At 42.1% G+C, this 144,179-nt stretch overlaps 1 long non-coding RNA gene across 1 annotated transcript; it reads left to right on the top strand.

Annotated features, from left to right (window-relative positions):
* The first annotated feature begins 53,977 nt into the window (after positions 1 to 53,977).
* Positions 53,978 to 108,377, top strand: LOC132404639 (uncharacterized). Its single transcript, XR_009515621.1, has 3 exons — positions 53,978 to 54,102; positions 99,062 to 99,316; positions 101,301 to 108,377. It is a non-coding gene; the product is annotated as an uncharacterized LOC132404639 (long non-coding RNA).
* The last annotated feature ends 35,802 nt before the right edge of the window (positions 108,378 to 144,179 follow it).

Here is a 144,179-nt window from a genome sequence, read left to right as displayed (position 1 = left end):
CGGCGTAGTGTGGATGTAGCCTAAGTCACTTCTCAGGCAGGAGTTGATATGTTTCATCATCAGCCTCTCAAAACACTTCTTCACTGTGGATGCAAATGCGACTGGGTAATAATCATCTGGATCCTTACACCTCTCTGGGCTTGTGCAAAACTGCCTCTTAGAGCAAAATCTAAAAACTCTCTGAAGTGTCACTGTCTTAATAGTTCTTCAAGAGTGGCTAAGTATTCACCTATTGTTTTTCCACATTTACTGATGTTATAGCTGCCCAGCCTCTCTCGTGGCAGAGCTGAAGTCCTGTCCGAAATTCAAATTCAGTACCTCTTGTACACCAGGTCTCCTACACCTTCCCCCGGAGCAACTTTGTAGGTGGTCCTCTTTACAGTCAACTTCTGTGAGTAGAATCTCTCCCCTTTGTTCCCTCCTGGCGGTATTGAATACAGCTTGTTCCCAGCAATGTCTTCCATGTCAATAATATCATTGGCCATAAACAACATCCCCATCCTCCCCGTGGGAGTTTTGAATGATTCACACGCCTTGTTGTTGACCTCTGCGTTGCCCGCGAAGGCTAATGATTTTGAGCTGCTAGTCACTTTCCAGCAAAATGAACTTCCTGTAAACCTCCTGCATGATTTCTCTTTATACTCAAGCATGGCCTAGGCCGACACTGACTGGATGACTTTAATTTTACTTTTGGTGCCACTTTAAGAGAGGCGGCTGTGGTGCTGCGTGTGGGTGCCACCGCTCTCGGCTCTCCGTTCTGCCGCGCGGAATCACCGGCGATTGCACTTCGAGGCATGGCATTGCTGGAGAGTTTGCCATTTCAGCTGTTTTCACCTCGCCTATTTTGTTTAAGAGTTCCATGACGAATGTTACCGAGGAAAAAATTCTCTGGAGGTGCCAAAAGATAATTTTTTTACACGCAAATCCACATTTGTTGCCAAAAGTGAATTTTCTCAGGGGAAACGTCAGACTGTTCTGGGAGTTCTGGAAGGTAATAAAACTTAGATTTCGTCGTGAGATTCCAGACAAGGGGAAGTACCTTATTCTATTTAACTACAAGCCAGGCAAGCAAGTGGTACTTACATCATACATACAGATGCTGATGATATAATGCTTTATAACCACATGAATCATTTACATATTAAACTTGAGGTGCACCACAGAGATCAAGGGGGTGGATGGGGGAGGTTGTTGGGAGATTCCAGGATGTGGGGTTGGGGAATCAGAGAAGGAGAGGACATTGGGAGTCAGCACTGATTTTGATAGGTGAAAATTGACCTTACAACTCTCACTGACAATGAAGTCATTAGAAGCCGAGCTGTGAAGCCATTTGGCATTGGGGTTGTATCGGTAAGTCGAACAGCAGCACCCGGATGTAGTCTCGGAAATGAGCATCCAGGTGTGTAACTTCTGCCAGCAGCAACGCAGAACTGCTTCACACTTACAAGTGGCGAACGGGGGTAGGGAGGGTGGTGGGGGGGGGGGGGCGGCTTCAAAGTTCAAGTTCACAAGCCTACCTGGCCATATAAACTGCCATTGTAATTAAATTAAACCAATCCAGCATTGCACACAATCACTTCAGAACCTGGCCCACTAAAGCTTTATTGTGAAAATTCCAGGCTGGAGTTTAAATGTTTGCTTGGAATGCTAGTGAGAAATATGCTCCATGACCAATGCATTTAAATTGGTGAGCAAAACCAAAATTTTGAAAGCATTTTCGTTACTTGAAGAACAAGTGGCAGGGTAATTCTGAAAGCCTCTTTTTTGCTGGTTCAGGTAAGTCAGCAGGAATACCAAGCACCCTTTATGCCTTACAAGCTGGGACCAAGTCTAGATTGGAACTTACAACTTGGGCCCTTGTGTTCCCCTCACCTGAGGTCTATATATTTCAAAGCTCAATCTGTTAAACTGAATGAATATCTATGATGCGTTGTCCACTGGGATCAGAGCGAAATAGTTGGAAACATTTTCTCAGAGGTTTATAAAGGCAACCATTATGCGCCATTCCCTTCAAGAAGGAACTCAAAAGGAAGAAGGGATAAGAATATCCGTACACAACTTGGAAGCAAAACAACATGATTGTGGTGAACTCCTTTCATGGAACTTTAAAACATGTGCTTTTAAAATGGCAGCTCATAAAATAACAGTTGGTCACATCCAGAAGGGAGGAATAAGTCTAAACATTACCTGCACAACCACTACTACCCCTTCCATTTGGGAGATACCGTGAATTGCAGGTTGCTCTGGGATCAGTCAAACCTGACATTAAACTTACTGTCCTGGTGAGCTAGTTTAGACAAATAGAACTACCAACCAGGGGAATAAAATCAGAACTTGGTAGATTCAGTAGGTCCAGCGGTACCTGTGGAGACAGAAAGAAAAAACAAGTTATAGTCATGGGTCATGACTTTTCATTGGAATGAACCACTGAATAATATTAGGAAGAGTGTACGATGGTGTGATTGAGTTTACACGGGCAGTGTTACGCTCAGCGATCCACAATCTATGCTTAATATTCCTGTCAGTCTCCATGATCTAAGTAGTTTGACCACTTACTTACTTCACCAGCTCAGGCATTGAGAACCTCATGCGCTGGTGTATGAAAAGACCTTTTTTTCTAGGAAAGCAAAGCCAAGAAATTGAATACATCTGTGTGTATTTATTGTGCAAAGGAAAACCCTATCTTACAAAATATAATTGAGATTATTTTGAGGAGATAGCTAACAGAGTTGATGAAGGCAGTGTGGTATATGTGGTTTGACAAATTGCCACACAATAGTCTGGCCCAGCAGGTTAGTGACCATGAGATCCAAGATGTTTTGCAAACTGGTTACAAATCTGACTTGGTGATAGTAAGAGGGGGTAATCGTTGAGTTGTTCTTTTTTTAAGACTGGAAGTGGGCAACCAGTGCTCTATTGCAAAGATCAGTGCGGGCACCATTGTTGTTTGTTGTGCATGAAACCTCCTTGGTTTTCTTGGTTGTGTAAATCAAGAGAAGACAACCTCCAGCCCCGGCAAACTCGTGAGATTGAGGTGTGCTCGATCCCACCCCAAACCTCCATTTGTAGGATGCTGTGTCTTTTGCTACCCTGTCACAAACTAATCCCACAGATTAATATCAGACAGTACACTGTATATGATTAAAGGAATTATATTAATGAATCTTAACTGAAGGGTTAGTAAAGCATAACAAAAAGAAAAGGGTCTATTCTAATTAAACAATCAACTGTGCACAAGTTGGAGCTCATCTTGAATTTCTCTCTCACTCATGCTCTGGGCCCTTGGTCAACAAGAAAGTACACACCACCTTCTGAACATCACTTACAATCCATTTGGAACAGACGGGTCTCCCACCAGATCGTATGCTACAAGCAGTTCTCTACAGCATCTTCTCTCTCCATCTCCTCTCGAATAAAACCTTATTGTCCTTCACCAAGAAAACCTCCCGCTAATTGGATGGCACACATTCCATGTCATCCCTTATCTTCAACAATAACCCAAACAGGCTGTTACCAGAACAAACAGCTCTTACAGAGCTGCTAAATGAAATACCTACAGCATAGCAGTAAAGATGTGAACCAGGGCATTACACTCTCCACCCACCACAAATAGACATGTCCTCATGACTTTGAAATAATTTGTCATCCCATCATTAATAACACCATTTTCAAGGGAATTTTCCGATGTCAGAACCTCCAATCCATTTGTAAATGGTAGTGACTCATCTCAGTGGGGTGATAGTCACAGCCCTCTGTTCCCCCGGTGCAAATTAGGCCCACCTGCCTGGGGGTCTCTGGCTCTTTGAGACCTCCATATCCCATCATCTACATCTTCAGTTTCAGAAACTCCTTGGGATACTTCTGGTCTGTACAGTGGGGCCTCCCCAGTCTATCACTCGTGCCTTCCTGCCACTCAGATCCCTCTGTCACTTGGCTGAGCTCAGCTTCCTTCCCAGTTACTTTAGAGCCAAGCCTCCCTTCATGGTCCAGCTTCAAGCCTGCCTGAGCACTGTTCATCCCCCCCCCCACCCTGCCCATTTCACCTGCCTCAGTGTGAGAAAGGTTGGGAATCCTCAGTTACTGGGGAGTTGGCAAAAGGCAGCATATACCACCTCCTCATTTCCTCATCCTCTGAGTCCGTACCCCAGTTTAACCCTTCCTGCTGCTGGTCCTTCAGTCTCGGCACGTTGCCGCAGAGTCCTCTTACTAGGTGCAGGGCCCAGGTCAGCCGCTGGGCCAGCACACACCTCTACCACTACCAGAGGCAGAAGGTGGTTCCGATGGAGAATCTTGACAGGCCCATTCCCATCCTCAGGTTTCACCTGGGAAACTGGTACGTTTGGCAACTGACTCTCCACTACATAGGGTGTAGCCACCCAGTGGTCAGCCGACTTACGCTCCCCAAGTAACCCAAATTCCTGATGAGGACTCGATCTCCAGGCATGAGTTGGGAGAATCTGACCATTTGATCATACCTCCTCTTATTTTCTTGATTCTGCTTGGTAGCCAAGAATTCAGCTGATTCATAAGCCTTTCTCAGCTCCTTTCTCATTTCAGACACATACTTCGGATAAGTCTACTCTTTATCAGCCTCACTCATGGATATCTAGAAACACCCACTCCTCAAGTCCAGCACACCGAACCAGGTCGCACCAGTCAGGCAAGCCAGAGCGTTTTCGATTCTCGGGACTGTATACCACTCAGGGACTGTATGCCTGTTCAGAATCCGATAGTCCACACACATCCGCATCTTCCCATTCTCATTCCTGGCTACTACAATTGGAGAAGTGTAAGGGCTTCTGGACTCAGTGATTATCCTAGCTTCCTTCAACATCCGCAGATGCTGTAAAATGCCCTTCACCTCTGCGGGTGATGGTCCCTGCGACCTTTCTCTGAACGGGATGTCCTTGGTCACCTGGGTGGTGTGGTGAGTGCTCACCACAACCCATATTGAGCTCATCAGTAGAAAAGACATCTTCCAGCTTCAACATTTTCTCTATCAACCGGGGAGTCCCCAAAATTGAATGACTCTGCAGACATCCTTCCTCTTGGGAGAGAGCGGGAACACTAGGCATTACAGTCAACAGGAAGAGGTGACTTGGCATTGGCATCCCCCACCTGAAGTGACCTCCCACTCTGAAGTGTTCCTGACACTCAATGCCATCTTTTTCACCCGTACAACTGAAGGCTTCTGCCGTTCAGGATTCACTGGTATCCCAGCAGGTAAGCACGACTCCTCTTCGTGGACTTCCGGAGCATCCACCAAGAGGGATTCGGCCTCAGGCATTCCGGGAAATTTGGCGTTTCCCATCACTCTCGCTACTTCTCCAGGCCGTAACACGACTGGCTTTGACTGGGTAAACCATACAGTCCCTCGTTTATGCTCATCGTCCAGCCCAGTGCAGCCATGCACTTCTTCAAAAGCAGCTCGGAACACAGGGTGAATGGACTATGTTTTCAGAAAGCTCTCTGTTACATTCTCCTTGCAGGCTCCCACTAGCCTCCTCACAATAGGTGTGTTCGTCCCCATGAGAATTGAAGCTTCGTCCCTCTCGACCGGGTGCGGACAAACCATCACTAATGTATCAAGGACCTCAGCTACTCCCACATCTGCCTCCGAGAACTCCAGCTTCAATGACAAGTAACCATCATACAGATAGTCATTTACTAAGACCCCGGATCTCCAGCACACTGAGTGGCATTAATCATAAATGCATCAAATACTGGTTGTAAAATGAACACTACAGCAGAGTAACCTGAGAGCCGGTGTCAAGTATGGCTAGCGTAAATACCCTCTATCCGTAGCGAAACACCGGAGATTGGCCCCACTAACCCTTCAGGACCAGGGTTTTTTGCTTTAGCATGTTCCTTGATATATTGGTCGGAACGTGCTTCCTCGAGATGCTCGGCCGTTCCCTCACTGGGTCTCTCCGCTTTGGCATCCGGGGGCCCACTCTCCAAGGAGTTTCCTGTCGTTCACAGTCCTGCCTGAAGTGTCCCTCTTCACTAAAGTTAAAACAGACAATACTGACTGATCCCCCTTCTCATGGGATCCCGGTCACTAGCGGCCCTCTACGTAGTCCGTCCCCTTGGGTGGGAGGGGCTCGGCCTCCCTATCAGCTCTGTTTTACGAGGGGCCTCACCTGCTGATAGCAACCGGGGCATCTCAGTCCTAAGCTCTGCCACCAGCTCCTTCTCCACTCCCTGGGGTGGGTTATCAGTGGTCACCTCAGCCAAGGGGACCACTCCCGAGGACTGTACCCCGCAGACGGAGGCTTCCCACACCTCCATCGCATTCTCCTCCTCTCTTACTTCTCCGATCAGCTTGGCAAATGAAAGAGGTGGTCACATCTTATGAGACATTTGGAGACCCCAAGCAATCAGGTCTGGAGGATGCACGCTACCTGGCCCATTCTTAACTGATTCACCTCAGCTGTTTGAATGGACCCTCTATGCCACAAGCAATTCAGCTGCCTCTCTAGCCAAAAACGTAGGCAGAAAGCTTCTCCCCCTTCCCCTGAAGCATGTTCTGAAATCCTGTTATAAGCTTCCCGTTATGCCAAACACCTTTACTGGCGCTTGCACGTAGGCGGCTGGGGTAGCGGGGTTCTGTGTCTTTACAGATCTTGCTATGTCAACATCTGGCCACTGCAAACTTTCAATCAATGGCTGCCTTTTTCCATCATCAGGGCACTGCCATTCATCCAGCAAATGAAAGGTCTGCTCTGCCCAAGTCTCCTACTCCTCTTCCCTGTTAGGGGTGGGCTTTGTTCCTGAGAACAGGCAGAGCCTACAATAGCTGTGACTTTGAACCTGGGCATTTTGCCATTTAATCGCCAGGGAGGTAAAGGCTGCTACCAACCCAGAATGCTCAGCCCTCGCCGGAGGACTCATTAGGCCCTCTACATCAGACCACTCCTTCCCCTCACTCCGCAGAAACGAGGGCAACTTGTCTTTAAAGTCTCCGCCCCCAGCTACAGGAAACTCGGCTTCCAATTCGACACACTTGCCTTCACTCCCCTCCTCCCTGAAGGTATGGAGAGCCCATGGCTTCCCCTTCTCCCAGGGCCCCAATTGTACCCGGCAGTTCTTCTGCCATTACGTCAAGCTAGTCTGAACTAGAACAATATCTTTTCCCGCCATTTTATCAAACCTCCTCTCCACCCCTGCAACATCCATAACCACATATGGTAATCGCTTTACCGAACAACAGTTGCTATCATTTGCTATTTGCTACCCTGTTACAAATTAATGCTACGAAATAACAGACAGTACACAGCATATAATTAAAGGAATTATATTTATGAATCTTAACTGAAGGGTTAGTAAAGCATAACAAAAAGAAAAGGCCCATTCTAATTAAGCAGTCACATGTGCATAAATTGGAACTCCTCTTGAACTTCTCTGTCACTCACACGCTGAGCACTCGGTCAGCATTAAAGCACACACCACCTTCCCAATGGCTCACAATCCATCTCAAACAGACAGGTCTCCCACCGGGTCATTCGCTACGACTGGTTCTCCCCAGCGTCTTCTCTCTTCATCTCCTGCTGAACAGAAGCCCCAGGCCCAAACTTAATGTCCTTCATCCCGCTAATTGGATTGCACACATTCCACATCATCCCTTATTTTCAATAATAATCCAAACAGGCTGAAAGCAGGACAGTAAATACGTGAACCAGGGCATTACATATATATGGCTTGGTTGAGAATGCAGGTAAAGTGGTAAGTTGGTTGAAGAAACAAATACTGGCGGAGTGTCAGGTAACAAATAAGTTTGGAAAGGATACAGAAAAGTAGGAAAATTAGGCAGAGCAGCAGCAGGTATATCCTGACAAGCGTGAGGTTGAGAAGCTGGGATGTCAAATACCAACAAGGTGTTTACAGTAAGTGGCAGGGACCTCAGTAGTGGTACCAACCTACAGAGGGACTTTGGAGCTCAAGTCCGTAACTCCCTGAAAATTGCAACACAGGTGCATAGGGTAGCAATGAAGGAATTTCTGCTGTTTTTCCCATCATTTGAATCTGATATTATTTATTTTATTTTTATTTAGAGATGCAGTGTGGAATAGATCCTTTCAGCCCAATGAGTCGCACTGCCCAGCAACCCACCTACTTAACCTGTGACTAAGCACAGAGCAATTTGCGATGACCAATGAACCTATGAACCTGTGGACTGTGGGAGGAAAATGGAGCACCTGGAGGAAGTTCATACACTCATGGGAAGAAAACGACTGTAATAGCTGAACAAGCTGAAAAGGTAAGCACAAATTAAGAAATTTTCACTAATAATTATGTAGTTTTACTCACATAAAACATGTTCATTGCAAAAAACATTCATGGAGGAGCTAATGGAATATGTAACAAATAAATAATAACTTAGTGGGATTTGAAAAAATATCATCCAAAATCACGTGTTGTTGCAATCATCTAGCATGTGCCAAGCCAGCATGAGATATTTCCTGTGAAAACATTTCACTGCTCTTGGGTTGTAAAAAATCATTTGCTGCTTCATCTGGCAGTAGATATAATTATTATATATCTTTTTATTATGGGTGGGATTTCAAGGATTGGAGGCAGCATTTCATGCCAGACACCAACAAATCGTTACGCGTGCCATAGGTTCGCCACTCCTGCAAAGTTATGAGTCCATGTACAGTTTCAAAGTACTAGTTCTACTGCTCTTGGTCAGTTTCACAAACTTTGCTTTCTGCCCATCCGATCCTTACACCAAACTCACCTGTTTCTGCTGGAGTCTGTTAATTCATTAAGATTTGTGTAACATTCAGCACACGTTTAACCCAGCAAATGAGGGTCACATCCAATTTCTCAGCAATAATCACATTAGAGATTGCTGCCTGTTTCAGCTATATTTTCCTGCAAACTTGCTCTGCAGCTTAACCTACATAAATACTGATAAAAAAATTAAATCATACCGATAAATTAAGTCAAAAGAATGTTTTACATCATTTTGTTTTTCCACAACAAATTCCCTGGTGTACTGCAGCTCAACACTCTAACCTAGGGAAGTGATTAAGACCATAAGAGCAGAATTAGGCCATACAGACCATCGAGTCCGCTTCACCATTCCAGCGTGGCTGATTTATTATCCCTGCCAATGCCATTCTTGTGCCTCTGCCCGTAAGTCTTGTCTTTAAGTATCTCCAATGACTTGGTTTCCACAGCTGACTGTAGCAATGAATTGCACAGATTCACCTCCTGTTTAAAGAAATTCCTCCTCATCTCTGGTTTAATCTGTAAGCCTGGGGTTTGGGATTGGGTGGACAGGCAGAAAACCCCGAGTGTGATCCAGCGGGAGGCCAGGAAAGCTGGAAGTCGCTGAAGGATCTGCCATAAACTGGGAATAGAGAGCTCTGGAGCAAGAGAAGATCAGATGATCAAGTGCAGTGTTGTAAGATCATGATATTACGGAACTTAGATTGGGACTTTTTTATTTCTTTAATATTCAAAGTTTATTCATACCAGATTTAAAAAGAGAACTTCAAGAAGTCATAACTCTCTGAGCAAATAGATTTCCCCACGTGCCAGTTGTAACTGGTCACCCTCTTGTCCTGAGGCTAAGCTCCCGAAGGATGGACAGTTAAGGAGGGAGAGAAGCTTTAAAAGGAAGTGTTATTTGATCATGATGATGCAAATCATAAGCGGTCAAGCTAATCAATTGAACTTAATGGTAAGTAAAGTACCACCTTTTCATAAACCATGTACATTTCCTGCCTGTTTTATGTAAACTTTCAGTGGATCTTTATTAAAACCATTATTTGAACCTTTTACCAGTCATTACAACCTGCCAAAGGATCGGCTTTCAATTATGTCAAATATTTGTGACTTGGATGTTCAGAGCCCTTTTTACCACTCAATGTTTATCCAATGTGTGTGTTTTAATCCCGAGGTAAACGATGAATTCACCATAAAAAGTACTTAAAATATAGGTGAGATTTTCAATCGTTTCTCCACAATTATTTCTCCTGAAAAATATATTTTTAGATCCCTTCTGGCACTTAAAACATCTCTTCCCTCCAGCATGTGTGTACACTCTATGAAATAGACTGCCACTACTTGCCTCAGCCAGTCTGATGTCACCTCCCAAACCAGTAACCTCTGCCATCCCGAAGGCAGTAGGTGCAAGGGGGCCTTAGAACCTGCAGATTCAACTCCAAGTCACACACTGCACTACTGTTCCTACTGGACCTAAATCCTGGAATTCCTTGCTTGACCCTCACCTTCTCAAAGTCATTTGGAATGGAGACTAAATGTTGGCCTTGTCTGCATTAGCCAACATAGATTTGAATTAAGAAAAAAATCCAAGTTCATGAGATATGCCTTTACTGATCTAGTGACTTTTACTGCTTCATAACCTGTCAACTCTATAAACTTCTCAGATGGATGTTGTGGAAAACAATCAAATGTGTCAAGAAAAACCATTACAATTATGTAGTCAAATTACAAAATATTTTGACATAAGAATAAGTCATGTAATTTAAGTTGTTGAAATACTATTTTTGTAGTTTATTGAATGAGTTTTGTTTGCCTGGACTTTCCTGTTGTGGTCTTTTGTCTAGATGTAGAACTCCTGCTGCCTAGAAACTATGGCCAGTGGCCCTTACAATCCTTCCTAGCTGGTGTCAAGAGGAAGAGAGCATATTGCTCAGAAAATAACCTACATCATCTTACCCTGTGCCCCGAAGTCAGACGTTGTACAGCAGTAGGATAACCCATGCAGTGAGTGGTCTGACAACTGTCAGAGTGCATTGCAATCGCAACCAGACGAATTTCTTTTCAGGCAGAAATAGGACTCGTCAAGCAGGCAGAGATACAGTAACTCAGACAGCTGTGCTGACATCTTTGAATGGTTGGGGCAATGATTATATTTATCATCTGATTGCCCACCACCAAGTATTGTTAGCAACATGGTTAACACTATTTGATGATTTGTAAGTATTACAACATTAACTCTCAATATCAGTGTGGGTGTTAGATTCCTGCTGTCCACTGTCGTGGATGAGACAGACAAATCCACATTATTGTGACATGTGAAGTATTACAAATAAGGGCATGTTTTATGAGCAACACACACAAAATGCTAGAGGAACTCAATTGACCAGGCAACATCAATGGAAGAGAGTACAGTCGATGTTTTGGGCTGAGACCCTTCATCAGGACTCCAGCATTGTGTGTGTGTGTTGCACGGATGTCCAGCACCTGCAGATTTTCTCTTGTTTGTGATTGGCATATTTTGTGAGTTTGTTTGTTCACAACATTGCTGATGTTGTTCGGAATTAGCATGGGAAAGGGATATAAAAGGAAAGGCCTGCAGAACTCATAGTTTACTGACCAATAATTTCATTGATACACGGTATTGCGAGTAACTCAGTAGTTCCTCTTTAATGACAGGAAAGGAAACAATTAATATTTTATTTACTTATTCTGGAGTCTTCCCCCTTCCTTTCCAGTCTCAGCTCGAAACGTTGACTGTTTATTCATTTCCATAGCTGCTGCCTGACTTGCTGAGTTCCTCCAGCGTTCTTTGTGCTTTGCTTTTCCAGCATCTGCAGACGTTGGAGTGGCAATAAATGTTCTATCCGTGATATTGCTATGTTATGGCCAGAAGGAGCTTTGATAATGGAGTGAATGGTCACAGTAGCATTTAACTTCAGCTATTTTTGTTTCTCTTCTGCACTCCTGTGATGCAATAGCTTGAAAGCCCAGCAGAGATATATTTAAATTAGGCATGAATTATTCATCCATGAATTCCTGATTCAGTTATTTTTGTGATATGGTGCTCCAGGAGATGTTGCATTAATAAAATCTTACCTGAGAGAAAACCAGATCCTGAAAATTACACAGTGCAATATCATTGTATTAATGATTAAAAACAGTGTCAAATTTATATATTCATCATTTTAAAAGTTATTAGCTTTCTTACAAATATCAACTTAAGCATTCATATAAATAATAGACATGGAAGCTTGAATGCATATATATTGTGTGATAATAGTGCACAGTTCAATTTCCAGATTCATGTATTTCATAAGAAGTTGGTGAAAGGAAGCAAAAAGGAACCAAGACTTATGCTTGTTTGAATGATAATGTTCTGAATTACAATGGAGCCTTTCAGAACCTGTTTGCTGTTTTCAGTCATTAATGTTGCCTCCATGGGTATTTTACTCATCTCCCATCAGAATTACAGAAGTCAACTAGGTTTAGACTTAACTGAAACTGAGGGATTCATTTCTCTGGTGTGTTTGGCCTGGAACAAGCTGCCACATGTATGAGACCTGCAGGAGAAAACGTGAAAGCCTGTGGCAACAATAGTGGCTGCTAATGCATTAAAACCAACTCCGAATACAATGGAGGGACAGAGGCAATATAGTGTGGATATGAAAGATCTGAAGGTCTTTATTAAAAGAATAAAAATGCTGGAAATACTTAGTAGTTTAGGCACAGCTGAGGAGAGAGAAATAGAATTGGAATTTCAAGTTGACGTACTTTTATCAGAACCTTTGAAATTCATCTGAACTGAATAGATGCAGTTTATTTCGCCCTCTCTGTTCTTGGCACTTTGGATGCAACTGCCAGAAAACATCCATCTGAGCACAACCCTGAGGGCGAGGAGCAACCTCCATATTTCATTGAGATGATGTTACATACATGCATTGCCCTATAATTTTACTGGAGTGTTTCTACGGCAGTCTTTGAAACGATTAATCTCCCCCCATGTGAACATGGCTCACAGAAGTTGCCTGACCAGAGACATGTACAGGAAGCACCCTTACTGGGCATGCCTCATGTAATGGTAATTAGTGGTGTTATTCCTATGACACTCAGTTAGCCACCTCCACATGCAAGAGTTCACGTGCTGTAAAACTGGGTTATCAGTAAAGTTCAGTTGTGTATCCTGCAGGCTGATGTCCTGGCGTGTTCTGCACAAACCCTCAATAAGGAACATAACACCTTATTTGATGGACGGCAATCTGAAACAAAGGGCTGGATCTTCTAAGAGAGTTCCAAAAACCTGAGAAACACCTTCATCTAAGTATATGAGTCAAACTACCTCAGTTAAGATACTGCAGTGAACTTTTATCAGAACCTTTGGCCTGAAATATCTCAGGATCAATTTGCTGTTTCTCAGTTGCCACTTCTATTTAGTTATTTCGTATGATACCTTTTAGGCTCAGTGACTAGATACAACAGGACGTGATTCTATGCAATGACAGTTCCAGATGCCATTGTGATGTGTTTGATGAACTTCCTAACAAACAGAAGGATCAAATTCACCCACACCTGATTCCTGAAGACAGATTATTCCTCCTGCATTTTAAGTCAAAACCAAGCGACCCATATGTGATTGCACTAACCGTTATTGTGATTTCCCTTCGTTGGCTTAGTACTATGTAAAGCAGGGCGGATTTTAGGTATTTCCACAAACTTCCTAGGGTAAAGGCATCCAGATTGTCCAAAGCTGCTATGCTATTATACCCACAAACACTTTTATTCCAGCATTCTTCTGGTGAGCATTCAACCTAAATTCAGTTTCTACATGATTTTGTAATTTCTAGTTAGGCATGCCATAATCTAAACACAAGAGATTTTACAGATGCAGAGGAACATACACAAAATGCTGGAGGAACTCAGCAATCAGGCAGCATCCATGGAGAGGAATAAACAGTCACTGATTTATGCTGAGACCTGGCATGAAACATCCTCTCCATAGATGTTGCCTGACCTGCTGACATCATGATCTAATCTCATTGATAAGGGTTTCAATTACCTTTAGTTTAATCAAGCTGCATCTTGGTTCTAGTGACCTGCGTTCAATCCCTTCCATCTAATACATGGGCATCCCTTGGTGCTATGGTTTCCTACCATATCCCCAAAAAAATGTGAGTTGGCAGGTTAATTGATCGCTATAAAAATTGCCCCTAATGTGTAAGTGAATGGTGTTGTCTAGGTGGTAGCTGGTGGGAATGTAGGGAGAATAAAGTAAGTCAGTCAGGATAGGAATACTAAAAGAATGGTTGGCGCAGAGTTTGTGGTCCAAATGGCCTGTTTATGAACTGCATCTCCTGACCATATGACTCAAATTAGGAGAGAGTGATGGACAATGGGAGCTGCACAGTCAGATTGTGAACTGTAGGTGGACAATGCATGGGAAAATGTGGTCCTATTCAGTATTTGCTCAGATCTCCAAATAGTAGCTGAATGCTTTGGCACAATCTTTTCATGGTATTAAGAGTCACTTAATGCCACACTGGCCCCAACAAGTTCACTATCCACTAAACTCCATTTAAGTATTCCAGATGCTTATTCAATATGTATTCCATGAACTGTGACAGGTATAAGGGGAAATTAAGTGTGCAATATTTTATTGTACTTAGTGCAAAGTTTGGTATGACCAGGACAATAAAGAGCGAATGCCCCCTCATTTTCAACCACAACCTCAGGTGGGTATAATTGTAGTTACACTTAAGACCATAAGATATAGGAGCAGAATTGGGCCGTTAGGCACATTGAGTCTGCTCCATCATTTCATCATGGCTGATCTATTTTCCATCTCAGCCCCAATCTCCTACCTTCAACCCATATCCTTTCATAGCCTGACTAATCAACCACTGCCTTAAATATAGCCAATGACTTGGCCTCTGCATGTGACAATGAATTCCACAGATTCAGCACTCTCTGGCTAAAGAAATTCCTCCTCATCTCCATTCTAAAAGGACACCATCTATTCTGAGGCTGGGTCCTCTTGTCTTAGACTCCACCACCATAAGAAACTTCCTCTCCACATCCACTTTATCGAGTCTTTCACTATTCAAAAGGTTTCAATGAAGCCACCCCTCACTCCTCTGAATTCCTGCAAGTTTCAGCCCAGAGCCATCAACCACTCTTCATATGACAAGCCTTTCAATCCCAGAATCATTTTCGTGAACCTCCTGTGAACCCTCTCCAATGTCTACATATCCTTTCAATGCTGTTCACAATACTTCAAGTGAGGACTCTCCAGTGCTTTATAAAACCTTAACATTACATCCTTGCTTTTTGATTCTAGTCCTCTTGAAAGTAATGCAAACATCGCATTTGCCTTCCTCACCACTAACTCAACCTGTAAATTAGCCCTTAGGGAATCCTACACAAGGACTCCCGAGTCCCTTTGCACCAGAGTTTTTTGTGCTTTCTCGCCAGTTAGAAAATAGTCTATCCTTTTATTTATTCTACCAAAGTGCATGACCATAAATTTCACAACACTGTATTCTATCTACCACTTCTTTGTTCATTCTCCTAATCTAAGTCCTTCTACAGCCTCTCCACTTCCTCTAATCTACCTACTCCTCCAGCTGTCTTTGTATCCTCCACAAACTTTGTCACAAAGGTATCAATTCTGACATCCAACTCATTTACATATAATGGAAAAAGAAGTGGTCCTAACATAGACCCCTGGAGAACATCACTAGTAACTGGCAGCCAAACAGAAATGGCTAACTTTATTTTAACTCTGTCGCCAGCCAAGCAGCCACTGCTATATTAATGTTAGTATCTTCCCTGTAATACCATGGGCTCTTAACTTGTTAAGAAGCCTCATGGGTAGCACCTTGTCAAAGCTCTTCTGAAAATCCAAGTACACTACGTCCACTGATTCTTCTTTCTCTTTTATATTTGTTACTTCTTCAAATAATTCCAACAGATTTGTCAGGCAAGATATTTCCTTGAGGAAACCATCCTGACTACGACCTATTTTGTTCATGTGCCTCTGTACTCCAAAACCTTATTCTTAACATTTGATTCCAACATCATTCCAACCACTGAGGTTAGACTAACAGGCCTATAATTTCCTTTATCAGCTTCTCCCACCTCTTGAAAATGGAGCAACATTTGTAATTTTCCATTCATCCAGAACCATGCCAGATTCTTGAAAGATCATTACTAATGCCTCCACAGTCTCTTCAGCCACTTCTTTCAGAACCCTGGTGTGCACTATCTGGTCCAAGTGAGTTACTTGCCTGAAATTTGTCAGACATTTCAGTTTCCCAAGAACCTTTTCCCTTGTATTGGGAACGTCACACACTTCTACCCACTGACACTTTCAAATTTCTGGCATACTGCTAGATTCTTCCATAGTGAAGACTGATACAATATACTTATTCAGTTCATTCACCATTTCTTTGTCCCCCATTACTACCTCTCCAGTATCATTTTCCAGCAGTCCAGTGTCCACTCTCACCTCTCTTCTACACTTTATGTATCTGAAGAAACTTTTGGTATCCTCTTTAATACCTTCATATTCCATCTTCTCTTTCATTATGACTTTTTAGTTACCTCCTGTTGGTTTTTAAAAGCTTCCTAATCTTATAACCATATTAATTTTTACTCTATTTTATGCCGTCTCTTTAGCTTTTATATTTGCTTTGACTTCTCTTGTTAGCTTCGGTTGAGTTATCCTGCCTTTAGAAAACATCTTACTCTTTGGGATGTAAATATCCTGTGCCTTCTGAATTGTTACCAGAAATTCCAGATATCGCTGCTCTGCTGTCATCCCTGACTCTGTTCTTTTCAATCTATTTTGGCCAGTTTCTCTCTCGTGTCTCTGTGATTCCCTTTACTCCACTGTAATATTGATACATCTGACTTTAGCTTCTTCTTCTCATGTTTCAGGGTGTGAATTCTAACACATGACGATCATTGTTTCCTAAGGGTTCCTTTACCTTAAGCTCTCTAATCAATTCTGGTTCATTGCACAACATCCAATTCAGAATAATTGATCCCCTAGTGGGCTCAACCATGATCTGCTCCAAAAAGCCACCTCATCGGCATCTTATGAATTCCCCCCTTGAGATCCAGAACCAACTTGGTTTTTCCAATCTAACCATATATGATAACCCGCATGACTACTGTAACATTGCCCTTATGGCATGCTTTTTCGATCTCCCATTGTAATTTGTAGACCAAATCCTTACTACTGTTTGGGGGGGGGGGGAGTCTTTATATAACTCTTATCAAGGTCTTTTTACCCTTGCAGTTTGTTAGCTCTACCTGCAATGATTCAACACCTTCTGACTCCATTTCAACTCTTTCTAATGATTTGATTTCATTTTTTGCCAACAGGGCCAAGCCACCCCCACTGCCTTCCTACCTGTCCTTTTGATGCAATGTGAATCCTTGGACATTAAGCTCCCAGCTGTAATCTTTCTTCTGCAACATTTCAGTGATGCCTACAACATCAAACATGCCAATCTCCAACTGTGCTACAAGTTCCGTATATTGTGTGCATTGAAATATAACATCTTTCGTCCTGGATTCACTCATTTCAATTTTGTCCACCTTTTACTTTGCAACTCATTGTTGACTGCAGATTTGCCCTATCACCAGCCTCTCCTGCTTGCAGTCTCACTACACATTGTCTCTGTAAGCCAACTGTCTCACCCATAGCACCAACTCTCCAGTTCCCATCTCCTGCCAAATTAGTTTAAACACTCCCGAGCAACTCTAGCAAACCTGCCCACAAGGATATTGGTCTCCCTTGGGTTCAGATGTAACCCATCCTTTTGTACAGGTCATACCATCACCCAAGGAGATCCCAGTGATCCATAAATCTGAACACCTGACCCCTGCATCAGTTCCTCAGCCACACATTCACCTGCCAAATCATTCTATTCTTACTCTCAGTGGTGTGTGACACAGGCAGCAATCCAGAGATTACTACCCTGGAGGTCCTGTTTTTCTGCTTTATAACCTAGCTCTCCAAAATCTCTCTTTGGGACCTCCTCACCTTTTCTACCTACGTCATTGGTGCCTATATGTATCAAGTCCACTGGCTGCGCACTCTCCCCCTTTAGAACATTTTTTAAGGAACTGATAAGGCCAACACTGATCCTTACTGGAAAGGTGATAGTGAGCAGCATTTTTGAATCACGTTAGTACTTCTGGAGAAGGTACTTACATTGGTGCTGTAGAGTATGGAATTATAAGATCCCAGTGATGATGAAGGACTGGCAATACGTGTCCATGCCAGAATGACATGTGACATAGAATGCAGGATGTAAGAGGTCCCCAATATCACTTACACTGGTCCTTCTAGAGGTCGCTGACTTGGGAGGTGCTATCAGATTAACCTGGTGAGTAACTGAGGTGTGTTTTGTAGCCAGTACAGACTTGAAAACTCTGCACAGGTGCTCCAGGAATGAATGGTTCAGATGGTTGAAGGAGTGCCGATTAAATTGGCTGATTTGCCCTCAAAGAGTGTCAAACTTCTTGAGAGTTGTAGGAAATGCATTCATGCAGGAAAGTACTGAGTATTCCATCATTCTTAGACCATAAGACCATAAGATATAGGAGCAGAAGTAGGCCATTCGGCCCATCGAGTCTGCTCCACCACTCAATCATGGGCTGATCCAATTCTTCCAGTCATCCCCACTCCCCTGCCTTCTCTCCATACCCTTTGATGCCCTGGTTAATCGAGAACCTGTTTCCATCCTGATGATTCTTGATTTCCATCCTGTTGATGGTGAAAGGGCTTTGGAATGTCAGAAGGCATGTCACCTCAAAATACCCAGCCTTTGATTGCTCCTGTCACCCCAGTATTCATGAGGCTGCCTCGGCTGAGTTTCTGACCTACCACCGAGTGGAGAGACAATCCATCCTGGACTCTTGACGAGTCTTATTCCTTCACTATTCTTTCAAACTGTCACTGGAGTAGGAAAGCACTGTTGCACGGTGTATTGCTGCACCTAAAGCGTTGCAATGTTTCCGCTGAGTTGCTCATGCTGCAGTGGGTCCAGAAGAACTGATTGCCCTTGTTCGGCACAGGAAGTAGCTGCAGCACATGTGATGGCTTCAACATCCACTGCACGCACTGCATGGTGATGTAGGTGGCTGCATTTGCTTCATGATGCTGTACAGATATGGGAGGTCTGTCTCAGCCCTGTTCCTTCAACCTGGAACATCGGGTGGTCAATTGCCATCCATTCTACCTGCTGTTGGAGTTCTCCACCATCATCATTGTAGTGGTATACATTCCACCCTTTGCAAATGTCAAGATGACACTGGGAAAGCTGGGCACCATGATCAATAGTCATAAGACAGTGCATCCCAATCCCTTCAGATCACTGTTGGGTCTTCAATCAGGCCAGCTTGAAGAAGTCTCTGATAAACGATCTCCAACATGGCGCTTGTGGGACCAGAGGAACCAACACACTTGATCAGTGTTGCACCCCATCAAGAATGCTGCACGTGCCACCCACACCTGCAAGTCCAAACACACGGATGTACCTTCGTTCCCGGTGTTTAGGCAGAGACTGAAGACCACAGCACCAGTTGTCAGGACTGTGAAGGTGTGCTCCAGGGAGATGGAGGAATGTTTATAGGTTGGACCATATTCAGGAGTTTATCTTTGACTATGATATGGCCATCACCGTCTTCATGAAGGCCCTCACGGATGAATGTGTGCTTTTGAGAACGTACAAGGCTTTCCCAAACCAGAAACCCTAGATGAATCAACAGGTCTGTAGTCTGCTAAGGGCTGGAGCTGTGCTATTCAGGACTGGCGAACCAGAATCCTGCAAGTCCAGGTACAACCTATGGATTTGATTGTGGACTTCAGGAAGAGGAAGTCAGGATAATAACACCAGTCCTCATAAAGGGATCAATAGCGGAAAAAATAAGCAGTTTCAAGCTCCTGGAGGATTGGTCCTGTGTCCAATAGCAACATAAGGACAGAACTTCCTTAGGAACTCGAAGAGATTTGGTAATAACAAGAGGACCAGACATTAACATTAAATCTATGTCATGTTATTCAAGCATGTAATATGAATGGATATGTAGATAGAAGCATAGAGAGAGGCAGTACAGAAACAGACCCTTCAGCCCATCATGTTAGCACTAGCTATTAACCATCCATTTAAACAAATCCCACGTCAATTCCATTTTAATTCTGCCCAGCTCCCCCAAGATTCTACCACTCACCTACACACTAGGGGCAAAATACAGCAGCCAGTTAACCTGCATATCTTTGAAATTTGGGAAGAGAGCAGAGGTCCAAGAGGAAGCCTACACAGTCACAGGGAGGACACGTACACTCCACATAGGAAGCACTATGGTCAGAATTCTGGGGCTGTGAGGCAGTGGCTCAACTAGCTACACTATTGTGCCGTTCTATGTGACGGTATGGATAAATTAAACATGGGACAGTTTGGCTATCCTTCTTGATATTGGGTCGTGACCCTAGTCATTGAAACACCCAAATAGATCTCAAATCTACCACAACAAAGCCCAAGCCCAAACCAGTGTGAAGACTGTTTTGGAGCACTGAAGCAGTGCCACTGTTGCTTAGTTACTGTGATAGTGATAGCTTAGGCAAGGTGCCGAAAACAGTGATGTATGATGCATGCTCCATTATATTGCAAACAAAGAGGGCATTGATATGTAGAGCACCAATGGCATTACTATCATCAAATCTACCACTCTCAACATGCAAGAAGTTTTGCCCTTGAGAGAAGCTTCACTGTTTCCAGGCAGCACCAAAGAGACAACAGGTGGCATAGCTGTCTGTATAAAGTCTGCTGCCTTTCCTGTAGAATGCACAAGGAGCAGTCACAAAATCTCTGCCTTGCTTCCACTTCCAGGAAATCCTGCTGAGCAAGTGACATCCCTGAACTCCAAGCATAATGGGAGGTGATCCATTAATAATGGTGAGCCAGTCAGTCAGTCAGTCATCCAACACTGGGTGGAGACTGTCTGCCAAGTAAACACATGGGGAAACATTAGCTGTAGGATTCAAACGTCTGCTGAAACCTAATTTTGCCTACTGTCCCACTAACTGATATTATTACCACAGAAACGGATATCGTTTTACATTTGCAGACTTGCCCACCTCTGGGGAGCCAAATACAGTGAGAATTGTACGCTGAAAGAAGTCCACATTCTTTCTTGGGGTGAAGGGGTTGGTTTCAGAGGCAATGGTCCACACCAGCAACTTCTCACGCTCTCACATTGTATGACTTTGACCTGCGAGAAGCAGTACGGCAATAAGGTCACCATAACACGTATGAAAGCATGGAGAATACACTTCGTGAATGTTGAATAATGTGCATGCTCAGGCCCAAATTCTCTTGTAGCTGCTCACACCACTACTTTTTGTGGGAAAAGATTAGTTACATTCTGCAATTCCATCATTAATTTGTCTTCTCATATGATCACCAGGTGCAGATTCCAATAACTCATTGGCTGATTCATTCAGAAATGCTTAACTTCTCTCCTTTTATTCCCCCCTCCCTTAACGAACACCAAACTTGTCATCTGTGACTATGGCAACAGGATTCTGCTGTTCTTATTGGCTGATCAAAGTATAATGCTCTACAGTGCCGGGGACTGTTTTCATTCCAAATCCTGAACTCAATAACCTAATCATTTTCAGCTGGGAGCAGACCAGATGACCTTTGACTAGGATCCTTTGATTATTTCTAAATGGAACAATCTAATTTTGATTTGCTGTCAGGAACTTGTCTCACTCTCTTTTGAAAACTGCTGTAGATCTTTATGATTGCACCCCTACTGACAGTTGATGCCATGTGTTGGATACTCTCATACTGTAAAAGGATTGCCTAAATTACCAACTTCTTAGTTCAGACTAATTTGAAATTATAATACGTTGTTGATGAAGTTAACACCTTTAGTGATGTTACCAGATCACTTTTGCACCTTCTGCTCTGCCCTCATGCTAAAACCATTGTTTTCTCTTGTGCAATGTTGACAAGCTTTGGATATGAATATTTGCTGTTAGTGAGGAATCTGTTTTTCTTGTGCAAAACAAAAGTACAACTGCTGGAGGAATTCAGCAGGTCAGGCAACATCTGTGGAGGGAAGTGGACAGTTGACGTTTTGGTTCGATTTCAGTATTTGCAACCGCTCAGGTCTCAGGCTGCTTTTTCTTTCTATACTTGGTCACCAGATCCCTTTATTTCCTTTTGCTAAAGAGTTTCAAGACACAAATACTTTTGTTAAGATTAGAGGTTCCCAATTGTCTAGAAATTGGATCCATTTGCTAATTTTTCCTCATGTTTAATGTATCCGTCAAATATGCTCCATGGATGTTAGATCATAGTAGTGATAATTTAACCTCAGCAGCACAGAAACAGGCCCTTCGGCCCAACTCATCCATGCCAACCAAGTTGGCAGCTTGAGCTAATCCTATTTCAAAGGTTCCAAGGTTCATTTATTATCAAAGTATACAACATGAAATCCTTCTTCTCCGGGTAGCCATGAAAGGAAAGAAAGGTAGCACGATTATCAACACCGAAATCCGCCTTCCCCACGCAAAATAACAAACAAAAATGGAACAGGCACATCAACCCCCAAAATCCCCCCTCCCCACACAAAATAACAAACAAAAAACGAACAGGCACATCAACCCCCAAAATCCACCCTCCCCACACAAAATAACAAACAAAACCGGAACAGGCACATCAACCCCCAAAATCCCCCCTCCCCACACAAAATAACAAACAAAAAACGAACAGGCACATCAACCCCCAAAATCCACCCTCCCCACACAAAATAACAAACAAAACCGGAACAGGCACATCAACCCCCAAAATCCCCCCTTTCCACACAAAATAACAAACAAAAAACGAACAGGCACATCAACCCCCAAAATCCCCCCTTCCCACACAAAATAACAAACAAAAAACGAACAGGCACATCAACCCCCAAAATCCCCCCTTCCCACACAAAATAACAAACAAAAAACGAACAGGCACATCAACCCCCAAAATCCACCCTCCCCACACAAAATAACAAACAAAAAACAAACAGGCACATCAACCCCCAAAATCCCCCCTTCCCACACAAAATAACAAACAAAAAATGAACAGGCACATCAACCCCCAAAATCCACCTTCCCCACACAAAATAACAAACAAAAAACGAACAGGCACATCAACCCCCAAAATCCCCCCTTCCCACACAAAATAACAAACAAAAAATGAACAGGCACATCAACCCCCAAAATCCACCTTCCCCACACAAAATAACAAACAAAAACGAAATAGGTACATCAACCCCCAAATCCCTCCTCCTGCACAAAAAAAACCCCAAGAAAGCTTGGGCAAAAAACACAGAATATAAAAAAAAACCATAAGACTGAAAAAATAGTCTATAGTCCAAGTCCACATCCAAAGCTTAGAAAACCTGGGGAATACCCTCTGGGCCCAGTGGCAGACCCTTCCCTCTCCAGTACAGAGTGATCAAAGGACAGGCAGCTGGTGCTCTCCCTCCAGACCCGCCTCAATGCTTCAATCTCCCTCGTCACTTTAATTGATGATCAACGGAAGCTTTAATCAGTGAAATGGAGTCTAACAATAGCTTGCACCCTGTCCCATAGCCTTCTTACCATGAAGTTTGCGCTTGCCATTTCTGTCTCCCAGAATCCGCTTGGAGCTCAGAAACACCCAAACCATCTCCAAGCTTCCACATTTGCCTCGATGATTCGATGATTCAATGATTCGATCCCCCTCGTCTCTCTAATCAGCAAGATGATGTCCAACATCGGCTTGCAACTTGCCCACCATGAGGCTCCCGCACGCTGCCTCTACCTTCTGGAATACTCTCAGAGACTACAGAGTGCTGGAATACCCAAAAGATCTCCAAACAGCAAATCACAGGCTCCAACAGTCCAGACTCACATCCAAGATGAAAAATAAACATAAAAGACATAAAAGAAGTGAAATATATAGTTTCATGATCTATTCAGAGATGTCGCCTGAAGGAACATTGCACGCAGGTGCCATCTTGACCATAAGTATGCTTATTTGCTTGCCTTTGACCCATATCCCTCAAAGACAGGGGTTCCATCGAGCCTTAGCACTAACTGAGGAGTCCATGAACCACAGGTTGGGAACCCTGCTATAAACCTTTCCTACCCATACATACGTTGCAACGCATTTTAAGTGCTGTAAATACCCCCCCCCCCCCCTCCCCACAACTTCCTCTGGCAGCTCATTCCAACCCCCATGTGAAAGAGCTGATCCTTAGGTTCCTGTAAACCTTTCTCTATTCATCGTAAACCGATCCCCTCGAGATATAGACTGCTCTTCCCTGAAAAAGAAAACATGACCATTCACGTTATTACATTACATAATGTCACACCACGCTTCCCCATACTCTAGGGTGAAAAGTCCAGCCTATCCTTAAAACAATTACAAATTTTCAAAAAACTATATAACGATAGAGATCTAGAAGATTATAAGGCTAGCAGGAAAGAGCTTAAGAATGAAATTAGGAGAGCCAGAAGAGGCCATGAGAAGGCCTTGGTGAGCAGGATTAAGGAAAATCACAAGGCATTCTACAAATATGTGAAGAACAAGAGGATAAGACGTGAGAGAATAGGACCAATCAAATGTGATAGTGGAAAAGTGTGTATGGAACTGGAGGAGATAGCAAAGGTACTTAATAAATACTTTGCTTCAGTATTCACTATGGAAAAGGATCTTGGCAATTGCAGGGATCACTTACAATGGACTGAAAAGCTTGAACATGTAGATATTAAGGAAGCTTTTGGAAAACATCAAGTTGGATAAGTCACTGGGACAGGATAAGTTGTACCCCAGGCTACTGTGGGAAGTGAGGGAGGAGATTATTGAGCCTCTGGCAATGATCTTTGCAATGAGGATGGGAGAGGTTCTGGAAGATTGGAGTGTTGTGGTTGTTGCTCCCTTATTCAAGAAAGGGAGTAGAGATAGCCCAGGAAATTATAGACCAGTGAGTCTTACTTCAGTGATTGGTAAGTTGATGGAGAAAATCCTGACAGGCAGGATTTATGAACATTTGGCGAGCATTATATGATTAGGAATAGTCAGCATGGTTTTGTTAAAAAGCAGGTCATGCCTTACGAGCCTGATTGAGATTTTTGAGGATGTGACTAAACACATTGATGAAGGTAGAGCAGTAGATGTAGTGTATACGGATTTCATCAGGTAGCCCATGCAAAGCTTATTGAGAAAGTAAGGAGGCATGGGATCCAGAACTGGCTTGCCCACAGAATGCAAGGAGTGGTTTTAGACGGGTCATATTCTGCATGGAGGTTGGTGACCAGAGGTGTGCCTCAGGGATCTGCTCTGGGACCCTTACTCTTCGTGATTTTTATAAATGACCTGGATAGGGAAGTGAAGGGATGGGTTAGTAAGTTTGTTGATGACACAAAGGTTGGAGGTGTTGTGGATAGTGTGGAGGGCTGTCAGAGGGTACAGCGGGACATTGATAGGTTGCCAAACTGGGCTGAGAAGTGGCAGATGGTGTTCAACCCAGATAAATGTGAGGTGGTTAATTTAGGTGGGTCAATTATGATTGCAGAATATAGCATTAATGTTAAGATACTTGGCAGTGTGGAAGATCAGAAGGTTTTTGGGGTCCGAGTCCAAAGGACGCTCAAAGCTGCTGCGCAGGTTGACTGTGGTTAAGAAGGCATACAGTGCATTGGTCTTCATCAATCGTGGGATTGAGTTTAGGAGCCGAGAGGTAATGTTGCAGCTATATAGGACCCTGGTCAGACCCCATATGGAGTACTGTGCTAAATTTTGGTAGCCTCACTACAGGAAGGATGTGGAAACCATAGAAAGGGTGCAGAGGAGATTTACAAGGATGTTGCCTGCATTGGAGAGCATGCCTTATGAGAATAGGTTGAAGGAACTCAGCCTTTTCTCCTTGGAGCGACAGAGGATGAGAGGTGACCTGATAGAGGTGTATAAGATAATGAGAGTTATTGATCGTGTGGATAGTCAGAGGCTTTTCCCCAGGGCTGAAATGGCTAGGAAGAGAGGGCATATTTTTAAGGTGCTTGGAAGAAGGTACAGAGGAGAAGTCGGGGTAAGTTTTTTCACAGAGAGTGGTGAGTACATAGAATGGTAGGAATAATCAAAATAGGACATACATGGTAAATGGTAGGGCATTGAGGAATGCAGTAGAACAGAGTGATCTAGGAATAATGGTGCATAGTTCCCTGAAATTGGAATCTCATGTGGATAGGGTGGTGAAGAAAGCTTCTGGTATGCTGGCCTTTATAAATCAGAGCATTGAGTATAGGAGTTGGGATGTAATGTTAAAATTGTACAAGGCATTGGTAAGACCGAATTTGGAGTATTGTGTACAGTTCTGGTCACCGAATTATAGGAAAGATGTCAACAAAATAGAGAGAGTACAGAGAAGATTTACTAGAACGTTACCTGAGTTTCAGCACCCAAATTACAGGGAAAGGTTGAACAAGTTAGGTCTTTATTCTTTGGAGTGTAGAAGGTTGAGGGGGGACTTGATAGAGGTATTTAAAATTATGAGGGGATAGATCGAGTTGATGTGGATAGGCTTTTTCCATTGAGAGTAGGGGAGATTCAAACAAGAGGACATGATTTGAGAGTTGGGGGCAAGGATAACACGAGGGGGAATTTCTTTACTCAGAGAGTGGTAGCTGTGTGGAACGAGCTTCCAGTAGAAGTGGTAGAGGCAGGTTCGGTATTGTCATTTAAAGTAAAATTGGATAGGTATATGGACAGGAAAGGAATGGAGGGTTATGGGCTGAGTGCGGGCCAGTGGGATTAGGTGAGAATAAGCATTCAGCACGTACTAGAAGGGCCCAGATGGCCTGTTTCCGTGCTGTAATTGTTATATTATATTAATGGGCTGCTAGCGGTGGTGGTGGAGGCGGAAACGATAGGGTCTTTTAAGAGACTCCTGGATAGGTACATGGAGCTTAGAAAAATAGAAGTAGTTCTATGGTAAGGACATGTTCGGCACAGTTTTGTGGGCCAAAGTTCCTGTATTGTGCTGTGGATTTTTTATGTTTCTATGTTAATTCAAGCTTTTCAATCCTGGTAACATCTCCATGAATTTTCTCTGCACACTCTCCTGCTTAACAATGTCCTTCTTGTTGTGTATTTAATATTTCCAATGAATTTGAGTAATATTGTGTATATATTGTCTGATTTAGCATTCTTGTTTGTTTAAATAATTCATTATGAGTTATATGTATAAATATGCAAAATGCATATATCATCACGCTACCATGTGATACATGTGCACCTCAACACGAAGTTAGACCCACATTCCCAGGCTCCCAAGTCTTCATTTGAATTAGTTTAATGTTTTGAAGTTACAAAACATTATACCTCCCATACCTAGTCACCCAGAACTATGCAGAATACTTTGTGTGTGTACTCACCAATGACTTGTACAATTGTAACTTGATATCCCAGCTCCTATATTCAATGCCTGTCAAATGAAGGCAAGTACACCAAATGCCATCTCCGCCGCTCTGCCTGCCCATCTCTTCACTTTCATGGAATTATGTACCTGCAGCCTTAGGTCTCCATCTCCTACAGTGCTCTCCAGGGCCATACCATTTGCTGTCTAATTTCTGCATTGTTTAATTTATCAAAATGCAACATCTCAGACTCCTCAGAATTAAATTCTATCTGCTATTTCTTGGCCTACTTGTCAAATTGATTTAGGTCCCATTGTAATCTGAGATAATCCTCTTCACTATCCCAATACCTGTCATCAGGTTCAGATACGGCACAACTGTGGAGGGGAGAGACACTGAAGCGGGTTAGTAGTTCACAGACTTTAATGCGAGCGGAGTTAGGGGGCAAAGAAAGCAATCAAAGCTAGACAAAATAGGGCCATTAACTAAAACTCTCAAATAGAAAACGAAGCATACACTGCGGCCGAAGAGAATAGCTAAATAGAAAACAAATATGGCTAGTCTTTAGAGTCAGTTGATGCAACAGTCCAATTTCTCAGGCAGCAAAGCATTGCTGTGCTGGATTCAAGTCTCAGCAAGCACTACGACGGAAAGCATGGAGTTAAATACTATCACAATGAAATAATAATTAGCTGACACGTGCGTATTCACAAGCACTATTGCCATATCTGCTGCGCTGCCGAATCCACGGTTGTGACAGGGCCCCCCTTCTCTAGGCGCAGCCCCTGATGCGCCACAGATCTGTGTCCGCTGGAAAAACCAGATCAGCGACTTGCCAAAATGTCCTTCACCGGGATCCAAGTACGTTCTTCTGGGCCATACCCTTCCCAGTCCACAAGGTACTGGACCTTACTGCGTACCCGGCGAGGTGTCAAGAGGGAAGGGAACCATCTACCAGGCGGAGGGGGGGGGGGGTGGGGGGGGAGATGGGTGACTGGGGCCAAGGGTAGTAACCAGCTTGAGCTGGGAAATATGGAACACTGGGTGTATCTTCAGTGATACTGGTAGACGCAATCTATATGACACCTTGTTGACAGCCTTTTCCACTACAAACGGTCCCACACAGTGTGGTGCCTATTTCAGGTTTTTAACTTCCAGGGGAAGATCCCTTGATGCCAACCAGGTCTCCCTTCCTGGCTTGAATGGCCTTACCTGTCGACGGAGCCGATCAGCCGCCGGGGATGCTGTTCCTGGGTGCGCAGCAGAGAAGCCCGGGCTCATCCCCAGGTGCGCTTGTAGCAGGAACTCCTACATCGATCTCTTGATCAGGGAAGAGCGGGGCTAGAATCCTTTCTGGCATTTAAAGGGAGGCATAACCATAGAGGATGACTGGAGATTATTGTGGGCAATCTCTGCTCAAACAAATTGGGATCTCCAGGACGTGGGGTTGGAAGAGGCAAGACAGCACAAGGTTGTCTCCAACTCCTGGCTCACTCTCTCAGTCTGGCCATTAGATTGGGGGTGAAAGCCAGCCGAGAGACTGGCCGTGGCTCCTACAGGAGAGCAGAAAGCTTCCAAAAGCCGGAAGTGAACTGTGGTCCACGATCAGACAGTATGTTTTGAGGAAAGCCATGAAGCCTGAACACATGTTGAACCATGAGTGTGGCAGTCTGACAAGCCAGTGGAACCTGAGGGAGGGCAACCTTGAAAAACTGATCCATAATGACCAAAATGGTGGTGCTTCCATTAGACAGGGGCAGACCAGTGATGAATTCTACTGAGAGGTGGGACCAGGGGCAGTGGGGCAAAGGCAATGGACATAACAGACCCACAGGATGCTGGCGTGATGTCTTGTTCCGAGCGCAGGTGGGACAAGCAGATACAAAGTCCTGGACATCCTGGGACATAGGTGGCCACCAAAATTGTCTCTTTATAAACTTCTGGGTCTGTTGAATTCCTGGATGCTCAGCCAGAAGGGAGGAGTGACCCCATTCCAACATGTAGAACGCACCGCAGCAGGAACAAACAGCCATTGGGAGGTCCCAGACCCAGTTCCGACCGCTGGGTGGCCCTCCTCTCTGATCTATTCCCTAGATCACCGGAGCAGCGATACACGAGTGAGGAAGAATGGGCTCTGGATCGGCATTGTCCTCAGATCCGTCGAACTTCCGGGAGAGAGCGTCAGCCTTTGCATTCTTGTTTCCAGGACAATAGGTGAAGATGAAATTGAACCGTGTGAAGAAGAGAGCCCACGAAGTTTGACAAGAGTTGAGTCTCTTTGCATCCTGAATTTAGGAGAGGTTCCTGTGATCTGTCCAAACCAAGAATGGATGCTCTGCTCCCTCCAGCCAGTGTCGCTATTCCTTCAGGGTAGTGGTCGCCAACCCGTCGACCGCGATCGACTAATCGATCTTTGAGACTTTCCCAGTAGATCCCAAAAAAAAAGAAAATAAATACACAAATACAGTTGAGAGATTGTTTCCGGGTTGCGGGGTTTTAGTTCCGTTCTTTCTACCCAGTGCGCATGCATGCAGCTCCCCCTCACTACACGGTGTACTTTAGTGGTGCCCAACGAGGAAACAATATGAGTCAGTTGCACCTTTTCTCAGTCCCTGTCACGCCCACTATTGAACTTGAATGCACGTGAGTCACCTAAAAGCAGCGACACCCTCGCGCGGCCGACGGGAAGTGCCTTTGCTAATGCCCTAGAGCGCGGACAGATGGGTGCCGCCTCTGAACCTGTTCAGCACACTGAGTGTTCGTGGGGAACCCAGTGCTAAAATATTCGCAGACAATGGATATTGGGTGCAAGTTGAATAGGGAGTTAACATTGGCATGTGACAAAGGTGATGTCGCAGTAGTTATGGGGGATTTCAACAAGCAGGTGAACTGGGAGAATCAGGTTGGTGCTGGACCCCAGGATAGGGAGTTTGTAGAGTGCCTACGGGATGCATTCTTGGAACAGCTTGTACGAGAGCCGACCAGGGACAAGGCTATTCTAGATTTAGTGTTATGTAATGAACAGGATTTGATAAGCGATCTTGAAGTAAAGGAGCCATTAGGAGGTAGTGATCATAAGATGATAAGTTTTTATCTGCAATTTGAGAAGGATAAGGGCAGTTCGGAGGTGTCAGTGTTGCAGTTGAACAAAGGAGACTATGGAGCCATAAGGGAGGAGCTGGCCAAAGTTAACTGGATGGATATCCTAGCAGAAAAGACAATGGAACAGCAATGGCAGGTATTCTTGGGAATAATGCACAAGGTGCAAAATCAGTTCATCCCCTGAAGGATTCAAAGGGGGGAAAGGGGCAACAGTTGTTGACAAAGGAAGTCAGAGATTGCATAGCATTAAAAAAAAAGGAAGTACGACAGAGCTAAGGTGAGTGGGAGGACAGATGATTGGGAAATTTTTAAGGAACAACAGAACTTAACTAAAAAGCCAATACGGGGAGAAAAAAATGAGGTACAAACACAAGCTAGCCAGGAATGTAAAAGAGGATAGCAAAAGCTTTTTTTTTGGTATGTGAAGAGAAAGAAGATTGTTAAGAACAATGTTGGGCCCTTGAAGAATGAATTGGGTGAAATTGTTATGGGAAACAGAGAAATGGCAGAATTTAATAAGTACTTCAGATCTGTCTTCACTAAGGAAGACACAAGCAATCTCCCAGATGTATGGATGGGCCAAGGACATAGGGTAACAGAGGAAATGAAACAGATTGACATTAGGAAGGAAACGGTGATGAGTAGACTGATGGGACTGAAGGCTGACAAATCCCCAGGTCCAGATGGTCTGCATCCTAGGGTACTAAAGGAGGTGGCCCTGGAAATTGCGGATGCATTGGTAATCATTTTCCAATGTTCCTTAGATTCAGGATAAGTTCCTGAGGATTGGAGAATGGCTAATGTTATCCCACTTTAAGGAGGGAGGGAGAAAACAGAGAACTATCGACCTGTCAGCCTAACATCAGTAGTGTGGAAGATGCTAGAGTCCATTATTAAAGATGAAATAGTGGCATATCTAGATAGCAGTGATAGGATTGGGCCGAGCCAGCATGGATTTACCAACGGTAAATCATGCTTGACTAATCTATTGGAGTTTTTCGAGGATGTAACTAGGAAGTTAGACAAGGGAGATCCAGTGGATGTAGTGTACCTTGATTTTCAGAAGGCATTTGATATGGTCCTACATAGGAGATTGGTGGGTAAAATCAAAGCTCAGGGCATCGGAGGGAAGACATTGACATGGATAGAAAACTGGTTGGCAGATAGAAGGCAAAGGGTAGCAGTGAATGGGTGTTTCTCGGAATGGCAGGTGGTGACTAGTGGGGTGCCACAGGGCTCGGTATTGGGACCACAGCTGTTTACGATTTACATCAACGATTTAGATGAAGGCATTGAGAATAACATCAGCAAGTTTGCTGATGATACTAAGCTGGGTGGCAGTGTGACATGTGATGAGGATGTTACGAGAATTCAGGGTGACTTGGATAGGCTGGGTGAGAGGGCAGATACTTGGCAGATGACGTTTAATGTGAGTAAGTGTAAGGTTATCCACTTTGGGAGTAAGAACAGGAAGGCAGATTATTATCTGAATGGTGTAAAGTTAGGTAAGGGAGAAATACAAAGAGATCTAGGAGTCCTTGTTCATCAGTCACTGAAGGTGAATCAGCAAGTGCAGCAGGCAGTGAAGAAGGCTAATGGAATGTTGGCCTTTATTACAAAGGGAATTGAGTACAAGAGCGAGGAAATCCTCTTGCATTTGTACAGAGCCCTGGTGAGACTACACCTGGAGTATTGTGTACAGTTTTGGTCTCCAGGGTTAAGGAAGGACATCCTGGCTGTAGGGGAAGTGCAGCGTAGATTCACAAGGTTAATTCCTGGGATGTCAGGACTGTCTTACGCAGAGAGGTTAGAGAGACTGGGCTTGTACACATTGGAATTAAGGAGATTGAGAGGGGATCTGATTGCAACATATAAGATTATTAAGGGATTGGACAAGATAGAGGCAGGAAATATGTTCCAGTTGCTGGGAGATTCCAGTACCAGAGGGCATGGTTTGAGAATAAGGGGTAAATCATTTAGGACAGAGTTAAGGAAAAACTTCTTCTCCCAGAGAGTTGTGGGGGTCTGGAATGCACTGCTTCGGAAGGCAGTGGAGGCCAATTCTCTGGATGTTTTCAAGAAGGAGCTGGATAGGTATTTTATGGATAAGGGGAATCAAGGGATATGGGGATAAGGCAGGAACGGGTATTGATAGTACATGATCAGCCATGATCTCAAAATGGCAGTGCAGGCTTGAAGGGCTGAATGGTCTACTTCTGCACCTATTGTCTATAACCTAATCCAGGCTCAGTGTTTCATAAGTAACAGAGCAGCTACTGCGCTGCGATCTACTGCAACAAACTTTTGTCTGCTGATAGATCCTGCAAGTGGGGCAGGCACGGGCCTGTCACTCTCCTCGCTCGGTCCGTCGCTCTCTCCGGATTGCGACCGCCGCGGCCCTGGTACGGGGCCCTCCTGCCCTGACCTTGTCCTCTCACCCCACCCACGACCAGCCGCACCTGGCCAGAGCGTTTGGCGGCAGGCGGGCAGAGGCAGGAGTTCGGGCCGGGAGGCTGTCTAATGAGGCAATGAAGCCCTCAAAACTGCTTCAGTACCCTGAGTCCAAGCACACTGCACTTAAAGATGAACCCGCTGGGTTTTCTCAGCAGAAAAAACGTGAGCAGCGCGGGACAGCAGCTAAGTGCCGAGAGCCGTGAAAACTAAATTGCTGAATAGTCCGGACATAAGGAACCGGCTTCGAGTATCGCTGTGTTCCCGTCCTGTTTAACACCACTCTCCCCCCACCCTCCATTGGCCGGTCCGCAAGAATATTGTCAATATTAAACCGGTGCTTTGTGCAAAAAAAGGGTGGGTACCCCTGCTGTGTATACATTATTTCTACTTCTGGGTTGAGGGGTTTTACTTCTGGTCTTTTCTGCCCCGGTGCACATGCGTGTAACTAATCGATCTGGGGTCAATCTTGCCTTTCACTAAGGCCGAGGTAGGGGATCTTGGGCTTAAAGCTTCTTCAGGGCCTCCTTGACAGCCAGAAGCCCCTGGCTCCTAGCATTATAATTCCTCTCGGTTTGGGTCAAGTGACGGGAAGGAAAGGCAGAAGGGTGCAGCCAACCATCCACAGATGAGTGCTGAGAGAGGACAGCTCCGATGCCTACATTGGTTGCATCCACCTCGACAATGAATGGCTGTGATGGGTCTGGATGTTGCAGCAATGGAGTAGTAGTGAAACGTCACTTTAGCTCTGAAAATGCTTGGTTGGCATCGTCCGTCCAATGGAATCCTGCTGAGGGCTTCTTGGCGAGTGCATTAATTGGAGCTGCGACAGAGCCAAAATTCCGGATGAAGTGGCTGTAAAAGTTTGCAAACCCCATGAAGCACTGTACCTGTTTGACTGTAGATGGCTTGGGCCATTCTGCAAATGCCTGAACTTTACTAGGGTCCATTTGAACACTGGATGGGATTAGTATGTAGCCTAAAAACAACACCTGGTCTCATATTTTTGGGCTTTAAGAAGCTGACTGAGAACTCTCCAGACATGCTGGACTTGCTCCTGATGAGAGCGGGAATAGATAAGGATGTCGTCTAAATACACAAACACAAACTGGTCCAACGTGTATTAGAGTTTTTTGTGGTGGTTAACAGGGAAGTGGATGAAGGGAAGGCAGTGGCTATTGTCTACATGGACTTCAGTAAGGCCTTTGACAAGGTCCCGTATAGGAGGTTAGTTAGGAAGATTCAGTCGCTAGGTGTACATGGTGAGGTAGTAAATTGGATTAGACATTGGCTCAATGGGAGAAGTCAGAGAGTGGTAGTGGAGGATTGCTACTCTGAGTGGAGGCCTGTGACTAGTGGTGTGCCACAGGGGTCAGTGCTGGGTCCATTGTTATTTGTCATCTATATCAATGATCTGGATGATAAATTGGATCAGCAAATTTGCTGATGATACAAAGATTGGAGGTGTAGTGGACAGTGAGGAAGGTTTTCAAAGCTTGCAGAGGGATTTGGACCAGCTGGAAAAATGGGCTGAAAATGGCAGATGGATTTTAATACAGACAAGTGTGAGGAAGGACAAACTAAGATAGAATATATAAGGCAAATGAGGAGTGCAGTAGAATAGAGGGATCTGGGAATACAGATACAAAATTCCTTAAAAGTGGTGTCACAGATAGGGTCGTAAAGAGAGCTTTTGGTACATTGGCCTTTATAAATCAAAGTATTGAGTATAAGAGTTGGAATGTTATGGTGAGGTTGTATAAGGCATTGGTGAGGCTGAACTTAGAGTATTGTGTGCAGTTTTGGTCACTGATTTACAGGAAGGAAATTAATAAGCTTGAAAGAGTGCAGAGAAGGTTTACAATGATGTTGCCGGGACTTGCAAAACTGAGTTACAGAGAAAGGTTGAATAGGTTAGGAGTTTGTTCCCTGGAGCGTAGGAGAATGAGGGGAGATTTGATAGAGGTATATAAAATTATGATGGGTATAGATAGAGTGAATGCAAGCAGGCTTTTTCCACTGAGGTTAGGGGAGAAAAAAAACAAAGGACATGGGTTAAGAAGGGGGAAAAGTTTAAAGGGAACATTAGGGGGGGCTTTTTCACAGTGAGAGTGGTGGGAGTGTGGAATGAGCTGCCAGATGAAGTGGTGAATGTGGGCTCACTTTTAACATTTAAGAAAAACTTGGACAGGTACATGGACAAGAAGTGTATGGAGGGATATGGGCCAGGTGAAGTTCAGTGGGACTAGGCAGAAAAATGGTTCGGCACAGCCAAGAAGGGCCAAAAGGCCTGTTTCTTGTGCTGTAATGTTCTATGGTTCTAAGCACATCGTTAATCAAGGCTTGGAATATAGCCAGACCAAAAGACATCACCAGGTATTCATAGTGGCCATTAGAGCTGTTGAAAGCTGTTTTCCACTCATTCCCTTCTCTTACGCGAATCAGATTGTAAGCATTGCGCAGATCAATTTTGTAAAACATGGTTGTTGTTTGGAGATGTTCCAATGCAGACACCAGCAGGGGAAGAGGGTAGTGCTCCTTCACAGTGATGTTGTTCACGGGCCGATAATCAATGCAGGGACTGAGCTTGCCATCTTCCTTGCTCACAAAAAAGAAACCAACTCCTGCCAGTGAGGTTGTCAGACGGATAAACCCCAAGGCCAATGCCGGCTAGATGTATTCCTCTATGGCCACCATTTCAAGACGAGACAGGGAGAAGAGCCAGTCCCGGGGAGGACTAGTGCCAGGCACAGTTGTATGGCCAGTGTGGGGCAGGGTGGTGGCCTTTCTTTTACTGAAAACCTCTGTCACTCTAATAGTATGGCAAATATTCTTGGAGCAACCAACATCAGACTCGTCAGCAGAAAAGATACCAATGCATTCCAACACCTCCTCAGTTAATTTTTCTTTTCCATTCCTCGGGTATGGGTGAATCACCAAAGTTGCATGATTTCTATGTCAACTTCCTCGACCCAGGAGATTGTTTTGCTGCTGTTTTCCCCAGAAAACTAGACACTACCATCACAGGAAAAAGATGGGCAATCAGCATTCCACATCTGAGAGCATCATCTCTTCCTGAGGTGTTCCTGACAATCACTGTCATCCAGTTTGTGTACACAGCCAAACATTTCTCCAGTCCAGGTCTGACCAGCACTCCTGAAGGTAAGCGGGACTCTTCTTTCTGATCACCAGGAACATCCCCCGGATGGCCGAGGCATTGGGCATTCTGGAAAATTTGGGGGTTCCCAGCACTCTAATTACTCCTCCAGGACATAGCAGGACAGGTTTAGACTGGGTGTACCACACAGTTCCTCATTTCTGCTCATCATCCCTCTTAAAAGGAACTTGCACCTTCTCAATAGTAGCTGTGAACTCAGGGTGAATTGACAAGGTTTACAAAAAGTTCTCTCCATTTCTCTTTTTGCATTCTCCCACGAGCCTTATCACAACAGAAGTATTTGTTCCCACAAAAATGGGACCTTCACACTTTCGAACTGGATTCAGGCAGATCAGCACTGCTGTGTCAATAGTCTCAGTTACTCCAACATCTACTTCTGAAAAATCCAGTTCCAAAGACAAGTAACCATCACAATTTTCTCTATCCTTGAGCAATTTCTTTCAGATAGTTGAATACATCCTTTATAGAACAAACAAAGCACCAGTTTCTCCAACTAGAAAAGGTAGGCAGACAGCTTTTCTCCTTCCTCCTGGGATGTGTACCTAAGCTTCATCCTAAGATCAGCTACACTTTCAGCAATGCCAGAAGCATCTTCCAGAGCTTGCAAGTAATTAGGTTTCTTGGCTAATGGGTTTCCTGTCTTTAGGAACCTCAGTATATCAGCTTCTGGGCCCTTTATAGTCTCTACCAGTCTCTGTTTTTTCATATCATCTGAGTAATTCCACTCATCCATTAACTAAGACATCTGCTCTGCCCAAGCCTTATATTCTTTTTCCACATTGGGTGTGGGCGTAGCTCCAAAGAACACTCCAAGCCTACAATTGTTACAGGGGGGCGACGGAGGAGAACCCAAGTGCAGGACACTGGCACGTTGACTCAGCTGGGAAGGCTGGCGTAGACCTGAACGCAGAGCAGGAAACCAGAGGAATCTTGACAAGGAAATGGGATTCACAGGGACTCTCTAGAAACTAGAGCAGAACCTAGAACTAACGGTTCTAATCCGAACAGGGAACAAAGTATTACACGAGAATTGACCAACGAACTGACAACTTGTGATAGTCGTCCTCATACTTATTTCCCGGTCTCTGATGAGAGCCAGGTGTACGATTATTGGGTAACTAACAGCAATTGACTGAAATTGGGGCATGATCAGGGAGAAAGTAGTGTTAAAGGGGAACAGCCAACAGGAACCATAACAGTACCCCCCCCCACCCCCAATGGGAACTTCTTGGCGTTCCTCTGGGCCTATCTGGCTGGTCCCGGAGGAAGTCCTAGATGAGGGAAGGGTCTAGGATAAAGGAGCGGGGGACCCAGGAACGTTCTTCAGGACTGTACCCCTCCCAGTCCACCAGATATTGGAGGCCCCTGCCCCGACAGTGCACATCTAGCAGTCGTCGGATGGTGTATGCCGGATGGTTGTCGATGAGCCGGGCAGGGGGAGGAGTCTCAGCTGGGGGACACAAAGGGCTGACAGAGACTGGTTTTAATTGAGACACATGAAAGGTTGGGTGAATACGCTGCCTAAGTCCATCCTTGTTCTTAATGGTGATTTGATTTAGGCCTCGGTAATCGATGTAGGGACAGAGCCATCCTTCTTCCCCACAAAGAATCCAGTGCCCACCAGAGTGGATGAGGGTCGAATCATTCCCGCCGCGAGAGACTCACTAATATATTTCTCCCTGGCTTCTTTCTCAGGCCAGGACAAGTTATAGAGGTGACTGGTAGGTAACGAGGCCCCGGGGCGAAGGTCGATAGCGCAGTCATACGGGCGGTGTGGAGGCAGGGAAAGAGCACATTGCTTGCTGAATACCTGTCCCAGGTTGTGGTATTCTGTGGGAACTCTGGACAAGTCGAGGGTTTCAAAGACAGGCGAATTTGCTGTATCCTCCCTTGGGGATAGGGCCGACCGCAGGCTCCAGCTGGCTATCCTCCTGGTAGACCAATCGATGCAAGGATTATGGCGGCGTAACCAGGGGTATCCAAGTACTATCGGGGCTTGAGGAGAGGAGATTAGGTTAAATTGTACCTGCTCCTGATGATTCACAGAGAGGATCAAAGACAGTGGTGGAGTACGGTGAGTGACTCAAGCCAGAAGTCTTCCATCCAGTGCCCGGGCTTCCAGAGGGGTAGACAACAGCTCCTGAGAAATTCCAGCCTGGGAAGCTGTGTCTTCATCCAACAGATACCCCTCAGCACCAGGTCTATCAAGGTAGACAAGGGCAGGGACTGTTGGTTGTAGGTTACAGTAGCTTGGATCTGCATCCGGGTTTGGGGAACTGAAGGGAGTGTCGTCTGATTCACCAGAACAGTTGGAGCGGGGGCTACCCTAGGAGCGGACGGGGAAGAGAGGCTGGCTGAAGATGGTAAGGTGGGCCGTAGGATGGCCCGAGGAGCGAGGTGACCGGTCTTTTCTCTCAGGCGTTCTCGAAGTCGACTATCTACCCTGGTGGCTGGAGAGACCAAAGAGTCCAGGCTGTTCGTGTCATCCCTGGCCGCTAATTCATCTTTTATCTTGTCAGAGAGACCCTGTCGAAACACTTCCTGTAGTGCTTCATTATTCCATCCAGAGTCAGCCGCCAATGTTTGGAACTCTACGGAGTATTTCGCTACGCTTTGCGAGCCCTGACAGAGAGTCAGAAGGCGCCTAGTGGTGTCCCGCCCACGAATGGGCTGTTCAGAAACCTTCCTCATTTCGGAGATGAAGGTAGAGAAAGAGGAACTCTGGCTGGTTGTCCCAGGTCGCGGTGGCCCATGAGAAGACATCCCCTCGTAACAGCCCCATGATGTACGCAATTTTTGATCTGTCTGAGCTGTACGTACGTGGCTGTTGCTCAAAAACCAGACAGCACTGCAGTAAGAAAGCCCGGCACTTCCCTAGGTTCCTGGCGTAGGGTTCTGGTTCGGGTACGTAAGGCTGTTGAGGTGATTGTGTTGCTGAGCCCAGGGGCGTCACCATCCCAGGCTGTGCGGTTTGGTCAGACTGGGTTCTTGGAAAGGACAGAGTAAGGGGAGCGGATACCCGGTCAACCTAATCACTGACCTACTTTACATCCTCAGATAGGGCACGAAGATCTTTCATGACTTCTCTGAGTAGTTGCTCATGTATGCCCAGTAGGGAGCCCTGGCTAACGACGGCCTGTTGCACCGTGTCCGTGTCCGCTGGGTTCATTCTGGCCTGTTTGTTCTGTTACACGGGGGCGATGGAAGAGAAACCAAGTGCAGGACACTGGCATGTCGACTCAGTTGGGGAGGCTGGTGTAGACCTGAACATAGAGCAGGAAACCGAAGGGATCTTGACAAGGAGACGGGATTCACAGGGACTCTCTAGAAACTAGAGCGGAACTTAGAACTAACGGTTCTAATCGGAACAGGGAACGAAGTATCACACAAGAATTCACCAACAAACCAGAAACCTGTGATAGAGTCGTCCTCGTATTTATTTCCCAGTCTCTGATGAAAGCCAGGTGTACGATTATTGGGTAACTAGCAGCAATTGACTGAAATTGGGGCATGATCAGGGAGAAAGAAGTGTTAAAGGGGAACGGCCAACTGGAACCATGACAACAATAACTTCGGCATTTATCAATGAGTGATATAATAGCTGAGAATAGCTCAGAATTTCCATTAACCACTGAAGGACCCATTAGATCTTTCACGCTAGGCAACTCTTTTCCCTCACTTTGTGGAAATGAGACCAACTTGTCTTTAAAGTCTTTGCCCTCAACTACCTTCTCTAAAAATATGGACTGCCCAAACCCTACCTCTCCATGGTCTCCCAACTTATCAGGAAGCACAACTTCAATTACATCACTGCTAGACTGGGCTAACATGACGTCCTTAGCAGCTGATTGGTTAAAACACTGTTCAATCAGCAAAACTTCCCCAACATTTTTACAGAACTCAGCACTCTGAATAACAGTTCACCAGGACTTTGAATATCCACCCCAATCAGAACACAAGACTTATTTGTGGATAACCTCTTTGAATTGCACCAAACCTTAATCCCTGTAGCGTCCATAATAAAGCACCTTAAACACTTTCCCCAACACTAGTTTAAATGTAGGCTTAAACACACACTGCTTAATCAACTCTGTTACAGCAATCACACAGCATCCAAAATCTCAGATCAGCCCCCACAAACCTAACTCCCTCTGCTCCACTCCGCCAAAAAGAAAGGGTGCAAAGGAGATTTACAAGGGTGTTGCCTGGATTGGGGAGCATGCCTTATGAGAATAAATTCAGTGAACTCGGCCTTTTCTCCTTGGAGTGACAGAGGGTGAGAGGTGACTGATAGAGGTGTATAAGAGGCATTGATCGTGTGGATAGTCAGAGGCTTTTTCCCAGGGCTGAAATGGCTAGGATGAGAGGGAGTTTTAATGAGCAGTTTTAAGCTGCTTGGAATTAGGTACAGAGGAGATGGCAGGGGTAAGTTTTTTTTTACGCAGAGAGTGGTGAATGTGTGGAATGGGCTGCCGGCGGCAGTGGTGGAGGCGGAAATGATAGGGTCTTTTAAGAGACTCCTAGGTACGTACATGGAGCTTAAAAAAATAGAGGGCTATGGGTAAACCTAGATAATTTCTAAGGTAAGGACATATTCGGCACAGATTTGTGAGCTGAAGGGCCTGTGTTGTGCTGTAGGGTTTCTATGTTCCTATTTTCTATGTTTCTAAGACCCCAAACCAGACTATTGTCCGTCAGAAAGCTTCCCTACAACACTCTAGAAACTTCTCTCACATCCCACAATCCTGATTGGCTGATTCACATTCCTAAGTTGGACAAGACGGGTCCTTATCTTAGCCAAAGCCAAAACACACTTTCCAGCATGGCACACTGCTTTTACAGAAAGCTGCTAATATAAGCTACCTCACAGCACAGCAGTAGAAATTTTGACTGGGGCATTACACAGGCAATGCCCACCATTCTGCCCTTGAAAATCTCCTTCATCAAAATCTTTGTCAAGTTCGTGAGAAAATGCTTCCCACACACAAAGTCATGCTGATCACCTCTGGGATGACTTCCAGAGGTCTGTTGGGAAATTGGCAGAGCACTCCTGTGTGCGAGTCTTCTGAGGGCATTACTCATTTGGATGGCATCAAACTCAAGTCTAATGGTACCACCCAGTAGACAGGGCTATTTCTGCACTTAACACTCAAAACTGGCAGCTGGAAGTGAAAGCCTCCGCTTATGTTTTTCACTCATAGTAAACGAGGAGTGGTAAAATGTCTCATCCAGGAGATTACCTACAAGGACATTAACGCTTTCCACCGACTCTTCCTGCTCCTTTTCTCCACATGCATCACTGCCAGTTATTACAGCTCTCCAATGCGCAGCTTCAGTGCAAGACACCGTGACCTCTGGGCTCTTGGTGAGTTGGCAGCTGGCAATGGCACAGATCCAGCTGCAGCAGGTGTGACTCTCCATCTTACAGCATGTGCTCAACCACGTAGGAAGATGACGCTCTTCGCCGCTCTAAATGCACCTATACTCCTCTTTACCTTCAACTCAGTGTTAGATTTTTATGAGTTGTCGCTGTCGTGGAAAGTGCTATTTTTAAAGAGCTGATTTGCTTCCCAGCAGTGACAACGCTGTTGTGAGCCACGTCGGCAGACGCTGTCAGCAGCCACGCAGGTAAAATTATAATGTGTGATACAGATTGAAACTGATCCAACAATTTTTGGTCATAGAGTTACAGAACTCAGAAAAAGGCCTGTCAATTCAACACGGCCACACTGAGCAATGTTCCAAACCATACGAATCGTTTTTGCAAGACTTGGCCTGCAGTCCCGATGGCTTGATAATTAAGTGTTTTAAAATATTGTGAGAGTACCTGGCTCTACTGCCTTCTCAGGCGTTGAATCCCAGAATGCAACCACCCGCTGGGTGAAATACCTTTTCCTTTTATCCCCTTTAACCTTCTTAGTTCTCATTTTAAGCCTACGCTGTCTGGTTGGAGATGAATTGAGTGTAGGAAAAAGTTTCTCATTATCCACTTTGTCTGTCACTCTCATTTTGTATAAATCTATCAGCCTTTAATCATGACCTCTCTGCTCTTATCCTCTGAGGATCAATGTATCCATTTCACATCACTATCTGTACTGTATGGGGTGTCCAAGGAGGGGTAACAACTCTAATGAAGGAGCTTGTTGTGTCCATTCCAGGGCAGCTCACTCACCTTTAGTCTCCATTGGATCCTCAGCTCTCTTCTGTGGCTCCAAGTCGCAGTTTGCATGCCTCCGTGGCCACACACCCAATGCAGCGCTTCGACAGGCAGGGTAAAGCAGGTGAGGGTAGCCGGCGGCCTCATGCTTTGGTGAGATAGGGATATACCTGACCTAGCCTGCAAAGTCAACTCCAGCCGACTGGGCAGGTGAGGTCTTCAGTGCAATACAATGGCCAGGAATGCAGTACTGCAATGCTCCTTGGAGAGCGAAAGGCACGACAGGGCACAGACGACGTCATGGTCATGCACTGCAACCAAGGAAGACCCCAGTTTGAGATGCTTGTTTACTCCACTGGACCTGGAACTTTGAGGTCAAGAGAGTGGAACTGCACCGGTGCAACAGCTTTTACACTTTAAAAACTCTCCTGCTCAGGTTTCCTGTCGTTGTCTGACATGATGGACAGCCACCAATATCTGCCAGTGTCGTCAGAAATGGAAGAACTAACATCATGAAATTTAAGCTACAATATAATATTTGACATATTTAAAACTTAACATTATTAGGAAGTGAACTTACAGAGTAGGAATGAAGTTCAACAAGTTTGCTAGTACACGTACAGTATTTGAGAGTAAATAGCAGTGACAGTAGTAAAGCCACTCTTGTAACACAAATTTCAGTCTTTAAGAGCCACACCTCTCCAATATATGTCTACTTTTGGAAAATGGAAACGATTATATCCTAAAATCACGCACAAGCTATAATTCAATTTAAATAGGAATCTTGAATTTTTATATGAGTGGAAATCCTTTCTTTTATTTGTGGGAGGATCTTGTTCCTGGTAATGAGCTGGGTATATTTGCCAGTTAACAATAAATCCCAACATATCGATGCAGCCACAAAGGCATGGCAGCTGCAATGTTTCATTAGGACTTTGAGGAGATTTGGTATGTCCCCAAAAACACTCGCAAATTTCTGCAGATGTACCGTAGAGAGCATTTTAACTGGCTGCATCACTGTTTGGTATGTGGAGGGGAGGGGACTGGTGGGGCTACTGCACAGGACCAAAATAATGTAGTGAGTTGTAAACTTAGTCAGCTCCATTATAGGCACTAACCTCCACAGTGTCCAGGACATCTTCAAGGAGAGATGCCTCAAAAAGGTGGTGTCCATCATTAAGGATCAACATCACCCAGGTCATGCTTTGTTTTCATTGATATATTTAGGTAGGAGGCACAGAAGCCTAAAGGCTTACACTCAACAGTTCAGGGACAGCTTCTTCTTTTATGCCATCTGATTCCTAAATGGACACTACCTCACTACTTCTTTATTTCTATTTTGCACTACTTATTTAACTATTTATATATACTTACTGTAATTCATAGTTTTTTCTATTATTATTCTTATTATGTATTACATTGTACTGCTGCCTCAATGACAACAAATTTCACAACACATGCCAGTGATATTAAACCTGATTTTGATTCTGCTAATAGACATCAATGGTGTGACAATGAGAGTCTAAGGATGGTTGGAACCCTCAGAAACATCTGGGGAAATTTCACCTCTCATAGAACTCGAACACGCGTCGCAGATCATTTTTGATTGTGCTAGAGCTGCGACTAAGGCAGTAGCAAAATGTTAACGGTTCTGTCATGCTGTTTTTGTTAACTTTGGGAAGTCTGTCAATATATTACAAAGCTGTTTATTTTTATTGGAACCAGATGATGAGGAATGGTGCTGAAAACTAGGGAAAAACATTGGGAAATTGAGTTTCCTGAACGTTACAGCCTGCCAAGTGTACTGAGAAGTGCCCAAAGTGGGGACCCTCCCCAGTCTCCACCACCTCCATCAGCAGAATACCACCAAAACATCTAAGCAAAGGAAATCAATAAATGCACCTTTTTATTTTTCTAGAGAGTCCGAAGGATTAGTAGAACTCCCTGCACTAATCTTATTGCAGCAACACCACCATATTTCAAACTCATAAATTTAGAATTATTATTTTACTTTTTGTAACTGAGAATTTTAATTTTGGTTGACATGGACCAATTAGGGTGAAGAGCTTGTTTCTGTGCTGTATGACCCTATGACTCCAGGAGCCCAGCTTGGAATCAGGTAGACACATTTGTAGACACATTCTTCTCACACAGTTCCTCCCAAATTGACTTTCAAACATAAGCTGAAGGCTTTAGTCAGGTAACACACACAAAATGCTGGTGGAATGCAGCAGGCCAGGCAGCATCTATAGGGAGAAGCACTGTTGACGTTTCGGGCCAGGATGAAGGGTTTCGGTCCGAAACGTCGACAGTGCTTCTCCCTATAGATGCTGCCTGGCCTGCTACATTCCACCAGCATTTTGTGTGTGTTGCTTTAATTTCCAGCATCTGCAGATTTCCTCATGTTGGCTTTAGTCAGTTCTTGGAAAAGACTGTAAGCTTCAGGCAAACAAAAAGGGAATCCAAACTGGAAAATCTCATCTGTACGCACAACTGATATTGATCCCAAATTGCTGGATAAAGTTAATGAGGAAGCATTGAATCTTGTTTAGTACTCCTAATATTATGTAAATAATATATCTGCAGGTTTCTGTATCATCAGTAAATGCAGTATAATACAGTAAGATCACATTAATGCCAGCCCAGCATGGATGTCAGGAGGCAATCATTCTATATTCAAATTATATTCATGGAAGTGTGTAGAGTTGTGGGTTGAACTTGTAGTACCTTTCCTCATCAGAAGTGTTCTGAAGACATCTAGGAGCTAGCAACATGATGAGAAATGCTGTTCACACATGGCTGTTAGAAATAATATCAACAATTAAATTCCACAGCTTATTATGTTGGAATTTGAAATTGTATCAGCCGGTGTAACATCATAATCCACACTATAAACTCCATATACCAAGCATTATAATCTACATTTCATATACAAAAGCTCTGTAGAAACATCAAATATAAATATGGTGAAATAAAAATGAAAATGAAAATCTGTGGCTGCAACTGTGGGACAACATTAAATGTAGATCATCTGACTAGCAGTATCCCCAATATTAAGTTTGTTCAATTTCTGATGCCCCTCTTCATGTACCTCCCACTTTGTAATATCCCTTCACTGCCTTCACTTTTACTGATTGAATCAACTCAGTCTCAGAATTGCAGTGAGACTCATGTGCGAATGACAAGTAGTTTTCAGTGCTATTTGATTATGTCACCACAAATGTTTGAAATTTTGTTTTGGATCTGATTGAAATTAATGAAAGAAGAAGTGACAACACTGGAAATGTATTCCAAGCCTTCTGTTACTAAAAGCAACAATTACACAAAATGAACACCAGAAAATATCAAACATCCCTCCATCCATCAGGGAACTCAAGAGTGAATTGCAGCTTGTCAAGTCCCTCAGCACCAGTCACAAACATGGTCAAAGGGGAAATCCAAAAATCAACTGCATTTCTACTCAGTTAGACATCCATGATCACATCTCAATGGAAATCACTACCTAGAAGTCTGATAACAGTATCACACATTGACATCATATAAGTGGTACAAACTCTGCATCTACTCAACAAATCTCTCCAAATATTGCTCTCTAGTCTCTTATCTGATAAAACCTTGATGTCATTATGTAGCATGGGGGAGCTGTGGCAAACGTGGTTCCCAGCAACTTGCAGAGATTCTGCAGATGCTGGAAGTCTTGCGAAACACATACACAATGCTGCAAGAACTCAATGGGTCAGACAGCATCTTCTGAGGGAAATTGTTCACTTGCCTTTGTAGATGATTCCTAAAGTGCTGAGTTCTCCAGCATTTGTGCATCAGTTGCCCAACAACTTGCAGCAAAGTGTATTATGACCTCAGACTTTCCTTTGGACAAAGCTCTCAGCCTCATTGTGCTTCACATGTAGACCTTAGATCTATAAGAAACCTTGAGCTGATAGTTCTCATGAATATTTAATAGTTATTTCTTTGGGGAACCAAAAACTCTTTCTGTCCTGGACCCACTGCAGTCAAATGCAGTATCACACCATACCTAAAGCATCCATTGAGTCTTCCGCCAGAAACATTGACAGTGTTTCTCATTCTACAGATTCTGCCTGATTTCCTTTATGTTTCCAGCATGTCCCAATTTAATTCCAAAGCATCATTTGCAACTGTTTGCTTATTTCATGTCTTCTTCATGCAGATAGAGCACATGAATAAAGTTAGACTGTGCACACAGAACAGGTGTGTGGGATGGTGCCCAGAGCTGGGGGCATTTTCAGGTGGATGTGCTTTTGGAAGTGGGGTGCATGAGATCAAACACTTGGGGTTACAGAGAGGAGTAGAGGTCAACAAGTGGGGCAAGTTTGGGTGCAGATGCAAAGAGTAAGTTAAAAAGCAACGGGATTCTACTAGGATTATACCCCAAGCCAGGGATGGAGTCTAGAACAGGCCCACTTTAAATAATGTAACTTCAAAGGCACTGTGTAATGAAAAAGTATCTGCACTGTGCTCGATTATGGGCCTCATTAGAGTATTGATGACATTATTTGCCTTGTAACTGAAATGATCTCATTCTGCAAACGGATGGTGCGGACACGCCATACACACTAGAGTGATTCATTACTGACAGTGGTTAATTGAATAGGTGGAGAGGCATGATTTAAAACAGCAATAGCTGCAGTCACATTCCACTCCAGGGATCAGTGGTTTTCAGATGTGCAGTGTTGACAAAGTTGACTGCACACATCTGAGTTTCTTGACCATGGCATCCAGCAGCAGCATGGACATAACAGAATGCCTTAACTCTTTAATAGTGTAGAGAGGACGCTCTCTCTCTATCTTTTGTTAGGAGATTGATAAGGTTTGGGATGTCAACAAAGACTCTAGCAAATTTCTACAGATGTACGGTGGAGATCATCTTGACTGTTTGCATAACCACTTGGTATGGACGCTCCAGTGCACAGGATTGACGTGTCCTCCTTTCTATTTTTGTAACTTACAGTAATTTTTATTGCTTGGACTGTACTGTGACCACAAAATACCAAACTTCATGACCAACATCAGTGATAATAAGCCTGATTCTGTTTCTGATTCGGGAGAGGAAGCCTGTTGTACTTAAACAGTCTGGTAGATGTGTGATTCCAACCCCTCTGCTGCAGTTAACTGGCCTTGTAAGTGAAGTGTTTTACAATAACTGCTATGTAGAAACACTAAAAGAATAAAACCAGATGGACCACCCAGCATAGAATTAGAAACCAAACTTGGAGTAAAAAGTTGCACCCAGCACAGGTGACTCAGCTAAACCCTCCTCGAAAACATCTGCAGGCCACCGTAGTTAACTACCACCGTAGTGGTAGTTAATACTGGCAGAGCCGTCCTAGAGCTAAATACAACAAAGCCACATAATCGTGCCAACACCCAAGATGTCAGACTCCTCCACTGCCATCTGCAGTGTCCTATCCAACAACCAGCTAAGTCCTCCGCAGAGGCGTGTTGCATATTTAATATTTGAGTAATTATGTGCATATATATTGTTTGATTAAGTAATCTTGTTACTTTAAATGATTAATTACTGGTTATATGTATAAATACGTGAATTGCATGTCATCAGTGTACCATATGGCATGTGCACGCTTTGCTTAAAGTAAACTCAAAATTAGACCTGCATTTTGGACTCCTGTGTCTTCCTTGAATTAGTTTGATATTTTGAAGCTATAAAACATATCATGGTGGTACAGTGGTAAGAATAAGTAACCCAGGGCACCCTGAATCCTGAAGCCTCATAGCATCAAGATTTGGGCATGGAAACACCCTCCTTGACCTGCTGTCAGTCTGTGCTCCTCCATGTTGCCCAACACTCAGCAGAAGCTCTTGAGAGCAGCAAGAACTGAGAATGCACTCCGAGTGGGACTTCAATGCCCATCGCTAAATGGACTTGGTAGTGACACTATAGCTCTAGGCCTAAAGGACAGATCTGCTAGACTGAACATGCAGCAGGTGAATGTAGAATCAACATGACAGACAGTCTTCTTCAGCAGGTGGGCTTCTACAACACACATATTGGCTAACAAAGAGGAGAGAAAGCCCGCTAGATGGAGAGAACTCAATGATTATTTTAAAAGGAAGTTAGCACTCTGATACATAGGTCAGGAGGGAGGTTTTAAGCACTGCTGTCTTATGAGAGTCATCAATGGTAGCAAATGAAGAGCCAGACAGGAAGAGGCTTGAGTTTCCCTCTGCAAAAGTGAGAATACCAGTCAAGTGAGTTATACTGTGAGAATTCACCAGGTATGTGAAAGTGAGCACCATGTCTTCATAAATACATCTCTTTCATGCTAATGTATACATATGTAGAGTAATGTAATTGGTGGAAATATACACAATCCACCACCACTCACATTGATTTGGGGATCACTTTAAGAGGTTGGTCTGACATGATGAAGTTCAGTTATCGTGCTTTGTGTTCAGCTTCTGGAGTACAGTAAATAAGATCTAACAGCTTATTCTTCAACAAAACTCCTCACAGTGTCTTATTTGTGAAAACCTACATTGGTAACCCCAGTGCTCTTGGACGATTCTAGAGTTATAGAATATGTCAGCCAACACAACCACATTGAAACTGCTGGGGTTTTGGAAGCAAAATGCCGCTGCTTGGCCTGTACAAGCTGAAGCCCAATTCACACTTTGAAAAAAATATCCGCTGACAACACCAAATATTTCTATGTGGCAGTGTCGTTCAGCAAAACTATGGCTGTGAGAGTGGTGAGTCTACTGAAAAACACACCTAAACATGATAAATACCGATCACTAGAAACTCACTTTTTACAGACATTTGGACTACCTGAGCACACCAAACAGTTGCTCTCCTTGCTTGGCCTTGGTGATGCTAAGTCATTGGAGTTAATGTATCACATGCTGTCTGTCCTGGAAGATCACCATCCTTGTTTTATTTTTAAAGAAACCTTCACGCAGCAAATGCCTGATCAAGTTCGTATAGCCCTCACTAATGCACCAGTGATGGACTATAGGGAACTTGTTAAAATGGCTGATAGTCTACACTCAGCTAGGTAGTGATGCATTATTCTTCCTCCTTTCTCTACTTCCATAAGCCCAGTCAGCAAGGCTCTCAATGTAAGGACGCCTGCAGCTGCAAAATAGACAATGACAGGCTTGCGTTTTACCATGTTCGTTTTGGCATGAACCAGGAAGTGCCAACTGCTTTGCAGTTTTGACAGTGCCAGTGCATTGGGATCTCAGAGATCAGTGAACACCATGGGTTCCAGCTTCCAGCTATGTCTACGGTTCATTATGTGTACCCTTTCAGGGCGAGGCTTCCTCTGTGACATGGGTGCTCAAGTTAGTGTGCTGCAAGCATCGGCCATTGATGAGAAGGCAAAATATGATGAAACTTCACTGGAGGCCACTAATGTCAGCTGGATCCAGACTTACAGGATACGACGGGTGGTGCTCTGCTTTAGTAGGCAATGTTAACATGGAACTTTGACCTGGCTAGACCTCTGCTCGTTGCTGATTTCCTGTGTGCCCAGGACCATTAGTCAATCTTAAAAACAGACAGCTTGTGGATGTCAAGGACTTTGTGTCATTATCCTGTTCTCCCAGTATGTTTCCCACAACTTTGTCAAGTGCACGCACTACAGCTTGTGAGTTTACTCGATGACTGGGAAAATTCCCAAACCTCACCAAGCCTACTACAGTCACAAAGACATGGGGTTGAGCACCACATTCCAACAGCTGGCCTGCTGGTCTAAACCCATGCACAAAGACTGGATCCAGAAAAGCTGGCAACCGCGAAGGCTGAGTTTGCCAACATGGAAAGACTTGATGTTGTATGACAGTCAAATAGCCTGTGGGCTTCTCCCCTCCATAAGGTTCCTAAGTCTGCTGGTGGCCGTTGTCCATGTAGTGATTACAAGGTTATTAATCTCGATGGCTACCCAGTCCCATACATCCAAGACTTTTTGGCACATTAGAGCTGAGGAGAGGAACAAAGGATAAGCCGCCATTGAATGGCAGAGCAGATGTAATGGGCCAAATGGCCTAATTCTACTCCTATGCCTTATGGTCTAATGGTTTAGCAGAAAGTTAATGTTTTCCAAAGTCAGCTTAGTAAGGGGCTACCTTCAGGTATCTGCGTGCTTAGAGGAATTTCCTAAAATAACTGTGTTAACCCCTTTTGGCCTCTTTGAGTTTCTGCGCATGCCATTTGGGCTGAGAAATATGGCACAGACTTTCCAACGGTCGATGGACTCTGTATTAAGAGACATCGATTTTCTTTTTGTTTATCTGGATGACATACTTGTCGCCAGTGCATCCAAATCTGAACGCGTATCTCATCTCCACACACTCTTTGAGTGATTAAGCCAAAATAGGTTGAGTATTAACCTTGCTAACTGCAAGTCTGGGTTTTCAACCACTGACTTCCTCAGCCAGTTAAAAACCCCTCGCATCAAAGTTAGCCACTGTTATGAATTTCCACCACCTCACACTACTGAAAAACTACAGGCATTTTTAGGTATGGTTAAATTCTATCACTGCTTCATTCTGTGAGCTGCTGAACGTATGCTCCCCCATATACTGCGCTTAAAGGCAATACCCCTAATCATGTACTTGACTGGTCAGTGAACATGACCAGGGCAGTTGAAAATACCAAACAGGCTCTTTTCAACGCGCCCCTTCTGGTGCAACCACTTCCCAATGCACCCATAGCCATTAGTACCGACACTTCAGGCTATGCTGTTCATAAACAGTTGGTTGGAGGTGTGGGCCAGCCACTTGTCTTCTTCAGATGGCAGCTCCATACCCTACCCCCCCTTTGAAAAGACAGACTGTGAGCTTCTCTGTCTCTATGTAGCCATCCACCACTGCCATTTTCTTCCAGATGGGCACCATTTCACAAACCCTTTGTGCATGTGACAAACAAAATATCAGGCCCTTGGTCTGCACGGCAGCAAAACCACCTGGCCTACATATCGGGGTTCACAACAGATATGTAGCAAATCAAGGGGAAAAGTAATAGCGTGGCTGATTACCAACCAAGTGACTGACCCATTGGTCCAGGCTTACTGAACAGCAATCATGGGCCTGTGGTTGGCTGAGATTTCTCTCCAGTGCAATGTCTCAATCAGTCGCTCTCACCCCATTGTGCCCATAAACTGGAGGCTGATTGTTTTCAACTCCATATTTGACCTCTCACATCCAGGGTGGAAGGCATCACAGAAACTGGTTGCAGTAAAAGTTGTGTGGCACAACCTTAGAAAGGACGTGTGTGATTGGACTGCAGCCAGTGTGAAGGGCCAGTGGTCAAAAACTAACCATCATGTTCAGGTGCCATTGGCACCTTTTGAAGTCTCTGTTCACCAGTTTGACCATGTCAGTGTGGACCTTGATGGCCCTCAACCACCTCCGGCGGTTTCACGCACCTCCTTACCGTGGTGGTTTGTACCTCCAGGTGGCCAGTGGTCATCGATGATGGCTGCAGGCATGGCTTGGGCTTTCATCAGCACCTGGGTTTGGCACCCCATCTGAAATTTCCTCTAACTGCTGCCCACAATTCATTTCAGATCTCTGGGCTGCAGTGGATTAGGACTTCGGCATTAGGCCACATCACACCAGGTCCTACCACCCACAGCCCAATAGCCTATGTGAGTGGTTTCACCGCTCCTTAAAGGCAGCACTGAGGGCTTCCCTGAAGGATGAGTTTTGGCATGATCATCTCTCGTAAGTCCTTCTGGAGCTCTGAACAGCTCTGAAAGAGGATCTGCAGTTGTCTGTGGCAGAGATAATATATAGGCAGCAATTATAAGTGCCAGGTAATTTTATTCCTGATGCTTCGACCACTGGGTTGACTTCTCAGCAGTGTTCCACCCTCTTCAGTAATTTCAATTCCTTTGCACCTATTCCTATCTCCCAATATGGTGTACAGCACCCCTGGGTCGCTGTGGACCTGCAATCCACTTTTTTTGTTTTTGTCCGCCAACATCCCCTTAGGCCCTCACAATGGTTCGTTCCGTATTTTGGAAAGGAGAGAAAAGACCTTCATCATGGATGAGAGGGGTAAACCCGAATGTAGAACACCTTCAACAGCTCACCGAGATTTGGAGGATTCTGCTATCATACCCCTGCTGTCACGACATAACCATGAGCGGGTCAACACACCACGAGATGAGCCTGAGGCACCCGCTGTTCCTCCACCCATGGAACATAGGACCTGAGCCGGGCAGCTCATCCGAGCTCCAGACAGGCTGTCTTTTGGTGAGTTCTTGGGGAGACCTATGTAGGGTAACGTAACTGATGGAAATGTACATTATTTTCACAACCACTGACATTGCATTGGAGTTCACTTTAAGAGGCTGGTCTGACATGATGACATATTATGTGAAGTTTGGTTACTGTGTTTGGTGTTCAGGTTTTGGAGTACAATAAATGCATTTTAATGTTTTTTCTTAAACATAAAATGCTGCATGTTGTTTTACTTATGAAAGCCTACACACACACACACACACACACACACACACGCACACACACACACACACACACACACACACACACACACACACACACACACACACACACACACACACACACACACACACACACACACACACACACACACACACACACACACACACACACACACACCCTTCCCACCACCACCATAGATCTAGTCACCCTCTGTATGAAAATGAATGACTCATTGAAGACTTTGTAGTAGGCCAGAGGATGGTTGAGAGCCTCATGGACAGAAAGCTGCTGAAGTCCCAACCACCTCCCAAACAGAGGTTAAGCAAACTCTTATGGAACGCTCATTCGCAGTGAGTCTTTGTATGTAGTATACCCCACTTGTAAAAACCAACACTTCAAAATTTATCACCATGAGTGCTGCCCTGTATGTAGCTTCTGTGTTCATCTTTCTTCTGAGTTATCTTTGTAGGGTGTGAGGAGAGGCTTCCTGTTTCTTCTTATCAAAGCTCAAGGATATAATGCAAGCCAAGCAGGGAGGAGAGGAAGAATACGAAGAATGCAGTGTCTGTTGTTGCCATTGGCATAATTAGCTTAAGCAGTTCAACATAATATTGTGTCAATGGGGCCTACTGTTCAATGGTCTACATTTTATGTTACATATATGCATCCTTTCATTGATTTCCCATAGCAATGCCTCTGAGATCAGTGTCGCAAAGGATGAGAGTGTTAGGTGGAGCCAGGTTGTGGGGAGATTGACTGGGCACTAGTGGCTCCATATACAATGACTCTGATCTTGCCAAGGTGGCGGGGATGCAAGGACTGATCACACTGTTGCAGAGAATTCAGATGAAGGCTGACAGGGTGCACATTGGAATGACCGCCTGACTGAGGCAGGAATCGCGGAGGAGTGAACTTCCAAGCAGCCGTAGGGGATTGTGTCAGCTAGGGGGTCATGCGTGCTTCTTCCCAAGAGGTTGGTGACAATGGCAGATCTTGCTCCAGGCAACGGCAGGTGTTGAGACTCCACTGGAAGCTTACTTGCCTGCAGCCCCTTCCTCTTCTCTACTGATCAGGGAAAACTGAAGCCGCGCAGCAGTGATAAGGTGCTGACAGGGAGCAGTCCACTGTCAGTACTGAGCGGAATGATGCCACTCTCACTGAGTATGTAGAAGCCACAAGAGACTGCAGATGCAGAGACCTGGAACAAGAAACAGATTGCTGGAGGAACTCAATGGGTCAGGAGAAAAAGCCAGAGTCGACATTTTGGGTTGAGACCCTGGGTACATCGTTGATGCCAATGGCCAGAGGAATGCATTTCCAGACAAGCTTGTAGCGCTCCAGAAATGAATGGAATGCAGGCTAGAGTTCTGCATGAATAAAGAAACACTACTCAACAGCAGATTGTTTCCCGGCAGGATTAGAGAGCTGCGGCAACACGAAGGAGCAAAAATGATGGCATGTGCGAATCAATAATCTCCTTTCTGCAGGAGCAGAGCCCTCATTCACACATCTCTCCTTCACGAGCAGAGCCTACTCAGAATGCAGAGAGAGGTAAGGGTGAATGCGACAGGGAGCAGATGCTTGTGATATGAGATCTGTCAGCTGTCTCTGTTCTGGTCAGGTTGTTGAAACAATCATGCTGACAGATCACTTTCATTTCCTCCCCCAGACCCTCGAGAGATCAATTGCTGTGCACTGATATGCCTCTGATGGACTGATTAACTCAATTTCCACTAAAGATGCTTAGGCATCATGCTCAATCATGGATAGCTAATGTCTAACCCTAACCATTGTTAAAATCAGTTAATAAGAGGGGAAAGGTGGAATTAAACAAAAACAGAAAATGCTGGAAACAGAAAAATTGGAAAGAAAGTGAAATATCGGGTGACATCAGTGTAAAGAGAACCAGTTAATGTTTCATAGAAACATAGAAAATCTACAGCACAATACAAGCCCTTCAGCCCACAAACATGTCCTTACCTTAGAAATTACCCAGGGTTACCTATAGCCCTCTATTTTTCTAAGTTCCATGTACCTACCCACGATTCTCTTAAAAGACCCTATCATATCCGCCTCCACCACCATCGACGGCAGTCCTTTACATGCACTCACCACTCTCTCCGTAAAAACCTTACCCTTGACATCTCCTCTGTACCTACTCCAGGCACCTTAAAACTGTGCCTCTTGTACTAGCTATTTCAGCCCTGAGAAAAAGCCTCCGGCTATCCGCATAATCAAAGCCTCTCATCATCTTGTACACCTCTATCAGGTCACCTCTCATCTTCCATCACTCCAAGGAGAAAAGGTCAAGTTCACTCAACCTAAATAGACACATCTCAAGCCATCGGTCTGAACACGTCCCCTCTCTACCATTGGCTTTTCCTCCCTCTTCCACTTGCTCCAAACTTTCTTGATTTGTGTTCTAGGAAAGAGAAAAATCAAGTTTTAGATAGCAGAGAAGATGGGCTGAGTGACATGCAGCACAAAGTGAAATTTTCTGATAGGGTGAGACAAAATAATGTAGTAGAAGGAGTAGCAGTTTGCATCAGATTAAGTTACTCCGTCTGTGGACTGCATTGTTAGTAACTAGGCTCTTGGGTATGCTCAGTTTGTCAGTCCTTCCAAATAGAATAGGGAAAAACTGTTCAAAAGAGATGGCCAGCTGAAATGGTGAGTTCTGATAAAAGCAGAAAGAAGAGGTGAGTTACCTAAAGTTGGAGGGTCCAATGCCTCTGGAAGGCTGCAACATTTCCAGAAAGAAGATCAGATGTTCTTTGTCGAGTCTATGTTAGACCTCATTGTGAAGGCCATAGGGAAAAATGCTCCCTCAACGTTAGTGCTCACAGTGAATACTGTTATATGACTACCACTGTAATGCCCTAGTAAAGATTTTATTACTGCTATTTCTGTTTAATATTTCATTTAGTAGCTTTCTGTAAAAACAGTATGTCTTGCTGGTGGAATCAGTTGAAGATAAGGGGCTATGACGATCAACTTGGGAATGTTGTGTCAGCCAATCAGGATAGTGCTATTGGTAGAAGGTTCTTGAAAGAGCTGGGCAGAGAGAGGCTTGTGACAGACACTGGTGGGGCTCATGGTGGTTTTGCCGGGAGTTGTGGAGAGGACAGGAGGGAGGATGGCTGGGAATGCTGTGGGAAGGAATGTCCCTGTTGCACAAAGTGCTTTGTTCAGATGAATAGTCCCAAGGAGGAAGGATCAATACTCCTGAGAGAGAGCCCATTTGTTCGAAATAGGTTTGAGTGAATTCAGAATGTGGTGTGTACTCTCACACAGACAATGGGTCCAGCATGTGAGCAAAAAGGACAACTACAAAGTGAGCTCCAGCATCAATTGCATATTTAGACTGGGTTAACTAAAATACTTGTTAATATACTTTCTTTAAACTTTCTGTTATTTCATATTACATGCACAGCCCTTACACAGCATTCACTCAACTCGAGGTTTCTTTAATTGGAACATCATGATTTGCTGTTTGGCTGAACCCCAAATCATACCAACCTTAGACATATATTATTTATGAAATGAGAGTAGTAACGAGGAACTGAGTGGTACACCCAATCTAAAGTTGTCATGTTACATCCTGGAGGAGTTACTAGCATGACGGGAACCTCCAAATTTGCCCAACGCCCTAGCCAGCCAGATGGCTGCTCTTGATGGTCAGGAAGAAGAGCCATGCTGACCTGAACTGCAGAAATCTGCGGCTGTACACACAACCGCAGTGATTAGTAGGAACACCTCAGGAAGAAATGTTGCCCTCAGACTTGGGGTGCCAACTGCCCCTCTTCTTCCTGTGATGGTAGTGTCTAGTTTTCCAGGGGAAATGGAAGACGAACCGTCTCCTGGATCAAAGAAGTTGAAATCGAGGTCAGGCGACTTGGATAACTCACCGATGCGCAAGGAATGGAAAAGGAGATTAACTGAGAAGATGTTGGAGCATGAATAGGCCTTTTCGACTGATGAATCTGATGTTGGTTGCTCCAAAAGTACTTGTCACACAACTAGAGTAACCAAGGATACCCCTTTCCGAGAGAGGTCTCGCCGGTTAGCACCAGCAGAGGTTGAAGATGTTCAGCAGCATCTGATTAAGTTCATTCATGGGGCAGGGGTACCTGAGCCACTGGGATGTATGATTGATAGGCAGGGGAGGCATCCCCTGGCAGATAGGAAGTTGAAGCTGGAGAACCTGAAGATGAGTTAAGGAGGTCTCAGAGAGTCAAGAAACCCCTTACTAAGCTAACAGATGCACCTGCTAGGTGCACCTGGGAAACAGAATGTTATGTCCATTCCCATGATGAGATATGCTACTCCTTTTACAAAAGGATTGGGTGTCCTGAAATCATGAAATTCATTTAAATACTATGTTATTAATGATGGTTTAATAAGTTCCAAAGTCACAAGGATATACCTATTTTTGGTGGGAGGAGAATGTAATGCCCTGGTTAAGATTTTTACTGCTCATGCTGTAAAAATTCATTTAGTAGCTTTTAGTAAAAACAGTGTGTCCTGTTGGTGGAGTGTTTGCATTTCAGCTAAAGACAAAGAGCTAGGAAGTTAGGAATGTTGTGTCTGTCAATCAGGATGGTGGAATTTGGTGAAGGTTCTAGAGAGAGCTGGGTGGAGAGCAGTTTGTGATGGGCACTGGTGGGATTCATGGTCTTTTTGGCGGGAGCTGTAGAAAGGACAGGAGGGCAGATTGCTGAGAGTGCCATGGGAAAGAGTGTTCCTGTTGCACAAAGAGCTTTCTGCAGATGAATGGCTCCACCTTTTTCCTACTAACTGTTCCGTGAAGCTGAAATTTGTAAATATACTTTCTTCATAATTTTATGCCGTATAAGATCTGTCATTTCATGATGACCGACAGTTGTGTATGGGCAGTATTTACACAGTATTAGCTCAGCTTGAGGTTTCTTTAATATGAACATTACGACATTCTTGTTTGGCTGAACCCAAATCATACCGACCCTAGACATACATTGTTTACGAAAGGTCGCCTTCTCACCGCTGAGTCCAGTGGCTGTTGGCAGAGCTGGCTAACGAGCCAGGTTCACATCCGAGTGCAGTGAGAAGACTATTAAATGATTCCCTAGTCCAATTAGAATGATTCCTGACCTCACAATCTACCTTGTTATGATCTTGTACTTTATTGCTTGCATTCACTGCAGCTTCTATAGGGTGTTTACACTTTATTTTGCATTCTGTTATTGTTTACCTTGTTCTACCTCAATGCACCATGTAAGATTTGAGTTGTATAAGCAGTATGCAAAACAACGTTTTTTTCTCTACTTCAGCACGTTACAATAATAAACCAATTCCAATGTGGCCTTCTCAGCATTGGCTAAACCAAACAAATATTGGATGATTGCTTTGCAGAGCAACTGAGGAATAATTCTGAGCTTCTAATTACCTTCCATTTTCATTTTCCATCCCATTCCCACTCCAAATATCTGCCCATGGACTATTACTGTAAGGCGCAAAACAGATCTGACAGCCTGCACTTTGTCTTCTATCTTTTTTTCCTGACTATCAGAACCGGTCATTTTGACTCACTTTTGTTATAATTGTACTTGTGTTGCCTGGACTGCTGACCACATCTCATTACCCTGTGATTAGTCACAGACAAGGAAGCATAAAAGGATTTATGCTGTTACCTGAACTCATTCGGTCTCATCCTCTCAAAGGTGTTCCTTTTGTTCCAGCTATTCCTCACAATCTTCACTGCTACCTAAAATAAGCTTAATTTCTCTCTTTCACAGTTTGACTAAAACCCTCAGATATGAAGTATTCTTTCCTTTAATGTAAATGCTATCTTACCTGCTGGACATCTCCAACATTTTCTGTTTTTATTTCAAATTTACAACTTAGGCAGTTTTCATATGATTTTCATTGTCAGAGAACATAAGGATAGCGTGTAGACTTCAGAGTACTTTAAGCTATGTGCTGTTTCAGAAGGCTGATTTTGTGGCAAAGTGTTTGAATAGTAGGACAAGTGATTAATAACTTGATGCATTATGGGCAGTACAGGTGCATTTGCAAGACAACATGTGAGGGAGGATTATTCTTCACCTTGTATCACTCAGCTTTTAATTGGTCTGCTGATGCAGTATTGAATGAAATATAAACTAGTCTTTACTTTGTAGATGTGAGTCAAGCGTGTTAATGAAAATAGGTCCTCTAAGAGAGAACCACTAACAGTGCTGACAGACTTTGCCTCGGCCCGTGTTGAGTGAGAGGACTGAACTTTGTGCTTGCTAACAATGTCATCTTGAAGCAATGGTTCCCCCTTCAAGTCTTCCAGTTCTAGCTGGTTATTAAATACTGACTTGTATTTCTTCACTTTTGGATCTCCTGGCCATTCTTCCCGAAGTACACACTATGCCCTCCTTTTGGGTACGTAAGGTGTGATGAATATCAAGTCCCCATACTAGCTTTGTGACTACTAAAGCTGATGATTGGAGGCAAAGAAATCTCATCTTCAGCAGGCCAAGCATTCTGACTCCACATAGTTGTGCCTTGCTGTCATTAGACTTCCACTCAGCTGGAATTGTCGGGGTGTACTTAGAACATGGAACCCAGTGGGTAGTGTTGAGTATTTAATATTTTAGTAATATTTGAATAACCTTCATATATATATATAATTAAGCATTCTTTTTCATTTAAGTAATTCAACAACGGTTATATGTATAAATACGTGAATTGCTATCACATGATATGCGTGTGCCTTATTTACAGTAAACGCAAAGTTGGATTCATATTTCAAACTCCTGTGTCTTCTTTTGAATTAGTTTAATATTTTGAAGTTACAAAATATAACAGTGGTGATGAGGTCTTTTTGAAACGAACCCGAGACCACACCGACCTCTTGAAGCACAGTGAGACATTCAAACTAAAGAAGCACAGTGAGGAATGGCAAGCAGAACGCACAGGCCAGGACATGCAGAGACTGTTGAGTTAAAGAAAAGGCAGTAGACTGTAGAATTCATGGGTTCATAAAGTCTGAGTATCAGGTGATAATAATCAAGAAAAAAGAGCAGAAATGGCTGGCTAAATCTGAAAGCTTGGCACATTTAATTCCAGTAGGGATAACTGGCTGATGCATACTGAGCTAATTGAACAGTATTTTGAAGCAAATGAAATAGTCAATGAAAAACAAGAACCAGTTTTGTTGAGTGTATTTGGTTTAAAGGCATACTGTTTGCTTCGAAGTTTGACTGCTCCAACCAAATCAGCAGAAATGAGCTTCACTGATATTGTCTAAGTAATGCAGGAACACTTAGAAATGAAAACATCTTTGATTGCACAGCACTTTAGGTTTCCTAAGTGGAATCAAAAGGAAGGGGAGTCCAATTCAGGGCACATAGCTGAATTGAAGATTATCTGAGCATTGTCATTTCAGTAATATGGTTAATGATGCACTGAGAGATGGTTTTAGTTTTGGAATCTTCAAAGAAGGCATTCAAAAGCGGCTCCTAACTGAACCACAACTTACAGTTAAAAGGGCAATTGGAATAGTTGTATCGATAGAAACAGCAGACAAAGACTCCATTGAGTTGCAGTTAGGAAGGAAAGTGAGCATGAGCAAAATTGCAAAATTTAACCAGAAACAGGCCTGGCCAAACAAATTGTATTACCATTGTGGCATGGATTCACATACTCCAGACCAATTCAGGTTTAAAGGCAAAACTTGCAGAAAATGCAACAAAGTAGGACACATACAATGAGCATGTCAGGCACAGAAAAATAAATGTACTGCACAGGGAAGAGAAAAAGTTAAAAGGATAAGTTGCAGTTTCAAAAAGAGTACCAATCTGCATGCTGTTGATGAAAAATTTGATAATGATGAGAGTGAGATGGCACTGATTAGCCTTGAGATTTATAATGCGAAAACTAATATGGCTTACACCAAAAGTGAATGGCAAATTAATTAGAATGGAATTGGACACTGACTTCACTATTTCAGTAATTCCACAAAATGAGTTTGAATGACATTTCAGAGATACTGAACTGAAACCTGCAAGTACCCAACTGAGAAATTACAATGGAGGAAAGCAAACTCCTGGGGGAATGGCATTCATAACAGTGAAATACAACAACCAACACGCCACATTGGGCTTGTATGTGGTAAAAACAGGAAGACCACATTGTGGGGATGTGATTGGCTGAGACAACAACAACTTGATTGGAGATCCATCCACCAACTTCATGCCACATTTCCTGCAATGAAGCTAACTGAAAGCGAACTAAGAAAGGAACTGGATGATGCCACAACTGTCTCCATACCGAAAATGATGAACCATTGCCCATCGGAGGGAAAACAGGTGTTGGTGCCGACCTCTGCCTCTGGTCGGAAAGCATATTGGACCAAGGAAGGACCATACTGCTCAGAGGAACTGTGAAAGTGATGAAAGCAGTGGTCTGACTACAACAGTTTTTGTAGGGAACATTTCTGAGAAAGCTTCTGATATGTTAATCAGGTAATTTCTTTTTTTTGTAATTTGGGTTTTTATTATTATTTATTCTTATTTTACAAAGCAGCACAGCATATCATAGAGCAGATAGAGTACAACATATTTACATAGCCATCCCATGACAGGAAAACATATAAAACTAAGAAACGGAAAAAAAACTTCAAATTTAATTTTAAATTAACATACAATCAAATACGAAATGTGGCTTGCTCTTAAGTTGGGAGAGAGTTAAAGGAATTTCAGGAAAGTTGCAAGCATTCAGCTTTAGTAAGTATAATGAACCAGAATCTACTGTTCATGCATTAAGATTATTGCAGGAACTTCAACTGGGAGACAAAAAGCTGCTTGTAAAAGTAGATGCAAAGACCAAAGCCCAGCTGGATGAATGAAAGGCCAAAGCAAAAGGGGTCAATTGGGACACGAAAACAGAGGATATGTCAGATGATTGCAGAAACCAAGTGAAGAGATCAGATCGTAAAGGGAGCAGTAGAAGGATTAAAGGAGAATTCTCCAGTGAACTAAATAATCCTTTCCAAGATTAAGATGCACAAACTTGAAAAAGAGAAAAAGATGAAATATATCCAGAACTGTCAGAAACACTTCCTGCAGTCTCAGAGTCAACTCCTACAACCACCACCGTGGAGGCCCCAGAAACTGAGAATGTTTCACAGCCACAAGTCTCACCTGCCAAGCAGAGTGAACCACCTCCCCAGCTCTCCCCCCCACTGTGATTCTTCCCATCAGGAAAGAAATTATTCCACAGAGTAAGACAGCCTCCACAGCTATTAAATCTTTAGACCCAAATGGGACAATTTAAAATGTTCTATGCTGCGGATGTGTAGATTCAGTAGTAGTTGTATTATATAATATACTGTGTATATAGTTGTGATGCATTTATATATGCATTATATTTATGGATTTGAGATTAGTTTATAACCAAGCAGGGAGGAGTGTTGTGTATTTAATATTTCAGCAATATTTCAATAACTGTGTATATATACAGGCCTATAAGAAGCATTCACCGCCCCTGGAAATTTTCATGTTTTATTGTTTTACAACATTCAATCACAATGGATTTAACTTGGCTTTTTTTTGACACTGATCAACAGAAAAAGACACTTTTGTGTCAAAATGAAAACTTATCTCTACAGAGTGATCCAAATTAATTACAAATATAAAACACAAAGTAATTCTTTGCAACACACTCAAAATGCTGGTGGAACACAGCAAGCCAGACAGCATCTATAAGGAGAAGCACTGTCGACGTTTCAGGCCGAGACCCTTCGTCAAGACTAACTGATAGGAGAGATACTAAGAGATCTCGGCCTGAAACGTCGACAGTGCTTCTCCTTATAGATGCTGCCAGGCCTGCTGTGTTCCACCAGCATTTTGCGTGTGGTGTTTTAATTTCCAGCATCTGCAGATTTCCTCATGTTTTGCTAAGTAATTCTTTCCATAGGTTTTCACCCCCTTTAATATGACACAACATATCATCACTGGTGAAGTCACATAATTAGTTAAATGGAGATCACTGTGTGCAGTCAAGGTGCTTCAATTGATTGTAGTAAAAATACACCTGTATCTGGAAGGTGCACCTGCCAGCAAGTCAGTATCCTGGTAACAACTACACCGTGAAGACAAAAGAGCACCCCTAGCAACTACATGAAAAGGTTACTGAAAAGCACAAGTCAAGAGATGGATACATGAAAATTGTTGTCACTGAATATCCCTTGGAGTACAGTTGTCAATCATCAAGAAATGGAAAGAATATGGCACAGCAGGCCGTCCTCAAAAACTGAGTGAACATGCAAGAAAGGGACTAGTAAGAGAGGCCACCGGGAGACCTGTGACGACTCTAGAGGAACCAAAGCTTCAGTGGCTGGGATGGGAGAGACTGTTACCCGGGTGCTTCACCAGTCGCAGCTTTAAGGGAGAGTAGCAAAGGCTCACTGTTGAAAAAAACTCACAGGAAATCTTGGCAAGAGTTTGTCAGAAGGCATGTGGGAGACTCTAAAGTCAGCTGGAAGAGGGTTCTATGTCTGATGAAACCAAAACTGAGGTTTCTGGCCATCAGACTAAAGTTATGTTTGGTGCAAGCCAAACACCACACATCATCAAAACACACCATCCCTGCAGTGAAGCATGGTGCTGGCTGCGTCATGCTGTGGGGTTCTTCACTGCAGGAGGCCCTCGAAAGCTTTTGAAGACAGAGGGTAAAATGAATGCCATGAAATACAGGGAAATCCTGGAGGAAAACATGATGCCGCCTTCAAAAGAACTGTGACTTGTTTTTCTAGCAAGACAATGACCCCAAGTGTAAAGCCAAAGTTACACTAGAATGGCTTAAGAACAATAAAGTTGATGTCCTGAAGTAGCCAAGTTAGAGTCCAGACCTCAATCCAATTGAGAATTTGTGGCTGGACTTGAAAAGGGCTGTTCACTCACAATCCTCATGCAATCAGACAGAGCTCGAGCAGTGTTGTAAAGAAGGTTGGAGAAAAATTGCAGTCCAGATGTGCAAAGCTGATGAAGACCTATCCACATAGACTCAAGGCTGTAATTGCTGCCAAGCATACACTTACTAAATACTGACTTGAAGGGGGTGAGTAATTATGTAATCAATTAGTTTGTATTTTATATTTGAAATTCGTTTCGACTTTGAATCAGTTTAATGTTTTGAAATCACAGAACATAACAGGTGGTCCTTATCCCTCAAAGTCATCCTTCTGGGCAGCCCTGCATGATCACAGGGTCAGGCAGTGCAGAGTTTCAGAGTCAGTGTGTCAGGTCCCTGAAAATGTGGCATTGACTAAGAGGGAATTCTTGTTATGGTCAGTGACTACATGCACACTAATGGAATATAATATACTTCAATTCCTTTCCCTTTCTACTCATTTAGTTGTGATTGTAGTCACAGACTGCCTAAAACTTGGGGAAGACAGTAAAGCTAAAAAATCTCAGTATTTCACTACTTATCACTGACATATATATTGGAACATTATTCTTCGTCAATAAAGAATCTGCAGTGATTTCACTTGAACTGCGGTGAGCAGAAAATTCTGATGGATGTCAGAGAGCTGTGGTGACTGCCTGGAATGATTCAAGGATAAGAAAGTGGAAAGTTAACATTAGCTTGATTTCCATGGTCCTGGTCTGAACGTATGGCTGAAGGTTGTCCTGTATATCTCAGTGCTGAACACCAGGAGTATCCAAGTTTGGAATCACACTGGTGCTCCAGCAGGTTGGGCAATGCTTCATCGCACTGTCTGTAAGATCAGGGTTCAATTCCTGTCACTGGTGGTGTCATGGCAGCCACACCAAATCTGGGGCAAATGGTCCCAGGTTCGAATCGGGCCTGTTGCTTGCATGCTTTCCATCCATGCTAGCATTGAGCTAGCAACAGATAAATGCTAAAGAAATGACAAAACTGCAAACAAAGCTGTCTGTAAGGAGCTTGTACATTTTCCTTATGATGGTGTCGGTTTCCTCTGACTGCTCTGCTCTCCTCCCACACTCCAGAGATGTATGGTTAGTGGGCATAGAATGTTGGAGCTAGAAATGTGGCGAAGGTTGTGGGCATGAATCTGTGCATAGGCACGGCTCAAAAGCCATCTATACGTTTGCTGATGATGCAACAATTCTAGGCAGAATTTTAGATGGTAATGAGGAGGCATACAGAAGCAAGACAGATCAGCTGGTTGAGTGGTGTCACAACAATGACTTTGCACTCAACATTAGTAAGACCAAGGAATTGATTGTGGACTTCAGAAAGGGGATATCAAGGGAACACACACCAGTCCTCCTTGAGGGATCTGCAGGGAAAATGGTGATCAGTTTTAAGTTCCTGGGTGTCAACATCTCCGAAGATCAATCCTGGACCCAACATATTGATGCAATTACAAAGAAGGCAAAGGCTATCTTTCATTAGAAGTTGGAGGAGGCTTGATATGTCAACAAAGACACTCAAAAATTAGAGCAAAAAAATGGCTTTCTATATCTGTGCTGACCATCAGTTCATTAGGAATTTGAGGAGATTTGGTATGCCACCGAAAACACTCACAAGTTTCTACAGATGTACAATGGAGCGGATTCTAATTGGTTGCATCATCAACTGAAACAGCTGCAGGAAGTTGTAAACCCTGTAAACCCTGTAAATCATGTGCATCAAAAGACAATGCTCCAACAAAGCAGAATCCATGATTGAGAACCCTGATCACCCAGAATATACCCTACTCTCATTGCTACCATCTAGAAAGAATTGCAGGAACCTAAAGACACACCTTCAGCATTTCAGGAACAGCTTATTCCCTCTGCCATCAGATTTCTGAATGGACAATGAATCTATGAATCCTCACTATACCTTATCTTCTCTCTTTTTATCCTACTTATTTCATTATTTTATATACTTTTATCACTATTTATAGTTTTTTTTATTACATACTGCGATGTACTGCTGTCATAAAACAACAAATTTCATGACATATGATATGAAACTGGTTTCTGATTCTGCATTGCCCAACACAATTCTTGCTGATCCGATTTGATGCAACAATACATTTCACTGTGTACTTTGATGTACATGTGACAAATAAAGCTAATTTTAATCTTAATTGTGAACGTAGCTTATAAATATAGGCATTCCCCTGGATTGCAAACGCCCATTTTATGGACACCCTTACACAATTCCAAGTGCATAAATATACTTGTTCCTATGAATGCTGGCAGCAACTAGTCATCTGAAATGAGGAATCAGTACAGGTCACCTCTGCTTAATGTCTCATCTGATGGACAGAACTTCTGTCAGTTCAGCTCCCCCTACTCCTCACAACACTTAAGTGTCATACTATGTAATGTGACCAGATGCCTAGGACGGGACTTGAGCCAACCACCTCTGATTCAGAAGTGGGGGTGTTGCAACTGAGCCGCAGCTGGCTTATTTGCATGTGTGAAGAAGTATATCTTGAATCCATCTGGGACAGGAACTGCCCACAAAATATTGCAGGACTCAAACTAGCTTACGTTGTCCAACTATTAATTCCCATAACAATGTCTGTATTTCTCAGATTAATATGCTCAGTAAATATTTCATAATTTCATCTTTCATGAAATGGTTTTGTTAAGCTAACTGACATATTCAACCTAACATTAAATTTTAGAAACTCCAAGAGATTGTCCGGGTAAGTCTCTTGTAAAATAGTCTGATTATAATGGCAAAAGTACCTTTCTTAAATAAAGAGTTTAATCATGTGAATTTAATGTACCCTAAGGAATTTCAAACTTATAAATATTTTACGTCAGTATAGGGAGTTTCTAAAAGTAATTTTGAATTAAGCTTTTAAAGAGTATATTGAAGGCACATGCACATTGCAAATTTATTATCCCCTGAGTCAATTCTAATATGGGGATCCAAACATAATCATCCAAATAAATCGCTGGAAAGGTAACTCCTTATGTTGTCAGCAAATAAATACAGAATCTCGATTAAGTTTGTCAGTATTTTCACAAGTTGTATTTTAATTAGCAGCTATGACATATGCCAAAACCCCTGAACATTATTGTTTGTGAGATCACTGAATCATTCAAATGTAACTTCCATTACATATGCAACTCAGGGTTATGTATCAGATAACACAATGTAGCATTACTTAACACAGTAAGCTTATGTAAGAATAAGACCTTCCATGCATTGGAATCCAACACAATCAAGGTTGCATTCTCATCAGAAAAGCAAAATCCTGGGAATACTGAGAATCCAAAATAAATAAATAGAGAAAATGCTGGAAATATTCATCTGCTCTGGGATCATTTGGTATGCTTCTGATGGAACATCTTCCCTTTGAAGACCACTCTGCCTTTCTGATGGTTCAAATGTTCAATAAAGTTGAGAATGGAATTTCCTAGATGCTTTTTTTTTACCAACAGTTCTTCATAAAGACTCCATCACTTATTTTGTTAGTGTTTGTGCAACACTGTTGTGAACAATGCCACTACTTGATTGATTCATATATTTAGCAATTTCAATAATTTATAAATTTATAATAATTTATAATTTTACAACAGACAATTGAGATATAATGGTAAAGCTTTACATAAGTGATCATGTTCTCTCTTTAAAAATGCCTCAGTGAAATATATCAGGCTAGAATACACTGCAAACTACTGATTGGTTCCATAGAGAACTGCTGCCAGCAATAATGAAGATCCAAGAACATTTTGGAGTCTTGCATCTATACACAGCAGTGTGCAACTCTCTGGAGGTTAGGTGCATGCTGCTCTGTCCATGTCTGACAAACAAACAATGTGTAAATAAAAACATAAGTAACACTGAGTTGCAGATTCCTTGAAAGTGAGTCTGTAGGTTGTTGAATCTATTCAGAGTTGTGATGAGTGAAGTTATCCACACTGGTTTGGATCATCATGGCTGTAGGGTAATAACTGTTCCTGAAACTGGTGATGTAGGACCTGTACCTGTATCTGTAGAAAAGTTGAACGCTTATCGTTACTTCACTTGGAGTCTCGAAGTGGTAGGGAGAGAAAAGAATAGGACTTGCATTTGTAGAAGAAGATGCTGTGGAAAGAGCAGTGGATGTTAGTGTCATGGGAGAGTGGAAACCTGAATGGTTGAGGACTAACCAATCAGAAGGGATGAATGACAGGAGTTAAGTATATATACCATTGGACTAGTCATGCCTGGGTGTCATCTTTGATGAAGATGGTGGATTTAGTCATTGAAAGGTTGGTTAAAATCAATACCTGAACCCAACCCAAGACGAGTTTATTCATATACACTATGAAAGGAAAGCACGAGATCCTTTTTGAACCAATGCTCCATTCAGGAAACTATCTGCTCATCATGTCCCAGTCTGCTGGCTACTCAGTGTCCAAAGTCTCACCCTCAGATTAAACACAATGGCAGAATCTGACCTGGAGCATGGAATCGTGAGGATTTATTCTTACTCTCTTTTTTTCTCTTCCTGCATTGCCTTTCAAATTGCATTTCTCAGATATCTGATAGGGAAGGAGTAATGATGTTATTAGAGGATGTGATGGAGAAAGAAAGAGGGCCAGATGAATCCAGTTCTCTGCATGTACATCAGACAGGAAAGCAGAATTATGAAACTGTGTGACAGGAGGAAGTGAATTAGGTGTGAAAGTACTGTCAGCTTTGAAGTTTTACCTCTGTTGCTGGCTAAAATGTTCTAATGATAATCAACTGTGTCTACAACTTTGGGTAGGCTTGGCAGAGATAGGTTTATAATTTTTAATAACTTTGACTAGTAATATCAATGTGCATTTTCAGGCCTTTAATTTAACATCAATATAAGCTTCTGAAAGTTTGGCATGTGATTACATAAATTAAAAGTCTATAAACCATTATTTTAAATATTATTTGTTTAAGTTATTGTGCCCATTTAGCAGCTATATTATGTTCTTAACAAAAATTACTCAAAAATATAAATATGACCTCTTCATGCAGCCTGTTCCAGTTTGAAAGATTGATTTGATGGTTGATTAATTAATGAATTCCAATTATTAAGGATGGAGATATTATTTTGTCAAATGTTGGGTGAAATGGACATTTATTGGTATTTACTGATTTAAAACGGCATCTTGCCAAGCCTGGAATTAGGACAGGCAGGTGCACCTGCTGCTGCCTAAGGTTGGATGCCACTGTTTCCTGTATCACTGACTTTCATGCAATGTGTTGGCTGTAATGGTTGTCATGTTTGAATCGCTGGCAGTGTTCACAAGCTGTGAGCTGCAGGTGTGAAGCTGTCAACTGTGTTAAGTCTGTGAGAGAGTTGTGGAATATTTGAATGCTAGGTTTGAATCTCATTCAGATTCCTGGTATGTGTGTGATGGAGTGATGCGAATTGAGTGGTATCTGAAGTGATTGATGTATATAGTAGAATATGCTTTGAAAGGTATATTCACTGACCTTGAGTCTGCATGGGGACATCGAACTTCCTTGTAGCACTGTATCCCTGCATCCAGGTTTTCAGAGCATAACTCCTGGTGTGTGTGTGTGTGTGTGTGTGTGTGTGTGTGTGTGTGTGTGTGTGTGTGTGTGTGTGTGTGTGTGTGTGTGTGTGTGTGTGTGTGTGTGTGTGTGTGTGTGTGTGTGTGTGTGTGCGCGCCCTATGATTGTGCTCTTATGCCTATTCGTCAGTAGGGCTTTCAAAAAAAGTTCAGTTTTCCACTTGAGGGCATATAGCTTCAATATATGTCCTCAACAACCTATTTCTCTCTCTCTTCCCCTTTCTCCCTCTCTCCCCTTTCACTCTTTCTCCATCTCCCTCACTCTTTCTCTCTGCCTCTCCCTCTCCTCCTTCTCCCTTCTCTCTCTTTCTCTCTCCCTCTCTCTGTCTCTCTCTCCACTCTCTGTCTCTCTGCCTCTCTCTCCCTCTCTCTCACCCACTCTCTCTGTCCTTCTCTCTCTCTCTGTCTCTCTCCTCTCCTTCTCAATCTCTCTCTCTCCCCCCCCCCCCGCCGCACTCCCTCTCTCCCTCTACAACCCTCTCATAATCCCTTGGAGAAGGCCACCCAGTACATACTGGACCTGAAAAACACCTGCCCCAAATCTGCATCATGCAGTGCCTGTTTAGAGACTGTGATCACACACAATTTGATTTTAGTTGAAATAGAATGCACCAACAAACAATTCCATCTTAATTCATATGAGTCACAATGTTGGATGCTAACATGTACAGCCTACATTAATATACGTGACTTTGTCTAATATCAGATATATAATTTTTTGTGCATAATGCCATTTTCATCCATTCCAGCAGAAAGTGGAGCAGAGAGCATTGTGCTGTTTTGTTTTGCTTGCTATTCAAAGAAAGACTCTGCTTTCAACCCTACTGGGCAGTCTCCTTTCCAACTGAATTGATTTGTGATTTATTTGATGTAAAATGATTCTAGGAAAAATACATCTATCGTCTCAGCTGGGAGCTTTCAATGAGCATTGAAGTATAATAAGTGCTAAACTTTTAATTCAATAAATATTATTTTGTACTGCAAAGCTTCAATTAATTTTGTAATCTATATGCAAACAGGTAAAATAAACCATGCATGTCCGTATGACAAGGAAGTTAAAATTTCTAATAAGCGTTCTCCCAGTATTCAAACCATTTTCTTTGGCCTTGAACTCACTACTTTGCCACAGGGTATTGGTGGATGAAAAAGATTAGACTTGCTTTGTGGGCTAATTTGATCCACCAGCGGTGAAATATGCATTGGCAGCACTGGTGCCAATTCTTGCTGTGGAGGTTTGGCAGTCACCTAGTTTGCGTGAGATGCAAAATGTTACAAATTTTTGACCTAAAACTCTGGAAGCAATTAAACTACACAAGAAGCTCCTTTCAAATACCGTTAATGTTTAACAAATAACATCTGCTCTCCCACACAATCTCTTTTGAATGTTTTGAGTTTGACATTTCTTAAGAAGGTGAGGGTGTTCAGGTTTAATTGCCAGCCACTGGCTTTAATTTTGTGTGCACTAAGGATGTGGACAAATTATTTTTGTTTTTAATAATCTTTCTTCCACTCACTTAGCAGCAAGGCTAGAATAAAAGACCCAAACATATAGTATACAGAGCTGGTACGCAGTTCATTACAAAGGACCCTTAATTAGAAAAACATTGTTGGTGTCAATTTTGAACATTTGAGCTGGAAAAGATAGCAAACTTGTACAAGGACACATATCAAGTTCTTTCCCTGTTATTGTAAGTGCAATAGCATTTATTATAAACAAGTTAGCCACTTTGTTTAAAAAGAGGATCTTTTAATTTGTGCATCATAATCAAATGATAAAATTGGCAACAACAATTTCCAAAAGCCGTTATTCCTTCTTTAAACAATATTTTAACCATGGTAGAAGAAAGCATGCTAAGTGATGTTACAGGAATCTGGTTTACATTTCAAATTTCCTCCAGACATTTGGAGAGATCATACATTGGGTGATGATGCTTAAAAGTCACGAGAACATTTCTTTCCAGTGTGTAGGATTTTAGGTCTTGGTATTTCCTTTTTTTTTGCATGTAATAAAGGAATGAAATTTTGAGCAGAATCTAAACATGTCTTTAATTCAGCCCATGGACTAAACATGGAATTCAAAAATTTGAGAATTTTTTTTTCTTTTCAGATATTATTTATTTTTGTTTCTTTACTTATTGGTCCCATTAACACCCCCCTTGGCTTGTACCATCATGCAATTTGTTATTTAATCCTGATGCTTTCCACTCTTTCAAAAACCTCCCTTCTTTTTCATTTCACCACCTCCTCCCTTTCCCTGCTTCCAATCTAGTCAAATTGTTAACTGTCTTCATTCATCTGGTGAACCATTGGACTGATTATTTTTTTCTGTTTGTTCACAGGTGCCGCTCAAACAGCCAACGGTTTTCAATAGTTTCACTTTTATTTCAGGTTTCTATTAGTTGTATTGATTTGCAGTGGTTGCATGTCATTGAATAATTAATACCATCATCAACATTTACCTGCCGTTACCGCAGTTCAAAGTTCAAAGTAAAATTTATTACCAGTGTACATACACGTTACCACATACAACCCCGGGCTTCTTTTTCTGCGGGCATACTTAGCAAACCTATAGAACACTAAACTCTAAACAGGATTAATGGACAACAAGCTGTAAATGTATTTATACATAAATAGCAATAAATCATGAGCATGAAATAACAAGATAAAGAATCCTTAAGGTGAGACCATCTGGTGTGGGAACACCAGAATTAGGATGAGCGTAATTATCCCCTTCTGTTCAAGAGCCTGATGGTTGAGGGGTAGTAACTGTTCTTGAACCTGGTGCTGTGAGTTCTGAGGCACCTGTACATTTTCCTTGATGGCAGCAACAAGAAAAGAGCATGGCCTGGGTGGTGAGAATTTTTGATGATGGATGCTGCTTTTCTATGGCAACATTTCATGTAGATGTGCTCAATGGTTGGGAGGTCTTTGCCCATGATGTACTGGATCAAATCCACTACCTTTTGAAGGATTTTCCACTCAAGGGCGTTTGTGTTCCCATACTTGGCTGTAGTGAAGCCAGTTAGCACACTTCCCAGCTCACATCTATAGAGGTTTCCCAAGGTTTTTGATGACATGCTGAGTCCCCGCAGACTCCGGAGGAAGTAAAGCAGCTGCCGTGCTTTCTTTGCAATTATGTTCATATGATGGATCCAGGACAGGTTTTCTGAGCTATTGACACCCAAGTATTTGAAGTTACTGACCCTCTCCACCTCGGATCCTTTGATGATTACTGGTTCATGGACTTCTGGTATCCGTCTCCTGAATTTGACTATCAGTTCCTACCTGGCAAGATAACTTCCTTGGAGGTATGAAAGGAGAAAGATAAGGGTTAAGGTTGTGGTGTGGGGAAGAGAGGCTCTTACACATATCACCTTCAGTGCGTAATTAAGTAATGATTGCTGTGATGACGTGCTTTCAGATCTGTCTCTGCCCATGATGCAATTTATTAGCCAACATTGTTATCTCCATGGCAGTTTGGACATACAAACCTTGTTTTTGTTTATCTATCCAGCAAATCCCCTGTAGTACCCAAGGAACTAATACACTGGACCACATATACAGCACTGTCAAATTCACTTATTGTGCTATTCCACACCTACACTTTGGAAAGACTGACACCTGGCTGTACTACTTCTTCCTGAGTATAGGCAGAGACTGAAGACTGCAGCACCAGCAGTGAGGACCAAGAAGGTATGGACAAGGAAGGCACAGGAGTGACTACAGGACTGCTTTGAATCAGTGGATGGACTGTATTCAGGGATTCATCTTCGAGTCTGAATGAGTATACCACAGCTGTCAATGACTATCATAAAACCTGAGTGGATAAATGTATCCCTATGAGAACTTACTGTATGTATCCAAATCAGAAGCCATGGATAAACCAGGAGGGCTAGATCTGTACAACGACCCAGGTCTGTACACCAAAACCAGGTCCGACTTGCAGAGGGCTATCTCATGATCAAAGGAATAATTCTGAAAGAGGTTGGAAACGGAATCAGATGCACGTCAACTCTGGCAGAGCAAAACCTAACATCATGAATGTCAGTGATGCTTCACTCCCAGATGAGTTCAATGTCTTTTATGTTCATTTTGAAAGCAAGAATGAAACTTCAGCCTCAAAGTTCCCTGCAGCACCTGGTGATACCGGATCTCTGCCTTCAGCTGCCTTTCAAGAGGATGAAGCCTTCCAAGGTGACAGACCCCGACTGATTACCTGGTAGGGCTCTGAAAGTCGGTGCCAACCAGCTAGTGGGGCTGTTCAAAGATATTTTCAATCACTCATTGCTACAGTCCCTGCCTACTTCAAAACGAGAACAATTATACCATTGCCCAAGAAGAGCAGGGTGAGCTGCCTTAACAATAATCATCCAGTATCAATCACATCTACAGCGATAAAGTGCTTTGGGAGGCTGGTTCTAGCTAGAATTAACTCCTGTCTCAGCAAGGACCTGGACCCACTGCAATTTGCCTATCACCACAATAGGTCAATGATGGACGTGATCTTATTGGCTCTTCATTCGATCTTGGATCACCTGGACAATACAAATACCTATGTCAGAATGTTGTTTATTGGCTATAGCTCAACGTTTAACACAAGCATTTCTACAGTCCTGCTCGATAAGCGACAGAATCTGGGCCTCTGTACCTCCCTCTGCAACTGGATCCTCGACTTCCTAACCGGAAGACCACAATCTATGCAGATTGGAAATAATATCTCCACCTTGCTGACAATCAACACTGGCGTGCCGCAAGGATGTGTACTCATCCCACTGCTCTTCTCACTCTGCAGCCATGACTGTGTGGCTAGGCACAGCTCAAATGCTATCTCAAAACTTGCTGACGGCGTATTCATTGTTGGCAAAATTTCAGATGGTGACAAGAGGGTGCACAGGAGTGAGATATACCAGCTAACTGAATGGTGTTGCAGCAGCAACCTTGCGCTCAATGTCAGTAAGACCAAAGTACTGATTGTGGACTCAGGAAGGGGAAGATGAGGGAATACACACCAGTCCTCAAAACAGTATTAGAAGTGGAAAGGGTGACCAATTTCAACTTCCTGGATGTCAATATCTCTGAGGATCTATCTTGGATCCTGGACCCAATATATCAATACAGTTCAAAGTTAAGGCATGGCAGTGGATATTTCATTAGGAGCTTGGGGGGACTTGGTATGTCACCAAAGACACTCACAAGTTTCTACAGATGAACTATGGAGAACATTCTGACTAACTGCATCACCATGTGGTAAGGTGAGGTGTGGGGGTGGGACTACTGCACAGGATTGAAATAAACTGCAGAGAACTTATTCAGCTCCACCATGGGCACTGGCCTTCATAGTATCCAGGACATCTTCAACGAGTGATGCTTCAAAAAGACAGAATCCATCCTTTCGGACTCCCATCATCCAGGCCATGCCTTGTTCTCATCAGGAAGGAGGTACAGGAGCCTGAAGGAATGCATTCAACAATTCAGTAGCAGCTTCTTTCTCTCTGTCATCGTATTTCTGGATGGACATTGAACCCATGAACACTACCTCACTATCTCTTTATTTCTATTTTTGCATTACTTATTTAACCTAACTATTATATATATATATATATATTGCAAGCAATAATATCATATTTAAAATGTAAATAAGGTGTCAATGCTTTGAAGGAAACATTAAATTTACTAGAAAAAGAATAAATATCGCTTGCTGAAAATTGCAGAAAAGACTTGGGCTGATTTATTGTCAATTACAAAACCACTGAAGTACAGCTGTGTAATGCATAATTTTGACAATTTGTTACAAGATTGTACGACAAATCAAAAGTTAGTGCAGCTTGAATTAACTAGGTCTACATACAATTTGCAAACTATATTTGTTTTATAAGATGCTATTTCTTGGACATTTTTGATCGTGTCATTATGTACATTTGAATGATTTGAACCAAGGTTCATTCAGTTGTAAGTATTAACTGAGCAGGTCTTTAGCTCCAGTTGCTTTTATTCTCTTTGTGAGTTGTTCTGTCTCATTTCTTCTTGTGGCAAATGTGTAGAAACAAGCATTTACCATTCCTGACACTGCATCATAAGATTACACAATAAATAATTGATAGTTGATAATTAGTCTATTATCGTCACATGTACTGAGTTACAGTGAAAGACTTGTTTTGCATGCCATCTGGACAGATCATTCCATACATACTGTAAGTACATCAAGATAGTACAAAGGGAAAACAAAACAGAATGCAGAATACTGTGTTCCAGCTACAGAGGAAGTCAGTACAGGTAGACAATAAGATGTCAGTGTCACAAACTGTACACACAGTATTTATACTTCATTAGAAGTTTGAAAAGTATGTCAACAAGTACACTCAAAAACCTCTATAGATGTACTGTGGAGAGCATTCTGACAGGCTGCATCACTGTCTGGTATGGGGAGGGGTGGGGACTACTGCACAGGATCGAAAGAAGCTGCAGAGGCTTGTAAACTCACTTGGCTGCATCTTAGGTACTAGCTTACAAAATATTCAGGACATCTTCAAGAAGTGGCATTTCAGAATGACAGCGTCCATTATTAAGGACCTCCAGCACCAGGGCATGCCCTTTTCTCACTGCTACCATCAGATAGGAGGTACAGAAGCCTGAAGGCACACACTCAGTGATTCAGGAACAGTCTCTTCCCCACTGCCATTTGATTCCTAAATTGAACCTGTGAACACTGCCTCACTTTTTTAATATTTCTGCTTTTTGCATGATTGTTAATCTATTCAATATACATACATACAGAAGAAGAAGAAAGCCCCTTAACTCTGAGTGGAGTCATCGGGACGCTGTCATAATGGCGTTTATTTAGAAGGCTTTCTTATTTTTACGAGACCGAGTTGCTCAACCCAGCACGGATGGAAAGCCTGCAAGGGGCCCGGCTGGATTCGAACTCGGGAGTCTTCGCTCCAAAGTCCGGCACTGATGCAACTACGCCACCAGCCGGCTCAATATGCATATACTGGAATCTATTTATTTATTTATTTATTTATTTTCTTCTTCTAGATTATGTATTGCATTGAACTGCTGCTGCTAAGTTAACAAATCTCACATGCCAGTGATAATAAACCTGATTCTGATTGTGAGATTAACAGTTCATCTTTATCATACAAAGGAGTCCATTTATTCAAAAGTCTTATAACTTTAGGATAAATGCTGTCCTTGATCCTGGTGGTGTTTCAAGCTTTTGCACAATCTGCCCAATGGAATAGGGTGAGAGGGAGATGAGCTGAGGTGGGAGGGGCTCTTCATTTTGTTGGTAGCTTTCCCGAGGCAGTAGGAAGTGTAGAGAGGGTCAAAGAATGGGTGACTAGTTTTTGTGATGGACTGGGTCGTGATCACGACTGCCTGTTATTTCTTGTGCACTTGAGGCAGAGCAGTTATCACATTAAGTTATGATGTATTTGGATAGGATGCTTTCTGTGGTGCATTTAAAAAAATTGATGAGGTTTGGCAGGAACATGCTAAACTTATTTAGCTTTTCTGAGGAAGTGGAGATGCTGGTGTGGTTTGTTGGTGAACACACATGGCTGAACTAGAACAATTTGTTAGTGATATTTACACCTCAGGACCATTGATACTCACTGGAGCAAGGACTCCATCTCACTATGTGAAGTTAATGACCAGCCCTTCTGTGTTGCGGACACTTAGGGAGAAATTGTCATCTTGACACCATTTCACTAGGCTCTCTATCTCATTCTGTGCTCATTCTCATTGTTGTACTGAATCATTGTAATTGAATCAGAGTAGGCCACTCATAAAAATGTAGAAATTACTTGCAAGAAAATTGTGTCCTGTTGCAGCTGAAGAACTGCTGCAAAAATAAAACAATTCTCATAGAAAATGCTCTGTTTGCCAATAACACCTGCAAGATGGTGGCCCCAATTCAAGTCACAGGGAGAGTTGATATTTAAGGGTGGTGATGGAAGTAGTGGCTCAGGCAATAAGGCAACTAAAGTTTGAATTTGCTCTTAATTCTGAAGGTAATATTGGATGTTTAATCTGACCTGTCTGCTTAATTTTTCAATAGGATATGATATGGAGTAATAGTGAGTTAAAGATGGTGCGATAAAGATTTAAAAAAAAATAATAGACTGCCAGTATAGGTATGTGAGTTTTGCTGTTGCGGAGTAGCTAACTGCAGTATTTAAGGTTTTGAAGCAAGCTGAGTCTAAATTATCCCAATTTTCTTTCATGTTGGTTAGTATTTATTTTACAACTGCTAAATGAGTCAATCTGTAATGATGTAACCATTAGGTTAAATTCAGAACATTGTAAGCAGGTGCTTCCTGGAAAGGGTGGCCAGAAATCCCTATAATTATCAAATGTTGAATTTTCTGAATCTGTCTTTGTTAACTGAAGTGCTGGTTGAGCTGTTAACAGTGAATGTCATGTGCATAACTACATTTCTTAGGAGTTAGCATATTCCTAAGGACTTGATTCTTATGATATTAAGGTGCATTATCTATCTTATTCTCAGTGCAAAGCATCTCTTGGCTTTGTTGGATAGATAAACAAAAATATCTAGTAATACTGTTTTTATATGAAGGTAGGTAGTGTTGAGGAAGCAGGGAGTCTGCAGAAGGATTTAGAATGATTAGGACAATGAGCAAAGAAATGGCAGATAGAATACAGTGTCAGGATGCATATGGTCAAGAACTTCGCCAGAAAAAAATAAAAGTAAAGACTATTTTCTAAATGGAGAGAAAATTCAAAAAACTGAGGTGCAAAGGGACTCGTGAGTCCTTGTAGAGGATTCTGTGAAGTTTAATTTGCAGGTTGAGTCTGTGGTGAAAAAGGCAAATGCAATGTTAGCATTCATTTCAAGAGGACTAGAATATAAAACCAAGGATGTAATGTTGAGGCTTTATAAGGCACTGGTAAGGCTTTACTTGGAACATTGTGAGCATTTTTGGGCCCCTTATCAAAGAAAGGATGTGCTGACATTAGAGAGGGTGTAGAGGAGGCTCATGAGAATGATTTCTGGAATGAAAAAGTTACCATATGAGGACCATTTGGTGGTTCTGGGCCTGTACTCACTGAAATTCAGAAGAATGAGGGGAGGGTCTCATTGAAATCTATTGAATGTTGAAATGTCTTAATAGAGTGGATAAGGAGAGGATGTTTCCTATGGTGGGGGAGTCTAGGACCAGAGGGCACAGCTTCAGAATAAAGGGACATCTATTTGGAACAGAGACGAGAAGGAATTTCTTTCGTCAGGGACTGGTGAATCTGTGAAATTCGTTGCCACAGGCAGCTGTGGAGGCCAGGCCATTGGATACATTTAAGGCAGAGGTTGATAGGTTCTTGATTAGTCAGGGCATGAAAGATTATGGGGAGAAGACAGGAGATTGGGGCTGAAAGGGAAATGGATCAGCCGTGATGAAATGGTGGAGCAGATTCTATGGGCCAAATGGCTTAATTCTGCTTATAATATTTTATAGTCTTATTGAATGGTGGAACAGGAACATGGGGGGGGGGGAACGGCCTACTTTTGCTTCTGTCATTCATGATCTTAATAGTGTAGTCTTAGCTCTACATTGAAACAATCTAGTCCTACCTATCCACCGTAGAATGAAGATGCTATTTGGTCCATCACCTTCCATTTTGTCAAACTCCTGGATTGTTTTGGATAAAAGACATAATTTCAGTTATGAATAAGCACAGATTCATCCAATATCTTAGCCATGTCCTTTGCTGTGCCAAACAATTTCCTTGCCTTAGCCCTTAAAAGCCCAACCTTTTTAAAAAAATATATATACATCATTCCCCTTTAGTTGTCCCAGGATAGTATCACTGACACTGTAAAATAGACTGAAGAGTGGCTGAAGAAGTTTGACAAAACTGGACTTCCTGGTAAATTTAAGACATGGTTGTACCAACATGATTTTCCACCAAGGCTGCCCTGTCTTTTCACGGTGTACAAGTACGCTATGACCACTGTAGAAGCATCGAGAGGGAAGTTAATAAGCACCTGCAGATGTGGCTGGACATAAGATCAGGCCAGCTATAGCTCCTGTTGTCATCGGTAGTGGAGGAGCTCAAGGTGGCTAAGTGTAGGGTTGTGTTAACACTGAGGGGATTTGATGACAAGCTAATAAATCAAGTCACAACAGGATTGGGCTGAAAGTGGGCCATCAACTTGGCCATACACAAGGCAACGAGCTCCCTGCAATTGAGAAAAATCATTGGTAACGCATGCCTGGGACGGCAAGGCCTCAGCTCTGCACACTTCCAGCAATGGGAGAATGTAAGTGCAAGGGATAGATGTGACATGGTCTAGGCAGAGATATGGAACTATGGGAACGAAAGGTGGTTATCAAAGGCAGTGGAGTTGGGGTCACAGAACACCTGGACAAAATGAGATCTTCCCAAGTGCAAGATCACTTGGGTAGAGCTTTGGACACGAGCCTCTCCACAGTTCTTTACTTCTGCAGTCTCATTTCTTTCCTAATGACACTCTTCCTACACCATCACAGCTGTATCCATGAGGGTTGAGAGAGGTCCCTAACTACAAGCTCTGTGATAAGTGGGGTTCACTAGTACACATACTGTCAGGGTACAAAACAACTTTAACACAAGGATGGTATAGGTGGCACCACAACAAGGTCCTACTGTCCCTTGCTGACATACAGGAGTGGGAGAGATGAAAAAAGAGACCAGGTGGCAGAGAGGCAACAGGGTAGGCATTTTCATCAAGGAGAAGGCCATAAGACATAGGAGCAGAATTAGGCTATTCAGTCCATCAAGTATGCTCCGCCATTTCATCATGGCTGATCTCAGATCCTATTCAACCCCATACCCCTGCCCCTCCCTATATCCCTTAATGCCTCAACCAATCAGGAATCTATCAACCTGCTTTAAATATACCCACGGACTTGGACTCCACTGCAGTCTGTGGCAGAGCATTCCATAGATTTACTATTCTTTGGCTCAAAAAATTCCTCCTTACTTCCATTCTAAAAGGTTGCCCCTTAATTCTAAGGCTATGTCCTTTAGTTCTGAATACCTTTTTTGGACACTCTCCAATGAAAATGAATCCTTTCTGAGATAAGGGACCCAAAACTGTTGACAATACTCCAAGTGCAGCCTGACTAGTGTCTTACAAAGCCTTGGCATTATCTTCTTGTTTTTAGATTCTATTCCCCTTGAAATAAATGCCAACATTGCATTTGCCTTCTTTACCACAGACTCAACCTGAAAATTAACCTTCTGGGTGTCTTGCACCAGGACTCCTAAGTCCCTCTGCCCCTCTGATATTTGAATTTTCTCCCCATTTAGATAATAGTTTGTACTATGGTTCCTTTTACCAAAATGCATTATCATACATTTCCCAACACTGTATTCCACCTGTCACTTTTTACCCCATTCTTCCAATTTCATTGTCCTGCTACAATCGCATTGCTTCCTCAGCACTACCTACCCCTCCACCTATCTTTGTATCCTCCACAAACTTTGCCATAAAGCCATCAATTCCACCACCTAAATCATTGACAAACAATGTGAAAAGTAAAGGTCTCAATACTGACCCTTGAGGAACACCACTAGATACTTGCAGCCAACTAGAAAAGACCACCCCCCCATTCCCTTTGACTGCCTCCTGCCTGTCAGCCATTCCTCTATTCGCATCAGTATGTTTCTTGTTATACCATAGGTTTTTATCTTGTTAAGCAGCCTCATGTGAGCCACTTTATCAAATACCTTCTGAAAATATAAGTAAATCATATCTACTGCCTCTCCTTTGTCAACCTTGCTGTTAATTCATTGAAGAATTCTAAAAGATTAGTCAGGCAAGATTTCTCTGTACAGAAACCATGCTGACTTTAACTTATTTTATCATAGTCTCCAATTACCTTGAAATCACTTCCCTAGTAATGGACTCCAGCACTTTCCCAACCACCGAGGTTAAGCTAACTGGCCTATTATTTCCTCTCTTTTGTTTTTCTCCCTTCTTGAAGACTGGAGTGGAATGGAGGGCCACATCAGTCATATCACAAGGCCTAAGTCCAATCTGCTGCAAACTGCCAAATTAGGGTTGATGTGGGGAGGAAGCTACAGTTCCCGGAGGTGGTGCAAACACACTTTGACCAGACATCGTACTGTGGTCCACTGAAGACAAGAAAGTCATCCTGGTGGAGCTCACAGTACCATGGGTGAAGGATGCAAGAAGGCTCACAAGAGGAAGGCCCTAAAGTATCAGTCCTTAGTTGATGACTGCAAGGACAAAGATGGCACATCTGGCTATTACCTATGGCACCAATGAAATAAGTAGACAAGGTAAGGAGGTCCTGAAGAGAGATTTTAGGCAGCTAGGTAGAAAGCTGAGAAACAGGACCTCCAGGGTAGTAATTGTAATGTATTATATGAGTATTCCTAGGTCAGAGCACGTATGAAATCAGAACGCGGGGGGTTTGTAAAATGGAAGTCTGGTGAATAAACGTGTGTGTTTAATACCGCGGTGTCCGAGTCACATTAATGCTACATGGTGTCAGAAGGAAGTGGAAAGGAAAGGAAGAGAAGACACGTTAAAAGATGTCACAGTTACAGCCACCATCGAGTTTAAGCCTACGAGGTAATATTGCTGAGAATTGGAAGATATGGCTCCAGCAGTTTGAGCTGTTTTGCACCGCTAGTGGCGTAGATGACAAGACGGAGAAAGTGCAATATGCTATGTTTCTGCATGTAGCAGGAGCAGAGGCAATAAAGGTTTGCAACACATTTGTCTTCCAAGAGGGTGAGCGAGTTAAAAAATTGAAGTGTTGAAGAAAATTTTTCAAGATTACTGCGAGCTGAGAAAAAACCTACCGTACATTTGACACATATTTTTTACGAGGGCTCAAGGACCGTCAGAGACTATAGACGTCTACGTAACAGATTTGAAGAACAAGGCAAAAAACTATGCGTTTGGACAACTGCATGATTCTTTAATACGCGACAGGGTTGTATACAGCCTACGAGATGATCATGTGAGAGGCAGGCTGTTGAGAGAGGCATAGCTTACATTGGAAAAAGCGATTGATATGTGCCGTGCTAGCGAGATCACATCGAGTCAGGTTAAAATGCTTAATGAAGAGACTGAAGTATACAAAATAAAAGCTGTGAAAACTGACAAGAGCAGGACAAAGCCAGCTCCACAGGATAATCAAAAGGAAGTTAACTGTAACAGATGTGGTTATAAACATGGATATAGAAAATGTCCAGCCTTTGCTAAGACATGCAAATTATGCTGAAAGAAAAATCACTTTGCATAGATGTGCAAATCGCAGGAGCAAGCAAGGAAAATGCATGCTGTGGAACAGAGTGAGTACAACCTAAAACTGAACAAAAGTAAATGTAGGATCAGAACTACAGAGATCAAATACATAGGTAACATACTCAGTGCTGATGGGCTAAAACCAGATAATGAAAAGGTCAGGGCTGTGGTACAGCTACCACCACCTGAAGACAAGCAAGGACTTTTGAGGTTCATGGGCATGATACAGTATCTTGCCAAGTTCATTCCCAACTTATCGGAGGTCAGTGCTCCACTTCGAAAGCTACTAGAGAGCAGCACTGAATGGCATTGGGAAGATGAACAAAAGAAAAGTTTTGACACATTGAAGCAGTTGGTTACCAACGCACCAGTACTCAAGTTCAATGTCTGTGGATGTCAGTTCGGAAGGAATAGGAGCTGTTATACTGCAGGATGGGAGGCCTGTGGTGTATGGATCACGAGCACTTACAGACTGTCAATGCCGATATGCTCAAATCGAGAAGGAATTACTCGCCATAGTTTATGGCTGTGAAAAGTTCCACCAGTATGTACATGGCAAAGAAATCCAGGTTGAGAGTGATCACAAACCACTTGAGAGCATCTTCAAAAAGTCACTTCACCAAGCTCCTATGAGGCTGCAAAGGATGCTTCTCAGGCTACAGAGGTACACTCTCACAGTCACCTATAAGCCAGGAAAAGAACTGCACATCGCTGATGCTTTGAGCCATGCTTACCTCAAAGAGCAAAAGGAAGAGTTGCTAGGAGGAGAGCTGGAGGTCAACTGGGTTACACCTCAGCTACCCATCTCTGAGGAGAAGTTGAACATGTTCAGGAAAGTGACTGCAGAAGATCCTGAAATGCAAATGCTAAGAGACATTACAATGAATGGACGGCCAACAGAAAGAAAAGATGTTACAAAAGAAATACAGAGGTACTGGACATTTAAAGAGGAAATTAGCTATGCATCAGGACTAATGTTCAAAGCGGCAAAATTCATAGTACCAAATCAAATGAGACAGGAAATGCTCAACAGAATTCATGAGTCACACCTGGGGATAGTGAAATGTAAAGAAAGAGCAAGGGACATTCTGTATTGGCCAGGTATGTCAACTCAGATAGAGGACATTGTGTTTGTAATGAAAATAAAAACAGCAATCCAAGAGAGCCTTTGCTTCCCCACCCAGTACCAGGAAGACCATGGGAGAAGCTTGGCACAGATCTCTTTTGCTACAATAGTGCAGAATATCTGCTCTGTTTGGATTACTATTCAAAATATCTGGAAATCACCAAGTTAAGTGACATGTCCAGTCAAGGTGTCATTACCACGATGAAGTCGACATTCGCAAGACATGGTATTCCAGATATTGTCGTCAGTGACAATGGTCCACAATATGCCAGTGGTGAGTTTAGAGAGTTTTCAGAAAGCTGGGGATTTCAACATGTTACTTGAGTCCTGGGCATGCTGAGTCTAATTGACAAGCAGAAAGAACTGTACAAACTGTGAAGAACATGCTCAAGAAGGCACAAAGCAGCAATGGTGACCTGTACATTGCTCTGCTTGAATACCGCAACACACCGATTGAGGGTGTGGGATTCTCTCCTGCACGGCTGTTGATGGGATGTCGTCTGAAGTCCAAACTGCTGACATTGACAACTCTACTGACTCCTGAAAGTAATGCTCAAGTACATGACAGGGTAAAGTACAAGCAAATAAAGCAAAAGAGCTACTATGACAGACATACAAGTCAGTTACCAGATCTGCATATAGGTGAAAATGTCAGAATACAGAGAGGAGACACTTGGCAACCAGCGGTGGTTGTGAACAGACATCAGCAACCAAGATCCTTCATAGTTCACACGCCGGCTGGAAGAGTCTACAGGAGGAACAGGAAGCATCTGCTGAAGACAGGTGAGAGGGAGTTTCCACGTACAGATACACAGGACATTTCCACAGATACAGACATGGAAACAAGCGACACCAAGAGTGAGGGGCGTGAAGAAACCCCACGACACAATGATGGTGAAAGTTCGGCGCAGACAGACCGAGGTGGAAATGCAGACACAGAGGTTACTCGAGAGACTGACTCTGAAGGACAAGCACAGTCACAGTTCTGTCGCACAAGGTCTGGGAGACAAGTCAAACTTCCAGCTAGATACAGAGACTAGATCTACCTAAGTCTCGCACAGTTTGAGACAAAATCACACATAAGTTCCAAGGTGTGAAATAAAAGGTTTATTAGTCTATGTTAGTAAAAGAAAATATACTGCTGTTAGTATTGTAAGATACAATGTAGAATACAGTATAAGAAGTTAAGATTTTTATTAGTTTATGTCATGGCTGTTGTAACGTTAGAAAGTCATACCTAGAGGCATTGTTTTGGTAATTCACAGTATTGTAAAAAAAAACTTGGAAGGGGGATGTAATTTATTATGTGAGTATTCATAGGTCAGAGTGCGTATGATGTCAGAACGCGGGGTTTTGTAAAATGGAAGTTTGGTGAATAAACGTGTGTGTTTAATACTGCGGTGTCCAAGTCACATTAACGCTACAGTATTCTCTGGATTGCTGCATGCGCAACGTGCCAGTGAGGGTAACAAATAGGATGATTTGGCAGGTGAATATTTGGCTGAAGAGCTGGTACAGGGGGCAGAGGTTCAGATTTATGGATCACTGGGATTTCTTCTGGGGAAGGTATGACCTGTACAAAAGGGACGGGATACACCTGAACCTGAGGCAGTCTGGTACCCTTGCAGGCCAGTTGGCTAGTGATATTTGGGAAGGTTTAAACTAATTTGGATGGGAACGGAATGGTAGAAAATGAGGTAGTTGGTTTTCAAATGGAGATGTTTGTAGTGAGACTCTAAGCAAGGTAGTGCTGGCTGATAATAGATCAAATTTGCAATCAATAGAATGAGTTGCAATGTCAAAGGCAGACAAAATCAAAAAGGGTGAATATAGGACTAAAGGTGTTATATTTGAATGGACACAGTATACAGAATAAAGTAAATGAACTTGGAGCACAGTTACAGATTGGCAAGTATGATGTTGTAGGCATCACTGAATCATGGCTAAAAGAAGATTATAGCTGGGAGTTTAATGTTCAAAGAGACACATTGTATCAAAAGGACAGGCAGGAAGGTAGAGGGAGTGTTGTAGCTCTGTTGGTAAAAAGCAAAATTAAATCATTAGAAAGACTTGACATAGGTTTAGAAGGTGTTTAATTGTCCTTGATAGAGCTAAGGAAATGCAAGTGTAAAAAACCCTGGTGGGAGCTGTATACAGACCCCCAAATAATAGTAAGGATGTGGTCTACAAATTACATTGGGAGATAGAAAATGCATGCCGAAAGGGCGATGTTACAATACTCATGGGGATTTCCATATGCAGGTAGATTGTGAAAATCAGGTTGGTGCAGGATTTCAGGGGAGGGAGGAATTTCTAAAGTGTCTATGAGATGGCTTTTTAGAGCAGATCATTGTTTATCCCACTAGAGAATCAGCTATTCTGGATTCGGTGTTGTGCAATGAACCAGAAATGATGGGAGAGGTTAAGGTAAAAAGAACTCTTCAGGAAAAATGATCAGACTATTATCAAATTCACCCTGAAATTTGGGGAGAATCTAAAGCCAGATCTATCAGTATTATAATGGAATAAAGGAAACTACAAAGACATGAGGGAGGAGCTGGTTGAGATGGATTGGAAAAGAACACCGGCAGGGATGACGGCAGAGCAGCAATGTCTAGAATTTCTGGAAACAATTCTGAAGGCACAGGTTATATACATCCAAAAGAGGAAGTATTCTAAAAGAAAGATGACACAACCATGGCTAATGAGAGTAGTCAAAGCCAACATAGAAGCCAAAGAGAGGGCATATAATAGAACAAAAATTAGTGGGAAGTTAGAGATTTGGGAAGTTTTTAAATACCAGCAAAAGGCAACTGAAAAGTCATTAAGAAGGTAAAGATGGGAAATGAAAGTAAACTAGCCCATAATATTAAATAATATACCAGTAGTTTTAGATACATAAAGAGTAAAACAGAGGTGAGAGTGGACATCAGACTGCTGGCAAACAATGCAGGAGAGGTAGTAATGGATGACAACAAAATGGTGGAAGAACTGAATAAGTATTTTGCATCAGTCTTCACTGTGGAAGACACTAGCAGTATGGTGGAAGCTCCAGGTGTCAAGGGTTATGAAGTGTGTTAAGTTACCATTACTAGAGAGAAAGTTCTTGGGAACCTGAAAGGTCTGAAAGTAGATAATTCACCAGAACCAGATGGTGTACAGCCCAGGATTCTGAAAGAGGTGGCTGAAGAGACTATGGAGGCATGAGTAATGATCTTTCAAGAATCACTAGATTCTGGTATGGTTCTGGAAGACTAGAAACTTGCAAATGTTACTCCACCCTTCAAGAAGGGAGAGAGGCAAAAGAAAGGAAATTGTAAGCCAGTTAGTCTGACCTCAGTGGTTGGGAAGATTTTGGAGTCAATTGTTAAGGATGAGGTTTCAGGGTACTTGGAGGCACATGATAAAAATAAGCCATAGTCAGCATGGTTTCCTCAAGGGAAAATCTTACCTGACAATCTGTTGGAATTCCTTGAAGAAATAACAAGTAGGATAGACAAAGGAAAATTGGTTGATGTTGTGTACTTGGATTTTCAAAAGGCATTTGACAAGGTGCCACATATGAGGCTGCTTAACGAGCTACAAGCCAATAATATTACAGGAAGGATTCTAGCATGGATGAAGCAGTGGCTGATTGGCAGGAGGCAAAGACTGGGAACAAAGGGTGCCTTTCTGGTTGGCTGCTGGTGACTAGTGGTGTTCCACGAGGGTTTGTGTTGGGTCCAATTCTTTTTACATAGAAACATAGAAAACCTACAGCACAATATGGCCCTTCAGCCCACAATGCTGTGCCAAGCATGTACTTACTTTAGAAATGACCTAGGGTTACCCATAGCCCTCTATTTTTCTAAGCTCCATGTACCTATCCAGGAGTCTCTTAAAAGACCCTATTGTATCTGCAAAAATTATATGTCATTGATTTGGATGAAGGGATTGATGGCTTTGTTGCAAAGTCTGCAGATGATATGAAGCTAGGTGGGGTGGCAGGTAGCTTCGAGGAAATAGAGAGGCTACAGAAGGACTCAGATTAGAATGTGTAAAGAAGTGTCAGATGGAATACAGTGTCGGGAAGTGGTATGGTCATACACTTTGGTAAAAGAAATGAAAGGGTTGACTATTTTCAAAGCTTTGACCACTTCCAACACCCAATAGCTGATTCTCTAGTGGCTTAAACCATGAACTGCTCTAAAAAGCCATCTCATAGACACTCTGGAGAAAATACAAAAAAAAAATGAGGCACAAAGGGACATGGGGTTCCTCTTGCAGGATTCCCTAAAGGTTAACTTGCAGGTTGAGTCTGTGGTGAGGAAGGCAAATATAATGTTGGCATTCATTTCAAGAGGACTAGAATATAAAAGCAAGGATGTAATGTTGAAAACTTATAAAGTGCTGGTGAGGCCTTACCTGGAGTATTGTGAACAGTTTTTGGGCCCCTTATCTCAGAAAGGATGTGCTGAAACTAGAGAGGCTTCAAAGGAGGTTCATGAAAATGATTCCAGGATTAAATGGCTTGTCATATTAAGAGTATCTGAAGGCTCTGGGCCTGAATTCACTAGTACTGAGAAGAATGAGGGGTGGCCTAATTGAAGCCTATCAAATAGTGAAAGGCCTTGATAGAGTGGATGTCGTGGGAGTGTCTTAGACCAGAGGACGCAGGCGTGTCCTTTTAGTACAAAGATGAAGAGGAAGTTCTTCAACAGAGATTAGTGAATCTGTGGAATTCATTGGCACAGGCAGCAGTGGAGGCCAAGTTTTTATGTATATTTAAGGCAGAGGTTGGGAGATTCTTGATTGGTTAGGACTTGAAGGGATACAGGGAGAAGGCAGGAGCTTGGGGCTGAGAGGAAAATTGAATCAGCCATGAGGGAATGGTGGAGCAGACTCAATGAGTGAAATGGCCTAATTCTGCTCCTATATCTTATGGTCTTATGATCAAAGTGGAAAAACTTCACAAAACTGTAATGAGGGTTTTGGCATCCGGTTCAAGTATCCAATGGATAAAGAGAACTAACTATTCATTAAGCTTCCAGCATTTGTTAAGCTCTTGAAAGCTTAAAGGATGTCATAAATGCAGAGCAAGTAGAGCCACTTGGCTGTGTGCATTCATCGTGCTGGATACCTTGTCCCATTCAGATACTCTTTTCAGGACTTCCAAGCCCAAGCGTGAATTACATAGAAGAGGAGTAAATGGAAAGCATTGTCATATGACTTCTGATAGCCTGAAGGTGTGTGCTCACTGTCCACAGGGTGAATCCGGGTGCCCTTTTTGAGCTTTGGCCAGCATTTTCAACCTTCCTATGATTTCCCTTCTCTCTGAAGTCACAGCAGTGTACTAATAATTAAGGTAGAGTTGGTGCCTTTTAATTGATACTTGCTATATAATTAATTTCATGACTGTGCCACCATTGTACTGACCCCCAACGGTGCAGTGGCCAATAAGCAGCAGGATGAACCATGGCTCCATCAGGTGACTTTCCATATCATCTTTCCAGTATCATTCTTAATCAAATGACCTAGTTTCTGTCCTTAAATGGAAACAATACATATGCAGCTAAACTTATCAATAAACTAAATAGAGGCAGCCAGTTTCCAATAGCTCTACCTTGTTGGGAATTTTGGCAGATATAAACACTTGTGATATTTAATAATTAAAACAATTCAGGTTCTACAATGGGCAGGTGATCTATTCCACTTGATCATTAGCAAGGCAGTGATGTTGACTATCTGTATTTCAATTTCAAAGGATGGATGCCTTAATCAATACATGTGTTCTTACCTGCTGTCTATTTCTACTTTATGTCGTGATTCTCTCCTAGGGCTATAGACTCGTCCGAACACTTTGATGTTCATTATTTGGAACTGTATTGAGTTAAGCAAAGAGATTTACTCTTTTACTTACCAGTATTCATCACTTCTTCAGGGAATTCTCAGTGTTGTGAAGAAAATTCCTCAAATACCTTAATGGTGTGGTTTAACTCAATATTAGAAAAGGCTTCCCTATTATAATAATGTGACATTCTTAATCCTGACCTTCATTGCTCCTTTCAGCATCAGTGAGATAACGGGTAAGTGATGATAATGATTCTTAACCTGTACTAACTATTCAAGGTCAGCTCTCTGCAGCAAGTTCTCCAATAATAATCACCAAATTAGTGCTTTACATAATCTGTAGTCATCTGATCAAACAGATATTCTTTATTCATTAGTTTTATGTTTGGTGCAATTCTTCATAAGAATGAAAACACTGCCTCCAACCCAAGCTGTGAAAGGTTACTATCTCCTTAAGTGTTTGGAAAATAACTAGGCATTCATAATCAGAGAGGCATTGCATTGGACAGTGCTGAAATGAAGAATTCCCACTGGAGCAGTTGACGTGTCTCTTTTGAAGCAAGGCAATCCATTTTAATTTGCCAGAAGTGAATGCTCAGTTCAATTCAGGGGATATTCAATGGGGATTGTAATAAGACTAGTTTGTATTTGCTGTGCAAATTCTATTTTTATTGTTATTAATCACCTCCCTGTCATCTTTGCTCACCACAGAACTCTATCTACCATGTTATCCTGACAGAAGTCCCATTAAGAGTAAGGAGAAGTCATTTTCACATGCAGCTCATGAGTCATATGTAAATAAATCTTCTTCATATTTGCTTGTAGTGGGAATGTATGCAGAGAGCAATTGGCCTAACTTCCATACACTTTCACTTACTCTTCATCCCTCTCCCACTTCAGTTCTAAAACACTAGACTTCCTTTCAGCCATCAATTCTTGACCAAGCAATTGACTTGCTCAGTGCTAACAATGGGTACATTCTTGACTGAGTCTAAAAGTCACTGTTTCCAGCTTCCCCTTAGGACAAACACACGGTGAAGGTTGACACTACAGCAGTAATGTCAGAGTTATAAACGCTTTTGGACAAGAGGAAAAGATCAGGTTGGTTCATTCAGGTAGGTGCAGAAGAACCAAGGTCACCATGAGTGAGATTTTTCCAGATGCCTTTCATTATGGACAAGTCACTTGCATTAAAATTAATTGCTACACCATCCAAATGATAGATTATTTTAACTCTATTTCTTATTTCTTAACATGCATTGAATTACAGTGTTTAACAAATTATGATGCTTATATTAAAAGCTACCGCCACATCCAAGCATAAAAGACAATTCACATTTCAGACACAAATGCAATTGGCTCCTTTGAAGCCAAAAAGCAAATGTGAGGAATAATTAAGTGTGATTTTGGTTTCCAATAATCACAAGAAAACAAGTTGAACAGACTATTAATAATAACAGCTGGCTTGGCTCATTTGTTGTATGCCTGTAACTCTACCTTGGGGTTCAGAAGACTTTATAAGGCTCTTGAGCTTTACTGTCGAGGCTTATAACATGTGAACCCCTTCCTTACAACATTACAAGCAGCTATTGCTCCAAGTGACACATTTATTTATTCATAAACTTCAACATTTTCCATTAAATTTCAATGGCAAGCCAAAGTTCAAGCATCACTTCCCTTGGAAAACAATGAGAGATTCAGCTTACTGGTCTTTTGTTTTCAGCCATTGACCTTCTCCTTCTGAAGATATACAAAGAAAATACTTCACTGTAAACTACACTAAATAGAGTTTTAATACTGCTCAAGTGTTTATATTTTTTCTGTCTTTAGATTTAACATTAACAAAATGGCTACCCTTTACAAATGACGATAATATTCTGTGTTGGTGGTCATCATCAGCAAACAGAATGTTGCAGCTGAGCTCAAACTGTAGCATTGTTGAAGTTTCAAAGTATTTAATATGCAACCCATTTGCACACCAGCCAACATTAGTTCAACTGAATGGAAGTTGCTGCAACATATTTACCAGAATTGCAGCCACATTTAACAAAATACGTTTGTAGTAGACGATGTAAAAGTTAAAGTGGAATGACATTTGTATAATTTTCTTGACTCCATTTCATTATGAAATCTCAGAATATGGAAGACTTAGTAGGACTCCATGTGGCTTTATGAATCTAGTTCTAAGTGAATAGACCTGTTGAGAATGAATCCCAGGCAATTCATATAGAACATCTAAACTGGTGGTTGGAGTTCTTGAAGCTTACTCAGAGGGAAATGTGCTGCAACTGACATTGGTGAAGCAGGTAAATGTGATGCAGCACTTATGAGTACTCCAGCACCCTACACCGCAACTTTCTTCAATATACGGTAGTTGACTTCCTCACCCTACTGCACCCACCCACCCCTGCCCTTTGCAATAGGATCAACAAACTAACATGACATTTGCAATAGTGGGACTAAAATGTAATTAAGCTGTTAGCAACCACATCCAGAATTTCAAAGGGATTGGCATATTAAAACATTCTAACACTCAGGCCAAAAAATATGCATGCAGATGGTAAATTGAGCTGACCTCAATAGAAATAGCTCTGGAAGCCATCAGCATGCTCTGTTAACATAAACCTATTGAGAAATCCATGGCAACAGCAGATAGTCAAAAGATGGCAGGATACTACATTTGGGGACCATAGAATTGATCCTAGACGCTATACGTCTCATAAGTAAGACATTTTTCACCAAAATTAAAATCCGTACATAAACTTACAAATAAAATAACACACTATAACAAAGAAATTGAAACATAACTAGGGAATTTTTTGTTCCTTTTGGTTCCATCACGATTCAAACTTGCCTGAATCATATTGCAATTGAACTCACAAAGTAAGCACAATGTTGCAAAATAAAATTGAAACTGTACTTTTATTTATTTGAAAATTTAAATACACTGTAACTGAGCCACAATCCGCCTATTTAACCCTAGCCTAATCACAGGACGATAGGCCATGATTAAATATCCTATTAACTGGTACGTCTTTGGATTGTGGGGCTAAACCAAAGCACCCAGCAGTAGCCCACATGTTTACAGGAAGGACGTAGAAACTTCTTACAGATGGTGTCAGATTTGATCTCCAAACTCTGATGCCCCAAGCTGTAATAGAGTTGCCCTAAGCTTTATGCTGCCATGGCAGCCTGCTGCCACTTCAAACCAATGTAGTCATTATCAAGAGATGAAACAAGTCCAAAGCTGGTGCTCCTGAATCCACTCACCCAAGCCACCATGGCACAACTCATAAAGTAAATCCTTTGACATACAGCGGTCCTAGGAAGTTTGTGAACCTCATAGAATTTTCTCTGCTTCGGCATAAACATGACCTCAAATATAATCAGATCATCATGTAAATACTAAAACTCGATAAAGAGAACCCAATTAAATAAATAAGACAAACAACTTTATACTTGTTTATTTATTTATTGAGAATCAGATATCCAATATTACATGTATTTGTTGGAAAAAGTATGTGAACCTTTGCTTTCAGTAACTGTTGTGACCCGCTTGTGTAGCAATAACTTCAACCAAATGTTTCCAGTAACTGTTGATCCATCCTGCGCATGGGCTTGGAGGAATTATAGGCTTCAATTCTGGAACGTTGGTGGGATTCCTCGCATGATTTATTTGCTTCAGGTCTTTCCACATTTCTATAAGATTAAGGTCAGTACTTTGACTCCGCCATTCCAAAACACAAATTTTCTTCTTCTTAAACCATTCTGTTGTTGATTTACTCTTGTCTTTCGGATCATTGTCTTGTTGCATATTTCAACTTCCATTAAGCTTCAGGTGATAGACTACTACCCTGACATTCTCCTGTAAAATGTCTTGATATAATTTTGAGCACCTCAATGATTGCAAACTCTCCAGGTTCTGAGGCAGTAAAACAGCCCCAAACCATGATGCTCCTTCCACCATGCTTCACAGTTGGGATGAGGTTTTGGTGTTGGTGTGTAGTGCCCTTTTCCCTCCATACATAGCAATGTGCATTTCTGCCAAGAAGTTCAACTTTGCTCTCATCTGCCATTTATATACTGTCCCAGAAGCATTGCAGAACATGTGCAGCAATGCTTTGTTTGGAGGGCAATTGTTTCCTCCGTGGTGTCGTTCCATAAACACCATTCTTGTTTAGTGTTTTTCTTATAGTGGACACATGAACAAAAACTTCAGCAAGTTGTAGAGATTTCTGCAGGTCTTTTGCTGTTACCCCTGGTTCTTTTTCACCTGCTTCAGAATTACACATTGTGCTCTTGGTGTGATCTTTGCAGGATGCCCACTCTGAGGGAGAGCAGCAACAGTACTGAGTTTTCTCTGTTTGTGGACAATTTCTCTTACTGTGGACTGATGAAAACCCAGGTCTTTAGAAGCCTTTTCCAGCTTCAGGCATCTCAACAATTCTTCTTCTAAGGTCCTCTGAAAGTTGTTTTGACTGAGTCATGGTGCACATAAACAGATCTTTCTTGAGAAGAGCAGGCTTTATCAGTAACCTGAATTTGTGTGTCTTTTTTATAGTGCAGGGCATCTCTACAACCCACTCTTCCAATCTAATCTCATGGAGTAGAGCACCTGATTCCGAATAGTAGAAGGCATTATCCAGAGGTACACATACTTTTTCGAACAAATACATGTAATATTGGATCATTTTCCCAATAACAAAATGAACAAGTATAATGTTTCTGTGTTATTTATTTAATCAGGTTCTTTTTATCTAGTAGTTTTAGGACATACACAAAGATCTGATCACATTTTAGGTCATATTTATGCGGTAATAGAGAAAATTCTACAGGGTTCACAGACTTTCTAGCACCACTCTATTTGAGTGATGCATGCTTTTTTTTCATTTCTGGAAACCTCAGTGCATCTCTTTAGGAATGGCGCTGATAACATTTACTTATCAAATAAACTGTAGTAAGGTTTTAAAAAAAGAAGCATACTTTAATTTTTAGACATTTTATAGTATTATTATACTTCATTAATAATTGCATTTGGTGTAGTCTTCTAGGTAAAGAACAATTTTATTATGTGTAACAGTGAGTCTGGGCTTATGATTGTAATGAGGGAATTTAAGCAGAGGGATTTTAAATAACTGTAGGCCACCGACACGTAACTTGACAACGGGGAAGGCAAGAGATCAAACAGAACATGCTAAAAGGCCAGTCAGATAGTATCAGTGGAAAGAGAAACAGTTAATGCAATGGGTCAGAGACCTTTCAATATAACAGGTAAAGAAAGAGAGTTAGTTTTCAGTAGCAGAGAATGTGGAAGTAGGATTGGCAGAACAAAGATACGGGGAGATCAAATGAATAAATGCAGCAGGTTGATATACATTCCGCTACCTTGCCTGTGTAATGCTTTGTTAACATCAGGGCTAAAGGGCATGTTAGACTAACAAGCAGAGAAAGAAAAAAGTGAATCAAAATACGAATAGGAGAAATTGCCATTTCTCATACAAACAGAAAACCAGTGAGTTACTGAAAGTTTGAGAATTCAGTATTGAGTCTAGAAAATTGCAATGTGCCCTGATCTAAGATCATGTGTACTTTGTTAAACTGACATTGGGTTTTGTGCTAACAGTGCAGCAAGATATTGACAGATAGATCAGAGTGGGATGGGGAATTAATGCAACAGTCAACCTGAAGCTCAATGTCACTTCTGCAGATTGAACAGAGATAATCTATTAAGAGATTGCTTGTTCATATACAGCATTGGAAGAAATGCAGGTGGATCACCTCAAAAGACTGTATGCAAATGAATGGTGGGAAGTCTAGAGATGAATGGCGATTGCATAGGAAAGTGTTTTATGATGGGGAGTGGTGGCTGGGAATGGGAGAGCAGACCAATGAGGATCACAGATGACTGGAGGGATACTGTAATGATAGAGAGCATGCAGTAGAGGTTCACCAGAGTGTTGACTGGAGTGGAAAGCTGTAGCTATAGAGAGACTTTGGAAGGCTGGGCTTATTCTGTAAAAAAACTGAGAGATGACCTTACAGAGGTTTACAAAATTATGAAGGACATATACTCTATATGATAAATAATCGGAACTATGCACCCTAAGCAGGATAGTCTGGAACTAGATAGCGCAGATTTAAGGTCAAGGGGAGAAATTTAAAGAAGATCAGATGGAACATTCTTTCCCTCACAAAGAGTGTACTGAATATCTGGAATGAGCTGGCAGAGGAGCTGATGGAAGCAGATACAAGTACACTGTTTAAAAATGTGATCGGATAGGTACTTTGATAGAAAAGGAATTAAGAATCAGGATCAGCTTTAATATCACCAGCATATGTTGTGAAATTTGTTAACTTTGCAGCAGTTCAATGAAATACGTAATAATGGAGGGAAACATAAATAAGTAAATCAATTACAGTAAGTATATATATATATACACACACACACACATTAAATAATTAACTTAAAAATAGTGCAAAAACAGAATTAGTAGAAGCGAAGTGGTGTTCATGGTTTCAATGTCCATTTAGGAATTGGATGGCAGATAGGAAGAAGCTGTTCCTGAATCACTGAGTGTGTGCCTTCAGGTTTCTGTACCACTTTCTTGATAGTAACAATAAGAAGAGGTCAGGTCCTGGGTGATGGGGGTCCTTAATAACAGATGTCACCTTTCTGAAACACTGTTCCTTAAAGATGTCTTGGATACTCTTGAGGCTAGTACCGAAGATGGAGCTGACTAAGTTTACAATTTTCTGTAGCTTCTTTCGATCCTGTGCAGTAGCACCACCCCTCCCCCACCAGACGGTGATACAGCCTGTCAGAATGCTCTCCAATGTACATGTGTGGGAATGTCTTAGGTAACAAACCAAAACTTCTCAAATTCCTAATAAAATATATCCCATTGTCTTACCTTCTTTGCAGCTGCATTGATATGTTGGGGCCAGGTTAGATCCTTAGTGATCTTGACACCCAGGAACTTAAATTTGCTCACTCTCTCCATTTCTGATTCCTCTATTCCTCTATGAGAATTGGTTTGTGACCCATTGTCCTACCCTTTCTGAAGTCCACATCAGCCCTTCGGTCTTACTGACATTGAGTGCTAGCTTGTTGCTGCGGCATTACTCAGCTAGCTGGTATATCTCAAGCTTGTAAGCCCTCTCATCACCAACTGAGATTCTACCAATGATGGTTGCATCAACAATAAATTTCTAGATGGCACTTGAACTACGCCAAGTCATACAGTCATGGGTATAGAGAGAGTAGAGCTGTGGGCTAAGTATACATCTGAGGTGCGGCAGTCTTGACCATCAGTGAGGTGGGGTTATTAATACCAATCTGCACAGATTGTGGTATTCCGATTAGGAAGCCAAGGGTCCATTTGTAGAGGGAGGTCCAGAGACCCAGATTCCGTAGCTTATCGGTCAAGACCCTAGGAATGACAGAGTTAAATGTTGAGCTATAGTCAACAAACAGCATCCTGACATAGGTGGTTGCATTGTCCAGGTGATCAATGACCGAGTGAAGAGCCATTGAGATTGCATCTGCTGTAGACCTGTTGAGACAATAGGCAAATTGCAGTAAGTCTAGGTCCCTGCTGAGGCGGGAGTTGATTCTGACCTTAACCAACCTCTCAAATCACTTCATCACTCTAGATGTGAGTGCTACTGCATGATTGTTGTTAAGGCAGCTCACACTACTCTTCTTGGGCACTGGTACAATAGTTGCCCTTTTGAAGCAGGTGTGAACTTCTGGCCATAGGAATGAGAGGTTGAAAATGTCCTTGAATGCACCCACCAGTTGGTTGGCACAAGGTTTTAGAGCTTTACCAGATGCTCTATTGGGGCCTGCCGCCTTATGAGGGTTCACCCTCCTGAAAGACAGATTAGTATTGGCCTTCGAGACAGAGGTCGCAGGGTCACTGCTGCAGCAGGGATCTTCATAGCTGTAGTTATATTCTCCCTTTCAAAGCAGGCGTAAAAGGCATTGAGCTTGTCTGGTAGTGAAGCATCACTGCCATTCATGCTATTGCAGGAAGTAATAGTCTGCGGTCCCTGCTAGAGTTGATGTGCATCCGATGTCGCCTCCAACCTCAGAATTGTTTCCTAGCTCTTGAAATAGCCCTCTGCATGTCATACCTGGTGTACACACTCACACAGGTTTTATTGAAGCCGCTGACAAATGTGGCTTACTCATCCAGGTTCAAAGATGAAACGCTGAATACAGTCCAGTCCTCCAATTCAAAGCAGTCCTGTAGGCACTCCTGTGCTTCCCTTGTCCATACCTTCTTGGTCCTCACTGCTGGTGCTGCAGTCTTCAGTCTCTGCCTATACTCGGAGAGTAGAAGTACAGCCAGGTGATCGGACTTCCCGAAGTGAGGGCGTGGAATAGCACGCTAAGAACTCTTGATCTTAGTGTAACAGTGGTCCAGTGTGTTTTTCCCTGTAGTACTGCAAGTGATTTGTTGATGATGATTGTTTAGTGGTTTTTAGTGATTGTTTAGTGAAGGGATTGTATACTAATGTTGGCCTGCAGGATTAGCATAGATGGGCATTACAGTCAACATGGATAAGATAGACAAACTATGCCTCGTTCTGTGTTGTATGTTTCAACAAATTGATGATTGCATGAAAAGTTGTGATATCTTTGTCAGAGGGGAATATGAGTCTGGTGATGAACTGGAGAATTGCCAGTAATAGTGCATTAATTGTGAAAGCTGGCAGGACTGTATGCGAATACTGGAAAACTCATTTTTGGTCTGCCTAGGAGGAGAAGGAATGAGAGCAGAGATCCAGGAAGTGGAAGCACAGTGGTAAAGGACTCGGTCCAGTATGGTAGACAGACAGCCAGTATTTAGGAAGAAGGACAAGAAGGACTGCTGGTAAGAAGGGGATGTGGCCTGACGTAGCAACCTCCTGGAGGCCAACCAAAGGTGTTTTTGTCCTTTTTAAACATCTTTTTATGATCATAAGACAATGCTGGATATTAAGAACTTAAAGTACTGCACGTTTACCCCATTAACTCACTGCTCTCTGGCAGAAGAGCTGGAGTTCATGTAAAGCATTTTACTGCCTGCTACAGAGAAGCATCGGAGTCTGTGTGTGAAAGCGGTGAGCAGTCTAACAGCGAGTGATTGCCTCGGACATTTCTCTTGCAATCATGAGATACAGTTGTTCACTGGTAATGTAAAATGCTGAAAGTCCATTACCCTTGTTTATTGGTGAGAAAGGCAGCAGAAGAACTGTGTGGCCTCGGCCATAGGCTTGCCTGTTGCTGCCGTCCAAGAAAGGAGGTGCGAGAGGAGGTGTGGTGTGGTGTCCATGCTGGGTCAGGGGCTTAACTCTTCTGTCAGAGCTGCCAGCCAGTGTTCTGTCAGTGGAAGACAAGCTGGATTGTGTGCCTGCTTACATTCATCTGTGGACTGCTGAGAACTGCTTGTTCTTGCTGATAACACCCATGCACCATCAATTTATGGGAAATGTCTCACAGAGACGTGCTATATATTGTACTTGCTTATATGTGCTATATGAGCCTTGTGCTGTTTGACACTGTTGGTACTGTGGTTTGCAACTTGGTCCCGGAGAAATGCTGTTTCATATAGCTGAATTCATGGATATTCATGTATTGCTGAATGGCAATTAAACTTGAATTTGACTTCTGAGGAATTCATCTAAAACTTCAAGTATATTGCTTATTTCTCTGTCCATAGATGCTGACTGAGCTGCATTTTCTGTTTTTGTCTGTTTCAGATTTCTGTACGGCCGGATAAAATGCAAAGCCAAACAAAGAGCAAACTTCCTGTTCAGCTATTATGCCAAGTCGAGTGAGGGGTAGCTGAGCGCGTCGACACAATTTGAGACACGAATTGTCGAATACACTTAAACGTGCTATGCTAAATTTACCATATTGGAGGGCTTGCTTGTCCCGCTGAACTCAAGCCGAATTCTGCCAAGGCACAGTTGCGGTGACAACCTGTGGGGTAGAAGAACTGGTTTGTGCAAGGGGTGAGGTATCATTTCCTCCTAAAAGAAGTGTAACTGGGGGCAAACACAACCAGAACTACTCCATGCCTTACAGAGGGGCTTCATCACTGGACCAAGTCATGAGTGGTGTGGGGTACAGAAGAGGAAATGAAGGAACACAGTGTTAGATTCAGAGCCCACAGGCATTGACTAGAACATAGAACATGTTACAGTACAGCACCAGAACAGGCCCTCTTGCACAAACTGTGCCGAACCAAATAATAATCAAATGGCTTTCTAAACTAATCCCTTATGCCTACACAATGTCCATATCCTTCCACTGTCTTCACATTCCAGTACCTATCTAAATGTCTCTGAAGTCCCTAACGGTACCGCCCCAGGCAGTGCATTCCAGGCACTCACCGTCCTCTGTGTAAAAAACTTGCCCCTCATATCTCCTTTAAAATTACCTCCTCTCATCTCAAATGCACGTCTTCTGGTTTTAGACATTTCAATCCTGGGATAAAGATACTGTCTGTCTTCTCTATGCTGTCTCTCATAATCTCTCAGATCTCCCTCAGCCTCTGTCGTTCCATAGAAAACAGCTCAAGTTTATCCAATCTCTCGCTATAGCACATGCCCTCTGATCTACGCGGCCCTCTGATCTGGTAAATCTCTTCTGCACTTTCTCCAAAGCCTCAGCACTTTTCCTAGAATGGAGCGACCAGACTTGTATACAATGCTTGAGATGTGGCTAAACTACTGTAGAATTTTATAAAGCTACAACATAACTTCCTGACCTTTGAACTCAGTGCTTCAACTAATGAAGCAAAGCATGCCATATGCTTTCTTAACCTCCCTATCAACCTGTGTAGCCACTTTCACTGAGATATGAACTTGAACCCCAAGATCCCTCTGCTCATCAATACTGTTAAGGGTCTTGCCTTTAACTCTTTACGTTTGACCTACCATGGTGCAACACTTTGTATTTGGGCAGGCTAAACTCCATCTGCCATTTCTCTGCCCGTATCCTGCCATGTTTTCTGCAAGTCATCTACTCTATCCACAACTCCACGAGTCTCTGCAGACTTACTAACCCATCCATCTACATTTACATCCGAATCATTTATATAAATCACAGGCAGCAGAGGTCCCAGTACAGATCCCTGCAGGACACCACTCCAGCTAGAATATATCCCTTCAACAATCACCCTCCGTCATCTTTTAGCAAGCCAGTTCTGAATCCAAATGGCCAATTCACCATTAACCCTATTCACTTTAATCTTCTGGCTGAGTCTCCCATGATGGAACTTGTCAAAAACCTTATTAAAACCTATATAGACATCCACAGCCTATTAAAACCTATATAGACATCCACACCTTATTAAAACCTATATAGACATCCACAGCTCTACGTTCATCAATCATCTGAGTCACCTTGTCAAAAAACTCCATCAAATTAGTAAGACATCACTTGCCCCATACAAAGCCATGCTAGCACTTCATAATTAGACCATGGTTTTCCAAATGCTCATAAATCCTATTCCTAAGAATTCTCTCCAGCAACTTCCCTGCTACTAACATGAGACTCACTGGTCTATAGTTTCCAAAATCATCCATAATTTTCTTCTTGAACAATAGAACAACCCTAGCTACCTGCCAGTCCTCCAGGACCTTGCCTGTGGCTAGAGAAAAAGCAAAGGTCCCAGAAATCTCTTCACTGGCCTCTCTCAATAATCTGTAGTATATCCCATCAGGCCCTGGAGACGTATCCAATTTATTGCTCTTTAAGAGGCCCAACACTACCTCCTCCTTTATTTTCAAATGCCTGAGCATTTTAATACTCATGGCACTGATCTCCCTTAAGTTGTTAGTTAAATTAATAAGTATAGATTACTTAGGTTCTCTCAAGTACTGAATAAATTTACTAGTGCTTTTAATTTATTGTACATTCTTTTATTTCTCTCACTTTGGATCCCAAGTTGAGCCTAAAAATTTAAAACATCTGCAATTTTCTAACTTTCAGGCATAAGAAGTCAGCTAAATGTATCCTGGCCCTGGGAGGAGCTATGCCATCTAATTCCTGGAAGGATGATGGAGAGACAGGGGGATTGTGAATGGGAGCAGTGACTGAGAGTTCTCTGCTATATACCTATGTGGCTCAGAAGTTTACTCTTGCTCCACAAAATGGATGATATGCTTTCAAGTTTTAGAGGGCCCATAATTGTTTCATTTATGAACTGTTGTATAAGCTGCAATAAGCCAATGGGCAAACCATGTGAACTCTTTCCAACAGCTCCCAAGCGTTGTAACATTGTATGATCGTAATTTAAAATGGTGAACTTTTATCTCACCAAGACTGAAGCTTGCATTGGCTGATAATGTGAGGAAGGGTGCGGTATAAAATTATTGAGATCGATAGTAGTCATGGGCCACCAGCTATATGGAATTTGCCTATTTGCCTCATGCAAATGCACACAATGCACTCGCCAGACTGGAACTAAACTTCTGAAAGTGAGATATGAGTGCATGGAACATCTCATGACATGGAACACAGAACATAGACCAGTACTGTACAAGTCCATGATGTCATGTCAACTAATTAAACCGATGACTCCTAATTAGTCTAATCCCCCTTCTCTACACATATTCTTTCCTCCTCTGCATATTCACGTGCCTATGACTGCTTTAAATGCTTTTTTGCTACCGATATCTACCACCATGCCTGACAGTGTATTCCATGCACCTGCCGCTCTCTATGTAAAAAAAATACTATTCTTGTAATCTCATTTATACTTTTTCACCTCACCTTAGATTCATGCCCTCTAGTACTAGATATTTCAATCCAGGGAAAACAATACTCTCGATCTATGATTTGCATAATTTTATAAACTTCTATAAGATCTCCCCTCAGTCTCTGATGGTGCTTGAGAAAATAGGCCCAGGTTGTCTAACCTCTCCTCATAGCATATATGCTCCAAACCAGGCAGCATCCTGGTAAACCCCTGTTGCACCCTCTCTAAAACCTCCAAATCCTTCCAGTAATATGATAATTGATACTGAATACTATACTCTTAATGTGCCTAATCAGAGTTTTATAAAGCTACAATATAACTTTCGGGCTCTTGAACATTATGTCCTGACTAATGAAAGTAAGCATACCTTATGCATACGTTACCACCCTATCAAGCTGTGTGGACACTTTTAGGGAGCCATGTGCCCTGACACCAGGATCCCTAGGTTCATCAACTCTGATAAGGATCCTGCTATTGTACTCTCACTTTATGCTGGATCTCCCAAAGTGCAGAACCTCTCACCTGCTCAGATTATACTCCACCTGCCATTTTTTCCACCCATATCTGCAACTGATCTATATTCCACTGTTTCCTTTGGTGATCTTCAATGCAAATCACAATGTCACCAATCTTTATTTTGTCTACAAGCTTAGCCACACACCCTCCCACATTTTCATCCAAATCATTTACACATATGTCAAACAGCAGAGCTCCCAGTACAGATATCTGCAGAATATCTCCAGTTACAAATTTCAATCCAGAATAAGGCTGGACAACCACCATCCATTGTCTTCTATGCACACACCAATCTCAGATTCAATCAGTCAGTTCACCTTGGATACCACACATCCCAATTTTCTGGGTGAGCCTTCCAAGTCGGATCTTGTCAAATGACTAAATTCCATGGATACAACATCTGCTGCTCTACTTTCATTGATAACCTATGTCACCTCCTTGAAAAACTTGTTCAGTTTAGTCAGACATGACCTGCCTTGCACAAAGGCATACAAAGAGTCCTTAATTAGCCAATGAGTGTTTGGGTTTCAGGAAAAATTCCACTGGGCAGTGCACCAAAACATTTCACTATGCAGAAGAACTTCTGCTTCAGAACACTTTCATATCCACAGATGCAATTTCTGACTGAAATATTTTTATTGATTTTTGCATAAGAAATATTCATTCTTATAATATTAAAATTGATCCTTTCAAGTGGCAGCTCCAGAAAACTCTGAAATTTTAGAAAAGATCAGGTTTCATGATTGCTTGGAAGGAAAATAAATGCACATTTGAAGAATTGCATTCATGTTAAATTTAACTGCACAATTTAAAATGAACATCAATCTGATCATTTTGTTCTCAACAATCAATTTGCAAGTACTAAGAAGCAAAGAGCAGATCAAGTCACAAAACAGTCCATAGGACCTGGTGCTATTAAATGCATGAAGACACAATATCAAAGTTCTAGGGAATACAACCAACTAAATTCCAAGAAATTGGAAACATGATGCAAATAGAGTTCAGATCAAAATGATTCACATTGGCTTGTCCAGTGTTGCTGTAATTTAACATCAGACATATTAATCTGGATCTTATGAAGTATATAAGGAGACAATCAATTAAAAGTCCCCCTGGGCAGATTGGATATCATAGAGAATGTAATAGTCAAGAGCCAGAACCACCAAAGTGGAAGCCTAATGCTATTCTCTTGAGACAGACTATTCTTTTAAACTTAGGAACAATGTGTCAAATGAACTCTTTTCCATTTGACATGTTATTTTCCATTTTTAGGATAGGTGAATCCCTGGGATCATACAGGATATACCCCCGGTTATGATGTAAAGTGAGGGAGCTGATTGTTGGATATTGACGATGATGCTTGCATTCTCCTTGGCCATATGAGTGATACCAGAGGACTGGAGGATGGCAAGTGTTCTTCAGTCGTTCTAGAAAGGTCATGGGGATAACCCTTGGACTAATAGGCCAGAAAGCCTTACGTCAGTGGTGGGCAGACTAATGGAGACATCTTAGGGACAGGGACAGGATTTACAAGTATTTTGGAAAAGCTCGTTTTATTGGAGATAGTCAGCATGGTTTTTGCAGAGTAGGTTGTGCTTCACGAGCCTAGTTGAGTTTTTCAAGCACATGACCTAACAAGTTGATGAAGGTAGAGAAGTGGGTATGGTGTTTATGGCATTTTATAAGGTTCCCCTTAGTGAGCTCATCCAGAAAGTCGTAAGGCATAAGATCCAGAGAAGCTTGGCTACAAGGATTCAGAATTGGATTGTCCATAGAAGGTAGAGGGTGGTAGTAGATGGGGCACATTCTTTTGGAAGACAATGGCCAGTTGCATCTGCAGGGATCTGATCTGTGATCCTTGCTCTTTGAAATTTTTATAAATGAATTGGATGAGGAAATGGAGGGGTGGATTTGTAACTTTGCAGATGATACAATGGTTGGTTGTGTTGTGGAGAAACACACAGATTTAACAGAATAATACTTCGGCTCTTCTCGAGAGATTACACAAAATGGGATTGTACCTTCTTATTCTTGATATTTTAAGAGGAGCTAATATTTAGACAAAAAAATGTTTCCACAGTTTGTGAAGCTCATGGCCAAGGAGGACATACTGAAAATGAAAGGCAGCCCTCTCTTACTGAAAGCTAGATATGTTCAGAACTGTCTTCCATAAGCAACATTTGAGACCAGGGTCAATAGCTAAACTTAAAACAGATGTTGATGGATTTTTATAAGCAAGATATTATGGAGAGAAAGGCAAGTGTATGGAGTTAGATAACAGCTCAGTCACAAAGAGATCAGGCTTAAAGTGCTACGTAACCTATTTTAATATGGTTCTTCCAGACCATTCTCATTAACTTTAATATCTAAAGGGAACATACAGCAGATCATCAAAAAATCCACTGTATATACAGAAACTATAAGATGATTATCATTTTGTAGAGAAAGCCTGAGAATTAATCACTAAACTGTTTGTTTTTACTGCAACAATTGCTAATGACAAAGAACTTATGAGTTATTTAAGACAGTGAATTGTTACACACGCTTTATTTGTAAATAGCTCACAAACTTTTCACAAGCATTGATTGATGTTTGCAACTGCATCAAATGTGTTTTCTTATGGGCATTCTAGTGTATGAAGCGTTTGGTTGTGATATTTAACTGTTGAGCTAATTAATATGACCACTTAAGACCACACGCCAATGTAACCCTTGGGGGAATGATTCAGAAAGAGAGATCCAGGCAAATCAGGAGCTGTCTGTCCTTGTAAAGTTCTGACATCTGTCTGTCCTTGTAAAGTTCTGACATCTTATTTCAATATCCTTTTGAAAGTGTTGTTAACTAAGGGTGCATACACATTCACAGGTGAATATTTAGAGATTCCAACTTGCTATTGAAGGAAAATTTAGGCGTATTCTTGGTGTCTGAGCCAACATTCCTCCTTTACACGCAACCCCAAAAAAATAAATGAACAGTTCTCCGCTGACAGTGGGCTAATGCCAAGTTGGCAGGCAGAGAAGGAAATGCAATTCTAAAAGCAATAATTTGCTACAACTTTCTTGAGATTTAAAGCTGGTAGATTTTATCTCCCTGGAATGTCTAGTTATCTGCTGCCCATTTGGACTGTAAATTGGGATATATTAGCATGAAGAACTTTTTGTACAAATTGTCAACAATATTGTCCAATTTTGCAACTAGACATTTGAAGGAAAGCATTTTCTAATAAGTATTTTATACATTGTATAACAAACAGAAGAAAGAACCTGTAGTAACTCAAGATTTCTCATCTCACACAGCACAATAGATTTATTGTGTTCATATTGAGGGTGAGCAGTGTTTACAGACTGAAATGAACTCATTAGAAGAAGAGAATTTTAGAAGCTGAAAGCTATTGTTGTCCGTGGATAGAGTGAGTCAATTCAATATATGGAGGAGAAGCAATGATGAATAGTACACTGCCATAGTCTGAACTAATAAAAAGATTGTATTTATATTTATTTCTCTCTGTGACTTGAATAATTGTTTGAAATGCTATATCCCTCAAAACTATGGGCCAAGAGTTGGACTGCAGGATTAGGCCAGACAGCCAGAGTTGATATGTTGACCAGAATGGTCTTTCTCTGTGGTGCAGGCATCCATAATTTCTAGATTTTATATTGAACCCTTGAAATTATTCCAATGATCATGCACCAGTGTAAACAGTCTGATTTAATGGAGGTGTTTCAGACCTCATACTTCACATAATCGGGCTAGTTATGGCTGCAGCATACAGCAAGACCCAATAACTCATAAAACATAAGACACAGGAGCAAAATTAGGCAATTCAGCCCATCGAGTCTGTTCTGCTATTCCATCATGGCTGATTTATTGTACCTCTCAAACCCATTCTCCTGCCTTCTCCTCATATCCTTTGACACCCTGAAATCCAGCACACTCAAGACATTGATAGTGCCAGGTTGCAGGTCTTCTGTACTATGGGATGTTATTTCTATTAACATTTAAACTGTCTCTTAATCATCTTTCTTTGGGATATTACTCAGCTGATAATACACTTTCTATCAAAGCAGTTAAGTTGAAAGGAAGCGTGAATAAAATGCTCAGGGTGAAAATGTTGAAGATAGAATAGTACAACACAGTAGAGGCCTTTTGACCCATAATGTTCTGCTGTCCTTTTTAACCTACTCCGTGATCAACTTAACCCTTCCCTCCTACACAGCACACAAGTCTCCATTTTAATTCCAACCCAGACAGCTACCTACCTCTGACATCTCCCTTAAACTTTCCTCCATTCACTTTAAATGGATGTCCTCTGGTATTAGCCACTGCTACCCTCAGAAAAAGTTGCTGGTTACCCACTCTATCTATGTCTTTTATAATGTTATACAGTTGCATCAAGTCACCTCTCAATCTCATTCACTGCAAAGAGAGAATCCCTAGCTGATTCGATCTTTCCTCAGAAGACATGTTCTCATGTTCTTTAATCCACATCCTGGTAAACCTCTGCACCCTCTCTAATGGTGAGTTGAAAGGAGTGCAGGAATTGTGGCTTTTGTGATTCACAAGGCTGTCCAAGAAGTGGGGCCCTGGTGAGTGGAAAGGAAATATAGGAATTGAAGCCCCAGTAAGTCAGAGCATGGGAGCAATTGCCCTGGGGACTGGCAAAGCACCAGGAGAGCCAGGTGCTAAAGGCATCAGGATTTCAAGTCCCCAGATAGTTGAGTAATGGGGTTTCATTGAGTAAAAGTTCTTGGAGCTCAAATAAAAATTTAAAGAAAAAATAAAAGTAAATGAGAAACCATGTAGATAGGAAGAAGACAAAAGTGACAAAAAAGGTCAGCCATTTTTCAATTCATGGAAAAGGCTAAATTTGTGATGCAAAATATGTTGATGTTTCTTATATAGCTTCCTTCAATCTCATGATAGAAGAATACAATCTACAGTATGCATAAAATCTAATTTTATTCATGCACTGAAAATTAAGGTAACTTAGGGGGAGGATAGGACCACTCAATCAGAAAGAAGTCAGAGAAAGTAGGTGAGCTACTAAATAAATACCTAGAATTGATCTTCACCAAGTAGAAAGAGAAGGAGAGTAGGATCAGTGCAAGGGATGTTAATATACCAGCACATGTTGATATCAAGAAGGAGGAGATTTTGAACATTTATTGTGGATAAGTCTCCAGTGCTGAAGAAGCAGGGTGTTTGAAGGACTTAAATATATCAGGGGAATGGGCAAAGAAGTGGCAGATGGAATATAATGCAGGGAAATGCATGGTCATGCACTTTGGTAGAAAGAATAAAGGTATGAACTATTTTGCAAGTGGGGAATTCAAAAATCTGAGGTGCAAAGGGACTTGGGAGTCCTAGTGCAGAATTGCCTAAAGGTTAATTTGCAGATTGAGTGGATGGTGAGGAAGGCAAATGCAATGTTAGCATTCATTTTGAGAGGACTAGAATGTAAGAGCAAAGGTACGATATTTAATATTTTGGACACAAGAATCAACTACAGCTGCTTGCCCACAGTGGGTAAATTTGGAATGTAAATCTGTACAAGACTTTTCATTGTTTTCTATTTTAGGATTTTCACTTCCTTTTTCTTTATCTAAATTGAATAAGCAAATAACTAAACCTATAGTCAAATATACATTGCAAATTTGGTTTCAATTTTGTAAATTTTTTGGTTTGAATAAGTTTATTTTATGATACTCTATAATATCTAACTATTTTTTTCAGCCCTCTTTTATGGATCAAGCTTTTCTTTTATGGAAAACAAAAGGTATAACATGTATCCGTGATTTGTTTTTGGATGATAGTGTTATGTCCTTTGAACAGTTATCTAATAAATATAATTTACCTAAAACCCATTTTTTTAGATATGTGCAAGTTAGGAATTTTTTATATAATGAGTTACAGTCTTTTCCGAAACTATGTCCATTGGACATTACGGAAAGAATTTTAGCTCTGAATCCTTGTCAAAAGGATTTAGTAGCTTTCATTTATAATATGATCATGAAAATACAGCCAGATGTATCAGAAGAAATTAAGAAGGAATGGGAAGAACTTCATTGTCTTATATCCACTGAGCAGTGGGAGAAAATTTTACTATTAGTCAATTTGTCCTCTATTTGTGCTAAACATGTCCTAATACAATTTAAGGTGGTACATAGAGCTCATATGTCTAAGGATAAACTTGCTCGATTTTATTCTCATGTTAATCCAACCTGTGACAGATGTCATTCTGATGTTGCTTCATTGACCCATATGTTTTGGTCTTGTCCTTGTTTACAAAATTGCTGGAAAGATATTTTCAGTATTATTTCAAGAGTTCTGAATATCAATTTCCAACCGCATCCTATTACTGCAATTTTTGGTTTACCAATGGTGGATAAAGGTCGTTTATCCTCTTCGTCTTGATGAATGATTGCATTTGTTACATTAATGGCTAGAAGATCTGTTTTATTGAATTGGAAAGAAATTAATCCTCCAACTATATTTCAGTGGTTTTCTCAAACTATCTCTTGTTTGAGTTTAGAAAAAATTAGAGGTGTTGTCTTTGATTCTTCAGTTAAATTTGAAGAAACTTGGAGACCATTTATTCAACATTTTCATATGAGTTAAATTGTCTTTTCCTAAACCTCACTTTTATTATCCTTTATTATTTGGATGGAGGTTCGGAGTTATTGGCACTACTGTATGTATCTAACGTTATGCAATGGCCCATGTTGGTTAGTGTTTTTTTTACTTCTCTTTTTTTGTTTTTTTTTCCTTTCTGTTTCTTTTGTTCATAAATACTATGAGTTTGGAAGGCTATATATATTGATTATTATATATTTGAATGTCTACTTAAACTATCAACTATGTACTCTCAAACACTTTGTATTCATGTTTCATTTATGTTTGCTTTAAAATTAATAAAAAGATTTAAAAAGAAAGAATGTAAGAGCAAAGGTTTATTGCTGAGGCTTTTTAAGGTACTGGTGAGGCCTCACTTGGAGTATTGTGTGTCGTTTTAGGCCCCTTCGCTAAGAAAATTCGTGCTGGCATTGGAGGGGATCCAGAGGAGGTACATGACAGTGATTCCAGGAGTGAAAGGGATAACAAATCAAGTCAAGTCAAGTCACTTTTTATTGTCATTTTGACCATAACTGCTGGTACAGTACACAGTAAAAATGAGATAATGTTTTTCAGGACCATGGTGCTACATGAAACAGTACAAAAACTACACTGAACTACGTGAAAACAACACAGAAAAAATAAAATACACTAGACTACAGACCTACCCAGGACTGCATAAAGTGCACAAAACAGCGCAGGCATTACAATAAATAATAGACAAGAAAGTAGGGCTCAATAGAAGGCAGTAGGTTGGTGTGGAGTTGTAAATCCACCAAACTTCAGTGGAAAAAGTCCTGCTTGAATTTACCGTATCTATACCCGTCAGCATTTTGTATACCTCTATCAAGTCCTAACCTATTCAACCTATCCTTATAACTCAGGTCCTCCAGAACTGGCAACATCCTTGTAAATTTTCTCTGTACTCTTTCAACCTTATTTACATCTTTCCTGTAGGTAGGTGACCAAACCTGCACCCAATCTCCAAATTAGGCCTCATCAATGTCTGATACAACACCACATCCCATCTCCTGTACTCAATACTTTGATTTATGAAGGCCAATGTGCCAAAAGCTTTCTTTACGACCTTATCGGCATGACGCCCCTTTTATTGAATTCCCAGATCCTGTATTCTCAGATCCTTTTGTTTCACAGCACTCACAGTGACCTAATGTTCAGTATATAATACCTTCCCTGGTTGGTCCTACTGAATTGCAACATCTTGCACTCGTCTGCATTAAATTCCATTTTCCAGCTGGTCCAGATCCAGCTGCAAGCCATGATAGTCTTCCTCACCACCCACTGCACATCTATCTTGTTGTCATCTGCAAATGTGCTGATCTAGTTAACCACATTAAATCCAGATCATTGATATAGAATACAAACAACAATGGACCCATCACAGATCCCTGCAGCACCCCACTAGTCACAGGCTTCCAGCCAAAGAGGCAACCATCTACTACCACTCTCTGGCTTCTCCCTCAAAGCCAATGTCTAATCCAATTTGCCAACTCATCTAACAAAGCTTCCTGCTAAGAAATTAGTCCCTTCCTAGTTCAAGTGCAAACTGTCCTTTCTGTACAGGTCCCAACTTACCTGGAAGAGAGCCCAATGATCCTAAAATCTGACACCCACCCTCCTACACCAACTCCTTAGTCATGTGTTAAACTGTATAATCTTCCTATTTCCGGTCTCACTAGCATGTGGCATGGGTAGCAATCCTGAGATCACAACCTTGGAGGTCCCGCCCTTTAACTTTGCATATAACTCCCTGAACTCACTTTGCAGAACCTCATCACTCTTCTTACCTATGTCATTGGTACCTACATCAATTATAACCTCTGGCTGCTCATTTGCCCACTTAAGAACGCTGAGGACTATATCCAAGATGTCCAAGTCCCTGGCACCCAGGAGGCAATATAGCATCTAGGAATCTCATTTCTGTCCACAGAACCTCCTTTCTATTCCCCTAATGCATCCTCTATCACCACAGCTTGCCTCTTCTCTCCCTTTCCCTTCTGAGTCCCAGTCAGACCCAGTGCCAGAGACCTGATCACTGTGACATCACTCTCCACCCCCCTACAGTTTCCAAACTGGTATACCTGTGGTTGAGGGGGCAGGCCACGGGGGTACTCTGCACTGTCTGCTTAACCCTTTTCCCATTCCTGACTGTCACCCAGTCTCCTTTATCCTGCACCTTGGGTGTAACTGCATATCTATATGGCCTATCTATCAATTCCTCAGCCTCCCAAATGATCTGGGGCTCATTCAGCTCCAGATCCTGGATGCACTTCTAGCAGGTGTAGTCATCAGGGACACAGGAGATCTCACGACCTTCCAACATCCCGCAGGAGCAGCATTCAACTATCCTGCCTGTTAGCCCTATTGTTCTAAGTGAGGGAAGACAACAATAAACTGTGGGGAAATAAATCCACCTACAGCGTTTTTCTTTCTCTCACCTCGCTGAAGCCTCGAAGAACTAAACCCTCAAAACGTAATATATGATATCCTCCTGCTCCTCACTGGCGCATCGGGCAGCAGTCTTGACATTACTTAGCTTTTGTCTCTTTTTTTTTACGACATCGATTGCTAGCTTGATGCTCAGCCTCGCATGGATGGGAAGCAAGCAAGGAGCGAGCAGGATTCAAATCTGGGACCACTCGCCCCAATGCCACAATACCAGCAGGCAGCTAAGTCCAGAAAAACTCCACTCTGACTTTGCCCACTCCAACGATGGCCACTCCAGCAACAGTCACTCTGTTTGCCCTTGCCTTACTTCAATGTGTTCTTGCCCAACAATTCCAAACACTGTTTGGCCTCTGCTGAAGACTACAAAGTATGGCAAGTTGATGCCTTTTCTACTCAATCGGCAAACCTCAGTGAGCTACTTCTTCTCACGTTTCTGATCTCCACTTGGCTGCCGCTCAAAAATCTAATGAGAAACTAATATTGATGTTCATGATTTCACACATGATAATTTCATAGCGTTCAGCTAATATGTGCCATCTAAGTACGTCATACTTTGCTATCAGGTGCCGGTAAGTATGCCAGGCGAGGGTCACCAGCTGAAAAAAATGATGGTAAGCTGCAACAGCACATTACTGAAATGTGTTTTATTCAGTGCCAGGTGGAAAACAAGAGCAAAAGCTGCCTAGAAGTTGTGAAGAAAAAGAGTATTTACAAATAGACAAATGAAAATAAACATGTGAGTTCAAAAACTTACAAAGGATTCCTCCATGACACACTTTGTCATTAACTTTCCAATATAACTTCATCAACCATCAAATCTAATCTCTCTACCACAGCCAGACTGATGGTTGAAATCTGCCTCAGCCTGGCCCAGAAGGAACAGGAAGTTCTACTGTTGGTCTTGGGGGAGGGTGCTATCATCTGACTAGACTGGGGGTCGGCAACCTGCGGCTCCCGAGCCATTTGTGGCTCTTTCACCTCTGTGCTGCGGCTCCCTGTGGCTTTGGGAAATAATTGGTCAGTATTTAATTAAAATGTATTTTATGTTAGTTTGTTAGCTTTTGAAATGTAATTCTAAATTTGAAGATTATGGTGATCTTGTACAATCTAAGTGTGGCGACATCCGAAACGGCTCACAATTAGCCAGCATTCCGGCTAAGGGAGATAGCCTACGGGGGTTTGTGAGTACGCGTCTTTTGCAGCATCTGCGTCCATGGGGGCTGGGTTGAGAGAGGCTTAAAAGCAAGGCTGTTTAGTTCGAATAAAGCTATCTTTGACTGCAGTTTACTGACACCGCTACAACGTGTTTTTATCGCTGGCTGTCCAGACGGAAGGTGCTGAAACGCTTTGTCGCGTGTCTGGAAGAAGTGAAAACTTTCCTGGGCAGCAAAGGGCTCACCTTTCCTGAGCTGGAACAGCCAGAGTGGCTGGAAAAGCTACACTTCATGGTAGACATGACAGCGCACCTGAACACGCTGAACACAGCTCTTCAGGGGTAAGGACGTACAGCCCTGCACATGTTGGAGGATGTTTTGGCATTCGAGCGCAAGTTGACAGTGCTTGCCAGAGATTTACAGAAAGGCACTTTGTCTCACTTCCCCAATTTGAGAGAGTTCAAACAAGGTCACGACATGATAATTTCGGAGTATTTACATTCTGCAATCATCGCAATGCAAACATCGTTTGGGAAACGCTTCTCTGAGTTCAGAGAGGAAAAAAACACATTATCCTTCCCGGTCACTCCCTTAAGCATCGATCCTTCCCTACTGAATACGACTGCATTGGCAGGTGTGAGTCAACCTGATCTTGAGATGGAACTGGCCGACATAGCCGACAAAGACATATGGGTGTCCAAGTTTAGACGCTTGACAGCAGACCTTGAAGATGTTGCCCGTTCTTGCTCAGAAACACAAATGGAGTGATATTGAAAACCTTCCAAAACCGGACAAACTTGTGTTCGAAACATTTATGTAAACATTAAAAAGTATGCGCTTTGAGTCCTGTCGATCTTTGGATCCACATATGTAAGTGAGCAGGTGTTCTCCAACATGAACTTTATTAAAAACAAACATCGCGCATGCCTCACAGATGACAGCTTGCGATCCTGTGTAAAGATGAAGGTGACGTCATACAGCCCTGATGTGCAGACGCTGTGCGCTGAGGTCCAGGAGCAGAAATCCCATTAACCAAGTATGATAAATATTTTAATTGCCTATTATTTTATGTGTATTCATATTTTTTCATTGTTCAGTGAAATAGTCCTTTTATTTTTCAGGCTGACAGCTGGCTGATGTTATTTTTGGTTTGCTGCTGGCGGAAAATTTAAGTTCGGCGTTTTTCATAAATACAAGAAGGACTCAAATAGACATTGAGTATTTTACTTTAAAGTAACTTTCAACCCAACGTCTTTTTTTCGGAGTTCAAAATGTTTTTGTTGCATGCAGAAATGTAATTTCGTTTTCTCTGCAGGAGTTCATCAATTTCATAAATGCAACACATTATAGTTTGTTTATACATAGCATAAAGGCAAAAAAAACGTTGTATGCAGTGTTATTTCATTTTAAATGTCAAACGGGTTTTGCGGCTCCCAGTGTTTTCTTTTCTGTGGGAAACGGGTCCAAGTGGCTCTTTCAGTGGTAAAGGTTGCTGACCCCTGGACTAGACCATAATAATAATAATTTCAGATGCAGAATTGGAACATAGATTTTAACACCCTACAGTTTTATTCCACAACGATTGCCATAGTAAAGCCTATAGATCAGTGTCCACATGCTCAAATGGATACAAAAGCTTAAAGCCCCCTCCAGTGGTATTGCCTGTGGAGGGTGTAATGTGCCTGCTCCCACTAACTCAGGCATTATTTTATGATGCCCCAAACTGTCTCTCGGGTCTTTTGGGGTCATTCTGCTGTCTTTGACCTGATGTAACGGTGTGAGTGAAAGTAAATGAAACTGTTTGGAATGCCTTTGTCTAGAATCCTCGTTTTTATGTTATAAACCATTACAGCACTTTGACTGAAGGGATTGTTTTGCTTATCCAAGCTAGTGATTGTTTTATTGTTGGTGTGTGTAAATGGTGAATGCCCAAGAACCACAGAACAGGAGCACAGACTGTGTAAACTACTGGAGAAACTAGACCAGAGACAGAACGAGGAAGAGTGACTAACTGGGCAGAGGACAAAGGTTAGTGGGAAAATGAGCATTGCCAACCTATTCTGTCACATCACCCTCCCCACCCTCTCCTCTTCTGAATTGCACAAGGTGGGCAATTGGGAGAGATAGTCTCCCATGGTTTTGTGCTGGCCTGCCCTCTGACGGATGTTGAAGTGGAGCGGTTGTAGAGCCAGGATGCGTGCATTGTGATCTTCCATGGAGAGGATCCAGTGAGTGCTTTGTGGTCAGTCTCCAGAATGAATTCTCTGACTAGCTGGCAACACTAGTGGCTCTCAAAGCCCATTTTACGACAAGAGCTTCTTCCTCAACAGTGGAATACCTTGTCTCCCATGGTAGCAGCTTCTGACTGAGGTACAATACCGACTGTTCTTCTCTTTCTTTCCCCTAGGCTAGGACTGCTCCAATTTCCACTGCTGAGGCATCGACTTGGATGGTGAATGGTTTGGTGAAGTCTGGGCTGTTGAGGACTGGCCAGGGACACAAAGCCTCTTCCAGAGTTACAAATGCTGAACGTTCTTTAGTCCACCAGACCGGATTCCTTGCAGATCTGTGTCTTCATGCAGGGCAAGGGACAACTTCAGATGGCCTTGACCTTGTTGACCAGTGCCTGAACTAGTCCTCGCCCTAGCTGGTAGCACGGGTACCATGTCTCAGTGCGGGCTCACTCACACTTCTAAATGTTCAGCGTCAAGCCAGCAGTTGCAGTCTTCTTCTGGACATCCTCAAGGTGATTCAGGTGGTCCTCCCGGCTGGTGCTGAGGATGCCCACATCATCCAGGGAGGCTACACGAAGCTTCTCATGTCCCCGTAGCACAAGGTCAATCAGCCATTGGAAGGTCACTGGGGCTCCATGCAGCCCAAATGGCATGACAGTGAAATGAAAGAGGCCAAGGGAAGTCTCGAATGCAGTGTACTCAGTGGAATCCTTTGCCAGTGGGATTTGCGTGAGAATTAGCATTGCCAACCTATTCTGTCACATAGTATTATTGTATTTCAAATATTTTTTAGGCAGAGGAGGAGAGGCTGATAACACAGGGGTGAAACCTTACTGCAGATAGGCAGAAACAAGGAGTTGAGATTATAATTAGACCTGCTGAGAATTTATTCCACGGTGGAGCAAGATTGAGGGGTATGGGAAGGAGGTTGGAGGTGGAGGCTGAGTTCAGAGATAAGCTGCCTTCTCTTGCACCTACATTCCTACATTCTGAAATGGAATTTTTATAAGGAATAACAAAATAGCTTTCCTGTTTAGTTGCTAAAGCTAAATAAAGCAATCTGTGTATTGTAGAAAAACAGATCTCTGAAATAATTGTTGTACCACACATCAAAACTCATTACCCCATAACACTGGTCTTGAGATCTTTTGATTGTGCTCTATATAAAAAAAATCGACCTGGTATTTAAAATAGTCAGTCCTCAGCAGCACATACTGTAGTTGACTCTCATCATTTCCCTTGATTTTGTGCAATGATCCACATAAATATAAAAATAAACACGCAAGCAGTAGCAAAATAATACAAGGTAACCAAGCAACCTAGAAATAATAATATTAAATTCTTTATGTTACTTCTGTTTTATTGCCAGAAATTGCTGTCAATTTTTGCCTGCAATTTTTGACAAGCTCTGACTATCCAAGACGTCAGATCGACATATTCAATAGTGATAGTGTTCACTGATTAGATTTATTTCCTAAGGATATGAATCTGGTTTCAACTGCATTATTGAGTCCGTTGAAAATAAAAAAAAATCATATTACTAAGATCAGAACTTTTAATATTAGCTGAGAAACTGATGTTTTGATTTTCATATTGACATGAAGGAACAATAGCACACCAGTGTTGTAAGTCAGATACATTTAGGGTTGTAAATAATGTGAAGCAAATAACCATGGATATCATTATAGAATCTTCAGTGCGGTAGCACAAAGCTAAATACTTTGATAGCACAAAGCTAAATACTTTGCCAGTGTATGTAAACCATTCTGGTAAATTTACATTTAGGGATTTGGGTATTTGATTCATAGAGATGTAGAGCACAGAATCAGGTCCTATGGCTTTCTATATCTGTGCTGACCATCAGTTCATTAGGAATTTGAGGAGATTTGGTATGCCACCGAAAACACTCACAAATTTCCACAGATGTAGATGGAGAGCATTCTAACTGGCTGCATCACCGTCTGGTATGGAGGGGCCGCAGCGCAGGATCAGAAAAAGCTACAGGATGTTGTAAACTCTATCAGCTCCATTATAGGCACTCGCCTTCCCAGCATCGAAAACACCTTCCAAATGAGATGCTTTAAAAGATGGCATCCATCATTAAGGACCTCCATCACTCAGTACCTGTCCTCTTCTCACTGCTACCATCAAAGAGGGGGAGAGGAGCTTGAAGACACCCACTCAACCCAGTCTTCTTCCCCTCCTCAATCAGATTTCTGAATGGATAATGAACCCATGATCACTACCTCAGTATTTACTTTCCTCTCTGTTTGCATGAATTATTTAATTTTTATACACACTTATTGTAACGTAGTTTTTATTATTATGTATTTCATTGTACTGTTGCCACAAAAAATAAATTTCCCATCATCTGCCAGTGATATTAAACCTGATTCCGATTCTGATTCAATTACCCATTTACATTCAGCTTGTTTATCAGCACCTGACAGGTGGGTGGAAAGGTAAAGGGCATCGGTGGAGGGGCGGGTGGGTGATAGGCAGATGAGGAGAAGAGGTCAGAAGCCAAAGTGAGGAATAGAAGAAGAGGGAAGGGATGGGGGGGGGGTGGTGAAGAAAAAAAAAGAAAAAAAATTACCACAAGGAGAAATCGATATTCATGCCATCTGGTTGGAGGCTACCGATATGGAATATGAGATGGTGCTTCTTCACCTTCGAGTGGTATCATCGTGGCAGAAGTGGAGGCCATTGACTGACATATTGACATGTTAGAATGGGAAAGGTGATTGGAATGAAAAAGGTTAGCCATTGGGATATTCTGCTTTTTGTAGATGGAGCACAAAGAGGTTCCCAATACATGTTGGGTCTCAGTAATACAGAAGAGGCTGCATCGGGAGCATTGGGTGCAGTAGATGACCCCCAACAGCTGTAAAGTATCAGCTCACCTGGACGGACTGTTTTGGGCCCTAAATGGAGGTGAGAGAGGAGGTGAATGGGTAGGTGTTGCATTTCTATTGTCTACAGGGATATATGCCAGGAGGGAGATGAGTGGGCTAAAGAATTATCGGGGAGTCATCCCTGCAGAAAGCAGAGAGTGGGAGGAGGAAGGGTAAAGATGTGTTTGGTGGTGGGGTCCTGTTGAAGATGGTAGAAGTTCTGGAGAATGTGTTTGATGCAAAGGCTCATGGGGGTGGGGTGGTAGGTGAGGACAAGAGGAACACTAACTTCTGTTAAGGTGGCAGGAGGATAGGGTGAGAACCACCACACTCTTCCGGTTGGTGGAACTGGTATTCACACTTAATAACTTCTCTTTTGGCTCTTCCCACTTTCTTCAGACCAAGGGTGTAGCTATGGGCACTCTCATGGGCCCCAGCTATGCCTGCCTCTTTGTGGGTTATGTGGGATAGTCTATGCTCCAAATCTATACTGGTACTGCTCCCTAACTTTTCCTTTGCTACATTGACGACTACATTGGTGCTGCTTCCTGCACCCATGCTGAGCTCGTCAATTTCATCGACTTTGCCTCTAACTTTCATCCAGTCCTCAAATTCACTTGGTCCATCTCGGACAATTTTCTTCCCTTTCTTGATCTCTTGGTCTCCATCTCTGGAGACAGACTGTCCACTGACATCTTCTATAAACCCATCGACTCTCATAACTACCTCGACTATACCTCTTCCCACCCTGCCAAATGCAAAAATCCTATTCCCTATTCCCAGTTCCTCTGTTTCTGCCGCATCTGCTCCCAGGATGAGGCTTTCTGTTCCAGGACATCCCAATGATGCCCTCACCCATATCTCCTCCATTTCACACACTTCAGCCCTCACCCCATCCTCCCATCACCACAACAGGGACAGTGTACACCTTGTCCTCACCTACCACCCCACCAGCCTCCAGATCCAGCACATTATCCTTCGCAACTTCCACCACCTTCAACAGGACCCCACCACTAAGCACATCTTTCCCGCTCTACATCTCTCTGCTTTTCGCAGGGATCGTTCCCTCCATGACTGCCTGGTCCACACGTCCCTCCCCACAGATCTCCCACCTGGTACCTATCCCTGCAAGCGTAAGTGCTACACTTGTCCCTATACTTGCTCTCTTACCACCATTCAGGGCTCCAAACAGTCCTTCCAGGTGAGGCAACACTTCACTTGTGAGTCTGTTGGGGTCATCTATTGCATCTGGTGCTCCTGGTGCAGCCTCCTCTACATCGGCGAGAACAGACGCAGATTGGGGGACCACTTCTTCGATCCATAAAAGACAGGATCTCCCGGTTACCACCCACTTCAACTCTGCTTCACATTCCCATTCGGATATGTCCATACATGGCCTCCTCTACTGCCAGAATGAGGCCAAACTCAGGTTGGAGGAGCAACACTTCAAATACTGACTGGGTAGTCTCCAGCCCCTTGGCATGAACATTGAATTCTCCAACTTCCAGTAATTCCCTCTCTCTCCTTTCCCCCATCCCACTTTCACTCTGCCTCCTCTTCCAGCTGCCTATCACCTCTCTCATGATTCTGCCTTCTTCTACTACCCACAGTGCTTTGCCCTTACATTCCTTCTTCACCTCTGCTGCCTATCCCATCCCTGCTTCCCCTCCACCACCCCTTGATCTTTCCTCTGATTGGTTTTTCACCTGGCACCTCCTTTATAGGGCCCCTGCCCCCTCCCTCTTCAGTCCTGACGAAGGGTGTTGGCCCAAAACGTTGACTGCTCATTTCAACGGATGCTGCCCAACCTGCTAAGTTCAGCCAGCTTGTTTGTTGATTTGACCACAGCATCTGCAGTGTACTTTGTGTCAAGAACAGATGTCCTTGAAATGAAGGAAATGTGGGCGAGGGCAGCATCAACATGTGGAGGAAGGGAAACCCCATTATTTCAAGAAGGTGGACACAGGGTGGGAAGAGTTCTATTGAAGATAGCTGTGGGAATAATAAAAGATGTCTGTAGACAGCTTGTCACCAAAGACGGAGACAGAGAAATAAAGAAAGGTGAGAGAGGTGTTAGAAATGGATCAAGTGAACTTAAGGGCAGGGTGGAAATTGAAGGCAAAGTTGATGAAATTCGAGAGTTCAGCATGGACTCATGAAGCAGCAACAATGTAGTGCAGAAAGAGTCGGGGAGCATTACCAGAGATGATTTGGAACATGGACTATTCCAGATAGGCAATGACAAGGCACGTATAGCTGGGGCCCACGTGGGTCCCCATGGCTACCCCTTCAAATTGGAGAAAGTGGGAGGAGCTGAAGGAAAAGTTGTTGAGGTTGAGGACCAATTCTGCCAGATGGTGGAGGTGAACTGGTTCGGTCTTTCATCAAGAAAGAGCATAGAGCTTTAAGGACTACTTGATGAGGGATAGAAGTGTATAGAGACTGAAAATCCACGGGGAAAATGAGGCAGTCAGCGAATTGAAAGTTGTTGAGGAGATTGAGAGCTTGTGTAATTTCACAAATGTGGGCTGGGAGAGACAGAACCAAAGGGGATAGAATGGAATTGAGGTTTGTAGACACAAGTTCAGTGGGGCAGAAGCATGCAGAGACCATGGGCCTACCTGAACAGTCAGGTTTGTGAATCTTGGGTAGGAGGTAGAAATGAGCATTGTGTGGTAAGGGAACAATAACTTTGGTGGTAATGGATGTGAGCTCTCCAGAGTTGATGAGGTTAGTGATGGTGTAGGAAACAACACTAACCTCATCAACTCTGGATTGGTGTCCAGAAAGGTAAAGGAGGTGCCTGAGAGTTGTGGCATAGACTCAGCAAGGTAGAAGTCAGTCCGCCACACTACAACTTCAACCTTTTTGTCAGCAGGTTTGATGGTAAGTTTGGGTTTGATTTCTGAGAGAGTGGAGGGCAGTGTGTTCAGAGGGCATAGGCTTGAAGAGGAGGGAGAAGTGCTGAAGTCAAGCCAGTTGATTTTTCATCAGCAATTCGAGGTGAAAAGATCCAGAGCAGGCAGAAAACTAGAGCTAGGTGTTCAAGAAGAGGAGGAGAGTTGGAGATTGGAGAAGGGGTGATTGACATAGAATGCAGAATCTTTGCCAAAGAAGTGGGCTTGGAGATAGAGGTAACGGAAGAAGAGCTTGGCATTATGATGGGCCCGGAACTCACTGAGATGCGGGCATAGGGTGACGAAGGTAAGGTCCATGCTGAGGACAGGATGTTCTGCCTCAGAAAGGGGAATGTCAGTGGAAGTTTTGAAGACACACCAGGGATTAGAGCTGGCAATAGTGGGATCTGCAGTCTGGAGCCACCCAGGGTCATTGGAGTTGGAGATGGCAGGAAGTGTCTGTTCCTACAGTCTGAGGGACCCAGGTCCATCAGACCCAGCGTTGGAACCTGGTGAATTTAACATATTTGATGCATGTTTTGAACAGTAGGGACAGGGAATGTCACCCCGACAGCCTCCAGTGCACCTGAACCCCCAGTCATGGTTGTAGACGTAAGATCATTCTTCCAGAAAGTCCACTCACGGAAAGAAACTGGTCTGAATGATGTCCCTGGCCATGTCCTTAGATCCCATGCAGATCATTGGTGGAGGTACTTGCAGACATTTTTAAACTCTCTCTGCTTTAATTTTGATTTAAAAAGACCACTATCATCCCAGTATCTAAGAAAAAGGAGATAACATCCCTTAATGATGACCACTCAGTGGCGCTGATGTCGATAATCATGCAGTGCTTTGAGAGGCTGATTATAGCATGCATTAACTTCAGCCCTCTAGGCAACCTCAACCAACTTCAATTTGCCTACTCCTTAAAGAAATCTATGGCAGGCACTATCTTCCTGGCCCTACACTCATTTTTGGAGTATCTGCCCTGTAAAAACACCTACATTAAACAATTGTTTATTGTCTATAGCTTCATCTTCAATACCATAATTCGAAACAAGTTCATCACCAACCTCCAAACCCTTGGAGTCAATGGTTCCCTCTGCCAATCGATCCTTGGCTTCCTTACCAATAGACCACAATCAGTAAGGACGAACAGCAACAACTCTGCTGCTTTATTCTAGTGCTCCACAAGTCCCCTTCTCTTCTTCCTGTACCTCCAAGACTGCTTGGCCAGGTACTGCTCTAACTCCATCTACAAGTTTCAGATGATATCATCATAGTGGGCCATAACTCAAACAACGATGAGTACAGGAAGAAGAGAGCAGGACAGCTTAGGGTCACGACCCCAACCTTTCCCTCAACGTCAGCAGAACAACAGAGCACATCACTGACTTCAGCTAGGGGGATGGTGCCATGGTCCCGTCTTCATCAATGGAGCTTAGGTTGAGGGGGCTGAGAGCTTCAAGCCTGAGGATGAACTTCACCAGTAGCCTGTTCACATAGCTATGATGATCAGGAGAGCTCCTGAATGTCCTAGCTTTCTCAGGAGGCTAAAGAAGTCTGACATGTGTCCATTGACCCTGACCAATCTTTGTTGATGCAACAGAGAAAGCATCCTATCTGGATGCAAAACAGCTTGGTATGACAAGTACTCTGCATGAAACTGCAGAGTTGCGGACACTGCTCAGTAGATCATGGAAACCATCCTCCCTGCTATGACAGACAGGCAGACAGACAGACAGACAGACAGACATACTTTATTGATCCCAAGGGAAATTGGGTTTTGTTACAGTTGCACCAACCAAGAATAGTGTAGAAATATAGCAAGAGAAAACCATAAGTAATTAAACAATAATAAGTAAATTATGTCAAGTGGAAATAAGTCCAGGACCAGCCTATTGGCTCAGGGTGTCTGACACTCCGAGGGAGGAGTTGTAAAGTTTGATGGCCTCAGGTAGGAATGACTTCCTATGACGCTCAGTGTTACATCTCGGTGGAATGAGTCTCTGGCTGAATGTACTCCTGCGCCTAACCAGTACATTATGGAGTGGATGGGAGACATTATCCAAGATGGCATGCAACTTGGACAGCATCCTCTCTTCAGACACCACCGTCAGAGAGTCCAGTTCCACCCCTACAAGGTCACTGGTCTTACGAATGAGTTTGTTGATTCTGTTGGTATCTGCTACCGCCTGCTGCCCCAGCACACAACAGCAAACATGATAGCACTGGCCACCACAGACTCATAGAACATCCTCAGCATCGTTCAGCAGATGTTAAAGGACCTCAGTTTCCTCAGGAAGTAGAGACGGCTCTGACCCTTCTTGTAGACAGCCCCAGAGTTCTTTGACCAGTCCAGTTTATTGTCAATTTGTATCCCCAGGTATTTGTAATCCTCCACCCTGTCCACACTGACCCCTGTCCGTACTTCTCGCTGCCTCAGTAAAGCAGCCAACTTAATCCAAGAGTCCACCCACCCAGAATACTCTCTCTTCTCTCCTCTTGCTCTGGCAGTTAAGCACAAAACATGTTTGTTGCTGATCAAATACTATTCACGAGAAGAAAATTGTTTTATTGATCCTCTGTATGTAGCTCCAGTGCATGATTATGACACCAGCTGCTTTCCAGAAATGAAATGAATTTTGCTTTCACTGAAGCAAAGCAGGATTTCATCTGTGTGCAATGTGGTCCTTTCTCGGACCATTTCTGCAGTGAAAAGTAATAATCTCGGTTTTGAAGGGTATTGCTCACAGTTATCCATACAGGCTAACATTACAATGTTGATCTCAGCTGCATATAGTAAATTTCAGGATTACACTTCTGCCCTGTAAACTTTATTGATATCCAGCTTGAGAGAACAAAACTAGAAGATTCCCTAGAGCTTACAGTGGGGACCCAGGAGTTCATTTTATCATCCTGAAGAACCTCCTAAAGTAACACTTTGCTCAGAGATCCTGTGCCAGACTGGACCTGGAGCAAGAACATCACCTTCATTCATTTGAACTTCTTAGCTGCAGAAATTAACGTAAATGTTAATATAAATGTTTAATTGTTTGAATAATTTAAATGTTGTTTTAGTTGTGTTAAATTATTTACTTGAGTCTTGCTCATAATGTTTTAAATTCTAACAGTTTTAATATGTTTTAGTGGTTTGAATATTATTGCATACCTCTGAATGTTAAAGGTCTTTGGTCCCCCTTCCTTTCAGAATCAGAATCAACATTGGCATGTGTCGTGAAATTTGTTACTTCACAGCAGCTGTTCAATGCAATACATAATATAGAAGGAAAATATAATAATTAATAAATAAGAAAATCAATTACAGTATAAGTATATTGAATAAGTTAAAAAAACATGCAAAAACAGAAATAATATATATTAAAGAAGTGAGGTAGTGTTCAAGGGTTCAATGTCCATTTAGGAATCTGATGGCGGAGGGGAAGAAGCTGTTCCTGAATTGCTGAGTGTGTCTTCAGGCTTCTGTACCTCCTACCAGAGGGACAGTGAGATAAAGGCATGCCCTAGATGCTGGAGGTCCTTAATAATGGACGCTGCCTTTCTGAGATGCCGCTCCTTGAAGATGTCCTGGCTTCTTTGTAGGCTAGTACCCAAGATGGCGCTGACTAAAATTACAACCCTCAGCAGCTTCTTTCGGTCCTGTGCAGTAGCCCACCATTACCAGACAGTGATGCAGCCTGTCAGAATGCTCTCCACGGTACATCTATAGAAGTTTTTGAGTCTATTTATTGACATACTAAATCTCTTCAAACTCCTAATGAGGTATAGTCATTGTCTTGCCCTCTTTATAACTGTTGGGACGAGGTTAGATCCTCAGAGATCTTGATACCCAGGAACTTGAAACTGCTCACTCTCTCCACTTCTGATCTCTCTATGAGGATTAGTATGTGTTCCTTCGTCTTACTCTTCCTGAAGTCCACAATCAATTCTTCCGTCTTACTGACACTGCATGCCAGGTTGTTGCTGTGACACCACTCCACTAGTTGGCATATCTCACTCCTGTACACCCTCTCGTCACCATTTGAGATTCTACCAACAATGGTTGTATCATCAGTAAATTTATAGATGGTATTTAAGCTATGCCGAGCCATATAGTCATGGTTATAGGGAGAGTAGAGCAGTGGACTAAGCGCACAGCCCTGAGGTGCGCCAGTGCTGATTGTCAGCAAGGTGGATATGTTATCACCAATCCACACAGATTGTGGTCTGCTGGTTAGAAATTCGAGGATTCAGTTGCAGATGGAGGTACAGAGGCCCAGATTCTGTAACTTCTCAATCAGGATTGTGGGAATGATGGTATTAGATGCTGAGATATAGTCGGTGAACAGTATCCTGACATTGGAGTTTATGTTGTCCAGGTGGTCTAAAGCTGTGTGAAGAGCCATTGAGATTGCATCTGCCATTGACATATTGCGGCGATAGGCAAATTGCAATGAGTCCAGGTCCTTGCTGAGGCAGGAGCTCAGTCTAGTCATGACCAACCTCTCAAAGCATTTCATCCTGATTAAGGATCATTTCCAGACATGCTGCCTGACCTGCAGAGTTCTGTCAGCATTTTGTGTGTATTACCTGGATTTCTAGCATATACAGCATCTCTTGAGCTATTGATCAGGAAGCTAAGTCAGGGTGTTGGATTATCCATCAGACAAAGTTTTTGTCGGCTGTATTGTGGGCAGCACCTGTTGAGTCTGCACTCCACTCCCCTCACTGCATTCACTTCTTAATACAAAAGGGTGACATCTGAGAAGAAAGCTTGACAACCTAATGCCTCTTTTTGACTGAAGAAGCCATCTACATCCACCAAGTTGGCCTTGGAAGATGAAGTCAAGTCACTTTTTATTGTCATTTTGACCATAACTGCTGGTATAGTACATAGTAAAAGTGAGACATTTTTCAGGACTGTTGTGTTACATGACACAGTACTAAAACTAGGATGAATTACGTAAAAAACAACACAGCAAAAAACCACACTAGACTACAGACCTACCCAAGAGTGCATAAAGGGCACAAAACAGTGCAGGCATTACAATAAATAATAAACAGGACAACAGGGCAGTAAGGTGTCAGTCCAGGTTCTGGGTATTGAGTAGTCTAATAACTTGGGGGAAGAAACTGTTACGTAGTCTGGTCCTGAGAGCCCGAATGCTTCCGTGCCAAGATATGCACCAAGAGAGACCTTTCTCCTATCTATAAACCTTAGGCCAATGGCCTGGATTTTTCAGTGATAATAATGACCAGAGATCACTATGAATGTTGTTACATACCCCGTGGGTATCTTGTGATTGTCTTATGACCATGATGTAATTGAGTATCTGATGAGCATGATGTAATGGTCTTGTGATGGTAGGGTGATGTAATTTCCCACCAGTGTGAGGTCACATGATGAGATTTTCCCACCAGGGAGAGGTCATGTGATGGCATGTTTTCAACAGGTATAAAACAGGGAAAGCCTGCTGTGATGCAGGAGTTTTTGTTGGGATGTCGTTTATGTCATCCGTTACTCTGTTATGCTGTATATTTGGTTTCATGATGCAGCTTTGTTTTAAAGTGGAGTTTTGATTCTTACTGTAAGGTACATTGTAAGGTACATTGCTGGCAGTTTTGAAAATTACTGCCAGTATGTTTGATGTATCTTCAATTTAATTTCAAAGTCTAAGTATTGGAGAGTGAAGATTTATCAAAATACGGGAACCCGAAAGATCAAGTAAAGTTGGTGTTGTCAGCAGTAATACAGGATTGACCTTATTGAATCCTCATTCAGAAGGTAGTAACCTGCATTTGAGATAGCCCCTGCATTGTGAAAGCAGAAAGGGCTGGGCAGCGTTATTTGCCAAGGAAAGGTCAGTTCCCTTAAGCCGTTTTATTTCCTTCATTGTAAATCCTTCGGGCAAGGCATATTTCGGCTGGGTTCAGCAGTCGTCAAGTAATTTGTTACTTCAGGGAAGTCTCTCTTAATTGACTGTGTAAATCATTTGGACTTTTGCTTTTACCACTTTTAAGAACTGTGTTCGCATTTATCGCTTTAAGAACTGTGTTCACATTTATCACTTTAAGAACTGTGTTCACATTTCTAGCTTTAAGAACTGTTCAAGTTGTCGTATAGCAGTTAACTTCCGGTTAAGTTAGTCATTTGTGGTTGAGCTGAGTTTAAATAGATGTTTCTTTGTTTATAGAAACCTTTCTCAATTCTATATTCATTGTTACCGTATCGTAACAATGTCAACAGATAATTGGACAGGTACATAGATAGTGAAGGTTTTGAAGCCTATGGGCCAAATGTTGGCAAATGAAACAATTTTGGATAATTATCTTGATTGGCTTGGACCAGATGGGCTGAAGGGCCTGGTTGTATTCTGTATGACTTGAAATCTCATTAACATGTTAATAATGCCCCTGCTAAAAGGATTTTGGATCTTTATGGGGCAGCTTTCCTTGAAGTCAGCAACAAGTATGGCACTTCGCTGAGTTCAAATCCTGGGCTTTTTCGGCTCCAGTCAGCTGCTGATAAGGCATTAATATTATGGTGAATAATTCAGAACCAACAAGCAGACAGAAATGGTTAACTCCTTCATAGCTACAGAGTATGAAACACTTCTCTAAAATGATGTTAGTTTTGTTCTTTGGCAGTAACGGCGCAGTAATGTAGTGGTTAGCACAATCATTTTGCAATGCCAACAATCAGCAGTTGGGTTCAATTCTTGCTGATGTATGTAGGAAGTTTGCATGTTCTCCCTGTGACCACATGGGTTTCCTCCGGGTGCTTTGGTTTCCTCTATATTCCAAAGACGTGCAGTTAGGGTTAGTGAACTGTGGGCAAACTTCACATACTAAACAGTTAGCAACACAAGCTGGCATTTAAAGAAGCCTCAAGAGAGACTGCGGGTGCTAAAAATCTGGAATAACACACAAATACATGAGGGGCTCAGCAGCTTCTATGGGGGGAACTGAACAGTCAATGTTTCTGGCTCTTCATCAGGACTGGAAAAAATTGGCAGAGACCTGAGTAAAAGCATGAGGGAATAGGGAGGAGAATGAGCTGGTGGATGATACCTGAAGCAGGGAGAGCACGGGGGTGGGGGAATGGGACTGATGCAAAAAGTTCCTGCTTTGGAAAAAGGTCAAGTAACATTGTTGATCAAACAACATGACTTTGTACTCATGACGGCTCACAAGGGTGAGTGAAATGAAATTTTGATTACGGTTAAAATATACCCATTTACATTACTACATGTGCATTGAGAACATTTCTTCCTCAATCTCAGTTTTCCTAGTAGAATAGATATCACAACAAATGTTTCCCATCCATTGTAATTATTGTAATTGGCTTGAAGGAAACTGATGGCAGCAAACTTCATGGGAATGAATCCTGCCTTTATGAGACACTTTGGGGGGAAAACCCAAATAACAGTGGAGTAGTATTCTTATTAAGGGTGCTCCATGGTTTCCTGTGGGTCCAGAAACCTCAGTGCAGCCTCCCTCAGTCTGCAGGTTGTAGATGAGGTTTCAGTTTTAATCTAACTCAATGGGAATGGATGAATTCAGATGCATGTTTGTTTAAATACCTGTTTATCATTCTGTATAGGGAACTGAGTAAATATACCCTGTTGCTTCTGGATGGATATGATTAAAATTGCAATCAGGCATTCATACACTCTTGTAAAGCCTTGGACTGAGATTAAAATAGCATATTTAACTTGCTTACATAATTTATAATATACATAATGACATCCCGCAGGAGAACTGTATTTTTTTGATTTTGTATGCTCACAGGGACTTGGTATAATAGGGACTAGGCAAGAATCCCGAGCATTAACCATGCAAGACTGCTGGGGCACTTCAATCATGTTGGTGGGTCTGGTGTCTCATGTAAAACCAACCAGATAAAGAGAGCAAAATCTCTATCTTGAAGACATTTATGAACTGGGAGAGTTCTTATGATAATCTAATGGCTTTAATTGTTATTTATTTTATACTCTTTATTGATTCCTTCTTAGTTCAGGATTCTGCATAGATGTTAACTCCTCGGCAATTGGATCTACACATGAGGCACGGGAAGGAGATAGATTTCCTCTGTAAGGTAATAGAACTCTTGGTGTGGTTTATGGTTATAGCCACACTTCATCTTATTTAGCTAATTCTGGGGAAATCATTCCTTTTTATATGTAAAATTGAAGAGGTAATGGACATGTGGGAAATGCATTGAGGGCAGTGTGGAAGGAGGAGGCTGGGCAGGCCAATGCAGTTCATTGTGAAAGAGGGATCATTCTCCCACATGAGGTTGCTATCCAAAGTTTTTTCAAGCATTGAGTGGTTTGTCTGCAGTATACATTTACCAAGCTTCAATTACATATCCATAAACTGCTTGGTGATTTTCACCTCTGGCACCTTACAAGTGTGAGTGGCAAGGAAGATGCAAAGAGGTTTCAAAGGATTTTGGAGAAATTTAGTGAATGGGTGAGGACATGGCAGATGGAATATCATGTGCAGTCATCTGCTTTGACAGAAAATAATGGAGTACAAATGGAAAGATCAGACACTGAAAGGTGTAAATGTTGATAGGATCTGGGAATCTTTTCACATACATCACAGAACATTGCCAGAGTTAAAAATTAGGAAAGCAGATCATATACTGCAACAAAATGTGACATATAGGAGCTGGTATAGACTATTTGGCACTTCATGCCCACTTTGCCATTCAAAGTAGAACAGCTAACTATTTATCCCAATACATAGAACGTAAAACATAGAAACTTTCAGTACATTACAGGCCCTTCAGCCCACAATGTAACCTACTCTAGAAACTGCCTAGAACTTCCCTAGCACATAGCCTTCTATTTTTCTAAGCTCGTTGTACCTACCTAAGAGGCTCTTAAAAGACCCTATTGTATTTGCTTCCACCACCACAACTGGAAGTGCATTCCACACACCCACCTCTCTCTGTGTGTGACAATTTTGCCGCTGTCATCCCCTCAGTACCTATTTCCAAGCTCCTTGAATTAGCCATTCCAGCCCTGGGAAAAAGCCTCTAGCAATCCACACAATCAATGCCCCTCATCATCTTATCCCGTCACCTCTCAATCTCCGTCACTCCAAGGAAAGAAGGCCAAGTACACGCAACCTAATCTCATAATGTACGCACTCCAAACTAGGCTACATTCTTGTAAATCCCACCTTCTTTCCATATCTCTGATAGTTTCATAGTTAGGTATCTATCTACCTAATTCTTAAATTTTTTCTGCAATTTGACTTCTGGTGCCCCTTGTAGTCAAAGATTTTACAAGTTCACCAGAATCTGAGTGAAGAATGTCTCCCAATAAAAATCTTACTCTATAACTTATACCCAAGTGCTAACTGATTCCCCACAACAAATAGAATGCTGACAATTCACTGACAATTTTACCAGCAAATGCAGAGTAGCTCTATTGCCAGAATCTTGATTGTGCCCGATCACGTGTGCTGCATTTCCCTTAGAAGCCTCAAAGCTATACTCCTACATGTGTCATTTCTTTAGATGCTGAAAAAGCATTTCATAGAGTTGAATGGCCATATTTATTTAATACATTGCACCATTTTAACTTTAGTTCAAAATTTATATCATGGATTAAGTTAATACATTATAAACCTTTGGCTTCGGTTTTCATCAATAATCAAAGATCTCCTTTTTCTCAGTTATTCCGTGGTACGAGGCAAGGCTGTCCTTTAAGTTCTTTACCATTTGACATTGTTTTGGAACCTTTAGCTATCGCCGTTCGTGAATCACCTAATATTGTGGGTATTACCTGTGGGGAAGGGACTTATAAGTTATCATTATATGTTGATGATTTGTTACTATACATATCTGACCCTGAGAGATCTATTCCTGCTATTTTGTCCTTGCTTGCTCAGTTTAGTAGCATCTCTGGTTACAAACTGAATTTTAATAAGAGTGAATTATTTCCATTAAATATGCAATTTCCAATTTATAAACACTTGCCATTTAAAGTTGTCACAGATCATTTTACTTATTTGGGTATTAAAATTACCAAGAATCATAAGGATTTATTTAAAGTTAATTTTTTACCTTTAATTGACCAAATTAAGCAACTTGTTACCGGGTGGTCCCCATTATCTTTGTCATTGGTTGGTCGAATTAATGCTATTAAGATGACAGTATTACCCAAAATTTTATATTTATTCCAAGCACTACCAATATTTATTCCTAAATCTTTTTTTGATATTATTGACTCTAAGATATCTTTGTATCTGTGGCAGAATAAAAATCCTAGACTCAGCAAAAAATATTTACAGAAGCCTAAGAAGGAGGGTGTTTTGGCTTTGCCAAACCTGAGATTTTACTACTGGGCAGTCAATATTCAATATTTAATATTTTGGACACAAGAATCGATTATAGCATCTTGCCCACAATGGGTAAATTTGGAATGTAAATCTGTACAAGATTTTTCATTGTTTTCAATTTTAAGATCTTCATTTCCTTTTTCTTTATCTAAATTGAATAAACAAATAACTAATCCCATAGTTAAACATACATTGCGAATATGGTTTCAATTTCGTAAATTTTTTGGCTTGAATAAGTTTATCTTATCAAGCCCTATTATATCTAATTTTTTTTCGACCCTCTTTTATAGATCAAGCCTTTGTATTATGGAAAACAAAAGGTATAACATGTTTTCGTGATCTATTTTTAGATAATAGTTTTATGTCCTTTGAACAGCTATCTAATAAATATAATTTACCTAAAACTCTTTTTTTTAGATATTTGCAAGTTAGAAATTTCTTGAATAATATGTTACAGTCTTTTCTGAAATTATGTCCAATGGACATTACGGAAAAAATTTTAGCTCTGAATCCTTGCCAGAAGGGCTTGGTAGCCATCATTTATAATATGATCATGAAAATACAGCTAGAAATATCAGAAAAAATTAAGAAGGAATGGGAAAAAGAACTTCATTGTCTTATACCCACTGAGCAGTGGGAGAAAATTTTACAATTAGTCAATTCCTCTTCTATTTGTGCTAAACATGCTCTAATACAATTTAAGGTTGTACATAGGGCTCACATGTCCAAGGATAAACTTGCTCGATTTTACTCTCATATTAATCCAACCTATGACAGATGTCATTCTGAAGTTGCTTCATTGACCCACATGTTTTGGTCTTGCCCTTGTTTGCAAAATTATTGGAAAAATATTTTCGGTATTATTTCAACAGTTTTGAATATCAAATTGCAACCGTATCCAATTACTGCAATTTCGGTTTACCAGTTGTGGATAATATTTGTTTATCCCCCTCAGCTCAACGGATGATTGCATTTGTTACATTAATGACTAGAAGATCTATCCTATTGAACTGGAAAGAAATTAATCCGCCAACTATATTTCAGTGGTTTTCTCAAACTATCTCTTGTTTGAGCTTAGAAAAAATTAGAAGTGTTGTCTTTAATTCTTCAGTTAAATTTGAAGAAACTTGGAGACCATTTATCCAACATTTTCATATGAGTTAAACTGACTTTTCCTAAAGCAACACGAGTGAATCTGCAGATGCTGGAAATAAATCAAAAAACACAAAATGCTGGCAGAACTCAGCAGGCCAGACAGCATCTATGGGAGGAGGTAATAACAATGTTTCGGGCCAAAACCCTTCATCAGGAGGGTTTCCTCCCATTGTTATTACCTCCTCTCATAGATGCTGTCTGGCCTGCTGAGTTCTGCCAGCATTTCGTTTTTTTTTACTTTTCATAAACCCTGCTTTTATTATCCTTAATTATTTGGATGGAGGTGCGGAGTTATTGACGCTACTGTGTATTTTTGACATAATGCAATGGCCATGTTGGGTAGGTTTTTTTTCTTTTCTTTTTTGGGTATTTTTTTTCTTCTTATTTACTCCTTTTTTTGTAATTACTATGAGTTTGGGAGGTTATTATATATGGATTATCATCTATATGAATGTATACTTAACCTATTAATTATGTACTGTCAAACTCTCTGTATTAATGTTTCATTTATGTTTGTTTAAAATTAATAAAAAGATTTAAAAAGAAGAAGCCTCATAGCTTTCAGAAGTTATCGCTCATTTCTTAGAACATCACTTTGGGTGTTGGAGTGGAAAAGATTTGTCAGGCCTAGAAATTATTTGTTGTCTGGAAAATTGTGTTAAACATGTGATACATGGATGTCAGTGGATTTTTTTTTTGCCAGAAACAGTCATTAAAAAGTTTTCTTACAAATAAGGTAACAAGATTTTGGACAATAGGAAAGACCTTGCACTTTAACAGACTCAAAGGTCTTCCAATCATTGCACCTCAGTGTTGGGATTGAGTGGGCAGTGTTATGTGGGAGCTGGGAGAGAAATGACATGGAACTGGTTTATTGTTCTTCAAGAGTGCAATAGTTATGTTTCTCCATTTGCAGAGCGCCCACTGCAGCTGGTCCGTTCACAGTACCAGACTCAATGGACTGGGAGTTGTTCAAACAGACTCCTGTTTCAATTTTGCTAAAATTCCACTCACTTAATCAAGGTCTGCAGCTGTATGAGTGACGCACAACATTCAAAAGCTACATAGGGGTGAATAGTTCTGTGGTAGCAGCCTCCTGATGTCACTTATTTCAATACTACCTGCTGCAGCTGAGCAGCTCTGTGCATTGTACAAAATATGCAGAGGGGACGGAGTTGAAGTAGCATGAAAATATGCAGTGCATAAAGATTCAATTGCACAGCATACACTAATGTTGTACAAATTAAGCATGAGATGACATAGCACAATTTTTAGACTCTACAGCCCACTTGATACCAGCTCTGCCACATTGTGCCTCATGTATGCAATGGAGATACTAATAGATTTGCTTAAAAATGTGACACGTAGAACCAGAAATAGGAGATTGTGATGGGAGAGAGAGAGAGAGGGTGCTGGTTACAGACCTAGGTGTCAGTATGATGATCAGGTAAATGGTTAGAGTGGTGGAGCTGCTGGAAATGAAGCAGGTGAAGTGGACGTCTTGAAAGCATTTGGAGCTGGTTTAGAGATTAGGCCATAGGGTTGAGAATGATGAAAATTGGGGCCTCCATAATGGATCATGGGGATCCAGTGAAGGCAGAGATGTTGAATTTCTAGAATGGTTCCTAATGACCAACCAATTGTCTTTATCATGTTCCTTGAATGGCAAGTATATTTTCAATTAGGGCACTCTAAAATAAAGAGCACCATTCAATCTAATTTACAGGTTTGGGTTACTTAGTCATCCTTAATTACTTGCAGATTAATTAGAGACTGAAATGGAGGTGAACCCAGGTTGAACTTACAGCTGCCAGCATTGCAGTTTTGTTCCTATTTTTGAAGCAAAGACTGATATTTTTTATATCGGTGCATACTTTAGTAATAGTTCTGCTGAGGCACCAGACAGTGCAGTATGAGAGGATTAGAAGGTGAAGGTGGCTGAGAAGATAAGACCGATGGATAGAGTGAGGAAAGGCTCTGATCAGAAGGGCCCATCCCCAGGAGATCCCCGGCAACAATAGTCCTTTCTCCACTTGCCTCTTGAACAGAACATCTGGAGTGTAATGACATTTATCACCTGCTCAGCTACTGGGTCACTCCAGACAATGGTGGCTGAGGTCTGTGAAATGGTGCTGATTACTGTTCACCCTCTCACTTATGTCACGAATGTTCTCACTTGTGTCGTGAATGAAAGTTGAAATGTTGATTGATATTGTTATGTGAGTGTTGGGATGGTGCATGGTGCAGACTTGCTCTGTATGGGTTGGGTGTGATATTAGTAGGACTCCGAGTCTTGCCACCTGCATGAGTTCTCTGATGACTCTGTGGTGGTTGGGTGTATCAGAGATGGGGAGGAGTCAGAGTACAGAGGACTGATGGACAAGTTTGTGGAGTTGTGGAGTGGTGTGGGAGGAATCACCTGCTTCTGAATGTGGCCAAATCCATGGAGATGGTAGTTGATTTTAGGAGGAAAAGGCCTATGATGAGTCCGGTATACATTCTGGAAGATGAAGTTGCAGTGGTGGAGGAGTACAAATAGTTGGGTGTTCACCTTGACAACAGGCTTAAACACCAAGGCAGTTTACAAGAAGTGGATGAGCAGACTCTACTTTCTAAGGAAGCTAAGATCCTTCAATGCGTGCAGCAGGATGTTGGAGATCTTTTACCAGTCTGTAGTAGTGAATGCAGTCTTTGCTGCTTTATGTTGGGGGAGCTGCATTGGTGCTGGTGATGCAAAAAGAACTAAATAAATTCATCAGAAAGGCTGGATCTGTCCTTGGCTGCAACCTGGACTCTTTTGAATTAATGGTAGAGAGGAGGTCACTAAATAAACTGTTATCCATTATGGGTAATCTGGCATATCCTGTCCATGACCTACTGAATATATAACAGTTCATCTCACGCATCATAGTACAGTCATCTCTGCTTTATTATTTCACACATTATTATTGCACATTGGTAAATTATTACTGAGTATATTATTACTCTGCACTTTATTATTAGTTATGTGTGAACACTGCTAAATGTGTCTTTAACTGTTGTTGCTGTAATAAAAATATTTCCCACTCGGGATTAACAAAGTACATATTATTATTATTATTATTATATAATTATTCAGCTATTTGTTGTCGGGATATATTGATGCATTCAAAGTCTTACTCCTGCGCTGTCCAGGACATTATTTTGAAAGATCCTCTCCTATCCCTCTCATCTGGAGATTGTTTCAAGTTCCATACACCTGCCTCTGTGGTCCTTAGCTTTTGAAATATACCTCCAGTGGACATGTAAGAAGCAGGCTATTCCCTAATGTCTGCATCACCATGTTATGTTATCCCAAAGTCGTCAACGACTTCCACCACTGGCGCCAGTCAGTCAGCTCCATTCTTCAAGTGGTGTGAGTGCAACTTCAACTGAAGAAATAGTTAGTCAGCCAGAGCAAGGTGATTTTAAAATTACTTCCCTGTGAATACATGGTAATGTGAATAACAGAGCAAGTGGACTAGTGGATAATAACAAGTGGACAAGAGAGTCACGTAGGGAGCAATCCCTGCAGAAAGCAGAAGGGTGGGGGAGGGAAAGATGTGCTTGGTAGTGGGATCCCATTGGAGGTGGTGGAAGTTACGGAGAATTATACGTTGGACCTGGAGGCTGGTGGGGTGGTAGGTGAGGACAAGGGGAACCCTATTCCGAGTGGGTGGCAGATGGATGGGGTGAGGGCAAGTGTGTGGGAAATGGGAGAGATGTGTTTGAGAGCAGAGTTGATGGTGGAAGAAGGGAAGCCTCTTTGTTTAAAAAAGGAAGACACCTCCTTCGTCCTGGAATGGAAAGCCTCATCCGGAGAGCAGATGCGGCGGAGACGGAGGAATTGTGAGAAGGGGATAGCATTTTTGCAAGAGACAGGGTGGGAAGAAGAATAGTCCAAGTAGCTGTGAGAGTCTGTAGGCTTATATTAGATATCAGTAGATAGGCCGTCTCCAGAGATGGAGACAGAAAGATCAAGAAAGGGGAGGGAGGTGTCGGAAATGGACCAGGTAAATGTGAGGGCAGGGTGAAAGTTGGAGGCAAATTTAATGAAGTCAACGAGTACTAATAGAACACACTGCTTTTGCAGAAAACTGTTAAAATAAAAATACCCTACAGTATAGCAGTAAAAACCTTAACCAGGGCATTACAGATAGAACAATGCAAAGCTTGTAGTGCAATCTGAAGTAGATTAAAAAATGATGAATGACAATTATGGAACAACCTGGATAGATAGATTTCGAAGTGTGAGAACATGCCAGCACTACCAGGAAGCTGATGTGAAGGAGGTGATTAGTTCAAGGCTCTGATTACAGTGGGGAAGAAGCATCTTAGTCTGGATATCAGGATTTGTAAACTCCTGTACCTTCCCTCAGAAAGTAGATGCGAGAAAAGTAAATGGCCAGGGTGACAGGCATCACTGATGATACTACTAACTTTCCTGATGCAGCGCATTGTGATGGAAGGAAGAGACAAGCCTGATAAAAAGACTCGGTCTGAAATTTTGACTCTTTATTCCTTTCTTTAGATGCCGCCTGCCCTGCAGAGTTCCTCCAGCACTGTACATGTGTTACTCTCGAGCTCCAGCATCTGCAGAAGCTCTTGTGTTTAAGACTATATGATATCGGAGCACGATTAGGCATTTGGCCCATTGAGTCTGCTCTGCCATTTCATCATGACTGATCCTTTTCCCTCTTTGCTCCATCTCCTGCCTTCTCCCCATCACCCTTCACACCCTGAATAATCAAGAACCTGTCAATCTCTGCCTTAAATATACCCAATGACATGATGTCTAGTCTTAGGCTCCTCTACCATAGGTACCATCCTCTTCACATCCACTCTATCGAGGCCTTTCAACATTTGATAGGTTCTACTGAGATCCTCCCTTCATTATTCTGAATTTCAGTGAATACAGGCCCAGACCCATCAATCGGTCCTCATATGGTAACCCTTTCATTTCCAGAATCATTCTCATGAACCTCCTCAGTACCCTCTCCAATGTCATCACTCCCTTTCTCAGATAAGGGGCCCAAAACTGTTCACAATACTCAAGTGAAGCCTTACCAGTTTCTTATAAAGCCTCAACATTACATCCTTACTCTTGTATTCTAGTCCTCTCAAAGTGAATGCTAAAATTGCTTTTGTGATGAATTGGGTAGAGTCTATCACTCTCCACTAGTTCAGTCAGTTAAGAGCAGAGCAATTTTAATTGCCGTACTTAGCTAAGCTGCAACCTGTCAGAGTATAGTGCACCTGTAGAAGTTTGAGAGCATCCTCATTGACATGTTGAATCTTCTCAGACACCACATAATTCTATGATGTATATTGCTGGCTAGTGATTGTCTATCCAAATTGTTGTTAGGCAACACTAACTGACCTCAGAAAGCATTAAATTGATTGTTGATCAGATTGTATACACAACTTCTCAGCACGTTTACTGAGAAGAATTGAGAATGTCTGTGTTAAGGCATATCTAAGGAACAAAATTAATTGTATTGGCAGCAGGGAGCACTTTGTTGCGAGTACAGTTAATGAACAGTCATTTTCCATTAGATTCTGTGTGATATAGGGCAAATTCAAAGCATCTTATTTTTGAAATGTGCGAGTCAGCTCTGGAGAGGAACAAGATCATCAGTGCTCTGGACTGTTGACTTAAAAAGAGAAATGTCTTATTCAGTATTAATATATACGCCTCAATAGAAGGTGACATTAAATGCTTACTGGGGCTGGAAATTCTCTAAAGTTTAAAAATGCAAATTTGACTTGATTTTAGACCTGGCAGAGGTCAGAGTCAGGCATTCCCATTATCGTTAGGATAAATTGCTTTTGCATGGTCAGGAAGAGGTGGTATTTCCATTAGTAAATGAATGCATAATTATCTACAGACAAATGTAAATTTAACTATAATCCCTTAATTGCAATATTAAAAATCAATTCCAGATTGTCAAAATGAATGTAATTATTCAGTGGTTCAATATAACACAAGATGAAAAAGCTACCTTTGAAAAACATTGTAAAATGTGGAACAGGAAAGTTGTCAAACTAGGTTTCTTGAAAATAACACATTTCTGTTCATTATTTTCTTGTCTTTTCCAGATAGTGATCAAGGGAAAAGGGATGGGTAATCATCTTCAGACGTTTTTAATTTTAGCAGATTGTGTAGGATGCTGAGAAATGGGAAGGGAGATGCACCCCATTCAGCACTGGCAGTAGAGATATAACCATCTGATCAGTCCTACTGTAGAGATGGTAAATAAGAGCAAAGAGTTGAGACAAGGTTGAATTTTATGAAGGAGGATGAGATCAAAGTTTAAAGTAAAATTTATTATCAGAGTACATATTATTATCACCACATACAACCCTGAGATTCTTTTTCCTGCAGGCATACTTAGCAAACCTATAGAACAGTAACTGAAACTGTAAACATCAGGAACTGTTAACTACAAACAAACTGTGCAAATGCAGATATAAATAAATAGCAATGAATAACAAGCATGAAATAACAATATAGCTATCTCCTTTTGTTCAAGAGCCTGATGGTTTTGGGGTAGGAACTGTTCTTGAACCTGGAAGCTTGAGACGTGAAGCATCAGTACCTTCTACCTGATGGCAGCAGCGAGAAGAGAGCTTGACCTGGATGGTAAGGATCTTTGATGACAGATGCTGTTTCTCTACTGCACCATTTCACGTAGATGTGCTCACTGGCTGGGAGGCTTCTACCCATGATGTACTGGGCTGAATCCACTACCTTTTATAGGATTTTCTGCTCAAGGGCATTGGTGTTCCCATACCAGGCTGTAATGCAGCCAGTTAGCACACTTTACACCACATATCCCAAGGTTTTTGATGACATGCTGAACCTCTGAAGATTCCTGAGGAAGTAGAGGTGCAGTTGTGCTTTCTTCACATTTATATTTATATGATGGGTCCAGGACAGGTCCTCTGAGATAATGACACTCAGGAACTTGAAGTTACTGACTCTCTCCACCTCTTATCTTACAATGATTACTGGCCCAGGAACCTCTGGGTTCCCTCTCCTGGAGTCTATAGTCAGCTCCTTGGACTTAATTGACATTGAATGAGAGGATGTTGTTATTACACCACTCAACCAAATTTTCTATCTCCCTCCTGTGTGCTGATTCATCAGCCCCTTTGATACAGGCCAGGGCAGTGGTGTCGTCAGCAAGCTTGTATATGGTGTTGGAGCTGTACTTAGGCACAGAGACATAGGTGTAAAGTGAGTAGAGCAGGGGGTTAAGCACACATCCCTGCGGTGCTCCTGTGCTGATGGAGATTGTGGAGGAGATATTTTTGCCAATCCGAACTGACTGGGTTCTACAAGTGAGGGAACTCAAGATCTAATTGCACAAAGGGGGTATTGAGGCCCAGATCTTGGAGTTTACTGATTAGTTTTGAGGGGATGATGGTGTTAAATGCTGAGCTATAATCAATAAAGAGCATCCTGACGTGTGCATCATTGATTTCCAGATGTTCCAGGCTTGAGCGAAGAGCCATTGAGATAACATCTGTTGTAAACTTTGTTTGGAAATGTGCATCTGTCTTCTGTCCTTTACCAGTTCCACTGTCTTATCCGCGGTGCTTGTAGAAACATTGCGTCAGCTCCTCTTCCACAAAATGCAAGTCCTCCAAAACTTAAGAATACCCCCAGATTATATAGATACAAACAAACAAATGCTTGGGAGAGTAGTGGGATAGATTTGCCAACACACACAAAATGCTGGTGGAACGCAGCAGGCCAGGCAGCATCTATAGGAAGAAGTATAGTTGACATTTTGTCAGGACGAAGCGTCGACAGTGCTTCTCCCTATAGGTGCTGCCTGGCCTGCTGCGTTCCACCAGCATTTTGTGTGCTTTGTTTGAATTTCCAGCATCTGCAGATTTCCTCGTGCTTGGATAGACTTGCCGGTTGCTGTGGCACTGTGGACATGTTCTACTGTGTGGGAACTTTGTTCGCATCTGCATTTTCAACTTGTAAACTGCTTGGGTATAGAACAGTTCTCAGGAACATAACCTTGCCATGAATACACCTGTAGTCCTTACTTACATCTCTAACCTCCGCAGACCTCAAGAACAAATCCACACTTGAGTCTGGACTCTTCACAGTGGGAGACAAGGTCACCTCACTCTCAGCTTCTGTGCCTCTAGCACTTTCTAGGGAAGTTCACACAGAGACAAAACTTGCTCCCTTCCAGCTCCTGGTGATTGACAAAAAAGAAAAAATGCTCAAACAACTGGAAAGAAATGGAAAATGCAAAAGGAGGACCGGCAGAATCTGTACAGGCTGGTGAAGATCAATGCCCAAGGAGCCATATTCTTTGTACAAGGAGACTTTTAGTAGGAGGCTGCCAGCGGGGTAACTATAAGGAAGTCTGTGCAGTTTTTAAATATGTGGAATAACTAAAAAGCTCAGCAGGTCGGACAGCATCGGTAAAAAGAGAAGCAATCAATGCTTTGGGTCTGTGATCCCACTAGAACTGGGAAATGAGTGGGAAATGAGAAATATATGATGGAGATACAAGAGACTCCGAATAATGGAAGGTGGAACTTAGCAGATAAGGCAGCATCTATGGAAGGAAAAAAAAACACAATGTTTCATCTGGAGAGCCTTCTTCTGGGACTTTCCAGTGTTCCAGTTGCAAGGAAAAATACAAGCTAGTTTTGAGCAGCAGTAGGAGAAAGAAGTGTCGCACAAAGGGAATGACTCTTATATGGTGATTTTGCATGGCTTAATGAGGCAGTTACCAACACATTAAGTTTCTTAGTCTGTGCATATGCTAATGGTAACATTATGGTACATGCCCAGCAGGTCAAACTATATGAGTAGAGCAAGAAAAAGTCAGCTAGCCTGATATAGAAACAGAAAATGGAAAGTGCTGGAAGGAATCAGCAGGAGCTTCTGAATACTTGATGTTTGGGGAAACTGTTAATGCAGCAAAATGTCCCTCGGTGCTCTGTCTGTTACTATTGACTGAATGAAAGCATAATGACTTTCTCTTTGAGGCTGGAGTTTTTCTGATCTTTCAGACAAAGCAGCCAGTTCTGAAACGTGATGTGAAGGACCAGAACTGAGCCTGAGTGAGGTGCGTGTCTTTTCTATTCATTGGTCATGTAACAAACCAACAAACATGATGAAGGGTTTCGGCCCGAAACGTCGTCATTACCTCCTCCCATAGATGCTGTCTGGCCTGCTGAGTTCTGCCAGCATTTTGTGTTTTTATTTATTTCCAGCATCTGCAGACTCATTCATGAAACCAACAAACATGTCCATTTTTGGTAAATACATTTTGAAGGAAACCAACGTGAGAGTAAGCGTTCGGCACGGACTAGAAGGGCCGAGCTGGCCTGTTTCAGTGCTGTGATTGTTAAATGGTTAACTGGAATCACCTGCTGGCATAATGTGACTGACATCATTTAAAACTACATTGTATGAAAAGTGATTTATAAATAGGTTACCTTTCCTCAGCTCAAGCTGGCAAAACCTGAGGTACAGGCATAGCAAAGCACACTCATTTCTCAATTACTAGGAACTTCTGGATTATTCTAGTGATGTTTTGCATTGTGGCTTTCTGGAGATTTACATAAATATTGCTGTGTAGTCTGTTTAATGCTATTGTGTAGTGTGTTTGGGATGATAGCAGTTGTAGATATTACTATTGGGACAATGTTCATGTTTCAAAGTATTTCTGTTTCTCCTTTTAATTCAACATATTTCTGGTGTTTTTTACATAGATTTCTATATTTTATGTGTGCTTGGAATGGCTATTTCTATTACGTAAGTTGTTCTAGCTTGTTTATCCGGTAATATTATATCCAGACAGTAATTATGGATTGTCCTATCTGTAATAATGGATCAGTCATAACCTAATTGGTGGGAATCTGACTCTAAAACCGGCTCAGGTTTGTATTTATAGCAAGGTATGGTTTCTTTTATGAGTTTATATTTTAAAGCAAGATTTAAGTGAATGATTTTTACCACTTGGTTGTGGCTATGTAGGTATCAGATTGGGTTAAACTGCTGCAGGATCCTGTAATGTGTTGGATTGTTTCTGGTTTCTCTTGGCATTTTCTACATTTATCTTGAATGTGTTGGTCTTCTATTATGTATTTTTGATCTTTTTTTTTTGCGTTTTCCACCAGGTATTGCCAAAGGGAACTCTTCTGTGTCTGGGAACAGGCCTCCAACTCTGAGTCAAGTGTTCAATTCTTCCTTGTCGAAATCTAGTCTGCTTAGATCATGGGGATGTCTTCCACGGAGGGCCATGCTCTTCCATTGGTTCACTTTTTCAGTTACAGTAATAATTCCTTCATTTTTCTGGGTTATGCTCTTATTTAAGGCTAGTAGTGTGTACTTCTTATCAGAATTGCATATGCTCACACGGAGTGCTGAAGCCTGTTTTTGTCGGTGTAAAAATATACCCTTAGAAATTTTACCTGACTGTTGTATGAATTTTTAACAGCTGTTATTCTTGTTCCTCCTTCTATCCTAGGTCGTGTTAAGTGTACATAATGTTTTCTGAAATTTGTCATATCAGTTCTTATTGTTGTTTGTATATTTCCCAGATCGGTTTCAGAGCAAGATATTATGCCAAAAGAATGCATTAATATGTATATTGCAAAAGGGTTTATTGCCTTGAAGTAAATTCTTTTGAAAGTTTTCCCTTTATTACACTGTGATTTATTTTCTTTGCTTGCTAATATCCCAGATATTTATACATTTCATATGCATCCATCAGTGGTATTGTATCCTGCTGCTCTGTTTTATATTCCACTAGCTCTCTTGCACCTTTCTTTGTGTTTAATATTCTGCACTTATCTACTCCATAGTTCATGTTTATATCTTTAGAAAATAGTTCTACGGTCTGAATTAATTGCTTTAGCTTTACTGATGAAGGAGTGTGTAATTCCAAATCATCCACGTATAGAATGTGTGTCAAGGTATAATCCGTTTGGTTGTTTCTGATTTGATGCACTATTTTCCTGATTCGGTATTTAGAGAACAGATTTAAAGCTGGACAAAACCATAGTTGTCTAGAGTTGCACTGGAAAATGCCTTGGTTTATTTTGATAATGGTGGTGGTTCTTCTTTGGTTCTTAACAGATAGGGTGATTATAATATGCCAATGCTTCATCTGATTTTGTAGGAATTTCACAAGTATTGGGTGTAGTTTATGTATATCAAGAACTTCTATTAACCATGAGTGTGGGGCAAAATCAAATGCTTTTTTATAGTCAATGTAATAAAATGAAAGATTTTTTGCTTTTCCACTGGCTTTGATTTAGAATTACAGAATCTATTATCAGTTGTTCTTTACATCCTTTCAAACCCTTACAGCATCCTTTCTGCACTCCGGTCAGTATATTGTGGTTATCCAAGTGAGTGGTGATTAGTTGTGAGCTGCATGAAGTTACAATTTTATATGTAGTTCGTAAACATGAAATAGGATGAAATTTTGATGGATCATTTGTGATTTCCCCTTTAGGTAAGAGATATGTTTTAGCTTTTATGAAAAATTCAGGCACTTTTTCAGAATTTTGAAGAAAATTCTTGATATGTATTAATAGATACGGATGAAGACAAGTAAAATTTTTATATCAATAATTATGAATGACAATATTGAGTGATACTACTGCCCTACTGCCTATATTTTTCCAGTTGTGGGTATTTTTTATATCCCCTTTTGCAAATCCTTTGTAACTTCAGGTATTTACACTTCTTCAATCATGTGTGTCCATTCTTTTACCTCCCTAACTCAGCTTGCTTCTAGATTATGCATCACTTTG

Source organism: Hypanus sabinus, chromosome 14 (assembly GCF_030144855.1).
Source record: "Hypanus sabinus isolate sHypSab1 chromosome 14, sHypSab1.hap1, whole genome shotgun sequence".
Classification (NCBI taxonomy): domain Eukaryota; kingdom Metazoa; phylum Chordata; class Chondrichthyes; order Myliobatiformes; family Dasyatidae; genus Hypanus; species Hypanus sabinus.
This window is presented reverse-complemented; position numbering and strand designations above follow the sequence as displayed.